The 144179-nt window shown below is 36.9% G+C and overlaps 7 protein-coding genes across 8 annotated transcripts; 2 read left to right on the plus strand and 5 right to left on the minus strand.

Moving 5' to 3' along the window:
* Positions 1-11665: 11665 nt before the first annotated feature.
* Positions 11666-31903, plus strand: LOC120339337 (uncharacterized). The gene is made up of 15 exons (XM_039407440.2): positions 11666-11807; positions 13959-14210; positions 15599-15674; positions 16216-16287; positions 17301-17415; positions 18361-18555; positions 19524-19691; positions 20819-20972; positions 21808-21916; positions 22800-22906; positions 24293-24458; positions 25871-26052; positions 27413-27579; positions 28813-29013; positions 29689-31903. The coding sequence occupies exons 1-15, from the start codon at positions 11720-11722 to the stop codon at positions 29821-29823; spliced, it is 2187 nt and encodes a 728-aa protein (XP_039263374.2). The 5' UTR covers positions 11666-11719; the 3' UTR covers positions 29824-31903.
* A 7147-nt stretch (positions 31904-39050) lies between these two features.
* LOC120339409 (uncharacterized) lies at positions 39051-54478 on the plus strand. The gene is made up of 12 exons (XM_078116309.1): positions 39051-39206; positions 40801-40870; positions 42371-42657; positions 43414-43516; positions 43920-44092; positions 45134-45235; positions 46361-46418; positions 46880-46998; positions 48141-48258; positions 49485-49675; positions 51060-51213; positions 51523-54478. The coding sequence occupies exons 1-12, from the start codon at positions 39077-39079 to the stop codon at positions 52232-52234; spliced, it is 2217 nt and encodes a 738-aa protein (XP_077972435.1). The 5' UTR covers positions 39051-39076; the 3' UTR covers positions 52235-54478.
* A 1907-nt stretch (positions 54479-56385) lies between these two features.
* LOC120339728 (uncharacterized) lies at positions 56386-66065 on the minus strand. Its single transcript, XM_078116310.1, has 10 exons — positions 65922-66065; positions 65395-65500; positions 64128-64251; positions 63684-63729; positions 62664-62765; positions 62147-62375; positions 61017-61192; positions 60465-60576; positions 59310-59457; positions 56386-58078 (listed from the first exon to the last, which is right to left on the minus strand). Exons 1-10 carry the CDS (start codon positions 65998-66000, stop codon positions 57401-57403), a joined length of 1800 nt encoding a protein of 599 aa, XP_077972436.1. The 5' UTR covers positions 66001-66065; the 3' UTR covers positions 56386-57400.
* Positions 66066-87489: 21424 nt separating this feature from the next.
* On the minus strand, positions 87490-103398 carry LOC144427226 (uncharacterized). Its single transcript, XM_078116095.1, has 14 exons — positions 103320-103398; positions 100943-101092; positions 99952-100122; positions 99000-99092; positions 96949-97101; positions 96509-96595; positions 95519-95644; positions 95017-95130; positions 94015-94092; positions 91779-91889; positions 91119-91223; positions 90063-90146; positions 89489-89599; positions 87490-89069 (listed from the first exon to the last, which is right to left on the minus strand). The coding sequence occupies exons 1-14, from the start codon at positions 103396-103398 to the stop codon at positions 87490-87492; spliced, it is 3042 nt and encodes a 1013-aa protein (XP_077972221.1).
* Positions 103399-111245: 7847 nt separating this feature from the next.
* Positions 111246-125367, minus strand: LOC120339518 (uncharacterized). 2 transcript variants are annotated; one of them, XM_078116315.1, is made up of 6 exons: positions 125261-125367; positions 124469-124542; positions 114208-114223; positions 113261-113605; positions 112282-112493; positions 111246-111916 (listed from the first exon to the last, which is right to left on the minus strand). In XM_078116315.1, exons 1-6 carry the CDS (start codon positions 125307-125309, stop codon positions 111716-111718), a joined length of 897 nt encoding a protein of 298 aa, XP_077972441.1. In that variant the 5' UTR covers positions 125310-125367; the 3' UTR covers positions 111246-111715. The 2 variants fall into 2 exon arrangements, with proteins under 2 accessions (XP_077972441.1, XP_077972440.1); XM_078116314.1 differs by lacking the exons at positions 124469-124542; positions 125261-125367 and adding exons at positions 114310-114383; positions 115303-115497.
* Positions 125368-129519: 4152 nt separating this feature from the next.
* On the minus strand, positions 129520-136158 carry LOC120339520 (uncharacterized). Its single transcript, XM_078116313.1, has 6 exons — positions 135982-136158; positions 134835-134908; positions 134732-134747; positions 133798-134142; positions 130437-130648; positions 129520-130284 (listed from the first exon to the last, which is right to left on the minus strand). Exons 1-6 carry the CDS (start codon positions 136064-136066, stop codon positions 130084-130086), a joined length of 933 nt encoding a protein of 310 aa, XP_077972439.1. The 5' UTR covers positions 136067-136158; the 3' UTR covers positions 129520-130083.
* A 3121-nt stretch (positions 136159-139279) lies between these two features.
* Positions 139280-144127, minus strand: LOC144427311 (uncharacterized). Its single transcript, XM_078116316.1, has 6 exons — positions 143959-144127; positions 143085-143158; positions 142983-142998; positions 142087-142431; positions 141165-141376; positions 139280-140845 (listed from the first exon to the last, which is right to left on the minus strand). Exons 1-6 carry the CDS (start codon positions 144005-144007, stop codon positions 140648-140650), a joined length of 894 nt encoding a protein of 297 aa, XP_077972442.1. The 5' UTR covers positions 144008-144127; the 3' UTR covers positions 139280-140647.
* Positions 144128-144179: the final 52 nt, after the last annotated feature.

Here is a 144179-nt window from a genome sequence, read left to right on the forward strand (position 1 = left end):
TTTTGCATTAGTGCCGCCATCTTGGTTCCCATACTTCGAGAGTATCTTTGGAACTGTTTATTTCTCGCCCACTATGGATAAGAACTACTTTATTTATTCAATTTTTAATGGATTCTTAGCAAGTGCAAGTCGCACCACCGCTTCTGTACAGTTTGGGCAGTTTATTATGTGTTGGTGAAAAGGTATTATACCGGTAGTAATATTAAAAAACTGAGGAATATTAGTAATATAGGGCCTACTGCTGCGAATACAAAGCAAAATTGTTTAGCGGCTGGAAACGTTGCTCTTTAGAGGCACTTACTACGTGATCACACGTTTCGATTACAATACTTTCTCTGTATTACTGCTGTTTTACATACAACGGGCCATGTACTATGATATTACATACATACAATCATATAATAAACCGACGAGAACTCATACCACGCAAATACATCCTGAATTACTGCTACGTCACGAGTAATACAGGTACTCTCAGGTAAGGTTAAGTAATTTAACAATGCAAGATACTCCTAAAGTATGTGAACCAACATGGCGGACACCGGAACGTAGTATGTGTAGCAGGTTAGGGTTAGGCCATAATTTTATTTCAATTTTCCTTATTTTAGTTCTGTTACGAGTTTGGGGACTAGCCAAGTGACTCCAACAGTATTTGTACCTGAAATTATGACCTAACCCTAATCTGGTACGCATACTACGTTCCAGTGTCCGCCATTTTGGTTCACATACTTCGGGAGTACCCAGAATTGGAGGCGCAGTTCTTACCACTTCATGGCAGCTCCTGCCACGAACGAACCGCGGCAGCTCTTGCCATGGTTTTATAGCGCTATTCAGTATTCAGTAATCAGTATTAACGGTATATTCACAAATTAATGTACCAGATTTTAATTGATCATGTGGAATTATATCTACTTAAACCCTAACCCTAAATCAATCAAAACTGTATCCATAAGAAAAATGTTCCAACTTCGCAATATTTGTCACCACCCTGTTTTTACGGCCCACCTGCCGCGGTTACGGCAGCAAAATTTTACCTGCCATTGGTTTTCAATTTGCTGCCGCGGTATCGGCAGCTCGACATTGGTTTGTGTCCGCCAAAAAGTCAGTTGCCATGAGTTTGGCCGTAGCGGCCATGGTATGGAAATACTGCCATGGTTTTGCGGCAGCTGCAGATGCCACAGAATACTTAAAACTGCACTTGCAGAATTGGCCCAATTTGTTAAGCCCTACATGGAGGTGGTCGGTATGTGGCCTGAAGCCACGATCTTTAGCTCAGAACATGGAATACATTAGGGCAGGGTGGTCCAAGGTTGTCGGCCTAGGGGTCCACACTATTATTTTGGCATTGTTCGCGGGCCACAATAGTGCCAAGAATATGTAAACAGTGCAATACGAAACAAACAAATTCATTGTCCAAACATATTGATCATTATTTGTCATTTATTAAGGCTAAAACATGCAAAAGCCGTAAAAAAACTTACTAAAACGTTCTAAGATCTTACAATATCTACATTTAGTGTAAGATTTAAACTCTTCATAACGTTTGCTGTTTTAGATTGTCACCGACGCAACTTGCAGATATATCCAACAAGAATTGTGGTATTTTCTCTCCGATATCCAGTCGAAAATCTGTTTGAATTGGTCAGCTTTCTTTTCAAACTCATGTTTACAAAATAACTTACAAATAACTGCAGATTGGTTGATTACCGAATTTTAGGGTTATTATAACACTATTCACGACTAATCTATAGGCCCTCTTCTCACGCCCTCGGCAAAATAATCTAGCGGCTTTACCAACAGACCTTGCCTAAAATAGCAATACTTTTCTACTGCATGTATCTGCAGTATGCACCCAAGCGATCTCTAAAACATATGCTGAATAACTGTAGTACGTCTTATACTATACAGAGTACATACAGTCAGTCAGTCGAATACCTTAAGGAATTAGATCTGTTAAATTGATACTCCCGAAGTATGTGGACCAAGATGGCGGACATCGGAACGTAGTATGTGTACCAGGTTAGGGTTAGGCCAAAATTTTATTCCAATTTTCCTTATTTTAGTTCCATCATGAGTTCGGGGACTAACCAAGTGACTCCCGTCGTATCTGAAATCATGGCCTAATCCTAACCAGGTACACACACTACGTTCCGGTTTCCGCCATCTTGGGTCACATACTTCGGGAGCACCGTTATATAAGCAATGCTAATCTAACACGAATATATGTTTTACAATCTTGAGAATTCTCGCTTTATTCACTTGTTATCCTTTCCTGATCTTAAAAGTAAAAGAGTCATTTTTTGGTGCTTCTGAAGTATTCGTACCAAGATGGCGCACAATCTGAACATAGTATGTTTACCAGGTTAGGGTTTTTTAGGCTGAGCGTCATCTTAATACGAATACTCCCGGAGCTCCCATTTTTTAATATTTTCTTTTCTACACATACATATAATGATTCAAACTAGCAGAAGAAGGCCAAAAAATATATTGATACAAAATTGTGAATCTGAATGCCTAAAATTGATTGCAATGGGTACGCATACCTACGTGTTTTCTCGAAAATAAGACCTATTCTGAAAATAAGATCTAGTCTGAATTTAAAGGAAAATTTAAATAGAAGCCCTCCCCGTAAAATAAGACCTGATGTTCAATAACGCGAATTTTTGTTATCTAGTGGTCAATAGCAAGAAATCTCTCCCACACAATTTATTCTACTTCGTAATTTTGTTTTTGATAAATAACTTGGCTTGTCCCCTAACCCGTAATAGAACTAAAATAAGGAAAATTGGAATAAAATTAAGGCCTGAAATAAAAGACTAGCTAGCCTGTAATGAATGCAATGATCACAATATATCTTAATTCTTTATAGTTTTAGTATAGTAGGTCGATACTTCGAGGCGCACACGAAATTATCTCACGAGTAGAGCTGGGCATTTTCGAATACCTGATGATTTCAGAATCGAATCGAATATTTTTTCAAATCGAATCTCGAATACTTGGTAGATATATAATTGTGTTAATGACACGCAGTTTGTAAACACTATTTTAGCTCACCTACATATCGAACTAAATAAATTTTCTTATATATAATTGATTTTCCGTATCACCTCGAGGCGGATACGTGACTGACGCTTTTTTCTTCACATACAAACATTATCGGATATTACGTGAATTCCATCAATAATAGTTTCGTTTATTTAATAAGCTAACTACCTAAACAATTCTATCACGAAGATTACTATTGATTTACTCCACTGAACACGATCAAATGAAAGTGTTAAAACGGTTCATAAAAAATACTACGTAAAAAATGTGACCCTCCCGTATTATTTATTCGGTACTCCCGTAGTGTGTGTACCAGGTTAGGGTTCGGCCATAATTTTATTTCGATTTTTCTTATTTTTTCAGTCCCGTTACGAGTTCGGGGACTGTCTGTGTTAGCCAAGTGAATATTCTCCTGCCTATAAGTTTCAGACCCTTTACAGAACTTAAAAAAGTTTTACCGAATGTCATACGAAACGTGAAAAAGGTTATACCGAATGTCGTATCTAACGTAAAAACAGTTATACCGAATGCCATACGAAACGTTAAAAAGTTATATCGAATGCCATACGGAACGTAGAAAAGTTATACCAAATGTCATGGGAAACGTTTAAAAGGTAATACCGAATGTAATACGAAACGTAAAAAAATGTTATACCGAATGTCATACGAAACGTAAAAAAGGTTATACCGAATGTCATATGTCCAATACCTTCTCTGCATTACTACTGTATTGCATACAATGGGCCATATACTGTCGCATTGAATACAATGAATCACTTAATAAACGCACGCGAAGTCTGAAAATCATCCTGAATTAGTGCTACCTTACGAGTCATACAGGTACTCTTGTCTCTTAGGCAAGGTTAGGTAATTTAACAATGTCAAGTTATTATTGCACACCAAATGTACATATGGATCGTTTTGTTATTATGTTGTTGTTATTGTTGGACGTCTTTAATTTCTTTTCTCATTAACTACTAGTAACGAGACCAATTGCTTCGAAATAATTATCAGTGGTTAAAGATTGTTGTTGTTGCTAGAAGCCTATTTCTTTCATTCATTTTAAAAACTTGTGCGCTCTATGGGATTTCATTTTTTGTGTGCGATGACGTCATTAAAATTATAAATTGCGCACCTTGTGGCGGTTCCTCGTCCGCGATAGTGGTCAGGCGCAAATGCGAAGACTGCAGCGTACTGTAACAGATTGCAGTACTACTTCGTTTTTGCCTTCATATCTATTTATTTGAGCGTTAATATGCTGAACCCTTGGACTGTACTAGAAAGCAACTGCTGAAGAAGACAAATCATAATCTTACGATGCCACGGCACATAGTATGAAAGCCACTTTTCTAACTACTTACCAAAGAAACTTTCTTATAAATAATTGCTTTTCCGTATCGCCTCGAGGTGGGCACGACTGAGGACTTTTCGCCTTACACACAAACGCTATCGAATGTCATGTGCATACTTCTTCAAAGTCGAATATATTGACTTCCTTTTTCACAATTAGAATTCTGAAATTACGGCTTCGGACCCATGCTCTTCAAAATTATGCTTCGGGAGTTTGAAAATACAACTCCGGATCGAATTATTTATTCAATGCGCCATTTTCCATATTGAAATCAAATAAATGAAAGCAAAAGAATAAATACGTATCACATCGCGACGAATATTGAAGGCTTTTGCCCGCAGTCACCAGATTACGGCTACGTGGCCTCAACTTTTGAAAACTCTCCAGGGATGTTCACGAAAAACTGCTCTAAACGAATGGTTTCCAACCCTTTTTTCAAGCAACCTAAATTATTCAAATAATATTTTTTTTCAAATCTTGTAAACCAAGGATATGCTTAAATACTAGTCGGTATGTAATACGTATTCCTTAAATGATCACAAAATTAACTGACTGACTAACATTAGCAGATGCCAAGTGTTTACGCTGTGATACTCCCCAGTCTCACATATACAATTACTATTGAGTAACACTTCAATACAATTATAAAATTTACTAGAAAATAAAAGCAGAACGTTTTAGGTTTTGTTGAAAACATAAGCGACCAAAAAAAACTTTAAGGCGACCAAATTTTAGGTCACGACTCATAGGTTGGGAAACACTACTCTATGCGCACTTCAGCTTACTGACTTCAGACTTTACTCGATGACCTTGATTCGACTTCGCGAGTCGTTATTTAGCGAGTACTACTGTTCTAGCATATACGCACTGCCATTTAAAGTCGCAAATCCTTCAATATTATTTTTTCTTCCCAGCGAGACAGCGACAGGCAGCGTACCAGATTTTATATTTTTAAATTAAAGTAATCCCATAATCCTTCTAGCAGAGCGGGAGGTTCTTTATTAATATCATAAAGCTGATTGCAATAAATAATATCTTTACGATTTCTAATTCAATATTACTAGTACGTTCCCAATACTCCTACAAGGTGTTATATGCCTTGAAATATATGCCTATTAATTGGATTAGGTAAACTATACAGCAGCAGTTCCCAAGGGCGGCGATTCGCTTGGTGCTCCCCGAAAATTACTAGAATTGTATTGAACATAATTGATATATTGTTATTGAATCGTTGAAAAGATGTGTCCAGTGCAGCAGCCGCAACACCTTTCATTAGATAAATAAGTGTAACCGTTATGTTGTTTTGTTGACATTGCCTCTATTCTTCAGGCCTTCATGTTTACAAACTTTTAAAAGGCACAAAATACACATTAACAATCACAAAATTGAGTTTTATTTAAAAGCAGTTTTTACCGTGTAAGTGCGCCGTGATTTTTTCCCCTGATGCTGCTATAAGGTTTCAAAATCTCCGTGCATGGAATAGCGGCTGGCGAATACTTATTTCTAAAATACGATCTGTAACCGCGATTTGTAACTCCGTGTCACATCCATTGCAACAAGATTTTGTTTTATGATAACGCTTCCACCAACTTTTTTCACGGCATATACGAAGACATTCAACAAGCTACTAAATACGCGACTAAAACGAATTTAATCGGCAATAACTAATGTATATAATATATATAATCAAGGTATGCATTATTTCGGTAATATTATTACTGGAGGACATACTAGTTCAAGAATTGCAAACTTTTAAGCTCGCGACCGTTTCGAATTGTTATGTTGGCCTGCGCTTCACGGGTCTTACGATCAGAGTCGGCGTTGTTACGCAAGCGCGCCGCTTCTTTGATCCTATGTATTCTTTCTAAATCGTGAGTTTTAGGTTTTGCACTAGTTTGAATAATTGTGTTTCGAATCAAAAGTCTAAAAAAGTACAACATATACATAGTACTTTGTGTGAAATTGATGTACAATTTTGTGACCCCGAAAATTCGTTGCGCGTCCCCTGTGGTGTCGCGACCCCCCAGCTTTGCATTAGTTAACGTACACTATGAAACGATATCATGGAATCCCTTCTGACTTGTGTCTTCATATTTTGTATATCACAACCTACCTACTCTTACCCTTCATAATAAATAGTGAATTTAATTCTATAAGGAAGAAGTGTGCAATCTGCGGCCCGCGGGCCATATGTGGCCCACAAGGAAAAATTGCGCGACCTGCGAAGAAGAGCCAATTTTAAATGCTGACACTATTTTTTAATTTGGTAATTCCAATCTCTTCAAGTTGCGAAGCCTGAACATGAGTCCAATTTATCCATCTATGCCCATAACGTTACAATTTTCTAACAGCTATCTTGTGCATATCAAACAACGCATGTCAGGAGATCAATAAACAAAATTTTTGTGATGCGACTACTAGAAAGCCTACGTTAAATAAAGCACAACCCTGCTTTAAGACACACGAATGTATACAACTGAGCTATACAAACTAAGGTAAACACTTCTCAGGTGTTATTATTATGAGCGACGCGCTGTTGAACTCACAATAATAAACGGTATTATTGCATCACTTTAAGCTATGACATCATAATATGTAAATTGTAACTCTCCTTAGATAGAAACACACAGACTCTTCTCTCCCGTGTTTAACCATCTTACGAGATTGCGGCTTCAACCCTCAGCCTTCCAAAACCAGAACTAAGCTAATGATAGATAGATAGGTAGAAAACTCTCTAATATACACAAATTAAAAATGGAAAATTCTGCAAAGCGAGCAAAACCTTTAGAAAAGTTTAAAACATGAGAAACATCACGTGTCCGCTCACCAACACACAAAATACACAAACCTTTAATATTATTTATATCAGAGTTGTGCAACCTTCAATACAGGAGCGCCTGATACAAAAAACTGGACGAAACCTCGGGCCGCAATATTATTTAATATGAGATTTCTAGTAGTTGCAGGCACAACAATTTTGGTTTTTGATCGTATGACATCCGCTTAAGTTAGCTGTTAAGGTATTGTAACGTTATAGGCATATATAATAAATTATACTCAGGGATGGGCTTTGCAAAGCAAAGGAATTGGAATTACTCACACGTACTAGATTAAACGAAATTAAAAACTCGTTTCGCTGGCCGCACAACATTCAACATTGGCACTTGTTCGCGGGACGCACATTTTTTCCTTGTGGGCTACATATGGCCCGCGGGCCTCAAATTGCACACCCCTGATTTATACGATACTTTTCACTTCTTTATCGCCGAACACGGCCCTCGAGCAGATACTCGAGCGATCTATTATTGAAAGCAGACTACTTTGTTTGCTTTCGCGATATTTCAGCCATTCCAAACGAAATTCGATAAAATCGATGTATTTTATTCGAGACAAACACTATAAAAGGCGTCAAAATTGAGTTCTTTTGTTCAAAAAATCTGATAAGCGGATTATATATTGCAATAAACATTGGTAACCCGAGATCGTTAGCCCAGAACATGATATACATAAGGGACATATTTTAATACAGGGGTGGCCAACCCGCGTCTATTGCGCTGGTTTTATGCGGCTCTTTTCGCCTTGGTTATTTTAAGGAAAAAATAACTTGGACGATTTATCATGTTTTGATTAAACATATTATGATTCACCGAGCATTCTTTTTTTTACGATTATAGGTATATTTGATGTTCATGTGTGTTCTTGTTTATAATGTGGCTCTTCGCGGTAATAAAGTACAAAATGTGGATGACTGGTTGGCCACCCCTGCTTTTACACTATCCACGACATATCTAGGCCTTCTTCTCTCGCTCTCAGCAGAATAATCTGGGTCACCTTGGTTTAGTGGACTCGTAGTTGGAGCGATCTTACTCTGTTGACATGGAACATCTGGAAGGCCCGGGCCTAAATTCACCGGCAAGCTCGACCTTGCCACCTTGTCATAAATAGACACCTTTTCATGGAATAGTCAATTTAATGGCAATATTCCTAATGAGAATTTTTTTTACGAAATTCCCCGCTTCGACAAGGGGCCATTACGACACATATAATGAAGATACCGGTAACATTGAATTGTCACGAATATACACATGCTTACTCTGTGATTATGACGTAACAATTTGCGGTATCTAAAACTTGAAAAAAAACATAAAGTGTTAAACTATTTCTCTTAATATTGGCGGGCCAAATTAAATCGTTACGCGGGCGTAATTGGCCCATAGGCCGCGATGCCGTTGTCTATGTCGGAAATATATCAGCAACCGAAGAATATAAATTGCAAATAATAAACAAGACAGCAATGCTCAGAAGATCGAGTATCGGTACCGTTATAGAGGAGGACTTTTGCTGAAAAGATCGACTGACAGGCGAGGCGGTTAAAGTGTTCCCACTTGTCATAAAAAAGTGTTCCCATTTATAAAATAAAATTTTGAGAAAAATTCTTTGCCTTGGAAAATAAATTAATAAGCGTAACGGTACTCTTCTAGTATTTGAACCACGATGGCGGACAGCGGTAAGTAGTATGTGTACCAGGTTAGGGTTAGACCATAATTTTAGGTACAAATACTACGGGAGTCACTTGGCTAGTCCCCGAACTCGTAATAGAACTGAACTAAGAAAAATTGGATAAAATTAAGGCCTAACCCTATCCTGGTACACATAATACGTTCCGATATCAGCCATCTTGGTTCACATACTACGGGAGTACCAGCGTAATAACAACAAAGCAATAACAAAACGATACATATGTACACATCGCGTGAAACAAATAAATAAACATCACTTTATCGAACACTAAATTTAATAGCATCGTTATGGTGATTGCAGGAATGAATTTAACGAACAATAAGAATCAAAATAATTATAGGAATCGTTTTATAGGAATTATAGGAATCGTTTGGGTTTTACGACATCTCTCTCTCTTCAAAGGATTTCATTAAACGTAGCAATGTCCATAAATGTGATTTTCAGTACAAGTAACGACCTTGTTTTACCACTACACTGTTACAAAAGCGCAGCACATAACTATAGATTTTGTGAAATTTGATTATAAATTATGTACAATGAAAAATGAAAAGATGAAACAACTTGGACAAAACATGGATATTTATATCTTATTCACTTTTAAAAATTTACGCCATTTTCATCCAAATGTTTAATTTTTACACACAATGTGATTCAAATCCGACGAATAACGTTAAAATGCAACTTATATTTACAGCTTTTAACAGGACGTAAACGAATAAAAATGCCATTAATTGCCGAAGGGGATGCCGATATCTGCCATCCAATACGACATTCGTTTTTAGAACAGTTTTGGCCGTCTTAGTAATAAATAAAGTGGGTATAGCATTTCAGTGACTTGAGTATAGTTTAATAGTGATATTGAATACTTATATGATCAAACGGATAATCGTTTTACCGTTTATAAGGGTAACAGGATTACTTAATCGGGAACAGTTAAATGAGGATTTCTTCGGGAATTTTTAATCTGAATTTATGTTATTGTAAAGCTATCTTGCGTCTCTATTAGAAAAAGCCTGAGAAATTTAGTTTAATAAGTGATATTTCTTATTAGGCTTATATGGTTAAACGGATAATCGATTTATCCTTTATACCGGTAACAGAATTAAATGGTCGGTAACGGTTATATGATATTTTCGTTTAAATGTGTTATTTACATTTTGGTTTCATGAACTATTTTAGGTTTCTGTTAGAGAACGCATGAGATATTATATGGTCCAACGGATAATCGTTCTACCGTTTATAACGGTAACACAATTGCCAAATCGGTAAAGGTTAAATGAGGATTTATTTCAGATTATTATCTGCATTCCTGTTTCAATAAATCTATTTTGCGCCTCTATTAAGAAAAACCTGAGAAATTTAGTTGAATATGTGATATTAAAGGCTAATACGGTTGAACGGATAATCGCTTTACCGGTTATAACGATAGCGGGATTAAATTGTTAGTAACGGTTGAATATGAACTCCGTCCAAATTGATTATCCACATTATGCACTGTAAATTCTATTTTTGGAAATTTAGTTTAATTAATAAGTGATTTTTAGGGTTTATATGGTCGAACAAATAATTGTTTTGCCGGATACATCGGTAACGGGATTAAATGATTGGTAATGATTGAATGTGAACTCCGTCCAAATTAGTTATCTACATTTTGGATTCTATAAAGCTTTTTGGGGATCAAATGGTTAGAAACGGTTAAATTTGAACTTTGCCGGAATTGATTATTTACATTTAGGTTTGTGAAGCTATTTTGCTTCTATCAGAAAATGTCTGAGAAATTTAGGTCTATAAGTGATATTTAAGGCTTATGCGGTTGAACGAATAACCGATTTGCCGGATATAACGGTAACCGGATTATCATGGATTTCGTTCGAATAGATTTTTGTTTCCATAAAGTTATTTTGTGTTTCTGTTGGAGAATGCATGAGAAACTTAGGCTAATGAGTATTATGAAAGGCTTATATGGACTAACGGATAACCGGATTTAACGGTTATCACGGTAAAGGAATTAGTGGTTATAACGGTAATAGAATTAAATGGTCGGTAACGGTTAAATGTGAATTTCGAACGAGTTATCTACATTTTGCATCTACTTGAAGCTGTTTTACGTGTCACTTGAACTTAGAATTTGAGATAATAATGAACTTCGTATTTGTCTTTGAATTATTGCTGCGATTTAACATTTTTCACGTGAATGACTTTTTCAAAAGCAGCGAATCGCGAGATGCAAGTTTAGTGATTAATTACCTTCATAAAAAAATGAACTTTGAAAGTTGGTATACCACTAGCAAGACAAGACTCTAATATTTTGTATATCTTAGACAAGCGCATAAACCTTTACTCAACTTAAGATGACTTCTGACCTGAGCAAACTACACCCGCGGACCAAATCTGGCCCACTGGGTAATTCAATCTGGTCCGCCTGATGCTGCCACAATTAAACTAACCCCACATTTTAACAAAATAACTCAAGGAATTTGTTGGGATTGCGATTACATTTTGTTTATGCGTGAGGCTTATTGTTTTCCAATTTTGCTTTTGTGACACTATAAATATTGTGCATATGATGTAACTTTTTACGTCACATTTACATGGCCCGCCAGTTTGGGTGGGCAAAGTTTTTGGCCCCTGGTACAAAAACCTTGCTCACCCCTGCTATAGTTCATAGCCTTGAAATGTTCCCATATTTAGTTTCTTTCTGTAACATACCTTGCAACTTGTAACCGATCATCAAAACGAGACTCGTAATATTCTGTTTTATTTACTCTACAGCTGACCAATAGTCTATTTACATTCCCAACCATGTACAGGACGTATCTCATCATAATCTGCGTGTTTGTTTTGCTAGCCGGTCACGCGCTATCCCAGCGGGGACCAGCACGAGCCGGAAGTAAGTAAACAATTTGCAACTCTTTAATTCCTTCTTTGTAAGATTAGTTAGTCAGTCAGTCATAACAGCATAACTTGAAATATGTGCATTGAAGCGTAAAGAGGCGTCATGCACTACTTCCCATTATATTTGACAAAAATATACACAAGCCAAGGTGACCAAAATAAACGAAATCTATAAATTTATTGGATCTTTTGTAAGAAGTCCGCGCCACTAATTCAAAAATGTGAGATTTGAGGAAAACACTCCCGCCACGCTTTTAAAAACTGCAGATTGCACTTCCTACGTTAGCGGAAGTGAAGGTGTTATTTTTTGAGTGCCCCCGAAGTATATGAACAAAGATGGCAGACACCGGAGCTTCTTTAGTGCACCTGGTTAGGGTTAGATCATTATTTTATTCAAATTTTCCTTATTTTAGTTCTATTACGAGTTCGGGGACTAGCCAAGTGACTCCCGTAGTATTTGTACCTGATATTATGGCCTAACCCTGACCTGTTACACATACTACGTTCCGGTGTCCGCCATTTTGGAGCACATACTTCTGGAGTACCCCCCAAGGGGACTTAAAAACAAAACCCATAAATTTATTAGGTCTTTTTTAGAAATCTCCCGCCTCGTTTTTAAGTAACGCAGATTGGCTTACTACGTTAGTGGGGTGGTACTTTACCTTGGGGGGGGGGCTTTCTACAAAAGATGCGAAAAATTAATGTTTTTCGTTTTTTATTCATAATCTTCACGATTCAATGCACAAATTTTGAGTTATGCTGTCATGACTGACTAACTAATCTAACATAGAAATAATTTAAAAGAACTTCTCTATGTGTACTACTGTAACCACAAGTTTCAATGACCTATGACGCTTTTCACAAAAGTTATATTCTCTCTAGAATGTGTTTCAAATTTCCTGGTTCTGCTTCATTGCGTTACCCTTATAGAAGTGCCGTATAAGAACAATAAAATGCGCTTGTTTTATATGTATTATGTATTATATGCCTGTATAGTTTTCAGTGTAGCGTTGAGAGACGTCATGCGCCACTGAGTATGAAAAGGCCTGAGTGTCGAGATTAAAAAAAGCTGTAAAACGATACAAATGCGAAACTGTGTTTTACGAACTATAAGGCGAACTTTGATTCGTTTTTTTTTCAAAAATTGATTGTGCGCCCAATAAAGCCCAATAAAAATGTATGGATCAGGTAGTGCTTTATCCCCAACACTCAAAACCGGACGCTTTGTACAAAAGTTATGTTATCTTTAGAACACGGGTGGGCAAATTACTGCGAGCGGTCTGGCCCAACGAAGTGTTTCCTTCAGACCACTTGTGTTTTTTATTCATAGATTTCCGCTATTGCGCTCTGAGCCTTCGACTCAATAACCAAGTCTATTACCTGTAACAAGACCATTTAAAGGAATTGCCTGCCCCTGCTGTAGAATATATTCCAAATAAGAACAATAAAGTGCGATTATTTTATAATCTCAATAGCGCTCATTGTAGCGTTGAGATTCGTCATACACCATTGAGTATGAAAAAGGCTTATCGATCGAAAGTTAGGGGATCCCCAAAACAGTGCTCTTACTCCATAGTGACACTTTGTGTCCCATCACTAATTAATTAATAACTCGCTAATTATACGACATAATTCATCTAAAATCAATAGGCTTCTGGTACGATATATAATGATCACACATGCAAAATCTTGAGCAGATTCAATCTCGCTTTCGTGAGGTATCGCGTGCATCTAACAGACAAATACCTATCAACAACTGTAAATACTGTATTTTACGGCCAATAAGGCGAATTTTGAATCGTTTTTTGTTCTTAAAAATTGAACGTGCACCTCATATGCAAATGCTCATAATGTATGCAAATATAGTGTTTATGCTTAATTGTCTACATTCAAAACTAGTACCAATACCGAGTGTGTTTATAGACCGATGCGTATTATGTATCGACAAAAGTTAAAGCTTTGAAACTGACAAAACTTTATGACAGTATGGCAAGCAAAACAACAAAAGCAATACGGTACAGCACAATTTGTATAGATTAATTGGTGCTTCCGCATCGGCGCCATCTTGGTGCACATACATCTGGAGCGAAAATTAATTTAAGTGATCGCCATCAACTTCTAAACATTTTTATTTTTATATTTACAGCCAGACCTCGGGCAGGTGACAGGGCCGGCGCGCGGGCTGGTGCTGGTGCGAGAGCGGGCGCTGGTGCAAGAGCAGGGGCAGGCGCGGCCAGGGCGACTCCGGCTCCAGCGAAAGAAAAACCGCAAGCTGTGGACGCATCCGGAGTTACTATACCGGACCCAGTTGACTCCGCCTTCCACATTTGTCGAAAGTTTGGAAAAGATGGAACTGTGACGGAGAAAAAATATGACCAGTGTACTTCATTTTGTTGTGGTGAGTGATTTATTATTAGACACGAGATGATGCTCCAGAAATGTACCAATATGGAGGTAACTAATTTTGTTTGCCTACTTTACATCAAGTTGTGTAAAGAGACTGAAGACTATGGGCAGGAGGTATATTCACTTGGCTAACACAGACAGTCCCCGAACTCGTAATATACCTAAAATAAGAAAAATCGGAATGAATTTATGGCCTAACCTTAACCTAGTACACACACTACGGGAGTGGACCTATGGATCGTTTTGTTATTTTGTTCATCACCACGTTAGTATTTCTTCTCTTCTTGTTGTGGAAAAATCGCTTTTCTCATTACCTATTGGACCAATTGCATTGAAATATTCAGTGGGTGTAAATTGTATTTGTTACTAGAAGGTTATTACTTTTATTTATTTCAAAAAATGCTGTATGCTCTATGAGAGTCATTTCTTTGTGCGATGACGTCATCAAATTAGAAATTATCTTGTCCCTTATCTTAACTTAATTAAATTCCAGATCATATAGGGCAGCAGGGCTCCAACACATTATTCGAAATTTTGCTGTTTATTAAGTGTACAGGTTAATTAAGTTAATTAAGTGTTCGTGTGGCGACAAATTAACACGGAAAAAATTCACGGCGCACTTACACGAAGAAAAACTACTTCCTATTGATAAAACTCAATTTTTTGGTCGTTAATCTGTACTTTATGCCTTTTAGAATTTGTAAACACGTAGGCCTAAGGAATGAAGATCAATTCTCATTTTTCACTGACTGGTTTTCCTTTGAAATTCTAAAAAAATCACGCATGTTCGCGGAACTCGCCTCAGCAGATGAATAGACTGCAATTAGCAAAATTGCAAGTACTGTATATCTCTATTGTTACGCAACAGATACGTGACAATGAAGATAGGCACTACGTAGCAGAAAGTAAAAAACAGAAAGCTGAAATGAATTCAGCATTCAAAATCACAGCATTTAAAATAAAACCAATAAAACATTTATATTGTGTAAAATATTCAATCATATTTTAACACAATTCTGTTGATTTTACCTTCGTACTTATAAAATCGCTTCTTTTGGGAACCGCTAATATATTGTATATATTTGAACATTACTGTTTTGTGTTTTTTTCGTGTTTACTGACTGGAAAAATATTATGACTATTACGATCTCAAAGAATTACGTGCCTCTAATAGCATATTTTGTACAACACATCTTAAAAAAAAAATCGGGTCTGGTGTAGTTTTTACCACATGTACTTTTAGTTGGCGTGACTCAACAAATTTTGCACATGTCATTTCTAACCCCACCTGTTTATGTCATCTCAAAAATACCTCACTGCGACGTCACAGTGACGCAATAATGCCCGTCAAAATATACGGATGTTACAATTATATTTCAGGTGGCGAAGTCGTTAAAAAAGATGATGGAATCACGTGCTGTGGATCTGAAGAGTTCGGTACGCCATTCAAAGAAGGGTCAGTAGTGATATAGCTCATATTAAGTTACTTCTTTATAGTTACTTCCCTGTTATTGTAACGGTGGTAATTGCTGGCTAGCTATTCTTTTTTGGACCTCCTGAAGTAAGCACACCAAGATGGCGCACACCCTGAACTCAGGTTGTTTACCAGGTTAGGGTTCAGATCATTCTATATCTTGGTGCGCGTACTTCAGGAGTACCTCTTTTTTGCTATACGACGCCAGGGGTATATCCGGGGGTGGGCGCTTCGGGGGAGGGTTTGAGGGTTGCAATTAAAAATTTCATCACTCTTTTTGAAAATTCCTGACTATGCCCTTGTACTTTATGTATTTACATCTATTGCTTCGAACAAGACCGTATATATATATATATATATATATACGTAAAGCGCTATTTTTATTGGAAGGTACGGAAAATAGGTGTAGTCGCGACTGGTGGACTAGAGTCGTGAAGGTATTTATTTCTCACCACTTTTTCGGCTTCTCAGCATCTATACATCGGGTGCCTCTTCGTATTCTAAATTTATTTTGTAATTTCAGTGACCTCTCGTGTTGTGAATGGTGGACTGGAGTAGGAAAAGCTTACAGAACAGAATTGGTGAAAAACCATAGGTTAGTATATTAGTATAAATGGGAGTTTCCTGATTTTGATCATTTGTCATCTATTGCACATGGCAACGTTAGTTTAAATCACCGTTTCTCAAACTTTTTCGCCCCGGAACGTCTTCGCTTTTCATCACGCCTCGCGGAACACCGAGAAATTGAAAAGTAAAATGGGTGGGTGGTTTGAACAAAATTTAGCCTATGGTTATCAAAAACTCCATGCTTTCCAGACTGGCACGATGCCCGTCGGACTGTTCAGATAGCAAGGCCTGTTCGCCTGTTTGTCGTCAGTTCGTTAGGAGACAAATTTACGCCCCTGAGTCGCCGATGTACGGCCGAGATCGTCATGGCGACCAATTTAGTCGGAAGAATCTCGCGGAACAGCAGTGTTACGGGGAACACAGTTCAATTCCATACTAGATGAGGACTATGTGCTGTATGAAGTTAATTTACGCAATATGTTAACAAAAGACAGTAATTATCAAAATAATTATCCTGTCTCCTTCACTTTTGTTTCGGCCAGGAAAAAAATATAAAAATTCTTTCGTATATTTGAAAAATTAAGACTTGGAACAGAAATACGCCCAGCCATTTCATAACTAATCCCTGTCTCGTTCCTGTTACGTCAAAGTATGAGAGTATTGAGTTTGCTGAAATCATCGGCAGTCAAGTGTGACCGAGGTTGTTAAGCAGTGCGACATAAAAAGTGTTTACCTTCATTTGTTGTTAGTTCCCAACACCTTACAGCAGTGGTACTAAAACAATAGGGCGCGCCCCTCAAGGGGCGTATATTTGAATATTTAAATTTCTTTATTTTGGATATTTAAGTTCCATTCTGGTATTTTTCTAAGTGTTTTTGAATAAAACATACTTTCGCCTTACTATCTGTTATTTGTAGCTTATTGTTAATTGGTTATCTGGGACGCGAGGCCTGACAAATTGAAAAAAGTTGGCGCGGCCTAAAACGTTTGAGAACCACTGCCCTACATAAAACAAACAATCATTTTAAAATCTATTTACAGATACGGATGTTGTGGAGCGCATTTGATTCATCACGGTCTCCAAGGATGTTGTTATGGCGACGGACCTCCAGAACCCTACGTCAGAGGAAAAGAGACATGCTGTGGATCGAATAAGGTGGGTAGGAGCGTAGTGTAAGATTGAGATTTTATTGGCGCAGGTTTACACCCCGGGAATGGATAATTGCGGGTGATAAGATTGCTGCACTTGTTGTCATAGTGGTTCATGTCACCGCTGGTTGGTTGCAGCTTCCTCCGTCATCTGAAATCTCAACCACAAATCTAACTGTATAATTGATAACTTTTCAATAAGAAACTAATGCAAGTTTCTCAATGATTTTTTAAATGAGACACTAATAATAAGGGTTTCCATAAAGTCTTCAAATTTTTTAAAATTATAAGGGAAATTTATCGATACCATATATTGTTTAAAATGAAGTAAAAAGCTTTAAATAATTACTGATTAAAAATCAACAAACCTGGTTAAGATATATTGATAACGAACTTCATAACAAAATTGAAATTGTAAAGGAACTTTATAGACATCCTGTATATTGATTAGTGCATTATTTGTGGAGTGTGTTGAAAATAGGCGAACATATATATTCCAAATTGAAAACAATGACATCATTATACAGACTATGATGTGATATGCTTCTAAGGAGGGTGAATATTATTCAACGAAATATTGAGATAAATAAGTTATAATGAAAAAAGATTAACAATGCCTCCATATTACAGTACTTAATGTACACTGTCAGTATATGACGTCATGCTATTGATATTAAATAGCAATTACAGACAATTTGAAGGTCAGTTAGGCCACGAATAAAATGCGTGCTTACTCATTTTTTTTCGATACGTTTTTATTTCCTTCTAGGTTCTAGGTTGTTTCAGATTTATATAACATATACTTTGTTAAAGTTATTCTTTGTTAAAATGAATAGCTGTTTGACAAATTTTCTGTTTTTCTAGCGACCACTCTATATATGCGCTGTAACAAAGACTAGCGTGTATACCCTACTAGATGGAATATTAATTACAGAGAATATCACTTTTCCAGGTCAAACTCACTTCTTTCTACGGGGGAGCTACTTGCTGTGGTAGCACTGCTGCGTACGACAGGAGACGTCAATCATGTCCATGCGGAGACGGGCAAGTCGTCGATGCCAGAGCGGACCAGACCGGCTGCTGCCAAGGGAGCTTAGGAAGACAGGCACCGTATATCATAAAGACTCAATTCTGTTGTGATGGAATGGTACGTTTGCTTTATTACAAGTGAAAATTTAATTTTTCCACGAATCCATGAATCTATTCGATCAAGAATTTGAATAAGGATTTAATTTCTTGGAAATGATTTCAAACGATATGATTGGTAAAGTACTTTACATATACAGCCAAAAATATACATATACAGCAAATCAAATATACACATAAAACCATAAGTATTAAATTTCTTGAAAATTGTCTCGGGTTCAACGGATATGATTGGTAAAGCACTATACATATACAGCCAGAAATGCATAAACAGCCAGCAATTTTGTTGTGATGGAATAGTTTACTTTCTTACCGAAAAAATTTGAATTTTTTTTGTGCAAAAATTGAAATAAGAATTGAATTTCCTGTGAAGGATCTCGGATATGGCTGGTAAAGTACTATACATATACAGTCAATCAAATATGCATATGCGACCATAAGAATTGAATTTATCGTAAATGATCTCGAGGCAACGAATATGGTTGGTAAATTACCATACATATACAGCCAGAATATGCATATACAACCAATATCATAGCAAGTTATTATTCACAGTGGGGCGGACGGGACCCTGTATACAAAATCCTCAAAGATCCCGCTTAACAACATTGACATGAGTGAGTGCCCGTAACTTTACTCCGAGATGAGTCTCCTTTACTTCTGAGTGAGCGGCCATGACCTTACTTGGCGCTTCCGAAGTATGTGCACCAAGATGGCGCACAACCTGAATTTTAATCTGGTACACATACTATGTTCAGGTTGTGCGCCATATTGGTGCACACACTTCGGGAGCTCCCCAATAATTAGTGATGAGTCTTCGTCACTTGTGAGTGAGTGCTCATAACTTCGAGCCCGTGACTTTACTTAGAAATGTTTCTTCTTTATTTTTGAGTGAGTGCCAGTACAAACTCTCTTATTCCTGAGTGAATAGCCTCGGTTTGCAAATAACATTTGCAAATTCCATTTCAGGTCGGTACAAAGGGCCAGGATTTCTGTTGCGGGTCAGAAGTTGGAAAGAGAGGAACCGATGTATGTTGCGAGGGCGGAATAGTGGTTCCAGTAGTTCCTGCTGATCCGACAAAAACTTCTTGCTGTGAGACAGTTCCGTACAATCCGAGAAAACAAATGTGTTGCCAGGTGAGTATTTTATTTAACTTATTTTTTTTACCATTAATCAATGTAGCAAATTTTATCGTAGCGGTTGCAAGGGAAAGTGAGAGCAAACAATTGGATTTTTAATTCACTCCAACTATAATCAGCTTGGTGAAATCATTTTTTTTCCTTATATTAAATACTGTTCAATCGTGTTTGGGAATTTTTACAAAGTTATTAAAATGGTGTGGCAAACAGTTTTTGTTATTTATTGCATTTCTTATCTTTTATTCTAATTTTTTTTATGTGTTCATTTATTTTTTTGGTTACCATATAATCTATCTAAATCTTCTCTCTTTTCTTGCCCTATGGTTGTGTGTGTGTGTGAGTGTGAATGATTTGATTCAGTATTTTTAGGTGAGTGAACACGTACCACTTCTTTTTGGCAATACCTTCCATCTTATATTCTGTACGTTTTAAACCTTATCCAAGGTTTTGTTTAATCTCCTGATTTTATTATCAGTTTTTATTTATTTGTTTTTATCAACCGTTTTATCGCCTATCTGCTGATTATGGAGTCGAAATAAACTTATCTTATCTTATTTAATACAAATATTTAAATAAGACCCTCAACCCTCTCCCAATCTCAGTCCTACTAAAACACAATAGCCTTCTACATAAACACGGTAGAGCTAAGATCTGAAGCCCGAGCCCGGCCTGAAATGTCAATCATTACGTTTCGGATCGGGTTGGGCTTCTCTATCGCTGACTTTTTTTTAAAAATAAATATATGTTTATAACTCCTAAATAAAATATGAAATTTTGGGTTTGCTTCGAGCTCGGGCCTGCAAATCCAGTTACTAATTAGTCGGGCTCGGGTCGGGTTTAATACCCATGGGCCCGAGTCGGCCCGGGCTGAAACTTTTGGGCCCGTTCTTACCTCATTACACGGTGCTTTGTACAATTTTTTTTACAATAAGAGTCTATAAACTCTCAATGCGTTATACAAGAGGTATTTCTAATACTGGGGGTGAAATTGAGCCCTTTGCGCTGATTTTGCGTAGATGGTGCTTTTTATTGACATTTCAACACTTCTCCAACAAAGCTCACTCTGTTCCAAGCAACCTGGTTATGGTTACTAACCTCATATGTATTTGTTTTTCAATACTCAGGGCGCAGTCAAACCTTTCACAGGCACAAACTCAGAGTGCTGTGGTCTAGTCCCGTATGACCCCAAGAAGCAAATTTGTTGCGAAGGCCAAGTCTGGAACAAGCGGACAGACGGAGGGAGCTGTTGCGGAGAGTTTGCCTTCTTTCCAGAAAAACGTAAGTTGTATTCTTTATAAGTAGTTTTACAATTTTCTCTCAACAAGGCTATTGACGAACATTACTTAAACGTAAAGAGCTGGTATTGTTAAAAATTATGTGATCACTTCCGGGCCTATCCACGAATGGAAGCTACGCCATTGTTACGTATGAATGGTGGATTGCTCAGCTTCTTGTTAGGGGTGAAAGTTAAAAACGTTTCATAACGATTAGCATTATTATATCACTAGAGCATATATATATATATATATATATATATATATATATTGATTTCAAAACTTCAACAGTGGATTCCCTTTTTTAAAATAAAACAATTAATTAAGAAAGTGACGCACTTTGAATAGTTATCAAAATTGGCAGATCTTGCTGAAGGTTTATCAAGAATCAAGGAAAGGAAGACGCATTGTGGTAGTGTTTTTAGTGTTTCCAATTATCTCCCTTGGCAATGGTTCTTTGTTCCCCCCGCAATGTTGGCATACCAGCTTAAAGTTCACGGTTTGAAATCCTTAGCCACCATCTAACCAAGGGTGTAATAAAACCGAGCAAGCGATTCTGATCGTACCCAATTCTAAAGCCATCTTATCATCTCTTTTCTAGCCAGGATAGTTATGAGCGGTTCCCATACTTTATGTTGGCGCAGCGCCAAATAATCAGAGCATAAAAACTGACGGCGCATTTACACGAGAAAAAAATGTTACCTTTAAATAAAACTCAGTTTTGTGGTCGTTATAGTGTACTTTATTTATTAAGTTTGTGAACATGTATGCCTTTAAAAATATTGGCAAAATGCCTCTTTGGGAACCGCCGCTGTACCTGTATTTCTATTATATTTCAGAGTCATTTTGCCACCAGGGTGTTGTTTACTTCTCTGCTGCTGTCAAGGGTGATGCCGGATGCGGCGACAAATTCTACAACTCTAAAGATGGGAAATCGCTGTGTTGTAGGTACGTAACTGCTCAGGGTATAGTTCATTTTTCTAGTCCGGCATCTCAAAATGCCGTGTCCCACCTGTTCCCTTTTTAGCGAAAAACATGCCATGAGTCGAGTTCGGTATTTTTATTTCTGTGTCTCTAAAATATCCGGTCCCACTTGCTTCACAATTGTCTCGTTTAGTACACTTGCCTCACTTGGTGTGGGGCAAGTGTTAAAAGTGGGAAATAACATTTCAACTCTTTTATTTCAGAGCATCTGAACTCGCAAACCCATACAAGGCGATAACCCGCGTATTTTATAACACCTAATAAACGAATGTAACAACCGCCTTTTCCTTCATCGTTCATCTCGTTTTTCCTTTCACGAGAACTGTCGAAGACTCATCTCTAAGCAGAGTATACTCGAACTTTAATATGACACATGCAATTTTTCTTTGCGGGTCGCATTTGGCCCGCGGGGTCACATTTGGCCCGCGGGCCACAGGCTGCACCCCCCTGCTTTATAGAACCCGTTGGTGCACTACTCACCAACAAAATCCGATTGGTGCGAGACGTACCGCAATGCACGTCAATATAATTAGGAAAACAGCTGAATGACAGTAAAATTCACAAAACTCGAGTTTTTAAATATACTTTTGGCGCAAAATTTTATTGTCTGACAGTAAGTCTATTATCAAATCCGAACTGTGGTTTAGATTGCCTGCTCGCATAAAAAGTTTACTTGCAGAAGTACCACCGTTTCTGTACTGTTCAATTTATTGGTATGTATGTGTATCGATCACCATATTATGAATATATGTGATTATAGTGATGGTACAAATCCGTGATTCGAACTTTGGGCATCTACATATCTTATTTATCTAATTCGTGGTTCTAATCTAATCTTATCTTACAGTGATAAACTGATCCGAGTCAACAATAAGGACAGCTGCTGTGATGACGTGGCTTTTAATTCGAAAACAGAAATATGTTGCATGGGAAATGTGTTCGATAAAGCTGACGGTAAGTGTTATATGCTCTTTTCATATAAAAATGATTTACGAATTTATCCTAGGGGAGAAAAAAACTTGATTGAAAGACGGCTTGATTGAAAGACGGCTTAATCATATGGTGAACTATGGCCTCTCGTCCGCTTACCAGTCTATGTCCGGTGTGAGATTAGTTAGCCAGTTATTTGTTTGAGATGCCGAGCTTTTTGGACACGTAGTGGACATAGCGATCGTTTCAATATTATGTTGTTGTTGTTGTTCTTGTTCTTTGACACATTTTGGACACCTAGTGGCAAATCTAAAAAATCGCTTTTTTCTTCGAATACTGGACCAATTGCTCTGAAATTTTCAGTGGTTACAGCTAAAATTTTTCTCCAGAAGAATTTTATTTATTTCAAATATTTCTGTTAGCTCGATGAGATTTGTTTTTGTTTGCTATGACGTCACCGAACGTTCTGCGGACTTCGGACGCCATTTTTGTCCGACTAAGCTGCTTCGCTTGGTGTGAATATATTTGTAGACTGTGATCTGACGGTACGGTAAACCGTACTGTACTGCGAACAGACGTGTCCATATATTTGGGCGTAGCTCTCTTTTTTTTTATAATCGTAAATCGTTTTGGTTTGACAATTTCTTACAGTTTGGGCGTGGTGGCGGTAGCCGGCTAAAATTGATATCTTTGCCTTATAACGTCAACATAGTTAGGACTAGATCTGGGCATTTCGAATCGAATAGTAAACTATTCAGACGAAAATTTCGAATCGCCGCCATCTTATTTTTCTCTGTCTGTCAAAGGTCGAGGTGAATTCTACAAATTTTTATCTAAATTTCAGAAAAAAAGTAGCCTTTTCGTTTTAAATGATCCCAGCTTCTTTAGAAATAGTGTCTCTTTACTCTTTACGAGAGGCGTAGACAAGAATTTTCAACGGAGGGGTCTGAAATTTCTAAATGCCAAGTTAGACTGTGACAGCGAGTCGGTCCAGAGGCTGGAAAACGTTGGCTTTCAAGAATTTGAGGGTCTAAAGAGAGCGTCAAGCTATGGAAATGAAATTTTTTTTTTACGTTCCAAGAGGAGTGGGTTCAGAGTTCCGACTCTCAACCTCAAAAAAAGCTATGAGAAGGTTAATTCTACTGAACTATGAGTGCATATCTTTGACTTCAGCTGTGAATCACCAAAAAATGACTTTTCAAATTAGCTACTTTTAACTTCCGGGTAGTTCTAACCTTTTTTGATCTAGACTCTGACAACTTAAACAGACTGATTTCAGAAAATACATGTTGTCATAACGTTTCACAATATCCTGGCCCCTTTAGTAGTTACATTTAGTTACAGTTTCTAAGAAGCCTTGTTTGGATGGAAAGCGAAAACGCCTCATAAAAAAATCATTTCAAATTTTAGGAAACATCTGCTGCCATAATGTTCCTTACTTCAAAACAAACACTACTATATGTTGTGATCTTGGGCCCAGTGGATACTTTCATCGCCCGAGATGTTGTGGAGGTAATGGGTACGACGCTGCTCTTGGAGGAGTCTGCTGTGCTGGGAATATCTTCGAAGGATTCATGTAAGTTTGAAGAAGATTAAAATGTCAATATCTAGGGCGAACGACGGCTTCTCGTCCGGTTACCAGTCCATGTCGGGTATGTGATTAGTTAGCCAGTTATTCGTCTTCAGAAGTATGGACTTGGTGGGGGACGATGCGTAATCGACCAGCGGTTATGTAAACCACCCGACGGCGACGTGGAGTTCAGCAATCCTCTCGCACATAACTACGACCCTGCTAAATCATTTAGGGTAATCAGGGGTGGGGTGGCGAGCGTATTCCAAACGCTTAGCACGTTGTGCCACACCGCCAAGCAAAAACTTTTACTGTAACCGACCCAATAAACAAAAAATTTTTTCAATCCATAGATGGCCATCTTGTTGAGTTGGCCAAGGCTATGATACTGCAAGCCACACATGCTGCGGTTAGGGTTTGAATTAGGAATGCAGATTTGGATGGGAATTTGGATTTTTAAATCATAACCTCAATCAGATGATTATTAATTTGTTACTCAAAATCGTGGCGTTTTTTTTTTAATTCTCACATTTTTGCATCAGTGGCGGGGCTTTTGTACAAAAGATCCGATTTGTGCACTTTCACAACGCTCTAGTACAACGGTGCACAACCTGCGGCCGTACGCGAAAAAAAAATGCGGCCGTCCACATACAAAATCCTATGAGAAAAAAGTTTAAAATATAGGATTTGGCGACTATGCTGGCGTATATTGAAGCAAAACAGAAGCACTGCAAAAAAGTCAGACGACACGATGCGTCACAATCTAGATGGTGTATTTGCTGCCAGTTACCTGACTTTGCAAGTTTATCTGCCCACATGCAAGACCAAAGGAGTCATTAAATTGCTACAATTCTTTGCAAACTGTTATAGAATAAATTCATAAAAATATTTGACATTTTATTATACTTTTGGGGACAAGAAAATGGGGGAGACCGCCCCTCCCCGACTTCCGATTTTTTTCAAAATTGTGCACCCAATATGCAACTTGCAGAATATATCTGCTCTAGAATAGGTCTACCGAAAAAAAAATCCTTTTAAAATGCAAATATTATACTTCCAAGTAGTCCTACATACTTCATAATTGGGCAGAGTGCACCTCGCACGGGTCAAAAACGCGGTTATGACGTCATAAAGCCAAAAAATTAACCTCCTGGCGGCCGTATTGTATAAAAATAAATGCAATGTGGCCGCCAATAGCAAAAAGGTTGTGCACCCCTGCTCTAGTATGAAAGGAATTTGTATTTTTGCAAGACAGCAATCTTTCCTAATTAGCATTGATCACCCAATTTATTTCATCCTAAGTCATTTGGTGAAAATCCAATTTAAACTAGACGCTTTAACTAATATGCTACTGCGCTCTTGATCGTAGAGAAAACTTTTCTTTAACACTTATAAGAAAAATATATTTTAATTTACAGATGGCCATCTTGTTGTGTTGACCAAGGCTACGATGCGGCAACCCACACATGCTGTGGTGCCCAGATATATCGGAATCCAAAAAATTCTTTCCAGACGAGCTGTTGTGGAGAGATTGACCCTCGGCCGTTTGATCTGATTACTCAGATGTGCTGTGATGGAACTGCCGTGCCTATTCCAACAGGTAAGATAAAAAAAGAGAATTAGCTCAAATTATAGTTATGCACAGCATACTCAGTCAGAAGAAAAAAACCTCATCTTTGAGCAATGTCACAGCAGAGCAGACTACTGAAATACAAAGAGCTACGCGCACTCACTCGGAGGTAAAAGAGACTTGGCACAAAATCTGAAACAGTTCTTGTTCACTTAGACAATCGGTTAGACAAAATTTTGACTATGATCCAGGCTGATAAATCTTGTTCAACTGTGGACTATTACAGACCGATCCTATACTCTTCGTTGTCCACTCTAAAAGTGTGGAGATCCGTACTGAACTTCGAATTGTGTCGGTATTATTTGTTTTGAGATTCACTAAATCCGTTCCAATCGGCTCGATGTTCGTATCCTCCTCTAAATGTTAAGAATACGTCGTAGAATCTAATCTGAATTTTTCAAATCTGTGGTTATAATTAGGTCATGTTAACGATTATCTATTTGCGGTTCTTAGAATAGTTTTCGTCTGATTTCTCGCAGGTAAGAACCTAAAACAAACTTCAGACAAACAAGTGAATAGGTATTCATCTATGAGTCACTGAAAACAAACACTCCTGCAGCTGAGCCACTGATACCTATGAAGCTACAGTCTTTGGAAGGACTGGAATTTTTCTTGTTCAGTATTACCTACATCAGGGTTGTGCAACCTTTAACACAGAAGGGCTGGGCACAAAAAAATTGGGTATTGGTCTTGTGACATGCGTTGTTTGCACAAGCCAGCTGTTAGGGCAGGGGTCGGCAACCTTTTATCGTTCGCGGGCCAAAATTAAAGGTTGCAAGTCATTGGCGGGCCGCACATATTTTTAGAAAGTGGATGACCGATGAATCACATTTTATCACACAGATCAAAAGTTCAATTTTAAGCAGCGCGCGAAGACTGACCACTTGAATATTTTTTGCGCCTTTAAACCATTTGCACTGAGCATTAAGTTTTCTGCGTTTTGTTGCCATTTGTCTAAATTGTAATTAAATTATTATATACGTGTTACGTTATAATATAATCTAGTCTACACGTAAATTCTTTTGCGTAAAGAATATAATCGACAAAACAGCTATAACTTGTTACTATAATTTCAGTGAAGCGTCGTGGGCCGGATCCGGTCCGCGGGCCATAGGTTGCCGACCCCTGTGTTAGGGCCTCCTTGTAACCTCATAGGCATAGATATTAAATAAGGCTCGTTTTTCAGGCCGCACAATTTCTCGTTGCGGGCATTTGGCCTGCGGGCCGCCGGTTGCACACCCCCGACCTACATAGTATACGGTACACTGAATTAGTCTGTGAGCATGAAGATTATACCAGAAACCTTTTAACCAAATTTTTCTTTGTATAGGGATGAACCGAAAGCAAGCGACATGTTGCGGATACACTAGCGTATATGATCCTGGCACTCATCTATGTTGCGATGGCGTACCAAGAAAAATGGACAATATTTATTTCACAAAATGCTGTGGGAGAGAGACATACGATTCGAAAACACAGATTTGCTGTGACGGAGAGGTACGATTTGAAGCATTTTGTTTTCATTTCATTCCAATGCAATCATTGTTAGATAAAACTCTTCAGCGACTAAGCCACTAACTCAAATTGAAGAGACTCATTACCCAGCAAACTTATGAGCAACCAATGGAATGCCAAGAGGTACTCTTTATAAACGAGGTTTTACACAAATCCATCAGATCTAAGCTCAAGCACATATCAAGCGACACAAACAAGCATACGTGAGAGAGAAACTACTAAAAGGCGTACCCTCTCCTTCTTATATAAATCTTCACTACTGCACTTTGAAGAACGCCCTGCTCAACCAAACGCAGACACATAAATGGCAACTATTTTCAAAGGATGCAATTCAAGAGTCTTGCTGCACATTGACACAAATGTATTTCTGTTTCGTCTTACCAAAATCAGACTTCCTCAGACAAGCAGTTTACAACAATAACAAAAAAAGAACAATCATGCGGGTTGAATACGGCGATCAATGAATTCGTTTAAAATCGGTTTCTCAGATTAATTGTGACCCAACAATGAATGAACAATCATTTATAATTAGCAAGCATTGTTGTAATCTGCTTGTCTGAGGAAGTCTGACTTTGGTTAGGCGAAACATTACAGAAATACATTTGTGTTAGTGCGCAGCAGGACTCTTAAATTGCATAGTATGGTCAATTTTATTCCTGCTAGAACATCCTCAAATCATACGTATACGAACGAAACCACTGAAGCAATGGCATTGAGTAAGGATTTGAAGTTAGTCTCGAGTATTCTCTACTAATAGGTATATTTTCAGAGGAATCGAAATCTTTCTGATTCGTCATTGTCTACTCAATTAGTTAGAGTGTTAGACCGTGGGTGGTAATGTTGGGTTTCAACTTGATATTTTATCCTGTAAATTTCTCAACAACCTGATGATGTAATAAATTATGACGTCATCAAGTTAGAATGCCCCTTTTCAAAATAAATAACAAATATTATAAAATCGGCAATTGTTTGGATACACTATAAGTTTACCCTATAAATTTTTCAACAGCTGTATGATGTCAACAAATATGTTGCCATCAACTCAGAATGTACCTTTTTTAAAATAGATATCAAATATACGAAAATCGGCAATTTCTCGGAAAAGACCATGACATTATCAAATATGTCGTCAAATATTTACATTGTACGCCTAAAATAAATTTTTGTTATTTCATTTTGTATAACCTCATTCATATAAACATGTCTTCTACGTAGGACGGTACAAAACCAACAATTTCAGCCAAAGCCAAATTTGGAGCAACCACGAGCTGCTGTGGAAACGTAGTTTTCGATTCAAAGAAACAATACTGTTGCGAAGGAGTGCTAACGAAAGCTGCAAAAGGCGTCAGTGAATGCTGTGCTGGAGTCCCATATGACAGAACTAAGAACATTTGCTGTGATGAGAAGCTACAGAAGGTGGGTGTATTGTATTTTTGTGATACGATTTCATATTTATTTCGAGGAAAGGAAAGTCGATGAGACGGCATGATCATATAGCGTACCAGTCCATGTATGGTATGGTAAATGGGAATAGTGAGCATGATGATGTAAAGTTTAGGATTCGTTTGGCACTAAATTATACTCCACGGTATTCAGACCCGCTCAGGGCAAGTGTGTTGTTAGCGCTCAGCCAGCGGGATGCGACAATCGTTTGGAGATATATTGTGTTTATATCTATTCCCCCCTAAATCCGGTGATGCCGCTATGCCACCGCAGGTATTATTTTTGACCTCACCCAGAATGTGGTTATATAAAAATGGGTTTGAACCCGTGATCTCCAAGTTTAACGTTCTAACTGCTTTCCCATGTTATCGCTTCATTACGTTAATTCTCAGAAAAAGACCTCTTCATTTCAAGGAGAGAGTGAGAGAGTGAAATTATGCTATCACAAAAAATATCAACACTATGATACATTTGAAGGAGCAAAAAAAAAAGATAATGAGATATAGGATAATCAGTATGCAAGACCAGTTAGGTCATCGAGGCACCTGGTCCATGTGTCTATTTAAGTAATCCTTCGAAAATAGCATCAGCGATGAAATATGGATAAAATATAAATAAAATCAATCTATTTTGTCTTATCTTTTACAGATTGGCAAGAACGTACCTTGGGCAAAAGCCTCCTGTTGTGGAAGCAGTTGTATGTATGAAGGCCCGCAGTATTGCTGTGAAAACAGGGTTTATCTCGGAAACGCGAGAAGCAAGAAAACTTGTGATGTCTACTGATTTGAAAAGTCACGGAAACGGGAGACTCATATTTTGTCTTGGATTTTAGGAATTTTGTGCATTTGTTGGGGACCAAGCATTGGTGAAAGAAATATATTTGGATAGAAATAAAGGGTGTTCATAAAATCTTGAAAATATTTTAAAATTGCGAAGGAAATTTATCAATACCGTGTATTGTTTTTCTCCTCACGGATATTAACCCTTTCCATGCGATTTTTATTTTTTAATAAATAATCGTATTTGCTACGCCGATTTTATGCATTTGTACCCCCACAACTAATCGATCGACTAACGAAAAACTAATGATCCTCTGCTGCCCACTGACGGCTCGTTGGAAAGCTTATTTAAAGAGCTTGCAATTGGCGATCGAAAAAAAAAGTTTTTTTAAAAGTGGTGGTCTGAGTCACAAACCGGATAGAAAAAAGGCATTTTTTTTCTTGGGAGTTGAAACTTTAAACCGTGATAAAAAATATAAATATTCGCTAAATCCTTTACTGTTACCGCTTCGTGGTTGGCAAACAATAGCATAATATTGCTGTAGCAATTTCGTGATCTAACTCAAAATATTTTGGTAGATGGAAGGGATAATATGTCTTCTATTATCACCCAAAAAACACCGAAATTTGCATAAATTTCAAAATCACTCACTCGTTCCGCCGCAAATAAAATTCCCGTCGTAAACGAAAGCGAGATTTAGCGTCGCTTATGTTAATCTCGAAGAAGACTTCTTATCAATAAACTAAAACCCGGAAAAACTAGACCAACAGTTTGCGACCCATTGCTAAATAAAACAGAGAAGTACATCAACGTACCCGCCGCAATCTAGCGAGTTTTGTCGTGGGTACGTATGCGTGCCCACCGCACGGAAAGGGTTAAATGAAGTAAAAATACGTAAACAATTACTGATTAAAACAAACCTGGTTAATATATATTGACTTCAAAACAAAATTGAAAATATTAAGGGACTTTATGGGAACCCTGTAGAAGTACTAAAAACACCAAGCATGAAAATTTCACCCATGATGAGATCCTCCTTGGAACCTTCCACAAACAAAACCCTATTATTTATTTTAATTGATTCTTTGCATAATGTACTATATTTTAATCAGCGTTTTCAGAATTATCTGGATGGAATTTCCATTATCATAATTTCAGAAATCAAATAATTTTATCTCGAATACCTTACAAATGAACGTTTTCAATATGAAATATTCAATTTTTTTTTTAAATTTGTCATGTTAAACAGAAAAATATACACGAACTATTGTAAATTCATATACTTTAACTCAGGGGTGTGCAAACTGCGGCCCGCGGGCCAAATGCGGCCCGCAAGAAGAAGTTGTGTGGCCCGCGGAGAAATAACAATTTCGAATGGTGTACCCGCAAAACGAGTATTTATTTTTTTTTGTCGCAAAGCCCATACCAGTCATATTAGCACAACAAGCTATCAAAATTCTGTTGCAAAATACACGATTTATATTACAAAAACGTGTTTCTCACTGCATTCGTTTAAAGTCGGTGTGACAAAATATTTAAATAGCAGTTTCTCCAGAAGTTTATGCGTTTTGAATCTACTATATACTTCTGCAAGAACCCCTAATAATGCCGTAAGATCAATAGCAAATATAGTCAATTTTTGTGCTTGCAACTACCAGAAAGCCTGAATTAAATAAAGGTGCGGCCCGCGGCTTCACCCAGTTACTTGTATTTGGCCCGCCAATAAAAAGGTTGCACACCCCTGCTTTAACTAATGTCATTTAACATGTAAAATATTTCTTCTGCGATTAAATTAAATGCGGTGCAATGTGGTGCTGCGATGCGGTATTAAAGTCCGCGATAATTTTTCTTGTTTTCCAATCATCATTTCTGAATGAGATAACTTTGCCATTTAGAAAAACGCTTTCGCACTATCAACCGTCTTGACATATTAACTGAGTTTGGAGATGCAAAATGGCATATTGGGCTCCCCTCCCCCCAATTTTGATTCTTCTTTTTTAAATGCAAATTTGCGGCATTTGCAGTGAGACATAAATTCTTACGCATTTCCAACATCATTTTACTCTATATTTTTGAACGATTTACTAAAAACTTATTTCTCCTGGCCTTTATCTAGCCTTGTTCGCAGCAAGAGGAACGAGTAATCTCCGTATTATGTAATTATAGGAAAAAATTCGCCTCACCAAGCTCCAAAATTTCATGTTGACTACGCTCTTGTCGAGAATGTTGCTTACTTTTCTTTAGTTACTCACAAATTGAGGGCTAATGTTCGTCGTTATCTGTTGCTGATTTATTTTTCGTATTTTTATTGCATTTGCCGAAATATAATCAACAAGACGAAAAAAAACTATGTTTTTTCTGCTTTGGTGTCATTTGGATTATTGGAGCCTAGCTAGTCAGAACAACCTCAGCGTTACAGGATGGTGTTAATGCTGCTCTTTCACGCTTCGTCGAACCCGTGGTTTGGGTGAAATTGAATTATTTGGATTTTGTGACAAGCGAATTAGCGGTTTGCCACCTCGTCATATTTTAATACAAGAGAGCTATGCTCAAATATATCAACACATAGTGGTAAATTCGGAGGATGACGTCATAGCACAAAAAAAAAAAAACTAATCCTATATATCTCACGGGTATATTTGAAAGAAATAAAAGTAATAGCCTTCTGACAAAAAAAAGTCAATCTTCAACCACTGAAAATTTTGAAAGACGATTTTATAATGATGAAGAAAACAAATAAGAGCAACAACATAATATCAAAACGATCAATAGGTCCAATCACGTGTCCAATTATAAGCGAAGCGAACTACATAGTACAACTACATAGGCGTTTTTACATTGTCAAGAAAACAAATATATCCATAGGTCCATGTGTCCAACAAGAAAGCGATGCTCAAATATATGGACACGAACACAAATACGAAGTCGTGAAGGTATGCAATCTGTCACAGTAGACTACCGCCACAAGGTGCGCAATTTTTATTTTGATGAAATCATTGCACACTTAGAATCAGATTTACATAATTATCCCGGGGGAGAGGAAACACGATAGGACGGCTTAACCATATAGCAAACTACAGCCTCTCGTCCGACAAAACTTTTTGAAATAAATAGGAGTAGTAGCCTCTCAGTGAAAAATACAATCTTTGGCCACTGAAAATTTTAAAGCAATTGGTCCAGTAGCTAATGAGGGAGGCGACTTTTTCATACAATAACAACGAGGAGAAAAATACCAACAAGAACAACAACGTGATAACAAAACGATATATATGTACGTTTCGTGTCCAAAAAAGAAGAGTTAGGTGCAGTGCCGAGAAACGCAAGCTGTCGCCCTTGAGTTGAGACGCAAAGTTTTTCCGCCGAACGTTTGACGACGCAACAAAAAAAAATTGCTGTGTGTTTATCTACATAGAAAAGCTTGAAGCTTGAATTATATCAAGATACATGTATAAAACATAAAGTCAGATTTGGGGTAGGTTATTTCTTAGTATTTCTAAATGAACTTAAAATAAACATATCCAAAGAAAACATATAGGAATACTAGTGGGAATATAAAAACTATAAAAAGAATCTGGTTTAGAAAAATTACACACTACCTTGCGACATGAAATCTGCTCCTATTCCCCACTCTGGATATTTTGTACAAAGTCACCACCAAAAAATATTTCTCCGCTAACGCTTAAAATAAGTAATCATCCAGTAAGGGTTAAGTTAAGGTTATGAATGTAGATTGCGCTGAAAATTCAAATTTTTAAATCATCCTTAAAAATCTCGGCGGGGGTGTTTTTCTCAATTCACCCCCTTTTTCTACTAGTGGCGATGGCTTCGTACAAAAGATCCTGAACTCCGAGAAAACGCGAATCCGGTGCCGGATACCGACTCCAGTCACCACTCCTAATTTAATCTTTCATCTCGTAAACATGACATCAATTTCACGGACCATCGGTCGTACATGCCCTCCAGCCATCACGTCTTCCTTTAACTAAGTTAGCTGCCTGCGGCGTTTTAGAGGATTTACTGTACAGTATTACTAAATCACGGGATTTGGGAAAGGTATGAGAAGTTGTTTGACAACTCTTAATATTATTGTTATTTTTGAGAGAATGGGATTGTTAGCTATTTTTGTGGTTTTGTTGCGAGTTATATAATATTCACTATTCTTCTATTAAATATTTGGTGCATTTTTAAAGATAGGACGTGGAACAGTACTTATTCGGAGGATAGGCCCGTCAGTAATGTTTTTATGTGAATGATAATTTTGAATTGTCTGATTCAATCTAATATTCCTTATCATCACGGTGGAATGTGTTGTGTTAAAATGGAAAGACTTTTAGATTCGGTATGCGTAGGAAATAAACCTAAAGGATTTGAATTGGAAATATTTCTATAACGGATTAACGGATTTACTGTGGGTAGTTTCTGAGATGATTTTTGAAGTAATATAACTTTCACCATCTATGATAGATTTGTGAGGATAGGGATAATAATTTGCGAAAAATGTTTTTAAGCGAATGATATAAATGTGTAATTCTACATTGTCTGATTAAATGTAATATACGCTATCCTCACGGTAAAATGTTGTTGTGTTAAAATGGAAAAAATTTCATACTCCCATAGTATATGTACCAGGTTAGGGTTAGGGCACAATTTTATTTCGACTTTCCGTATTTTAGTTCTATTACGAGTTCGGGGACTATCTGTGTTAGCCAAGTGAATATACCCCCTGCCCATAGGTTTCAGTCCCTTTACACAACTTGATGTAAAGTAGGAAAACATAATTATTTACCTCCATATTGGCACATACACTTCTGAAGCGCCGATTATCAAGTATAGGACTAGGTGGGAAAGCCCTGTTAGTAATCATTTTAGGCAAATAAAATCTTAGATAAATATTCATTGCCTATTGAAAATGGTATTCTCTATTATTATGTATAATGTTGTAGCAAAAAAAATAAAAATAAGAAACAATATAAGACTCGGCATACACGTAGAAACGCATGAAATTGAAAACATCGTTTCAGATGATCGATCGAGACTCCATTACTAAAATCATGTGATGATGAAGTGAAAAATAAAGTTGCTCAACAGCTTTCACTTTTAATATTATTGTGATTTGGGGCGAATGAATTATGGGTAATTTTTGAAGAATATTCATCTAGGTTATCATAATCGCAATTTTTCCATTTTAGGATTTGTTACATTTTTAAGTATAGAACTAGGCGGCAAAGTCATGCTTTGACTTTCAATATTATTGTGATTTAATTTAAACGGAATTATGAGTAATTTTGGGGGAATATAGGTTATCATATTCACAATTTTTCCATTAAGAATTTGTTTTATTTTCAAGTTTTGGACTAGGCTGGAAAGCCTTCCTTCTAGAAATTTTAGAAGAATAATATCTTGGATAATTCTACATTGTCTATTAAATATATATAATATTCCATATTGGTATATAGTTCGTTGTTGCGGGAAAAATAAAAACAATATCAGAATTGGTATACGTAGAAACGCATGGAATTGAAACTATCGTCCCTGATGATCGATACTAAATTACTAAAATCATGTGATGAGGAAGCGGAGAACAAAGTTGTTCGGCGGCTATAACTTTCGATGGTATTGTAATTTTAGTCGAATGGAATTATGGGTTGCTTTTGAGGTGTATTTTTTGCCAGTGATGTTAATATTTGGTGGATAGCCCTGTCAGTAATATATTATATGCATAGAAAGAACGGTACTCCTGAAGTATGCGTACCAAGATGTCGCACAACCTGAACCCTAACCTGGTACACAACCTGAGTTCAGGTTGTGCGCCATCTTGGTGCGCATACTTCAGGAGGTCCAAAAGAACATTACCAAACTCGGAAAGTTCACTATCTTTCTATTCAATACTTGATAGATTTTCATGGGGGCCGGCTAGTAATGTTTTGAGGTGAATATTATCTTGGATAACTCTACATTGTCTCTTCAACATAATATTCGTTATTGTTATTATGTAGAATGTTGTTGCGGAAAAAATAAAGACAATGCCAGATTCGGTATGCGTAACAACGCATGGAATTGAAACTATCGTTTCAGAAGGTCGATGCAACATTACTAAATATCATGTGATTTATGATGGCAAGAATAACTTGTTCGGCGGCTTTAACTTTTTATGGTATTGTAATTTTAGTCGAATGGAATAACAGGGATTTTTTGAGGTAGTTATGTATTTTGTAAGAAAAAAAATAGTATTTATTATTTAGCCAGTAGGCGGATATGGTATTCTTAGAAAGGTGAGCCACGCTTAATTTGTTCGACGAATTTCCCTAATTTATATTATTCCCTATTTTAGTAGAAATTTCGATATATGTATAGAAAAACGGAGAATGCTGTTTTTGATGGAAAGGATTACGATACGATTGTGTTGATAAACAGCAGATTACGGTATTTTCACGCGACCAGGGCCATATATTGATTTGTGGAAGTAGAGTTAATAATATTGCGCAGTTTGGACGTGTGAGACAAGTTTCTGGAAAGGAAACAGAATTTCAAGCGGGCTCGATCGAAGTTAGGCCAAGGGCAAAAACGCTCGCACAATATCTAGTGTCGACGTTTCAATTAGAATACTTTATTCCTCAAAAGTGATTGTCAAGTGGCGAGACAGCGCTGGGCTAAACTATTAGCGCGTAATAAGCGCACATCTATTCAATTATCCGAGTATTTTAATGTCACTGCAAATATCATTGCTTTAGAGCAAATAATGTAATATTTGTGCAGAATAAGTAATAGACGATCAGAATCATTCACATCAATATTTAGATCATATGCGTATTCAGGGGCTTGGGGTGGATTGGGGCGGGAATATTTAGATGAAAATGCACGCTTTTATACCTCGAATAACGTCGACAGGAAAGTACGTCTACAGATCGATTATTTAAGATATTGTTTGATATCAGTGGCTACCCTTATCTAGCCATGTTCGGAACAAAAAGCACGAGTAAGCGTCGTAATAGGTCATTGTACAAAAAAAACATTTGCCCTCCATCAACAAAATTTTGGGATGACTACGCTCTTATCAAACGAAAGTCTGTTACGATAATCCATGGAATGCCTCGTTAGGGGAAGCATGAAACAACTCATAAAACCTATTATTATACCCAACGTATACCCGTGATCTCACGAGAGGCCATGGTTGGTAATATGAATGAATCATATTATTGCCTTTCCTCTCCAACGAGATAAAAATAAAACCCTGTTCTCATTTTGGGATCCTTTGAAATCATGTTACGATTTATGACGTGCTTAACACAGGTGTACAACTATGCAATATAAATTCCCAGTTGGTCGTTAAAATAGAAAATTATAAAACCAACAAATCCAACATAAGCTGGTAAACTGAGAAGAAGCAGTGGTTCGCTTTATGATTGAATCGTCTTATCGGCTTTCCTCTCCCACGGAATAAATGTGATAATCTCATCCTAATCGTGGAAACCTGTGAAAGTATGTTACGATTTATGACGTGCTTAACACAGGTGTACAAGTAGGCAATATAAATTCCCAGTTTACTGTAAAATAGATAATTTCCTTATCTCTCAACTACGTCGTAAAATCTCCAAACCCAACATGGGCTGGTAACCTGGCGAGAAGCTCGTGGGTCGCCTTATGTATCAGCCGTCTTATTGGCTTTCCTTTTTCGGGATAAATATGAAAATCCGATAATATTTCAAATCCATGCTCCCGAAAAACAAACGAGAATATCGGTCGGAGAATATCGAGAATATCGATCAAAACTGCGGTTTCGATTTATGACTCTATAGTGACACCATGTGTCCCATCACTAATTAATTAATAACTCGCTAATTATACGAAATAATTCATCCAAAAGCAATAGGCTTCTGGTCCGAAATATGATGAATGCACATGCAAAATTTGGAGCAGATTCAACTTCGCTTTTGTGAGATATCGCGTGCATCTAACAAACAGACAGACAAAATCAAGATCGATAAGTAATAACTGGCTAACTAATCCAATACACGACATGGACTGGTAATAGCAAAATTAATGTATATAAATATTCGTAATTCTTGAAACACTACGTATTTTTTCATGACAAATAATTTACGACGTGCTAATCGCGGATATACAAGAAGGCAATATAAATTCCAAATACATTGTAAAATGGACGATTTCCTTGTACAAAATGGTCGTAAATTTTTTACAGAGCTCTTAATATTTTTCTTAGTTTACGTTCCGGGACGCAATAAACGAGAACTATTTGAAATCTCATAAAACTTTTAAATTTTAGGATTTTTTCTATTGATTTCACGCATTGCTTAAAATTCTAGTGGCCGAATCACGGAGAATAAAAAATGAAATCCTTTGTAATTATTATTAAATTAGTAAATATTTATTTAGGGTTTGGGTTAGAAATGCAGATTGCGCTGGTAATTGAAATTTTTAAATCATTCCTGACTCTATCAGGATGATTACTAATTTGTTATTCAATAACGGGTACTCCCGAAGTATGTGAGCCAAGATGGCGGACATCGGAACATACTATGTGTACCAGGTTAGTGTTAGGCCATAATTTCAGGTACAAATACTACGAGAGTCACTTGGCTAGTCCCCAAACTCGTAATAGAACTGAAATAAGAAAATTATGACCTAACCCTAACCTGGTACATATACTACGCTCCAGTGTCCGCCATCTTGGTTCACATACTTCGGGAGTACCCAAAAACGTGTCGGGATGTTTTTCTTTAATCTCACATTTTTGCAATAGTGGTTTGCATCAGGGTTAGAGTTAGGAATACAGATTGCGTTTGAAATTGAAATGTTGAATCATCCTAATCTTGACTGGATAATTACTAATTTGTTATTCAAAAACGTGTCGGGGGTGTTTTTCTCAAATCTCACATTTTCGAATTAGTGCCGGGGCTTTGTACAAAAGATCCAGTGTGTAAAACATAAGCTTTAAATAACACCTAAAACCGGGGAAACGAGGCGATTACTGCAATCATGCTTGAATATCTGTCTGAGCGAACGAGGTGTCTTGGCGGCTGCAAAAATTGCAATTGTAACGTCATCTTTGACTTTTTGCTGATTGGTCATTGTCGAGGAAATAAACAAAGAAATCGATGGTCGAGGAAACATCCATGATTAAACATTCTCTTATGCAAAAATTGCAATTGTTACGTCATTTTTGCTGATTGGTCACTGTTAAGGCAATAAACCTTGTTGAGGAAATCGATGATAGAGAAAACATCAATAACTAAACATGCTCTTATTTTTAGATGATTTAAAAATGCATAACACAACCAAATATCTCGTTTTATATTTCTTGCTACTGTATAGCATTATTTCATGCGTCGGACAAAGAAACAATAAGAACACCAACAAGTTTAAAAGTAAGTTTGAATATTGGGAATCAGGATTTCGTGTAGTCTCGTACCATAATAATTTGTGGGCGTGGCTCAACAATTTGTTTCATGTGGCGTTCCCAACCCCCACCCGATTACGTCATGCAACTATTACGTCACTACGGCGTCACAGTAATAAAGCTCGCCAAAATATACGCTGTCATTAGTGAGTACGTTATCGTCGGCATAGATGCCATTTCGGTAATAGCTATAATTAGTCAAGCTATATAACGTGATTGTGACGTCGTTATGACGTAATTTTTGAAAGACGTATTCAGCTGGGGGTTGGAAATGACATATGCAAAAATGGTTATGCTAATTCCACTAGAAGTTTAACTACACCGGGAATCGAATCCAATTCACGTGTTTGACGATTTTCCGACCGTTGTGGGATTATTAAAGTTTATAGTTCACATGTGACTGAACTCTTGGCGCATACTAAAATGAGTTGGAAAATACTTCCCGAATATATATGTGGTAGGTGATTATGAGCGAGAGGATTGCTGGACTCATCACCGCCGTAGGGGGATTCACGTATCCGCTGGTCGGTTACAGCTTCCTCCACGGCCAAGTTCATGCATCTGACACAAAAAAACTAGGCAATTAATCCCATACCCAACATGGTCTGGTAACCGGACGAGGCGCCCTAGTTTGCCATACGCTTAAGCCGTCTTATTGGCCTTTTTTCTTCTTCAGAAAATCTATGTATATAGGATTTTATAATATAATGATGGAATGAGCGCCTGATATTTATGTGTAAGTTATGGACTTCGTGCATACGTGTCTGGCTCATATGAAACTTATGCCTGGTTGACTGTTCTCATATCCAACATTTTCGCCTCTTCACAAGTGGGGCGTGGTATTAAGCTTTTCTGCTGCTGAGTTTCTGATAATGAAGGCTCTTTATATCTAACTTCAAAAATAATTCGAGGGATAAAGAAATTATAAATGTTGTTATACATGAGTGTGAATAAATCAAAGGTCAAGTAAGAGTGAATTAAGGGGTGTTTTGTCTGAAGAAGTTAGATTATGATCTAATGGAAGCTCATAAATATACTTGCTATTTCGTGGAAAGAGATTATGTTATTGGACGCGTAGTGGACATAACGATCGTTTTGTTGTTATTGTTATTATTCCGTCAACACGTTTTGAAGAAATCGCTTTTCTCTTCGAATACTGGACCAATTGCTTTGAAATTTTTAGTGGGTAAAGATAAAAATTTTCTCCAGAGGGCTATTACTTTTTTTTCGTCATGACGTCATCAAAATTATGTGACTCTACGTGCCCATATATTTGAGCATAGCTCTCTTGTTTTAATTCAAGAGTAAAATGTTTGTATTAATAATTGAATCATCAAACTCATATGTACTTCCGTATGTACAACGTACTTCCCGGGACGGCTACCCCCATGGCATCCTCTGTTTACAAAGAAAAGACCGTTTTTTTGCCACAGGATAGAGACCCTTGAGAGATAAACGTAAAAACACTTGCCTTGAAACTTTATGACGAGGAAATGAGCGCAGTATTATCGTTTTATGCAAGTTGTAAATTTGCAATAAATTAGTTTTATTTATTCCTACAGGTGGAGGCAAATTTATACCAGGGAAAACGAAACTATCGAACAAGAATTCATACAACCCAAGAGCAAAAAGGTGGGTCAATCAAGCAATATCCTCATTTTTTTGAGGAAAAAAGGCAATTTTTTTTGTAATATGACGTTATACAACGCTTAATTGCACTTTTTGCTCCGAACAAGGCCAGTTTAAAGCAGGTACTGACTACACATTTCAACAAAATCTGAAAAAATATTTTAACATATTCACTTTGCTGTCGGAGTTACCCAAGCATTATAATCGCGCATTTTCATTTATCTTGATTGGTTCATTTGGAGGATTGATTTTTCGCTATGACGTCATCAAAATTATGTGACTCTACGTGCCCTTAGATTTTTGATAATGAGTCAAAAACATCGGGTTATCAATGAATCCGATTAAAAAAAGAGCAAAAATCGTACGAATTTGTCTTTCCCTGCAAATGACGCAAAATCGCTTTTCAAAAAATGAAGAATTTTAGGGGGAAGGAGGCATTCTCTGGCTACGCCTATGTTGCATGTCTGTCTGAACGAACGAAGTGTCTGAGCGGCTGCAAAAATTGCCATTGTTATGTCATTGTCCATTTTTGCTGCCAAACGTTTTTTCCAAGAATTGCCGCTTTGTGAAAATACATTCTACAAGAACGGTTATTTGATATTGGTATTCTAATTGAAGAGCTGCCAGCGATTTGTTGATCAGCATTTACTGAAATATACTGATGGATTACCTGGTACCACAAAGCGTTTGCATGCAACTTCTCTACCGTGTTTCCCCGAATACAAGACAGGGTCTTATTTCAATTTTTTTTTCGAAAAACAACACTAGGGCTTATTTTTGATGGATTTCTTTTCTTTTCATTTATTTTTATTTTCATTTATCAAAAACAAAATTACAAAGCAGAGAATTACGAAATTTCCAAATATACAAAAATGAAAACCGATATCCATATACTCATAAATAGCACGTTTTTATTTAAAAAAAATCTGCTAAGTCTTATTTTTAAAGTGAGGGCTTATATTAAAATCCTTCCTAAAATTCAGGTCTCACTTTCAGGCTAGGTTTTATTTTCAGGGAAACACGGTATCAGTGATGTTTTTGTTAAATACTTTGGCCAAGAACGATGAATCTAATTATATAAGTGTCACATGTTAAGATAGGATTTACATATTTATCTTATCTTTGGGGGGAAGCCGATAAGACGGTTTAACCATATGACGAACCACAGCCTCTCGCCCGGCTTTCAGTCGATGTCAGTTACGGTATTCTTGCAGAAAAAATAAACAAGTCATCGATGCTGGGGGAAACGTCCATGGCGCACTATTTTTCCAAACGTTATTTCCAAGATTTGCCGCGTTGTAAAATTCCATTCTTCAAGTCCATGCATCTGAAAACAAATGACTGGACGAGCGGCCGTGGTTCGCTATATGATTAAGCTGTCCTATCGGCTTTCCTTTTCCCCGGGATAAATAGGTTAATCTATTAACGCTGAACTGGGAAAAGATTTCGGTTATTTATGAATACTATCAGTTACTAACCTTAAATCTATTACGCAATTCACAGGCCAACGATCGGAGATGTCCTTCGCAGTCAAGGTCGCGGGAATCCACAAAGGCGACGACCAGGGGCGTCACCAGGAGGAGGCGGAGGTTACGCAGGCGTAGACCACAACGATGCAGATGCCGTAAATCGTCGTAACTACCTTAACAATTTGAAGAATAACAACAAAGCAAATAACAATAATCACAGGTCTACCGGTTCTGGCAACCAAGTTCAGTATCCGAATGTTGGGAAGATTGTCCCGCCACTCAGAAGAACGGAAGGAGAGAATCCCCCGTTTGCGCCTTCATGTTAGTACAGTTTGCATTGAAAACCCCTCGTGTCTCCACTTTTCAGCTTATTTTAAAATAAACCCCTGTTCGAGGCTTTTTATAGGTTAATTTATATCAAAATCCCTCGTTTACGACTTTTCGTTGGTGACTTCAAATTGAAATCCCCAGTTTGCGTCTTTATGGGATTCTGATTTAAATAAGAAATCCTCATTTGCAGAACTTGTGTGTATTTTGCATTTAGAATGTGCTTATCCTCTCAGCTGATTCTAATTTGCATTAGAATTCTTGTGTCTATTTCTATATTAATGCTCCCATTTGCGAACACTTGCTTTTAAAGCCATATATGAATCTTATACAGTGAGTAACAGGCGGTCTGTAGACCACAAACCGGCCTTCAAGCCATCTGGTGTTGCCCTCATATTTTCCCCATCAGGCATCAAAACCGAATACGACAGTTTATGTTTAAAAAGTCGCTCACGTGGGTAAAACTACAGGTCTTTTTTGATCCTGTCGCTGCGTTAAATCTTTGCCGTTGTGCCCAATGTCTTAATCAGACGCATTATCTCTCCTTGTCTACTATATTTGTTGTGTGGCCGAACTAGATATCTGAAGTTGGTTACATGACCCATAAACACCTCTGAGCTATTCCCATACCCCCTATATCTGAATTGATGATCTGACGAAAAGCCGCGAAGCACCGAATGATGAAACGACTTTCCCCTTCTTAGAGATAAATATGAAAATCGTATCTTCATCTATTCTTATATATTCCAGGGACTCACTGTGTCATTTCAATTCAAGTCAGCATAGCATGGGTCGTTGTGAAGAGCCCGCATTATCCAAACAAGTTCCAGGGACAAGTACAATGCAGTTGGATGTAAGTACATAATTAGAAATCTCGATTTCTTGCCTTTGCTCCAAGCAAGGCTCTTCGCTGGTGACCGAGACATTCCAGTTAGAGAACTCGTGTTGCTTCGAATCTTAAATAAATTTTGACCCGCGCCCGGGAAATCTAAATCTCGTTTTTTGTAATAATGATATTTATAAATTTTAATCTCAATTATTAGATAGATGATCTCAGACCTTCACTTAAAACAACGTAAGAAGCTTCTGTTTCAGAATCTTTCGCAATCAGCCTGGCCCATCGAATTCATCTGATTCTGTGTCAGATAGTGTGTGTCATAAATAGCTTTTCCTGTTTTATATGGTCGTTTCATCGCAGAAACACACAAACTGACGCTTTTGTTCTTTCTGTCCCTAAATTTTCTTTGAAATCCTAGAGCCACCGCAATGGAGGGGTACAGAGTCCGTCTCTCATTCAAGGACCTGGATCTCCTCGTACCAAATAATAATGGCTGTGGAAGTCAGTTTGTCGAAGTCATTGATATGGACTTGCAGAAATCTCAAGCCAGGTTCTGTGGAACCGATCTACCCGGAGATTACGTGTCTAACGGTGAGTTTCTATTGAAGAACTTAAAATCACTTTGAATTCATCAAAATTAGCAAAATAATCACTCAAAATATTTAATTAAAAGTATAAGAAAACCGATACTATAAGTACAATTACTACTGTCGCACTTAGGGTATACATTGGAAAATAATGCAACCCTCCACATGCAGAAAAGGGGATAAATCGAAATAGCTCTCAGTGCGTGAATGGTCGCTTGTCACTCTATTATCAATTCTTATTTGCTATCTGCTCAGAATAGAAGCTTGTATACTACTAAACTTCGTTTATTGAGAACAGCGGCACAACTTAACAATACAACTTAAACAGTGACCATAAACAAACGTCTACAAGTTAACACAACTGTATGTCGACTGGTGAGCCAGACGAATAGATGAGATGCATTGTGCCGCAACAATTAGTTGTCGCACTACTCATCATTTGAGTAATCACATTCCGTCACACTCGTCACCATAACGCGCATCATTAGCTCAAAGGTGCAAGTAAACACGTGAGATCAGATGATAATAGGCTCTCATATTCATCTGGAGAGAGAAATTCCGATGAGAAGGCTTATTCATATGACCTCTCATTCAATTGTGTGTAGGAATGCTTAAGTCTATTGTTCAAAGTGAATAAAAAGTTAATGAAAGTAAGCCGTAACCGCTACGTGAACCTTCCTTAAATGGTGAAGTGTTCAGCAGCAATCCTCTCGCTTATAATTATCTCCCACAGGATTCGAACCTGCAATCTCATGCAAAGTAACCGGCAGGATTATAGCAAGCAGTGATGGGTATTTTTGAATGTCTAATGATTACAGAATCGAATCGAATATTTTAAAAAGATTGGAGAATTTACTTAAATACAGCATGGCGGCGCTTCGAAATGATTGCCTTAATTTTAACCGATTTAAATAATTCACTATTCGATTCGAAATGCCCAGCCGTAATAGCAAGTCTATTGTCACTTTAAAAAAAGATTCCACCTTGTTTAAAAGGTGTGCCTGCAGCAGAATATCTTCTCCTAACGCATGTTTATCGTCTTCAGGTAACAAGCTGCGATTGGATCTTCAAGCGGATGCGATAGCAACCCCGTATCGAGGGTTCATGGCTGCTTTCAGGGCAGATAAAGAAGTTCCTGGAAGAAGAGGTTTGTACTCAATACATTCACATTGATATCACGAGAGCATTTTTGTCATAATATTTTACTATATGGCGCTCCCTGATTATGTGCACCAAGATGGCGCACAACCTGAACTCTAACCTGATACACATACTATGTTCAGGATGTGCGTCATCTTGGTGCATATACTTCTGGAGCTATATGAGGATTTCGTCTTTGGATCTTAACTTCCAATAATGTAATTTGTTCTATAAATTTGATTTCTGCGGGACTAATTACTTATTTTTCATACTGCAAGAATGCTGTAGTAAGTGTGGAGATAATTATCTTAAGTGATTCAAGAGTTTTGCTGCACACTAACACAAATATGTTTCTGTAACGTTTCTGACCATGGTCAGACGAAACGTTACTGTTTTATGTTAGTGTGCGAAATTTGTGCCACAAAATATACGTCAAGTACGTCGAAGGTGTTTTTCCTCATAGTATGTCGTTAGCAATTATAAAGTATTCTTCGTTCAAAACACCGTCTTCTTGACTAACCAACGGTCAAATATGGGCGAATAATACAACATGTTACGTGTGAAAGCATCATAGAACTAGATCATGTTCATCACTAATTGAAACGCCTCCGGCGTCATATGATATGTGATTAGGTAATACTGACTAGACTGCGCAAGGCATTTGGCAAATTTAGCTCGTAAAAATACCTTCGACAGAGCTATCTTTATATTCGTCGACACTTTACTGATTCTTGTTTTTTAAAAAACTTAGTTTGAACCCAAATCACACTGTGTTGATATCACAGATTATTTATTTGGGGTTGAAATATTATGCCTACCATCCCAGCCAGGGTATAGTTGAAACGTGTAGGCAGTGCCGAGTTGGGTCTTCTAAGCCAGTGGTGAATATACCCCCTGCCCATAGGTTTCAGTTCCTTTACACAACTAGAATTAAAGTAGGCGAACAAAATTAGTTACCTCCATATTGGCACATACACTTCTAGAGCGCCCATAATGAATACCAACATCGAACTCATGTTATGCCACATCACTCATGATGCGTTGCCGTAGTGTCTGCTGCTCTAGAGCCTTGTTTATAGCATTTTGTATATTAATATAAATTGTACTAATCTTTCATCAAAATTTGTTTTAGAAACGAGTTACTTTGGACAAGGAATCCCGGCCGGCCCTTACAATCCGTTGACACAAAGGTAAGAATATTTGTAATGGTTCATCAAAACCCTGCTTCATTCAGAAATAACGGAGACATTTCTCATTAAGGTCACTGGCTACTAAAAATTTAAGAACTATAGAAATTTGCAGTGACGAATTGCGTTAGTAAGAATTGATTGGCGCGGTACTCGGAACAGCTCCATCCAACAAGTCCATAATACCATTTAACAGCTATGAAACTTGGTTGTTTTCGACTTTGACTTAATACTAGATTGCCCTTTATTACCGCCGCTTTCCCACCTTGGCTCGGCATTTATTACACCTAGACTCAAGGTGAAAGGACTCTATGTCAGTAGAGAAAAACGATAGGCATGAGATTTGAGCGGAAAAGTTTTCACTCTCGACGCCAACACAATTGGGTACAACGCCCCAACCCTTGAGCCATCGCTTATGGGAATGAAAAAAAAATTAATAAATCAAAACGTAAATATGTTTTCAGCCCTCCATCCAACCCAACAAACCTACTACCATTAAGAAGACGAATCACGAGGCCAACGACCACGCCTGGGATACCAGGACAGAAGATATATGGAGCAAGGAATCAGCCGAGATATGAAAGTACATGCTTTAATGGTTTTCCTAATGTTGCATTTTAATTTATATTTTCAAATTTAGCTGTCTACGATATTTCAATATTTTAATTTACATCTGCATGGGAGAATTTTCTCTATAACTTTCTATGTTCGATGTTTCATTCTTCTTTGGGTTGGGAGTTAAATTTCAACGGAAACTAAACATTATAGTTTCCAAACCAAAACTCTGGTTATACTGGAATTAGAGAGACATCGTGAAAGTTCCCAACACAGAGACAATTTTAAGGGATAAACGGGAGTGGGAGAAAACCTTTATCGGCTCCAGAGCCCAGCATGAGCCGGGAGGCTAGTGCATTGAAACTCCTACATAAAATATTCCACCCTGGCAAGGGTCAACCCCAACTTTATTAATATAAATTTTTTAATCGAAAAAGGAGGTGAACGAAGAAAATACTCTAATAACATATGCTAATTAGTTGAGTCCTAGTGGATCTTAACCTTTGAGAGCCTGCCGAACCCCTAGTTTTTTATGGGAGCTTTCGTCGAACCCCAAACATTTTAAACAGTTTAAACTAGGGGCGCAAACCTAATAGATCTTTTTTTAATTGAGTCTTTGCATAATGTCACAATTCCCGAATCCCTTTTATATAGTTTAAATATGACCTGTTGGGGAAGTTTTCTTGTGAAGGAAAAAAAATCAGTTATGCGCCTAGAATTGTGGCCCATCGTCAACTGTTCTGTGGTCCCTTTGCCGGGCCATGACCTCCCAACCGGTTGGAAACAGCTGATTTAGACTAAATTTTCAACGGAATGGCAAGTATATTTGTTAGCTTTCGATACACAATATCCGGCACTCCTGTAATATGTGCACCAAGATGGTGGACACCTGAACATAGTATGTGTACCAGGTTATAGTTTGGACATAATTTTGTTCAAATTTTTCTTATTTTAGTTCTATCAAGAGTTCGGAGACCAATGACTCCCGTTGTATTCGTACCTGGAATTATGGCCCAACCCTAACCTGGTACACATACTACTTTCCGGTGTCCGCCATTTTGTTGCCTATACTACATGACTACCCAATATCCTAATACTCTCCGTATTAAGATTTACATCACAAGTCTCCATTCGCCTTTTAAACACTTCAAATATGACCAATCTATTCAGATCCCGAGAAAGATCCAGAAGAGGACGCTCTTGATTCATCAACCACTCATCTCTACATCATCATTGCGGTTATTCTTGTAATTCTCGTTGCAGCTGCAGCAGCTTATGTATTCAAAAGGTAAGAAAGTCCAAACTAAATAATAGAATAAACAACATCAAGAAATCAAAAACAACAGCAATTTTTTGAAAAATTGTAGATGCATTTCGTGCCCAATAACTAATAAATTGAAAAATTCTTAATTTGCACGCACTAGTACAAAAAGAAGACAAATTTTTTTATATTATCCAGAAAAACATTTCTTACCATGCAAGAAAAATCGCACCAATTCAAAGTTCACTCGATACATAGATAGATAGATAGATAGTTTATTTCGAAAACTCCATAACAAACCTAAATTTAAAATGGAGAATTCTGGAGGGCAAGCAAAACCTACAAAAAAGTTTAAAACATGAGGTATCTCATGTGCCTGCCCACCAGCACGCACACAAAAACACAAGCCCAATTAAATGAGGCTTGGGCCAAACTTAAAAAAACAAAATACACGATAGTAATAAACTTTCGGGCTGTTATACTCTCTTTCAACAATTACGTTGATAATGACCAATACCTACAACCTCATGCAAAGATAATGTGGGTAGTGGAATGTAATAAATTTGCGACGATAGTCATACTCATGAAGCCATGAAAGCTTTAAGAAAAACCAAGCCATGAAAAACTACACTGATTGCTAGATTGGGCATTGCGGAAAAGGTGATAAGTGGTTTAATATACAAACAAACGCAAAACCATGGCGGCAAATTCGGTGTGCGGACACTCATAAAAGCAATTATTAGGAAAAACACTAATCACACGTGAGCAGGTCTGTAGCCTAATTGATACATTGACGTGGCTAACATTGTTAAAACAGTACCGGTATACACACAGAGAGAACAAATCAAAAATATGCCACTAAATGAATGTTTAAAAATGTTACACTGTAAGTTACACTGCAAACTATTTACACATATAGTTGAATACTCAGTATTCAAGCGGAATTTCTAGAAATAGCAGTATATCATACTCTTTGTCACAAAATAAAATATCTGAATCAATCCCTGTTGTATTCATCTTTCGATTCTGTTATGATGTCCGTATGTTACCTTTATACATACATACTGAGAAATATTACTTATCCAGAATTTATTTATTACTACGAAACTAAAAATAATCTAATTTATATTTTACGTACATCTAATTTACTATATTATGTATGAACTGGCTCTTTAATAAAACCACCAGAAAGAGATGATTTCTTGACAAATGCAATGATCTCATTACATACTAACGCTTCACCCTTTTTCCAGGTACTTTTTCAAGACATTCATGGCCTGGCGTAAAAAGAGGAAGAACGGGGGTGAAGAAATGGAAATGCAGAAAACTGAGGGGGTGTACGGAATCACCAAACAAACTGGTTTACCGGGTAATGTACCGCTCCCTCCACCACCAAACCAACCTCTAACACCATTGCAACGAAGACAAAGCGTCTCGTTTAAAGGTTTGTTTTTTCTGTTAGCAATAATTACCTCATCTAAAAGCGCGACCATGTGGCACATTGTGCTAAGCGTCAGAAATACGCTCGCCACCGCACCTCTGCATGAGTTCGTATCCATACCATGCAGAGGTAGTTATGTGCGAGAGGATTGCTAGACTCCTCACCGCCGTAGGGTGGTTCAAGCGCTGTTCGGTTATGGCTTTTTCCACCATAAAGTCCATGCTTCTGTAAACAAATAACTAACTAATCCCATACCCGACATGGAATTGTAACCGGACGATAGTTCGTGGTTCGCCATATGATTAAGCTGTCTTATCGGTTTTTCTCTTCTCAGTGATAAATATGTAAATCCAATCCTATCTAGTAGAATATCATTTACATATTTATCCCGGGAGAGAGCAAAGACGTGAAACGGGTTAATCATATGGCGAACCACGACCTCCCGTCCGGTCCAAGTTGTGTGTGGGATTAGTTAGCCAGTTATTTTCTCGTTTCATAAGATACATGGACTTGAGTGACAGTCTCAAAGTCCCGATACTTGAGTCGAATCCTTTTCTTTCCAATCGGATAACTGATTTCGATTGAGAGAGAGTGTATTTTATTTGTCAAACCAATAAACACACAATATATGTATACATGTACAAATAATAAATGGACAAATGCTTTTGGTGCATGACTGGAACGATACGACCTTTTGGGGTCATTAGATTGCAACTCTTCAAGGATAAACTTACATATATATTTTGTATATACTATGTATGTTTTGCATCACGCGACGGCAATTGCGGAATTGCGATGGCAATGGAACTAGGTTCGAAATTTTGCAGATTGGTGATTTTGAACCGATAACAGTTTTTTAATTTTGATTGCAAATAGGCGATTGCAATCCCTTCCAATATATCAAAATTTTCCGCGACCCAAACAAGATTTACCGCAGTACTAGCGAAGTGATATGAATAACGATTTCTGGCCACCGACGGCACAGTCCTGATTCGGAATTGTTACTTGCCCTTTAGTGTTTATGATCAAATTTGGAATCGTTATTGAAGAGCGCTGCTACTCGGCTCTTACGATCGAAGTCGCCATTGTTATGTGAGCGCGCCTCTAGATATAGTACTTTGTGTGAAATTAGCGTACTCTTTGCGACATCTGACATTCATTGCGTGCCCACCTGCGACCTCCAGTTCGGGAAGTCCTGGCATAGGCAACTGCTGTTCTGCAGATAATAATTTGAATTTCTTGCGCTCCAGAAGTATGTGCACTAAGATGGCACACAACCTAAACCCTAACCTGGTACACATACTATGTTCAGGATGTGCGCCATCTTGGTGCACATACTTCTGGAGCTATGAATTTCCTATTTATAAGTATTGCTTTCGTGTTTCAGATGGGAATTACTCGGAAAATGGAATGTTCCAAGACCATAGCATGGGAATGTATCCACATAGTTTGCCTCCATCGTATCACAGTTCATTCGGGAATCTGAATCGATCTCATAGTATGGATGACATTTCTAATGGATGGGTGCAGAGAGGAAACGAGTAAGTTAATTCATGTATATTGACTCACCCTGATTATTCTACCAAGACATCTAGGTCCTAGACTAATTTTATTCCTGTACTCCGCTCAGTAAGAACAATCTTTAATACAATGTACAATTTCACAAGAATCAAAAATTTTCCGGTCTAATATTGCCTACCCCAGCGGTTCCCAAACTTTTTGTTCGTGTAGCGTCCAATTATCAGGGAAAAAAATCACGGCGCACTTGCACGAAAAAAACGCTGTATTCGAAAAAATTTGTGGTCGTTAATGCGTACTTTGTTCTCTGAAGCTTATTTACATTTTTCCAGCGAACCAATCTATGAAGACGACGCAATGTCCATCAACTCAATCGCTTCTTCGATTCGATCTTCAAACAGACATCCAGAACATGAAGTTTTCAAGAGACAAAAATTAATGGAACGACAAAACTCATTACGAATGCGCAGAAACAGCTTTGGAGGTGAATTAACACCATCTATGCCACAAAACACAATGTACCCTCTGAACGGCCAGTACCAAGCTAATAGTTTGTACAGTCAGCAAACGCCGTATGGATATGATCCAATGTATGGCGTATATGGATCCCTGCCTTCTTACGGATCTCATGGCGCTCAAGGAGCGATGTATCCAGGATACCCAATGACGTCACGACCATTATTTACGTCATCAACATCAAATTTAGCTGCAAATGATCACAACAACTTTATGATGCAACAATACAACGGTCGTTCGTCTTCTATGTATGACCTCACAACTATCGGTGTTCCTGATATGACATCACAATGGCCAACGAATTTAAATCAACGTCATTCATCTATGACGTCATCAACGAACAATTCAACGTCAACCAATCCGATACTCAAGAAGACGACACCAGACCCGCAAAATGAACTTGCCTTTACAGCACTCAGATCAGCTAAAAGCATGAACGACTTAACAGCTATTAACACCAAACTAAATGAATGCGTTTCATGGACGTTGCCTTCACAGAGAGGAAAAAGCTTCGCTGACTTATCTTGACTCAACGTGTAAAATAAGGAAACTCATTAAAGCCTATTTTATTTATAGATTTATTTGCTCTTTTTCACAGGGTGTTTACATTTCTATCTCAAAATAGGTTCTGTTTTAACAGTCCATTCCCCTTAAAAAGAGTTAGTTACTAGATTTAGAGGTTGGAGATTGTATCTCATTGGGTAATACGGTGGATCACGTTTGACAACATCTAAGCCAAGTTTCAAACTTTATGTTTGCGATGCCAACTCTAAGCAAGCTTTCATAACCAACTTCTACTGACAATCTACCAACCAGGCCAAAAATAATTCAGCATGACGGCTATATGAAGAACAACAACGCTGCCTACACATAAAGAAAAGTTGATTTAACGCCGATTAGACGTTAAAAACAGAGAAAGAATTATTTATGGTGTTATTTCCGCAGTTCTTAGGATATTCACTATTTTACTCTATAAAGTAGGTCCGTTACAAAAATGCAAGTTACTTAATTGAAGGTAGTTCTAGATTTTGAGAAACTTGAATCCTCTCAATCCTGAGCCACACGGTAATGAAGTCAAAAATACAGGGTCCGGGCTTTAAACCAGAAGGACTAAGCCTTCGCCAAAAAAAGGTTTGTGGACTTAATGTGAGTCGAAAAATCCACCCAAATGATTTGACACTATGTATATTATTAAAAAAATTCAGATTGTTTTTATTCGGATTTTTTTTCTTTGCTTTTTCGGGGTGTTTGCAAGTTTATCTCAAACTTCAATTGGTACTAATAATCACTAAATAATTTTATATTTGAGAGAACTCTATACATCCGGTACATCAGGTACCATTGGTACTTTTTGGTGATATGGCACTATTGCTAGAGGATAAATAACCGAGCTAATAGGCCAGTGATTTTCAACCTTTTTCTCTCGCGCCCAACTTTTGTTGTAGAAAATTTATAAAAGAGTACTATTTTGGTGGTATGATGTAAACCAGGAATGAAAACTGACTGGGGTTCGAACCTCAGGTGTGAGAACTTCAATGCCAACTTTAAGCAAACTTTTATAAAGAGGATAAATAACCAAGATAACCTACGGGGCCAGTTGTTCTCAACCCTTTTTCTTCCGTAGCCACTTTTGTTGCACGAAAACTTCTGGCTTATTAACTTTCTCATGCTAGGGCAAAACTACAGTAGTATTTTTTTTTGTAAAGATAGGCATTTCCACTTTAACTTAAAATGTAGATTGTCATTCAGTGACAAAAACAGCATCATTGTTCACTGCGACTACATTGAAGTTTTTCTAATTTATCAATAGCGCAATTTTCAATAGATTTGTGGCTTATTCCACCTGAAATTGTTTTGTGGCCCCGAAGTGCGACATAGCCCATTGGTTGACAACCGGTACCCTCTAGGTCTAGGCCACTGCTGGGCCACAGAAACACTTTCAGGGGGACCACAAACCTATTTAAAATTGCTAGAATTATTAAAAATTTCGGTTTTTATTTGTGTCATTTCGGTTAAATTTTGCTAGTGATATAAGTTAGATTAGATGATTTAGATTTGATAAAAATTTTTGGAGTGAATAAACGATAATAATTTTTTTGTTACTGGGGGTAACTTTCATTCTAATTATCAAAGTCAAAGTGTTTATTTTTGCGGACATAGTTTTTTGCTTGTTTTGTAGTTTTCTCCTTGCATGTAGAAGTGAATGGGTCACAAAATTTTCGTGCAATGAAAATGGGCCACGGAAGAAAAAAGGTTGAGAACCACTTGTCTAGGCCATATCGGGAATCCAAACAACACTGGAATTTCGATTTTTTGTTATGACAGAACGAAGGCCTGTGTCTTGCTGTAGAAATGAGCCTCATCGGCTTCTCTCTCTTCTCAAAAATATTTGAAAAAAATTGTTATTTGCTCAGTAGAATTATTTCTCTCTTATGTAAAATTTAATTAACCTTTTCTGCTAATTTTAACATAATTTGCTCACACTTACTATATGAGAATTGCTGAAAACCGAGAACAAATTGACTCGATGTTGACCTTTTTTATTTAGCGAGATTTCTCTATGTTGGAAATCATTGCGTTGTGGTGACGTAGAATAAAGTTTGGTGTCTCAGTTGACGAAGCTTCTCTCTGTTTTCGAAATTTTCTGGGTTTTCTTCTTGATGTAGCGAATTTTTTCTAGCTATGGTTTAATTTTGGTGAATAGTAGAAACCTGACGTTCCTTGCCACTCGGGAGTATTTTTAATGCACTTAATAAATTTTATTTACACTGATTGTTTATTTGTATGTTTATTGTATTTAAGTATAGCATACGAGGCTATTTTATTCAAAAAGGCTTGCTCTCTTCGACAGTTATCTCAAAGCTTATAAAAAACGTTGTTGTGCGGATTCAGTGAGTAGTGTGGCACTGGCATGGCAAAGTACGGCCCGCGGGCCAAATCCGGCCCGTTGGGTCTATCTTCAATCCGTGATTCAATCTGGCCTGCCTGATGCTGCCATAAATTTCTGCTTTCAACCAATTCTGCAAGCACTACATAGTTGTAGTTATTGAAATCTGTATGATGCAATAGACTTGTACGATTATGATCGTAGTCTGTGTGGGTTGTATTTCAGAATGTCACAGAATTTCATGTTATGACGACGTTGACAAAACTTTACGTTTTCTCACTCAATCGATTCGACGGCGTGCTTTTCACATCTTCTTTTCGTCTCTTGCGGTTGACGTCACACTTACATGGCCCGTCAGTCTAGGCGGGTGAAATTTTTGGCTCTTGGTTCAAAAACCTGGTTCACACCTGGTTTATAATATTGCAAGACAAGTAGTCGAAAACATTTTATTTCATTTCACTCAAACTAATGAATTTTATTTACATCGCCCATTTTTTTACTTTTATCTCTAATAATTACTGAACCAATTGTTTTGAAATGGGGACTTCTGAAGTATGTGAAACCAGATTGCAAACACCGGAACGTAGCATGTGTACCAGGTCAGGGTTAGGCCATAATTATATTCAGATTTCAGCTATTTTAGTTTTATTAGGAGTTCGGTGACTCCTAGCCAAGTGACTCCCGTAGTATTTGAACCTGAAATTATGGCTTAACTCTAACCTGGTACACATACTAAGTTTTGGTGTCCGCCATCTTAGTTCACATACTTGAAGTACCTTGAAATGATCATTCGTTGAGGATTGTATTTTTCGCTGAGAGGCTATTCATTTTACCTTTTTCGAAACTTTCTATTTGTGATTAGTTTGTCACTTCGAAATTTAGCGTGATGAACTCTTTCAAATAATACAAATTATTTGTAGCGGTCCTACGATCTTTATCGAGCTACTCCCGTGTTACGTGAAAGTAGAAAGTATTTAACCGAACACTGGACTAGGTAAGGAATGCATATGGTATACTACTGCTTCACTGTGGTACATATGGCCTCTAAACAGCATGGTCTGGCCCTACCAATATATATGACACTATTGCTCGGCAGTGTTGCGCATTGTGCTAAGCGTTAGGAATACGCTCGCCACCGCATCTCTGATCACCCTTCGTGGGATCGCAGGTTCGAATTCCATGCGGGGATGATCATGTACAAGAAGATTGCTGGACTCTTCGCCGCCGTAGGGTGGTTCACGTATCCGCTGGTCGGTTACGGCTTCCTCCAGCATCAAGTCCATGCTTCCGAAAACAATTAACTGGCTAACTAATCCCATACCCGACCTGGACTGGTAAACGGACGAGAGGCCGTGGTTCCCCCATATGATTAAGCCGTCTTATCGGCTTTCCTCTCACCCGGGATAAATATGTAAATTCTATTCTAACACCAGTTCTAACTCGCATCCATTATTTCAGTATTTTTTCAGTTGGAGCCTAGTGCTTTGCCTTTAGCCAACTTGTATTGTATATGAAAAATCCTGATCCCAACCACCATAGCGCAATTCGAAGCAGAACTCTATTTTCTATGTATACCCACCCCTGTTCCAAATCTTTCATTTCAGTATTATTTCAATTAAAGGTACATTAATTTTGCTTTGCGCCAACTTGTATAGTTTATGAGAAACCAGTCTTTTTACCTCCATAATTCGAATGAAACCTCCATTTTCTATGTATACCCGCACTCTGTTCCACACATCACACATTTTCTCCTAACATTTAAACCAATTAAGCAACATAAACATCAAATTTTATTACAATGTCAAAAGCACAGGCACAAAAAGTCAAAAAGGTATGATTTATAATTTTAAATAATCAGGGAATGTCCCTTACATAAGTTATGACCATATATTCATATTCGAAAAATCAGGTAGGTGGTTAAGTGCCCAAGAAATTTTTATCCCGCGGTAACAACACAGCAACTCAACTCAAAAGTTTAAAAAAAAATGCTGATTAAAATGGCGGAATCTTTTTTAAAATGGGGTAAACAGAATGTTGAAAATAAAAATTAAATACTCGGAGAATATCTCCTACATAAGTTATCATGTGTCCACACTCGAAAAACCAAGTAGGTGGTTAAGTGCCCCCGAGGCTTTTAACCCATGGTAACAACACAGCTAGGCTTAGCTCTTCAACTATGCCATTCAAGCAAAAGCGTGATAAAAAATAAGGATCAAAATGACGGTCTCTATTTTAAAATGAGTAGAATTTTATGATTTTCACTATGAGATAACCTACAATGTGCGCTAGCTGTAGTTGGCATTCGGCAAACAGCCAGTCGCTCGGTACCGTCTGTTATAAATTTGTTCTCGGGTATACTTTCCGAAAAAAGAAATCTTTTAGCTAGACAGAAGCCGAAGGGTTTATGAAAAAGAATCTCCCCGACCTCTGACCCCAGAAAAAGTCTGAGAAATTCATCATAAAATTAAGTTATCCACTGTTGCGGAATTAAATACGGAAGTCGATGCTTGGGAAAACATCCATTATACAGTACTAAGCAATGTTCCTCTTTCATTTTAGTTCATTGATGGTTTTTATCACCACTAGTTGGCAGTAGACAATAACTCGACTCAGTTTAATATCAATTTATAATTTTTTCCCCGACCTTTGACCCTAGAGAACTTTTGGTTTAGTCACCGATAATTAATTGCTGATTTGGCACTGTTACGGAGGTAAACACTGGAGTCTATGCTTGAGGAAACATTTATTATACAGTATTAACAATGTTCTTTTTCTATTTTAGTTCGTTGCTGCCTTTTATCGTCACCTCACTGGGAATATTTTCTTCTCCTATCCCTTTTTGAATTCCTGCTTCTTTCGCGACGTTTTTTACTTGCGACCGATTTTGCACCATTAGTTCTTTTACCGGTATCATACCCTTCGTCAAAGTCACGTGACTTCTCAATGACGTAAAATGGTCTCCCGGTTGCGCTTTCGTAGGTTGGAGGCTGGGACCTCATTCTAGGTAATGAATGAGTGAGCCTCTTTCTGCGCTGACTCTTAGGCCTATAGCTATCAGTGCTATCGGACGCCCACCCGGAGCTACTCGACAAATCAGATGATTCGATATCGCCATCTTGCGGATATGGATTTTTGATAACAGCGTTCGGTTGGTAGTGCGGGTCGACCATGATCCATCCTTCCATATTAGGCATTGCTTGCATTGACCTTGACTTTGACCTTCGCATAGAGCTTTGTGACCTTGAATTTCTCATTGAGCTCCGAGATTTTGATCGTCTCATTTCATCTTTTCTTGAAACACGTGATCTTGATGATCTGGCTCGAGATCGGGATGATTTTAATCCTCCAGGTGGCGCCATCATAGCTGGTGCGGTCCTTGATTTTGAGATGTGCATAGGGGGATACATAACGTGTGGATATTGATGACGGGAAATTGTTTGAGACATCATTGGCAAATGCTGCATATGATGATAAGACTGGTGTTGCTGAAAAAAAAGAATAATTGAAAGAGGCAATTTTGGATATGTGTTTGTAATAAGGGGTGTCCATAAAGTCTTCAAATTCTTTAAAATTGCAAAGGGAATTTATCGGTACCATGTATTGTTTTGGCCCTTGCAGATGTATTAAAATGAAGTAAAAAATACTCAAATAATTACTGAATAATAAAAAGCCTGGTTAAGATATATTGAGAACTTAAGTCAAAAAAAAAATTGTAAAAAGACTTTATGGACACTCTGTATGTTTAAGATGCAGAGATTTGCCAAACTTTCCAAATGCTTTTACTTTTTATTATACGAATCATAACGTTTCTAAAAAATACCGACTATTACACATCAAAGGTTAGAACAAGGGCCATTCTGGCTGAGGTTTGCCAACTTTTCAAACATGCGACGCGTTTATTTTTTTTATACAAATCATATTGCCTTGAGCAGTACACAACAAAAAAAAAATGCTACCCAAACCCGGGTCAAAATATAATTTTAAAGGTGTTGGGAGCTGTGATCGGAGTCGACTCCGAATAATCCCGAATAGGACTAATTTTTACAAAATTGGATAGACAATGTCGAACTTATACCCAGCGAGGAATTTTCAAATGAGAGAGGGGGTCTGAAATCTTTAATTTTTAATGGCCAAGTAACAGACTATAACAGCTAGCGGGTCCCGCCGGCCGGCACCAAAAAACGTGCGTTTCAAGAGTCCTTAGGGTATAAAAAGCGTTCCAAGCTACTAAAAATTGATATGTACAATACAGAAAAATGTTTTTTTACACTTCGAAAGGGAGGGTTCCAACCCACATAACCACCTTCTTTGTGCGCCCCTGATGTTAAACCAGAAAGAGTTTGAGCCCTGCAATTATTAGTAGCGCATACCATATCGATGCCTATCAGTTGCTGCTTGCTCATTGCCTTGTTCGTAGAGAACAGCATAAATAAGTGTCGTAATAAAACTCTGCTAACGTGTTGTCCCGAAAATGAGCCTTAGACTAAATTTTAAAATGATTTCAATATGAGCCCTTATTTAAAATAAGACCTAGTCTATAGCGGGTGTTATTTATAAGCAAGTGGATATCGGCTTTTCAACTTTGTTTTTTGAATAAATGAAAATAAAAGACAGTCCTCCAAAATAAGCCCTAGTGGTATTTTTCGAAAGAAAATTGAAATATGACCCTATCCTTATTTCGGGGAAACACGGAACTAGAGAATATTCTCTTCTTACCGGTACAATCTGCTCCGTCATATATTGCTCAGGCACTCCGCCAGGCATTGTAGACATATGTAAGTTATTTGGTTCAGCAGCTGCCGACTTGGCCCGTTCTTGTTCTTTTCGTCGTTGCTTTCGTTTCTTGTTTTTGTCAAAAATGCAACTGGAATAAAGAATGTTATTCGTTTATATCTTGAGATGTTTGGCATCAAAAATGAATACACCTAGACAGGCATATTTCGACATGCAATGTGTTAGGATTCTAGTGTAGTAGAGCAGTGGTTTCCAATCTTTTTTTAAGCAAACCAATTTTGTTTAAAATAAATTTTTTAAAAAAAAACTCGCGACCTAAGTATATGATTGCATACTAAACGATATGTAGTGCTCTTATGCCTCAAAATTAAATAGCCACTACAAAATAGGCATTACTGGTTTCTGTGGCCTCTATGGTCTTCGTTTTTTGTGTGCATTGAAGTCATCAAATTAAAAAATTGCGCTTTTTGAGGTGGTTTCTCTCTTGCGTAAAAAAATTTTGGGTAGTCAGTTGTGGAACAGAACCGGTAAACTACTGTGGCTGATTGCATATCTATTTGGTGTCTATAAATTAGAGCATCGCTCTTTTGTTTGGTCGAGTAAATCTTTATAATTTTGTGGGATGAAGTTGGAATTGAATCACCAGGCAGCTGGTTGGACGTTTAATATAACGGGGCGTGCTTGATGTCCATGTTTGTCCACTAAGTATGTATACTCGTCCACTATTATTATTAGACAGGAAGTGTACATATGGATTGTTTTGTTAATATTTTGTTGGTATTTTTCTTCTTTCCTTGTTATGAAGAAATTGCTTATTTCATTAACTATTGGATCAACTGCTTTGGAATTTTCAATGTTTAAAACATTGCATTTATCGCTAGAAAGCTATTACTTTTATTTATTTCATCAACTTATGTGGCCTCCATGGGATTCATTTTTTTGCGTGCGATGACGTCATCAAATTTGAAAATTGCGCTCTTTGTGGCAGTTCCGCTTTCTCGTAAGTTGATTTTTTGTGGTCAGCTGTGGCACGGTACCAGTAGCTTACTGTGGCTGATTGCATAACTACCTTATGTCTATATATTTAAGAATGGCTATTGTTTGCTTTCACTAATTTTCTAAATTTAACAAACTTACACTTTCATGAGGATAAAAATGATCGTCAAAGAAACGACTCCTCCCGCTGCTACTCCAGCTATGATGTAGATGTTCAAAGGTTCGTCCTCTTCTTCTGCTACCGTTATAACGTCTGGAAATAATAATTTACGTCAGGTATAATATAGAAAGTGAGAGAGCTAGTTGATAGCGTGACAGGGCTAAGTTGTGGGTATTTCGGAAGACGCAGTATCCTGGCGGTTGTAGACTTGTAAGAAACGGCTAATTGTTGCATAATGGGTCTAGCAATGCTAGCATTGCTGAGTGCGCGATAGCCTAGTAACTAGGGCCTATTATGAAATTGCACTTCTGTTTGTGTATGATTGTACACGAAACTGTTTTATAATTGTATTTCTGGTACCTAGCATCATGACCTGTGTCATCAGTTACAGATGACTGATCATTACCAACCAGCTGTGAAGCAAAAGTGGCCATGTGCTCTCTGTACTTGAGGGGAGCCTCCCTGTCGGTGTGTGGTAAGTGTTTTGATTCGGTTAGTAACCAATTATACTTTGATACTAAGTTAACACTTACTTGAGTGGCCGTGATCTACTCCTCGCCTGTTAGTGTTTTGCCCATAAATGACAGGCCCTTGTCTTAGTGGTGGGGGCGGTCTGAAGTCAATTCGGCTTCCTGGAGCCGGCGTTCGTGGCGCAGGTGGTCTCGATGGTCTGGGTGATGATGCTTTTGGTTGCTTGACTGGGGGAAGTCTGTAAAAAATGTTTTTGAGTCAGAGAAGTATTGACTTTATGATATTTTTTGTGGAAGTTTTGCATGAAATTCTATATTAAAGAGTTATATAGTGTTGTTGAGCGCCATATGTATATTTAGTTGACACTATATGTATATTTAGTTGACACTATATGTATATTTAGTTGACACTATATGTATATTTAGTTGGCGCCATATGTATATTTAGTTGACACTATATGTATATTTAGTTGACACTATATGTATATTTAGTTGGCGCCATAAGTATATTTATTTGACACTATTTGTATATTTAGTCCGCGCCATAGGTATATTTAGTTGACACTATATGTATATTTAGTTGGCGACTTGGCGCTATATGTATATTTTGGCCGTATATGTATATTACGTTACCAACATCATTCGTAGAAGTTGGGTTTTAAATTATATTTGATTGAAACTTTATCTAACAATATTTTGACTTGAGTCAAAGAATCTTTCGTGCAAAGCCCCGCCGCTGATGCAAAAGTCCGAAGTTCGAGAAGAACGTCCCCCGCCACGCTTTTACAATATAATAAATAATTAGTAATTATTCAGTTGGGGGCATTTGTGATTTTCTAAAAAAATTAGGGATTTGGAAAATCCAGAAACGTGATCGGGCTTGATCTCGTAAATATTCCGAGGCGTTCGGTTTTTAGAGACAAAATTTTGTTATACCGCTGTCGGTAGATGGAGTCAGAGAATCAACATTTTGAATAAATTAGGTTTTGACAAAACACCCTAAATTTTATTTTTAATTCAAGTATATTTCAACTGTGTCATAAACGCGAAACGCAAAGTGAAGGTGATAAAATATAATTTTCCGATTTGTTCCCAATGTGAAGAAAGTTCATGAGCCTATTTCAGGCCATATGGAGAATGAGAAAATTTAATGACCTAATCGACTCAATGGAATTAACCATAAACAAACTCACTCCTGGCCTGGTGGTAAAATCGAAGACGGACTTTCCACTGGAGTTGCTTTCTTAGGTGGTCCTCTAGCTCCACCTGCCGGTTTTGAAGATCCACCTCCTGCGGGCCGCCTTGGCTTTACGAATGCAGAGCTTTCCGGACCTTTGTTCTTCTTTTTCGGTTTACCAGCTTTAGGTTTCTTTGACTTCTTTGTTCCCCCTTTCTTGGGCTTCAGTGGGAACGTCCAAGATGCTGTGATAAATGATAGAGTATTGTATTTACTTATCCAATCAGCCAAGTAATTATAGCGTTATCTCGACTATGTTGGCAACAGAGGTTAAATACCTCGGGTTCAAACGCACTCACTACCTTAACCAAGATTGAGTAGCCAATGCTGAAATGGAATTTCCGCAGTACCTATTTGTACAAGGCTTTCCTCAGCGTAGAAGTCATAAATATGTGCAGTATGGGAAAGAATGGAATTTGCTGAGGTCAAGTCGATAACTTTAGAATCCCAAAGACTGAAAATTATTCACTTACTTTTAAATCCGCCCGGTTCCTTTGTAGCTTTATATCTCAAGTCAAATCCTTTTGTTTTCTCTCCCGATGTGTCTCCTTGCAGGTCGAATCTTACCCGCGTTCCTGAGATAAAAATTCATCAATATTAACGTATTATACAAAGAAGTGATAGAGGATTTCAGTAATTGACTCGATTGACTCTCAAAAATTAAGTTATTACTATAAGAAGTGTTGGGGGAATGTTTTTTTTTTTAAAGATTTCATTCATTTCACAAGTCGTTCTTTCCAAAGATGCAAATGCACTCGGATCATCAAACTGAAATGAATCAAACTCGACACACTCGAACCGTGCTTTTGTTCCCGTATTTAGAAAACGTATTAGGCGGAAATTCATTCAAGTCGTTACCAAAAGAATCGTTACCAAATCTCCCCAGGGTCAGTAACTGGACAGAGTATTCAGAATTCCAAATACCAAACATAATTTAATTAAAAGATTTCTAAATTTTAAACGGGGGGTAACTTGGGGCTCTGAAAAGATATTACCGTAATTTGACAATATTATATCGGAATTCATCAATTAATAGAAATTGAAATATTTGGTAATTGAACACAAAATCTTAAATTTTATTCAAAACTAAAAAGATCTACGAACTCTAGAAGGTGGTGACTTGAAATAACAACAGGAATTTGAGTAAATGAAGATTCATCAATTTAATTGCGGTCGAAATATAGCACAACAAATTTGAAATAAAATTGAATTTCCTTTAAAACTAAAGAGACTTTCACTTCACAGTAGGACAGCATTTTCCTAACTTCTTTCCCTTCTTAAAAGAGGAAGAGGAGTTTTTTACCTGAGTATCCTACTTGAGAATTGAACCCACGACCGTTGGATCAAGAATCCAACGTTTTACCAACTAAGCTAGTTATGGAGATTTTTGTTTAAGGTAATGCGAAATAAATCAAAACAGAATGAGAAATAGTTTTATCGACAGAATATTAAAAAAGAAATAAAACAATGATTGAAATTTAGGGAAAACTCACCCCAAGATACGTAATCACCGGGTCTACTCGCTCCACAAAACTTTCCCTAAAAATATAAAAAGATATTTAAGCCCTCGCTGCTAGGAAAATTGGACCAGGTTCACAACCCGCCTCTGTATTCTGTGTCAATCATTGTTAGTTCATTATTTATTAACAATTGAGACAAATTGTGGTAGTGTTTTAGTGTGTCCCGATTCTAATCAGCTCCCTTGTCACTGGTCCTTTGCATAATCGCTCGTTCCGTTCATATTACCTGGTATCCGCCATATTATTTAAAAGGGAACGGCGTTTAGTGAACCAGCCCGGGAAAATTTCACCCAAGAAAATTCTTTCTGAAAAATTTATTCGTTGGGAAATTTATCCAATGGAATATCCCACCCAAATAAAATTCAACTTTATTCCTAGCCACCAGTTGAGAAAATTAGAATAAAGTAAGGTTCTTACCGCAGAATGCCCAATTTTGTAGTCCAATATTTCAACGAACTGAGTGAAGCAACTCTTCCGCGATCCCGTAACGTTCAAAGTATGGAACGCAAGTTTTATACGATAACCAGGGTTGGACGTTATCCTGGAAAAAAAAATCAATTTTTATTTATCGTAATAGTTCAATAGTTTTCCATGTTTTTGTATACAGTAATCATCACATGTCTTAATTTCATTGCACGTCTCACTGGTCACTAGTATAAATACTGTTCATTGAGCTGTAAAACAACAGTGGAAGGATATTGGACTGCCAACCAGACAGCAGGTTAAGAATAGTCATGAATATATGGTCCCAATTGAATTGCCCCTTCTTAGAGGGCTATTGGTCTAAAATATATACAGCAAGTTAGGAATAAGAATGTATATATGATACCAATCGCCATTTGAATGGATTTCTCCCTAAAGTGCTATTGGAATGCCAGCTAGACAGCAGTTAAGAAGATGGATGAATATAGCTCTTATTGCTTAAATACCCACGCTCCTATCAGACGAAAAGAAAATCTAAGTGTAGATCTAAATTTTCTTTAATTTCTCTATCCACGATCTACTTTTATTGGTTTGTCGGGGATTCCATATAAACAGTGGGCTAGGAGTAGAAATGATGCACGGTCAAACTCCTTCTCTCTCTTTGAACGGCTAATATGATACCTTGGAAAAAGTGGGAATAGCCCTATTTTATTTTTTTTAATATTTTATTCACTTATATGCTATTCCAGCTTTACAGCAATTTAGGAATATAGTGAATATAAACCCTATTGATTAAGAACTTACTATCATCTGTATCGAAAGAAAACCCTCAGATTTTTCAACTCCGTAATTAACGTTCTACTTTTATTGATGAGTCGGATATTCCATACAGACCTGTGATTCCCAAAGTTGATTGACTGGGGGCCAAAATCAAAAGCAGAAGGATATTTGCGGGTGAGGAGATAGTAGCGCCCGGAAGTGGCCGATACCGGAATATATAATTAAGACAACAGTATAATTGAATTGTTACGAATATACACGTACTTAAACTGTCATAATGACGTAACAATTGGCGATCTCAAAAACACATAAAGAAAACATGTGTTCAACTATTTCACTCAAGTTCGGCTGGTCACATTAAATCGTTACGTGGGCCGTAATTAGACCTCGGTTTAGGAGCCACTGGTATAAACAGTGGGCTAGCAGTAGAAATGAAAACAAACTCTCCCTCCCTCCCAAAGAGCAATATTATAACACTTACATCCAGCTGCACTGTATCTGCGTATTGATTCCATTCGGAAACCCAGGGCTGACGATCTTATTCCATTGTCCTGGTAGAGCATGGAGTGGGTGGACGCAATGCTTCCCTGAAAAAGTAAAAAAAAGTTCACAGAATAGCATAAAACAGTGATTCCTCCTCCTCATAGGTGGTGAACATTCCCCTAATATTTAAAACAACCCGTCTAACACTACATCTTACTCTCAACTTGAATATAATTGTATTTAAATACTCGAAACGTGGCGTATATACTGGTGCAGGTGGCCAGTCAAGTACATAACACATTGGTATAAGTTGGAAATGTTTTTTTTTTAATAGCAAAATACCTACCAGCCCCGAGATTTGGAAACACACCCCTCCTAAAATGAAAAGTTGGAGTCCATAATGGCATAAAATATAACATCGAACGCATTAAAACTTTAAATTTATGATGATACGAGAGAAATCCGATTCCAGGCCATGACGCTTTGACGCAGGGTAAAAAGTACAAAATATAATAAATGACTCACATCCTGGTGCCTTTATTGCTGCATCTGTCCCACGTAACATCAACACCAACAAGACAGCTGATATCATTAAATATTTCATTTCTATTGTAAGTAATGGAACACTGTGGGAAGAAATTTAGGCGTTATCATTATGAACATGGTGTTTCTAAGCAATGTATTTCCTTATCATAATAGGATAGGAGATAGGTTAGGATTTACATATGTTTCCCGGGGGAGAGGACAGTCGATAAATCGGCTTAATCGTATGATGGATGAACCACGGCCTCTCGTTCGGTTACCAGTCCATGTCGGTTATGGGATTAGTTAGCCAGTTATTTGTTTTCAGAAGCATGGACTTGATGGTTGGGGAAGCTGCAGGCTTACGTGAACCAGGAGTCCAGCAATCCTCTCGCACATAGTTTACCGCACAGGGGATTTGAACCTGCAAACTCACGGTCTGATAATGACAAAACTTTCAATTTAATTACCAAATTACCAAATTCGAATTCCCCGTATGCTGTAATTTCGTCACTAATTGAACTTGTTTTGAAATATTTTTTATTTAAAATATTTTTAATAAAAGCAGAATCAAAGTCAGAAGCAACACTTCTGGCAACTAAACTATCTCGCCTAGTTAATTGAAAAATAAAAACACTGATAGCATAATCTTTTCCACAAAATAGCAAACATATTTGTAAGCTTTTATTAGGTTAAAACACAAACTTTATCAGACAAGACCTAACCGACTTCGAACTTAAAATAATAGAAAAGGGAAAAGTCACATTAATTTGCTATGAAACAAATTAATGTGACTTTTCCCTGTTTTATTATTATAAATTCAGCATTCTCAACAAAATATTCTCGCCAAAAAAGGAATTCTTCCGCTCAAAACGTAAAAGCGTTTTTCTGTGGTCTCATTTTATCGTGGTATTCATCTATGCGAGAACAGGTTGAACCAGCAAACATAATACGTAGTAGATTGAAAACAAACACCACGCGACAAAACCACATCGCGTAATTGGTTATTGAATAAGTTACAAACAAGTTGTGTGAACAAAAGACATTTGTTCCAGATGTGTACCAAAAGTCATATAACTTTGTCCCCATGGAAATAAAAACACCAAAGTTTTAGATGAATGATCAAACAGCGTAAACAGATATTGAAGATTTTAGAAACAAATTTAGTCGAGTGAAAAAAAGTATATTTGTGCTCTTTTGTTAGGTCAAAATCAAACTTAGTCTGTTAACTTAAAATAGTCTGTTAAAGTAACAAAATATTATGGCCATAAATTTACACGGATTGCACCGAAATAAAAAATAGAAACAATAATAGCATAATATTTGCCACAAAACATATTTGAAACCTTCTGTTACGTCAAAATCAAACGTCAAAATTTTTGAAAAAAAAGAGAAAAAGTCACATTAATTTGATACGAAACAGGACATTGCCAGCGTTAAGGTAAATATACGGATTGCACCATACTAGAAACGTCACACCGTTTTTCTATAATGTCTTATTTTATCGCCGACAATTTACGGTATAACAGGTTTTAACCACAAACCATAATACAAGCAGATTGAAAACATACACCGTGCGACAAAACCACAACGCGCAATCTGATTTTAAAGAAGTTACATACAGTGGTGGGATTCAGCCGGTTCGCACCGTTCTATAGAACCGTCTCACGGAATTTTATGAGATCAGCAAACCGGTTAGAATTAATGGTTACTGTCAATGTTTTGTTTGTAAGAGAACCCACTGAAAAATATGACTTTTGTGAGGGAACCGGCTGACAAAAAATTTGAATCCCACGACTGAGAGTGTCCATGAAGTCTTAAAAAAAGTTAAAATTGCAAAGAGAATATATGGATACCATATATTGCTTCGGCACTCACAGATGTATTGAAGTAAAGATATTTGAACAATTACTGTTTAAAAACAATAAACCTGGTTAAGTTATATTGGGAACTGACTTCATAACAAAATTGAAACTGTAAAGGGACTTTATGAACACCATGTATTATTTATTGTCTCGTTATTGGACCAGAAATGTATATATGGCTCGTTTTATTAATATGTTGTTTTTCATTTTGTTAGTATTTTTTATTATCGTCAAAATACCAATTCTACCTATACTTATTAAAGCCAAGCACTCCACCCGATATCAAAAACTTTCGCTCATGTTAAATGTATTATGCCTCGGGGTTTGGGCTACGTTAGCATTAATTTACCAATGTTAAGCCGTAAATAATAAAGCAGTAAAACTAGCGGTTAGAATTGTTTTTTCATCAAAATTCGTTTCTATAGTCTAGCGCAGAGGTTCTCAACCTGGGGTTCGCTAACCCCCAGTGGTTCACGAGAGGATTTCCAGGGGTACTTGGAAGACGAGTCGAGTTTTTGTGTATTGCTGTTTTTAATATTTTTTATTACTACCAGACGAAAATGCATGCCAATTTCAACATAGATTTTCCCTGATCTTGCGTTGTTGTGATTGTGACGCAACAATGTCAAATTCACGGCTTTGCAGGCAAACTGAAATCTCTAAAGACAGCGTGCTGCGAGCATTGGAGAAAGTGATTATGCTTATTGAAATTTGGGAAAGATTTTAAGAATTCATTAGTTAGGCGGACGACGAGGGCAATAATATAAACGCAGACAGAAAAAAGGTTGAGAACCCCCCTTAGCGCATGAGTCGGCAACAATTAGCACTGAAATAGTCATTTGGAATCTTCCGCCTCAAACTTAAACTTATTCGGAGCCACAACATCTACTCTAATGTCAGCGGTTATTAAAACTCTCTGAAAATCAGTTATGATGCAATGAGCTAGTTCCTACTAAGAAGCCAAATGATGCAATAACTCAGTCTATGAGGAAATGAAAAAATACACTTAAAAATTAATCCCAATACTTCTAAGAAAAGACTGCTGTAAACACTTCGATTCACTGAAGTCAGAGCTTCGAGATCAAAGAGTTGCAGGTTGCTGATTACTGGCTTAGCCGTTGGAGCGTTGAACGTAACTCTTTCAGCATCGCGGTCACACACTTCGTGTCAAATCATATGTCCAGACAACCCGAGATAGGAAATGTCAAATTGGAACGATTTCGGTCATTTCAGAACAGTGGTTTTCAAAGTTGATTGACCGGAAATTAGAAGCGGAAACACATCCGCGGGTCGGAAAAGTTGTGACCCGCAAGCGGCCGATACCGGTATAATTGAATTGTAACGAATATACACGTGCTTAAATTGTGATAATGACCTAACAAATAGCTGTATCGAGAACGCAAAATAAACAAAAAAAAAATAGAAACATTTAGTGTTATACTATTTCCCTAAAGATTTGCGGGCCATATTAAATTCGTTATTGAATCACTGCTTCGCCTCTATTTATAAATATTGCTTCAATTTATTACATTTTCATGAGCAAACGGATGGACATAATTCGACAATTGGGACAAAATCGTCCACCACAGTGGCGGGCAAATTACGGGCCACCGAAGTATTTTATCCGGTCCGCTTGTGTCTGCTGAAATTCCATCTATAGTTTTTATGGATATAAATTTCAGTTGAAAATACCGATGAAAATATCGTCATAATAATACCGATTGTTACATTGTGCTTCTTATTATTATTACATAAAAGTTAGCCTAGATGTTTGACTATTTTCTGTAAATAAACTATTTTTTATTCATAGTTTTTTATATTAAAACTCTGGCCCAGTAAACAAATCTATTTTACTCAAAAAGATAATTGCCCACCCCTGTCTATCAACTTTCCACTCACCAGTATTAATATGTCAATTCCACCCTACTCTAATTTTCACGGTTCAGCATTCTTAACTATGAATATTGCAAAAATACATCTTGCCAATCCTAATGCCTGAACCTTCTAATTATCTTACCTACCCTCGAGAGCAATGTGGAGAAACTCTAAGTTTCGATCCTATCTGATTCGTCTTATCAATTTTCTTCTACCCCTTCAGCATTTATAGTTTTTTTCTGCTTCCCAACACCCAATACTGTCGTAAAATAATATTTAATTCATCAATACATCGCCTCTATTTATAAATATTGCGAGAATATATCATATTTTCATGCCCGATAATTTGACAACTGATTTAACCCCTTTTACCCCCTTTCCCTCTCTAAAAAAATAAAATAATTTCAAAATTCTATTCTTTTCTAATTCTTAATCATCAACACTGTTTAGCATTCTTAACTATGAATATCGCCAGAACACATCCTGTCTATCTTAATGCCTGAAGCTATATCTTAGAAGCCTGACTGGTTTATGTAATGTGAACATATTTCCGTGTATCATGCGTTGTAGATTTCAAATCACGCTTTTATTGCGTGTAGGATAGTTTCTTAACTTTTCATGACGCAAGCATGTATTTGTTTGTAGACGAACACGCATGAATATCAGAGCAAGCTTCAGCGCATTGCACGCGCCCATGTATGGATTATTATACACAGATTGTCACAAAAATATCGCAAAAAATACTTTCAATCTTTGCTAAATGTCAATAATTTGTTATTCATTTGAATTCCAGTTATATATACAAAGAATTTCAATGAATTAGCTAAACAGAATATAATATCACGACAATAAATTAGACCTAAAATAAATATAATAAGATAGCAACAAGGATATTGGATTCGAAATTGCGGCTGGCAATTATATGTATACTTGAATCAAAGTGAAATTATTTCCTTAAAATGAGTAGACGTAAATTAATATCTTACTCGTGAGTCAGCAAAATGATTGCGTATTTCCTTTACCACACAATTTATTGCGCATGGTTATTAAAGTTCTACATAAATGAGGATGTAATAATTTTTCAAATAACATTGGATTCTGAACGAAGGCTGCCAATTATATATATATTAGACGAGACTTTCTGATATTCCACTAAATTAGTAACCGCCACTTTATGGCCTTCTCGTGAATCACCCAAGTCCCAAATGGTGTTACTTCAAGACAGTATTTCGTGTGCGTGGTATCGTAGTTTTACATAATAAAAAGTATGGGTGTGTTTATAATCTTTTTGTTTACCGGTGTGTTCAATGGTACTTTGTCGAATATATTTTTCTCTGTTCCGAAATACTTTGTCAGGCGGTTTGTCAAGTCTGCGTTCATTTTGATCAGATGGTTGGGGCCACTGCAGGTATTTGAATTGAATTTGTTTTGTCTACGGGTAGAAATATCTAGGATTAATTACTTATTATAATTGATTTAATTGTATAATTATTTATTTGCAAATATCGTATAATATGTTAGTATAGGATTTTTTTTTTAATTCGAATAGATTAATGGCACAAAAGACCACTAATGTTATAAGCTCCATAAAACATTTAACAACAACAAGTATCGAATAAATTTAACTCGAGTCGGTTCAGTATTTGTGTTGGGCATTTGCGAATACCGGATGATTTCAGAATCGAATTGAATATTTGTTTCGAATCGAATCTCGAATACTTGGGAGATATATATTTGTATGTAACTATTTTTTATAGCATTGGGTCCTCCAAACACATAAATTACTGAAAACATAAAATACATCCCTCGGACTGATTTCTGTGCGTTCACACACAAGAAAAAAGACGTTTTTATCAATAACTCAGTGCAGAAAATAGTCATATGTCAGAATTGCGTTGAAAAAATATAATTTCATTGAAAAAAAATGAGAAATTTACCTTGACTATTGGCGGAAAGAAAAAAAAAAGATGGCGGCGATTCGAAATTTCGCTCTGCGAGAGAGCCTTGTGCGATCTTTTCATCTGTTTTGCATCTGACAAATTTTTCGATCAATTTTTTTTTGTTTAATTTTGTTCATCCCGAGTGTAGGTGAGAACAGTGTTTGAGAAATCAGAGGTACTGAATAGGGCTGGGCATTTTGAATCGAATAGTAACTTAGAATGATCTAATGATCTAATTCTTATTCATCTATAAGCATAATATATTCCCCACAACCTATTTTTCGAGTAATACGGCAAAATAATTGAAAATTTACGCACTCAGGCAAAATTGAGACTTGCTCGTGAAGTGCCAAGTGCTACTGCACTGAGAATTTATGTCAAGTCAATGCGACCAGGTCAACAACTATGAGATTTTTGAACGTGTTTTCTTCCAATCACGATTTATGTAAATCGTGTGCAGCATAAGTAGTGATATCAATCAATCAATCATCTCGTATTTTATTAGCCATCCGGGCAAACTTGCACAATAAAATGGAAGTAAAAATGAAAATATATTCTTATTCGTACCTTTGCTTAAAATAAACAGGATAACCGCGAAACTAGATAGCGATCGGAGACCGCCGACTCATCGATCGTTAGCAGCGACGAAAATTAGGGGATCCCCAAAACAGAAATTCCGGTTTCGATTCTTTTGCTCGGACTCAATAACAACACCGCGTGTCTCATCACTAATTGAATAACAACTCGGTAATTATACGACATAATTCATCCAAAATCAATAGGCGTCTAATCGGAGATATGATGAATGCACATGCAAAATTGGAGCAGATTCAACCTCGCTTTCGTGAGATATCGCGTAACATACTGAAGTGTCTAACAGACAAACAAACAAACAGACAAATACCGAGATCGATAAGTAATGACCATTCGATCTACTTGTCAGTGGCTACCTTGCATATTCATGATAGATTGATATTCATAATCCCTTGTCCAAAATAAATAAACCGGTTATTAATGAGTTCAATACAAGAAAGAATCTGTTTTTTTAAATTCTGAATACCACTACAGAAAATAATATGCCAATCCACATTTGAATGTGTTTTCTCCCAATTATATCTCAAAACCTTGATTACGAAACTCCAACCGCACGACTTGAAATTGAATTAAATGCTTGAAAAGAAACCGCGCACTTGTGTAACGTGTAATTTACCTAATGGTGATTACAGAGTCTGTCTACACGATTTCCTAAGTGGTCACAAGCTGGCTATCAAGTGTTAGCAAATAAGAGATCAATAATAAATTGATAGACTGATTCAAGCGAGGCCCTTCTTGCGAGGGCTTTTCTAGTGATACTGGAGTTGGGGCCAAAGTCGTGTTTCTGAACTTCTCATAGTGTGGTGGTCGGAGTCAAAATTAAATCTTCAGAATTTGATTCTCAGACTTTTAATTATGCTAATTGAAGTCAGAACTTCTCACAGAACTTCCAAAAACATCAAATTGACCAACCATTTTCAACAGATAAAGAAAGCCTACACACACTAAAGTTTGTCTCCAAAATTCGGTTTTGTTTGAATTGAGAGCTGGAATCAAAATTTACTTTAACGCGGAGTAAGGATTTGAAGTGATGATTTTGTCACCCGGATTCTGGAATCAAAGCCGAAGTCTTGTCCTAAATGACTCAGAGTTTGGGGTCGGTTTTATCTCGACTCAACAGTCATGGATTTTGGTAGCGTTTATCGTTCATTTCTCTCTACCCTTGAGTCGCAGTTTCTCTGACTTTTCATGATGAAGTAAAAACTCTCAACAATAACTTGAACAGTTGACTAAACATTCCCTATTATAGCATCAGCATCGGTTACAGAAAATTTCGTTCGTTTGCAAATTTTTTTGAATCCCCTGTTCTCTCTAGACTAGAGTCATTACCAAAATGGGATTTAGAATCAGTTCACAAGACTGCAGAATAGTCGTCGTAAACGTATTATGAACGCAGAAATATATATTTAAATTTCTAATATGACAAAAACAGAAGTGGAATCATAGTTGCGTTGCCCTCACCAAACTAAATCGAAATGGCATGCTTGTATTTTTGGGATGGTGAACCTGAGGAAGGCAATTAAAGAATGCCTGCAACAATATCTTCGCATAGCTCTCCAAAATTGTTCAACATTCGGAACTTGAAGCAAAAATACGAAACAATACAAAACTTTGACACTGATAAGCGTAATCTTGGGATAATTATAGCGACCGTAATTCTAATCTCGACAGTGACCGCTCTTAGTGTTTTGCTTATGTCACTAAACTGGCAACAGTAACTTTGGGTATTGAACCCTAACCCTTTTGGCGTTGAAGGTAGGACTTCAAAATTTATATCTCACCAATCGGGGTTGTTTAGTATCATTAATTATACTGAGTTTACATTCATAATCAATAATTATGTTTTTCCTTGCTTCATTTAGTTAATATTAGTCCCTCCAGTGAGAAAGCACTGAACTTTTACCGAATTTTTATTTGATTGCTATTTCAACTTTTTGACTACTTCGTCAACGATTCTCACATAATGCTGTCACGAAGTGAATGATATAATGAAGGAAGCCTCACGTAACTGCTGGTTGGTTACGGCTTCCTCCACCGCGAAGTCTATGTGTCTGGGACAATTAACTGACTAATTCTATCTGGATTCCATTACCCGACCTGGACTAATGATATGGCGAGAGGTCGTAGTTACGAATTACGAGGTCAGGATTTAAACGTCTTATCGAATTTCCTTATTCCGGATTTTTTACATAAAAAAAACCTTAGAAGTTCTAATAGTCTTTCTACTATACAGTGAACTTGTAATCCTTCAAAGCCAAAATCTTATTTACAATAAACAAATAAGGTAGTTAATTACAGTACAGAGCCGCCGCAATTTCCTTTGTATAAGTTTAAGAATGTTTCTCAATCCACAAACTAGATAGGCAGGTTCAATGGCTGAAAGTCCTAGAATAGAGGCCTTTTAGGCAAATTATAGGTATGGCCCGAACAAGGAAATAAGAACTTCCTGTTTGAGGTAAAAGGTCTTTAGAAATATGAGTTACACTATCTAATTCTGCAAGTTTATTATAGAGTTGCAAACATTTTCTTTCGTTGAGACTTTTTTCCGCTGGCAAGAATCTAGGGCGTCGGACATAACCAAACCAAAATAATTACACTAAGTGATGATAATTACGATTGAGTCTTACTCAGTCGTTTAAAGAAAATGTTTAATTTAAAAAAAAATTACAGATTTTCGCGAGTGCGTTTCCTAGGGTCTACATTTTTTCAAAATTCAATAAACACCGTTTCAACAATCTTTATATTTATAGTAACTAGTACTGAGTTAAAAAGTATTCTATCGCTTTCGTTTATATGCTGAATCTATTTCTAACTTCAATATAGATAAATATATATATATCCATAAAGTCTTAAAATTTTTAGGATTTTAAAGGGAATTTATCGATACCATATATTGTTTTGGCCCTCACAGATGTATTAATGAAGTAAAAATACTTGAACGTTTATCGATTAAAAACAACAAGCCTGGTTAAAATATATTGAGAACGGACTCCATGACAAAATTTAAATTGTAAAGGGACTTTATGGACGTCCTATATATTATTCAGCATATTTAAACAGTCTAAGCGTGCTAGCTCTAGACTTACGATCTTTCTCTGAGCTAAGTCGCAACCATCAATACCCTTGCCTTTTGCAGTCGAGAGCTTGATACCATAAACTTTTTAAAAAATGGTTAGTGCGAGTTGTTTGCGCAAAACGCTTTCTCAAAATTCGTCAACCTGCTAAACTGGAAAGTAAACGACTGACCACCGTAGCTTCGTACTTGAACTTGTAGTGTGAAAGCAACACAACTCAAAAGTGTAAACAGAGTAATTAAAATCTAATAAAGATTTCCAAAGTGTTCCCCGCCTTGTAATTATTCACCATTATTCACACTAAAGAACTCATAAAACAACAATAAAAAATCCTGTCATTTTTTACAACCCGTTACCGGAAATAATTAAATTGAATTGAAGGGGAGCATGAAATTGGGCGCGTGGGGTTTAAATCATATTTTTGCTTTTAACTCTAAAATTTGAATAATGCTGGCTTAAACATCAAATCTAAACTAATACTGACAGCATTTCGGTACTCTCGTAGTGTGTGTATCAGGTTATGGTTAGGCCGTAATTTATTCCGATTTGCTTATTTTAGGGTTATTACGACTGCGTGTATTAGCCAAGTGAATATACCCCTTGCTCATAGGTTTCAGCCCCTTTACACAACTTGATGTAAATTAGTTGAACAAAATTAGTTATCTCTATATTGGTACACAAACTTCTGGAGCGCCAACATTTCCCTAACAGTGTTAACTTGAATTGATTCAAAGCCCTTGACAACTGGCCTTTACGACATTCAGTCGAAGCATCGAGACGATGCTTTGAACAAACTTTAAAGTCTTCTATCAGTAGGCTACTCTTTCCTCTTCTAGTTGAGGGCCAGGGACATTGTTTTGAATAGGCTTCTATCCATAAAATTAGCATAAAACGACTTCAAACACTTCATATATTGTTATTTTCATTTTTTATTCATTGTTTTTATGGGAATTTAGTTAAGGAACCAGAAGCCAATAAATGAAATGCTAAGTCTATGCTTATAAAACCTGGCTAACTATCCTATACCCGATCTGTACTGGTAACCGAACGACATGCCGTGGTTCGTTATACAATTAGGCTTGAATGATCAAAGATATACCCTTTCATCGGTTTTCTTCTCTTCCGAGATTAATATAAAATTCTGACTTATACTTCCATGTGAAATATCCCACCTATGAACTATGAACCAAACAAACATCTCTAATTTCACAACTTCAGTCCATTCAAATTTAAAATCCGTAAAAGCAAACCGGAAAACCGAATACCGTAACCATTTTACCGCTGTTATTAGCAGCTGTAAACTTCTAATTGTTACCTGAATAACAAGTGATTGCGAAATTAAGCTTCGTGTGACGCTTTAGCACAAAGAATAAATATAATTGGCTGTAATTGCAAGTAATAGCTAGTGTTCCCATTGATGTAATAATAACCATTTTTGACGTGTTTTTGGCGCGTGTAACTTGAGTTCATATTCTGTTGTTAGATACTCCCTGTGCAATAGTTTAATTGTCTTTTCTTGTCTGAATTGCATATAGATAAAAATATGTAAACTATAAATATATATATATGTATAAAACCTAATACTGGCAAAACAAAATGATCTTTATGAGTTTAAAAATAGTGATAAACCAAATATGAATTTGATTATATTTATACAACATACATATTTTACTTTAAGTTGGGTTGCGTGAGACTGATCCTATTGCCCTATCCTTTCTGTATGCCTTTATGCTGATGGATCCGTATACGTGTACTGCAAGGATGCTGTAGCAGTAATATACTATACTATGCAATTCAAGGGTCCCGCTGCACACTAACGAGAGCTCCCGAAGTATGTGCACCAAGATGGCGCACAACCTGAACACAGTATTTGTACCAGGTTAAAGTTCGGTTGTGCGCCATCTTGGTAAACCATCTTGAACCTGAACCTTAACCTGGTACAAATACTGTGTTCAGATTGTGCGCCATCTTGGTGCACATACTCCGGGAGCGCCCTGTAATGTTCGTGTTAGAGTGCAGCAGGACTCATTAATTGGATAGAATAAACATATATTAGTATGAACTCGCGGAATTGAGTGGAAAGTTGCAGAACCCATTTCTGTCCTGGCGGAACTCTACTATGCTGACGAACCCCGGCTAAAACACTTTTCTATCTCCTATAATTCACCATTCGTTATTCTGTACGAAATTTGATTGTAAACTCAATTCTGTCAATGCTCGTAAATTATTATCCCCGAAGGGAACACTATTTTTGAAATATGTAACTCATCGCCCGAGGGTTAGACATAACGTGTCTATATGATATAAGATCATGTGGTAAAGTGGATACTTTCAAAAAGTGTAAAAAGTTACTCGAATTCCAAAGTTATTACATCAGTATTTTAACAATATCATTAGTAAAACAAAAATGGATTCACACTCGTTTATAAGTAATGAATTGGCAAAATGTTAGTTAGTGATAGCAAACTGCTCTATAAACCTAAATTTATCGCCTGAAAGTCAATTTTTTGTCAATTTTATTTATATCCTTTTAATAAGAAGTAAAAGCAACTTGTTGTACTGGTTGAAGCTATCGTTAGCTGATTACACAATACGAATATTTCGAGATAAATCTGAGAAAAACTTTGTTTTGGTAATAACAAAAGCTGGTTAAGCAGCGTCAACTGAGTCTCGTGTATCACTTTTAGCTTATATACCGTTAATATAGGGTTGATTGTCACGTGTTATCTGTAATCATTATAATAGTTAACGGAGCTTTTGTACAGAGCCAATCGCGACTATGCGAGAAGAACACCCCGCCACGTTTTAAAATAAAAAAAGATGTAACAATAATTATCTAGTTTGGGTTAGGGCTAGCGCGAGTAATGATTTGAAAATTTGAATTTGCAAGCGCAATCGCATTACTCACCCTAACTGGATAATTTCTAATTTTATTTTTATTGTTTTGTGGGGGGAAGCCAATACGAAGTCCAAGCAATATGTAGTGCTGGTTAAAGCTGGCGTTTACTGATTACACAATACGATACTTTTGATGTGAATCTGAGAAAAAAGTTTGTTTTGGTAAGAACATTTAAAAGCTGGTTAAACAGCGTCAACTGAGTCTCGTTTTTCATATCTCCTACATAACGTCGATATAGAGTTAATTGTCACTCGTTTGTCTGTAATTAATTGCCACATAAACACATTGTAGGATTAGACTCTATGTGGCCAGACGTAGCGACTGCGAATGTCATTTTCGGAATCTCGGCTCGGCGGTGTGGCACGTCGTTCTAAGCGTTAGGAATACCCTCGCCACTGCACCTTTGATTACCCTGCGTGGCTTCGTATGTTCGAGTTCATTGTGGGAATAATTATGGGCGAAAGGATTTCTGGACTCCTTGCCGCCGTGGGGTGGTTCGCGGCTTCCTCCACCATCAAATCCATGCATCTGAAATAATTAACTGGCTAACTAATAGCGCACCCAACATGAACTGACAACGGATGTGAAACCGCGGCTCGCCATGTGACTAAGCCGTCTTATCACCTTTCTTCTCGCACGGAATAAATATGTAAATCCTATCCCAATTTACAACTGCAACATTTGGTTTATCATTTGACTCTCATATTATTATATATATTCAAGCATCGCTCTCTTGCTTTATGCGACAAAACTTTAGACTTAATTGTCACTTGTTCCTGTATAATTATGAATCGGGAGCTTCCCTGCTAGCTTTTCTGGATATTTTGTTGCTAATCTGTTATTTAAAAACATAGCGGAGCATTTTTTCAAATTTCACATTTTTGCATTAGTGGCGAGGCTTCGTTTTCGGAATTTCGGCTCGGCGGTGAGAAGCATCGTGTTAAGCGTTAAGAATACGCTCGTCTCCGCACCTCTGATTGTTTTGCGTGGTTTGCAGGTTCGAATCCCATGCGGGGTTAATTATGTGCGAGAGGGTTGCTGGACTCCTCGCCGACGTAGGGTGGTTAACGTAACCGCTGGTCGGTTTCCCCCTTCACTAATGCAAAAAAGGGAGATTTGAGAAAAACTCCTCCGCCACGTTTTTAAATAACAAATTAGTAATTATCCTGTCGGGGTCAGAGTTTGGTTTGATAATGATTCGAAGATTTAAATTTTGATCACAATCTGCATTCCTAGCCCTAACTGGATATTTACTAATTTTCTTATTTTGAGCGTTGACGGATGTGTTTTCTTGAAGGGGGTTTTGTACTGTAGATAAACTTTTCGATTTAAAACTGTCGATTACTTTCAAATAAGACGTATAATAAGCGACATATGTTGTGTCGGTAATTATTCCATGAAATTCACGCAGATTTATAATTAAATGATAATCAAACAAAACATTTGTTTCTCTATAATTATTAATGTAATTGGTTGTACATAAACAAATTGAATCTGAATTCTTGTCGCCGTCGGCAGTTTTCGGCTTCCTCTACCACCAAGTCCACGCATCTGAAAACGAATAACTGGAAAATCAATCTCATACCCGACATGGACCGACAACCAGACGAGAGGCGTATGATTCGCCATATGATTAGTCTCATCGGCTCTCCCCTCCCCGGGATAAATATGTGACACCTATCCTGCAAATATTATCCTAATTTCCGACTGAAACATTCGGTATGTAATCTGGCCCTATTTATCATTTTACCTTCGTATTCTTATGTTTGAACATCTCTCTGTTGTTTTATATATGGCGGTTCAAACCTTGATTGAAATTATGGAAGAATTGCGCCAAAAATTTTATCTACATGGACTAATTAATCTGCGATGAAAGCTGGAGACGATTATAATAATGAGGGGGGGGGGGGGGGGGGGGCCTCGTTTGCCCTTATGGCCTATGTATCAAATATGGCAATTGCAGGTTACTTTGTAGTTTTACTAAGTAATTTTTACCGAAGTTTTTCTAGTCCAACTTGGTCTACCAAAAACCATAGAAAGAAAATAATTTTTGTAAATAATTTTCTTACCTGTTTCTTATTAAAACTGTCGATTACCTCACTACTACCTTACTATTATGTTATTGGCAAACCACTAATAACCTGATCTGTTTTCCTTACATCTGTTTAGGTCAGGTTATTTATTGCTCAGTCATGTAACTTATTCTCTAATATATTTTTGTACTGAAGCTTACTAGGCGTTCAATGGAACATACGTGCTTGAGAGAGAATTAATTGTTACGCCAACGAGGGAATTGCTTCTCTGCAATTATTCTCTTATGCTTGTACTTAAAGACATTGTGAGATTTCTTGCAATAAAGCATAAAGAAATTATTTGCGATAGACAGACCGACTACTAAGGCTGTTGCCAAATGTTTTTCTTTTGCCAGAATCGAAGTCGCACGTTCAAATTTATGTACATGGGAGCTGGAAACGAAGTCAAAAGTTTGGAACAAAGCTCTGGGTACTCTCGTAATATGTGTACCAGGTTAGGGTTTGGTTTTATTCCGATTTTCCTTATTTTAAAACCTTCACTGAGAAAATCTAAAAAACCATCAACTTATATCCAAAGGGCTACTATTTTTCAAATGTTCGGAAACTTTCAGTTTGGCATTGTTCACCCAAATTCATTACATACTGAATAATTTTCTAATCAGCTAGAATTTCAAAGTGAAACAGTTCGATTACTTTTGAAACATGGCGTATAATAAGTGACATATATTAATTTCGTGAGCGTTTCATGAAATTCAATTCATTATTTTAGTTTTTTAATGAGTTCGGGGACTGTCTGTGTTTGCCAAGTGAATAGTCGCCTGCCCATAGGTTTCAGTCCCTTCCGCAACATGATGTAAAGTAGGCGAACAAAATTAGTTCATCCATATTGGTACACACACACGCCGTTTCCAAACCTTCACTAAAAAAATAAAATGTAAAAACAGCGACTGATATCCTAAGGGATGCTATTGGGCAAACGTTCGGAAACTTCCGTGGCATTGTTCACCCAAAACCCTCCCAGAATAAATAATTATCTTATTTATCAGCATTTTTTAATGAAACAGTACGATCACTTTTAAAACATGGCGTATAATAGCCGACACATTTTGAATTAGTGCGTGTTCCATGAAATTGATGCGGATACAAGATTAATCAATAAACAAACAAAGCAATTGTTTTAATATAATTAGTAATGTAATTGAAGGCACCATATTTTCCTGTTGTTGTCTCACTTGCCTAATCTATTTTATCTTTTGAATGGCTGGGAACGATTTATTATGCTCCGAACGTAAGTGAAATATTTTAATTCATGTTTTTTGTGTGTTCTAGATACCGCCAGTTATTACGCCATTATCACAGTTTAATCACGTGTATAGTCGTAACAATCTAATTACATCTTAATTATACGTACCGTTATCGGTTTTGCTCCCTTCTTCTGACACATGAATGTTCTTCCGCTCCTAATTTTGCCCCAGTCCAATCAACTTGGGAAACCCCTGAGTTGGAAAGTTGGCCGATAACCTAACCGGATTTTTCTTAGCATGATACAAACAAAAAACTTTCAAGCCTTTACTAGAAAAAAAAAAACTTCACATCTTATATCCAAAGAGTTACTATTTTTGAAAAGTTGTTCACCCCGAACCATCACAAACTAAATAAATATATATCTTATCTGTTAGCTTTTCCTATTGAAACAGTAGATTACTTTTAAAAATGGCGTATAATAGACGGTAGATTTGGAATCAGCGAGAATTCCATGAAATTCACGTGGACTTAGTATTAATTATTGAGTAAGTTGTTTTACTATAATTAGTATTGCAATCAGTTGCGCCCTACCATCCTGTTATTGTCTCACCACTAATTACCGGATCTGTTTATTTTTTATTTTATTTTGTTAAAAAGTAGGCCTCGACCCACCGATACATCTCTTTTTTATTCTTTTTGCATATACAGAGTGTCTCAAAAGTTAGTAAATACTTGCAATTTTGATTTGCTTTCGAGGTTCTCATCAAAGAGCGTTCATTTCTTCAGAAAACATAATATGGATAAGTAGTAAAATTTAGCTAATTTATTTTTCATCAACCCACAGAATGACAAGGATATTATTCCAAAAAGTCAGGTGCAAAATTGCTGTTTGGCACGAAGTATATAAATCAGTAAGGCAAACTCAGCACCTCTTTAGCAGAGAATTGAGTGTCAGATCATATTAAAACTTAATTAAGCATTTCATTCTCTGATCATCAAGTTTTATTGTGTTTATTTTGTGTGAACATTGTTTCAACCAATTTATTCGCAATGAACCTGATAAATCAAATCTATCGTTTTATCCCCTAAAGGTTCGCCCATGCTATTTCTCACAAACGACTCCGTTTATATTGAGGGTAGGGAAAGTTATTGCCGCATTTCCAAATTTATGCGACCTTACCTATGCTAAACATAATAAATCAAGTCTATTTAGAGTTGTTGCAGTGACTTGTGACTTGTGCTAACTAAACCTTTTTGTCATTGTAAACTGCGGAGCGCTCCAGAAGTGTATGTACCGATACGGGGGTAACCGGAAAAGATGAATTAGAATTGCAAATGAAGAACTGAAACCTATGGGTAGGAGGGTATAATCTCTTGGCTAAGACAGAAATAGAACTAAATTGTTCTCAGTTCAACCGGAAAGCTTAATTGAAGAAAATCGAAATATAGTTATTACCTATCCGTAGTCCGTGAGCCATTTTATGTAAAAAACCGATACCCATGGAAATGGTAAAATTACTAAACTAAAGAAAGGGGAATTCGAAAGAGTAATAACAGCTTGCTAATAATAATGACTCATGGACTAAACCACTCTTATGACATGACGTAAAACAATCGGCGCTCCATAAGTATGTGAACCAAGATGGCGGACACCGGGACGTAGTACGTATACCAGGATAGGCCATTATTTTATTCCAATTTTCCTTATTTTAGTTCTATTACGAGTTCCAAAATGGTGGACACTGGAACGTAGTATGTGTACCCGGTTAAGCCATAATTTTATTCCAATTTTCTCTCTTTTAGTTCTACTACGAGTTCGAGGACAAGCCAAGAGACTCCCGTAGTAATAGTACCTGGAATTATGGCCTAACCCCAACCTGGTACACATACTACTTCGTCTGCCATTTGGTGCACATACTTCGGGAGTACCAAATAATGTTATGACTCAATAAACTGTAATATATGAGTGTATTTGCCCGGATACTTATACTACGGAAGCACCAACTTCGGTTTTCTGCTTATCCATAATAAAATTAATTGAACAATCCTGCAATAACAGTATTGTACAAGCAACATTACTCTTTGAGAAAGACATTGTGACGCCGGATGGGTGTAGAATGAACTGATTTAATAACACATCAGTCGTTACTTATCGATCTTGTTACTTATCGACCTTGATCGGTGAGTATGTTGATAGGTATTCGTCTGTTTTTCTGTTTGACTGTTTGACCGTTTGTCCGTTTGACCGTTTGACCGTTTGACCGTTTGTCCGTTTTTCCGTTTTTCCGTTTGTCCGTTTGTCCGTTTGTCCGTTTGTCCGTCTGTCCGTTTGTTCGTTTGTCTGTTAGATACACGCGATATCTCACGAAGGCGAGATTGAATCTGCTCCAAATTTTGCATGTGCACTCATCACATATCGTACCAGAAGCCTATAGTTTGTATGAACTATGTCGAGTTATTAATTAGTGATGGGACACGCGGTGTCGCTATTGAGTCAGAGCAAAAGATACACGCCGCTAGGTCAATAGGTCGGCGGTCTCTGATCGCTATCTCGCTTTTCATTGTTAATAGTAATGCAATCAGTTTCCCGCTACTGTAGTGGTATTTTGTCGCCGCTAATTATCGGATTTTATTTTTGATAACAAGAGTGAGATAAAGTGTAATACAAGTAACATATATACATATAGTGAATTGTAAAGCCGTTGACAAATAATATTGTAATTTTGTAATACGACACCGTGGGTGTCGCTGCTCGATTGTTGCTGAAACATGTTTCCCATTGCGTTTAAACGTTCAGCGAATTAAAGAGTGATGAATTCTATATTTTCCGTAATTTATGTGTTAAGAGGGCCCATTACAATAAACATAGAATGTTACAGATTCCAGGTCGAAGCCTCATGTCCACTATCTCACTCAGGTTATAACTAAATTAGGTAGGCCAGGCCAAACTGGGAAGTATAGATAGTGTCTTACACCAGATGTGTGCAACGTGCGGGTCAAATGCGGACCTCAAAAAAAAACAATTGTGCGCTCGCGGAGAAGTGCCAATTTTGAATGATGTGCGACGCGCGAAACAAGTTTTTAATTTAGTTATTCCAATCCCTTTGCGTTGCGAAGCCTATACCTGAGTCTAATTCATTATCTATGCTTATGATGTTACAATGACCTAACGGCTAGCTTGTGCGAAGCGAACAACTCATGCTATTTCTATCTGGCCCTCCTGTATTAAAGGTTGCACACCTCTGTCTTACACGACAGCAGTTAATTGTTCATTAACCATATTCGTGAATAAGTGAAAAGCGTCTCACGAGAGATTGAAAAAAGAGTAGTGGCTCAAACTTGAGTACAGAATATGACGAACCTGGCTAAATATTTTGTACTCCCGTAGTATGTGAACCAGGATGGCGGACACCGGAACGTAGTATGTGTTCGGGTATTAGCCAGGTGACTCCCATAGTATTTGTACCTGAAATTATGGCCTATCCCTAACCTGGTTACATACTACGTTCCAATGTCCGCCATCTTGGTTCACGTACTACGGGAGTACCCAAATATTTACGCGAATATTCGGTTTAAGAGTGTAATAAATTGAGACCGAATACCTTGATAGGAGGCTTTATTTCAACTTAAATCTAAAGCACATTTAGAATGAATCTAAAGTAAAACACAACACAAGTAAAAGTTACCAAATAACAAAAACTAATACGTATCGGATCGCTGACGCTAACAGTGAGCGGGTCGATAGTAAAAATGAATAAAGTTCAGTCAAGGGTACTCCCGTAGTGCGTGTACCAGGTTGGGGTTAGGCCATAATTTTATTTAGATTTTTTCCTATTTTAGTTCTGTTACGAGTTTGGGGCTGTTTGTGTTAGCCAAGTGAATATACCCCCTGCCGATAGGTTTCAGTCCTTAATGTAAAGTAGGCGAACAAAATTAGTTACCTCCATATTGTTACACACTTTGGAGCGCCGAATGAAGTAACAACACGCTACAGCTCAGCAAATATTGCTTTTAAACGCTCTACTACAATCATCGTTGAACTGCAACTGTATAAATTAAGGGTGGGCAATTACTTTTCTAAGTGGAACGGACACATATAATAGACTTGGTTACTGGACCGGATGCTCAAAACTCAATATGAAAAACTATGAAAAAAAAGCACAATGTAACAGTCATGATCATTATAACGTTATTCTCAACATAAATTTATATCTATAAAAACTATAGTCGTAATTACACAAATGGGCCAAGTTTACACTCCGGTGGGCCGGATTCGGTCGTAATGTGCGCACCCCTGGTATAAACAAATACGGTAGTCAAATTGATTTACATTCACAAGTTATTAGAAAGAGCAAGTTGTATAAAATCATTTCATAACACCAAAAAAACACGACTTTAAAGCTTCGTTTTTTTTAAGCACTGAGAATTATTTTAATAACTGACTCCAAAAAAAGCTTAGTACATTGGAACGATAAAATCGTGAATATTTTTTTAAACGATAAATTAGGATTTACATATTTATTCCGAGGAAAGGAAATCCGATAAAACGGCCAAACCATTCGGCGAACCACGGCCTCTCGTTCGGTGTCTATTCTATGCCGAGTATAGAATTAGGTATTATCTGCTTTCGGAAGCATCTGGAGGAAGTCGTAACCGACCAACGATTACGTGAACCACCCTACGGCAGCGAGGAGTCCAGCTATCCTCTAGGATTTGATTCCAACCTGCGAACCCATGCAGAGTGATCATAGGTGCGGTGGCGAGCGTGTTCCTAAAGCTTAGCCTGATGAGCCACACCACCGCCGTGTAAACCTATGTGGAATACGCAGGTTTGAATACCGAAGACCGCCGCGCCATTAGTTTTCTGTGTCAGTATTGTTTACTCAATTATTACGTCTTGTGTGAAATGGCGGGCATTAGATTTAAATCCGAAATCTTATTCACTCACTCGTTTACTTATCTTCACAAAAAAAAAAAAAGTGAACAAAAGTTTCTACAGAAAAGAAATATACTATGAAGTTTTTTTTTGTGATAGAAGGCGCGAGAGGCACCGTGAGATGTTTTAGCTACAACGTTTATAACGCTCTTACTGGTTTAGTGTGGAAAATATAAAAAAAAAAAAAACTGTGCAATAGTTGTGATGGAAAACATATTTTGAGGGTGGCACATAAATCATTAAAAAGATAATTCACAGCAAAAGGCAATTTTACTGATATCATAGCATAAATGATAGAAAAGCATTTCTACAGAAAAATTTATAGAAAGGCAATTATGGAGAAATGTGTACAAATTACAAGGAAAGCGAACAATCAACAAGGAAAAATGTTCCCAGAAAATGTAATTTAGAAAATTCACGTACAAAATTAAGAAGAGAAAAGATAATAAACTGTAGGAAGGCTTAAAACAAAGAGTATTTTGAAAACAATATATTTTAATAATACTCCCGAAATATGTGAACCAAGATGGCGGACACCGGGACGCAGTATGTGTATCAGGTTAGCGTCACGCCATAATTCCAGGTACAAATACGACTGGAGCCACTTGGCTTGCCCCGAACTTGTAATAGAACTAAAAAAAGGGACAATTGGAATAAAATTATTGTCTAACCCTAACCTGGTACACATACTACCTTCCGGTGTCCGCCATCTTGGTTCACATACTTCAAACGCCATTTTAATTCCACAAGAAAACATAGGTTGTCAACACAATCAGTTCCAACAATCTAATCCAGGACAGGTTTATCGACCAAGGACAAAAGATGTTGCTCAACTGGACTGACTGACCATGTAGGTTTGGCGTAAGAAATTACAATTTATTTACAGCGTTAAAAAAGCAAAAGTGGAAAACTATAAATGTCGGGCCAAACCTGAATTTAATCTCAATCTCAACAAATTCCTTGAACTATTTTTAACTAAAACATCAAAATTTGGTTTTAGTTGGGTTGTGGTGGCATCACGCAGGCAGATGCAATTACTCATCGAGCCGGATTTGGCCCATGGACTGAAGTTTACCCATGTCGGTTCTAACCAATAGGTGATCGGTAAAATTAATTGTGCAACTTGGATCCAGCAGATTTCAAACTATGTATTACATATTCAACATCGCTATTCTTCACTTCACCACTTGGATAATCTTTGGCATCCATCAATGCTTCCAACGACATATTATACATTTCAATCGCTTCATTTATATTTCCCATTCTCTCATGAGCGTATCCTGCATAATGGAGACAATGTCCATATATTCGATACGTTTGAGCTTCTTCTCCTAAATCTCTTTTCATGAGTTCGATTGCAGATTCGATCGTGATCGCATATTCTTCAAGTTGATTGCAGTAACCATGGCATAAACTGATGTCGAATAAACACCAAGCTTCTTCCTCTACTCTTACTTTGTGACCCATATCTTGGATAAGTTGCAAAAACTTTATCATTTCATGCATGAGTGGTGTCACGTGATCTTTAACAACCCTTTTCATTAAATCTTGTTGTGCCATCTTTCCAACCAGCCATCGTATTTGTTGAACAGATTGTTTAATTCCCATCACCGATTCATCTCCCTTATTATTGAGTTGATGTAGTTTGGCAGCGACGTAGAATAAAACTACAGATGAAATAAACTTATTTTCTGACTCGAATTTCAATGCTTCAGTTTGTATTTCATTGATAAACTGATTGTAGTTTGATATTTGAATAAGTCTAAGGAAATCAGTCATTTTGAGCAAGAAAGGTATCACGAATCTCAATGCTCTTGTATCTCCCCAGCTTACCTTTGCTTCCATGATGAGGCTTATTTGTTCAATGGATGATAAAATACCATGAACCGACTCATCGCCTGCATTCCTCTCTTTGTGCAGTTGAGCTGTGATGAGTAATGCAAGTACGGCTGTACTTGAATGTTTTACTTCGAAGTACGGTGTGTACTCTCTTGATTTAATTATCAGTTCGTCTGCTATTTGGCTTGGACTTTGATATAGTTTTGAAAGATCAATCATTTCTCGCATGAGTGGAATCACGTGACTTTGTAGGTTTGTTGATAAATTGACTGTAACGTTGCTCGCTTCCATGAAACACGTCCATATACCTTCTTTCGATTTGTCTAGTCTATCACTTTGTTGATAAAGCTTAGAAGCTGCGTAAAATGCAACCATGGCGTGTATATATTTATTTTCAAAAACAAGTTTTCTTCCTAGTTTAATGACTTCTTTAACTTTTGACTTGTACAGTTTTATTATTGTTTCTACCCCTCTGTCGCTAGAAATTTGGTTTGCGAGATTTGACCACAGTTTTTCCGGAGCCCCGAGGTGGTTTTCGTAACCTTTCATTATCATTTTGCTTAATATTTTTGTCCAAAAAACATCAATTAACGGTCGGATAGACTTAAACTTTGTTGATGTTTGTATATCCCGTTCTTCATTGTACATCTTAGTCATTTGTAAGACTGAAGTCTCATAATCTTCATCACAGTTATCCGTTTGTAAAAGTTTGTCTCTCTTATTGCGTTTATCTGGATGTAATTCTATATCGTTCCATTCTCTTTGATCTGTTGGGCCCTTCATTTTTCTTTTTGGATCGAGGCTCACTCGACGCTCTTGTGATTCAGCGGGATTGCCAGTTGTGAACCGGTCTAAAAATATTAGCCACGAATTATCGACGAGAATTGTTAAATTGCGTTGAAATAAATGTAAATGTAAGATGTCGCGCTTTTTTTATTATCCTGTTTGTTTTATGTTTCTATGCTTGGAAAAAAACCGAGCTGTACGTGCCCATTCGGTGCTCCAGAGGTGTATGTACCAATATGAAGGTAACTAATTTTGTTTGCGACTTTACATCAAGTCGTGTAAAGGAACTGAAACCGATCGGCAAGGGGATATATTCACTTGGGTAACACAGACAGTCCCGAACTCGTAATGGAACTAAAATACTGAAAAAAGGAAAATTGGAATAAAATTATGGCCTAACCCTAACCTGGTACACATACTACTGGAGTAATCGAGTTTCTGTCCAGCCTGAAAATTATTTTCCTTTTCATCCCGGTAAACTCACCTTCAAATTCCCTTCTTCCTATTTTTCTTGAAGTCTTTGTATCAGACTTGTATTTTCGATATGCCATCAAGCCTTTGATAATGCTCGATAACGCGCTTTCACTGTCGCTTTCTATGTCGCTATAAAACATAAATTTTCAAAATTTCATAGATTTCGACACCTCAATGGTCAAAAATGAATAATTGAAATATTACTCTGGGTTATCCATTGAAGGACCTGTACCTCGTCACTAGATGTCGCCACAGAGTTGAGCGATAATGCGGTATAAATAGTAAGAACGCTCGTTAGAAGTCATATTTCGCCATGAATTCTTCATCGTAAGTGGGCAGTTTTATGCATGTTCACGTCACAAAAACAACTCCCTGGGTAAAGACCAGATGTCAGGGTCAGATTTCCTTACATATATCACAAAGTGAGGGATCTCTGTAGATATTATGCCTTGATTTTGCCAAAACAAAGAAATGATTTTTAAGTCACTATGCTTAAATAGGTTTTCTGACGTTTGTACATTCAGGCAGGTTTTTTGAGTCGTGAAAGCTGAGAAAACAAATATTGCATAAGTAATATGACCCACCTTCCGTAAAATCAGTGGATGGTAATGAATCTTTACTATCAGCTGTTTCGCTTGTTTCATTCAATCTTGATAAAAATATGGCATCTGCAAACAAGGTGAAATATTTTGAATGCGAATGTTATGTCATCCCGGTTTTTCGAGTCCCAAAACAGGTCGAGTGGCTGTTGTTTCGAGTAAAAAGTGGTCTTCGAACCTTATTAGCTTTCATAAACAATAGTAAATTACATTTTTTGCCGATTATTTTTGAAGACACAAAGCAATATTCAATTTCAAGTTAGGTCTCTCTGGCGTCTAGTCTCGACGCGAGTACGAGTCTTCAAATGAATCGAGTGACATAGAATTATTGAAAAGTTGAGTCTTTGGAGTGTCTCCCAGTGATTGGCCTACACCCATCTAAAATGTCCAACATCTCTCTAATTTTGAGGTTCGGCGTCTTAAATCCTTAACTTAAATTGCAAAATGGCGTATATACCATTGCAGATATCCAGTCAAATACATAACACATTTTTATAAATGAAAATACTTTTATCTCTAATAGCAAAGTATCTAGTAACCCCCAACCTCCCCCCCTTCTTAAAATGAAAAACCGGGTAGCAGTCGAGTCATTGACTGAAGTCTTACAACAGGTCCAATGACTCGAGTTATCCCAATTCTGCCCGCGCAGGTTTTTCAATTAAAAAAAAATGCCATATCGCATTTTAAGAGTATTAAAAATTTCATTTTGACTTAAAGTTAATGTATGGAATCAAACGTTTTTGTTCAAATATTCAAGGAAAAGGTCAGATGAGATTACGAATAAAATGCGTATAGGTATAGGTCGAATTGGAACGATATCCCACAAGTTAACCTTCAAAACGCTACACGAGCTTGGAACTCTAGAGGTTAAGACAATGCCCTGAAGTGCATGGACGACGTTTTGAGCATCTATGAGTGTAATCTCAGAATCCTTTAAAAAACTATGTGAAAGTTATTCTTTGTAAAAATTGATAGACAAATTTTCTTTTTTCTGGCAACCATCTTGTATAATAGGATGATATTATAGACAGTACCACTGACCTGTGCTTTTCGATCTTATATAATTCGCAGATGAAAACCGACTTTCATTTCTTCGCCGAGATCTCGATGTGTCGAGTGTTTGATAGGCATCCGTAATTTTTCGATCTACATCAAAGCAACAGGTCGTCATAACAGATAGTTGTTAAGATGCCAGAACCACGTTTTTCAAACGAGGAGCAACCCCCCCCCTCCCCCCAAGCAAAAAAATCTTTTTAATTGTGAGGAATTTCGCTCTGTGTTTGTTGTAGTATCAGTAATATTTCTTACTTCCTAATTATGATTTTTATACTCGATTTGTGCACACATTATAAACTACTTTGTACATAAGCAGGACTGCGACCTGCGTGTAACACTAGCTAAGAATCAATCCATTAAAGGTCGATCAAACCAAATAGTTTTATGCAGAGTGAGAGAGGAATAACGTGAAGTGATGAATTTAACAGAAGAAGTTGTTAATCACTATATTAAAATGTATAGATATACCTTACATTTCAGACATGTCGAATAGAAGTGATTGACATTAAAATAAACGGAACAAAAAAATTAATTGAGACACAAAGGGAGTTTTGCTAAATATGCAAGTTCCACGCTACTGAGATGGTTTCACATAAAATCATGTGATAAAAAACAACACTGGTAAATCCATACTTCTAAACTTACCTCGGAATTTTTTTCTGTCTGTATTTCTTTTCGATTTCTTGTCAGATTCACTTTTTTGAAATTCGATAAAATCTCTGATAAGGTTGGATATTTCACTGTCACTGTCGGTTTCTGTGGAAATAAAATTGAATAAGAATATTCTACGTGAAACAAAAAGTTATGACATGTTTAGGAGGGGTTCACAAAATTCCCCAGGCAGATGTTGTATACATAGGGTTGAGTCTTGCTGCATCTTGACACAAATAAATTTCTGTCTGAAGTAATCTGACCTCTGTCAGACAAAATCCTTACAGAAATTCATTTGCGTTCTTGCGCAAGAGGACTCCAGAATTGCATAGAATGGCCATGTTTATTCTAGCTACCGCATTTTCTCCGTATCATACGCGAGCGGATTCTCTAACGCAGGGGTTCCAAAAGTTTGTTGACCGCGGGCCAAAATTTAAGCAGAAGTAAATTTGCAGGCCAAAAAAAGGGAGCGACAGAAAGGGCTTGGGTTTGTGCGCGCCATATAAAAATTTTGAAAAATAGGCACTCTGCATGCCTAATTTTAGACACACCTAGCATCGCAGTTTGTTATGTAATCAAATTAATAATTATATTAGCTAGGAGATAGAATCCCCGAGAAATAACGACTTTCAACAAGGAATTTGCAACTGATAGCGACTAATGAAGCTACTTGCTCATCTGGCATACGCCTTCGTATAAATGGCTACTTATGGATTGTTTAGTTGCACTGAAAACATCCCGATATATATAGATATAAATAAAAACGAAATCTTAACATAATTTAGCTGTGTATTTTTGTATATCCATGTAATTAGGGTTGGCTCAAAATCAGATGTTTAAAACGCGACTCCAATTCAGTACATTTTATTCGCAATAACGCATTCAGGTGATCAGCTGTTAGTCTGGACCAAAGTTCTGATTTGTTAAGGTTCATAGTTGTGTGTAGGCAGAAGATGTTTTCCCGTTGTTAGAAAGACTGATGCTGGGAAATTTACTTCTAATATCAGGGGAAATGACTTCCAAAACTTGCAGCACACATTCGCGGAAAAATATTCCTTCAAAAAACGGCGATTTTTTAGCGATGTTGTAGCCTACAACATAACTGTCCAATAACGTGGATTCACTTTCATTTGACATTTTTTGAACATGTTTGTTTGAATTTTTTTATGAATTTAACAATGAATTAAATTTTGAAATACGCCCGTCAACTGATCATTATTTGAAGAAGGCGTCGTCTCACAGTGGCGATGAATGTTGTATTACTTCAGGATTGGAATATTGTGATGGCAAGGAAGAAAATCGCTGAAGTTAGATTTTTTTTCACTAAATAAACGCTGCCATTTATTAAAAAAACGCCAATTTTTAATGTCTAGTTTCCGTTATTTGACATCTTTAGGCTTTTCTAATATAAGGCTGATAACTAAAATACTGCCTTATGTAATCCTAATACCGGTATTTATAATTGAGATGCCGGTATAATTGAATTGTGAATTTTTAAGAAAATACACCTGCTCAAACTGTAATAATGACGGTATCTAAAACACATAAAGTGTTGAACGCATTAGTATTTATTTGCGGGCCGCGGTTTGGGAACCCCTGCTCTAACGTGAAAGCATTCTTATTCTTGCTACACTAAGCTACAGCATCATTGCAATACACGCATACGAATCAACCAGCGCATGGGTATAGAGAACGGATAGGGAGTAAACCAAACGGATCTAGTTATGATATTTTCTTATTTAAGCAAGTTCAGTGTAAAAGCGATAAGTCTGCTTGAAAAATCAACCGACGGCAACGTCTAAGGTCAGGCATGGCAATCTTTTTCTTTAGTTGAAGAAAACTATTGAACAATTACAAAATAGGGGAGAGAGGAATTTATTAAAAAGGTAAGCAGCCACTGAGTTGTCTAGTTACTTGTGGCAATGGTATTTGCTTTCACATGTTTAATAAATACTTGAGAACATGAACTTTTGATTTGGTACGCTATTTTTCATTGTTGTCATGCAAACGAAACTTCAATCCGGACTTTCTATAAAACTCACATTACTAGGGGGTAACCCAATAATTTTTTTTCATTTAGATTTGTCCTGCCGTTTAGACGCTACATCTAAACAGACAGATAGACGTACAGATACACAGGGAGACAGAACGATTGATAATAAGGGTCTTATAGAGCGGAGATCCAATATAATATTAGAATAAAGAATAATCATCGATGGCCTGATCTTACCTTCAAACGAAACCCCATCAAATTCATCTTCACTAGTTTCATCTTGTCCTGATGAATATCTTTCTTCAACAGCGGCACCTGTAAATGGTGTAATATTACAAATTTCCTCAATAAAGTACAACTGGAAAAAATCCGTTTTCCAAATCTAAGAAGTATACGTGAAGTAAATGCTTTATTGATAAAAGAGACAACTCGCAAAAGATATAATTTATAAACTATGTAGAAAACCATCTGATGCAAAATAGTTTGGCAAATTATTAGACACCAAATGTGCATATGGATTGTTTTGTTATTATGTTGTTGATCATGTTCTTAGTATTATTTTATCTTCTTCTTACTACCTTCTTAGTATTCTTTTACGCATTCTTGTCGTTGGGAAATAAATTGCTTTTCTCTTTAATTACTAGAATAATTGCTTTGAATTTTTAGTGTTTAAAGATTGTTGTAGTTGCTAGAAGGCTATCACCTTGTGGCGGTTACTTTTGCGATACGTTTTGGCTTTTTTTTATTTTTATATATTTTGTTTATTCAGTTATTCTCTAACCAGGGTTTTCCAAACCTTTTGGGCCGCCCACCCCTATTTATGAATCTTAGTCTTGACAAACCCCCATCCTATTATCCCATATCATATTATCCCAACACAAACGATAATAATGTGATGGATGAGTTTGCTTTTCACTGAAAATCTTATTGATTTTTTGAGCAATTTATGACAAGCAAACTCGTAGGTCTACGGCAAGTTTCGATCAGTACTTTGTCATCACATTGGTAAAAGCTGAAAAAGATGCAATGGCTTTTTGATTAAAATCAATCATTAAAAATCAATAACGCTCCTTTCATATTGTTGCGGACCCCCCGTGCTGTCACGGGGGGTCCGAGTGGGGGGTCCGACCCCACGGGGGGTCCGGGGGTCACGGACGGGGGGTCCGGGGGTCACGGGGGGTCCGACCCCAAGTGATCCGCGGACCCCAGTTTGGGAAAACCTGCGTGACTGACCAGTACCTTCTGATTTTGTATCATCTTTTGTATTTTCTTTCAAAAGCCCGTTATTTCTTTGATGTCGAGAAGATGTTGATCGTAATGTTGGATTTGGTTGCGTTGTCGGTTTTCTAGAACCTATGTTGAACAGAAAATAAAAGATTACGCTTACATTACTTTTACACCCTGAACCCTGGTTTGGAACGATTGGGGGTATAACAATATCTTAAGAAATCTGTCTCAGACTTCCATCGCTGTCGAAGTTATCCCAGGTATACAAGTATCTATCTTGGTTGGTTCATTTGGTGAAAAGATTGTTGATAGCAAGCCAGGAAAAAGTTCTTTTTCTTTAAATCGTTCAAGCATAAAGTACAATGGTGTTGGAAAAGACGTAAAATATATGTAAAACGTATGTCTTACTGCGATATGCCGTAAAATTGCTTAAAAAAATTTAAAATATTTGGGGGGCTGGCTACGCATATGGTTCAAAAAGAAGAAAATTGAAAATATTGGCAAAGGATCTTACCTGTAGTTTTAGGTCTTGCTCCTGATGACAAACCACGTTTCTGTTGATGTTCCAATATTTCTTGGAGCGGAATTTCTTGCTGCACATCTTGAGTAGGTGGTGGACTTTGAGGTGGTGTAGAACTGCCTGAATATTTTATATATGGCGCTCCAGAAATGTGTGTACCAATATGGTGGAAACTAATTTTTGTAGCATACTTTACATCAAGTTGTGTGAAGGGACTGAAAGCTATGGGCAGGGGGTATATTCACTTGGCTAACACAGACAGTCCCGAACTCTAAATAGAACTAAAATAAGGAAGATCGGGACAGAGTCATGGCCTAACCCTAACCTAGTACACACACTATGGGAGTATCTGTTAACCTATTTAAAAATGTCGGTTCTTATTTTTCTAGCCGTCAATTGATTATAGTTGTACTGAATACAAGCAGAAGCTTAACTTTAATATTATTTCAATCAAATACTTTATGGAGATAGATGTCGGATAACTCTAATGGTTTCTAGTGCAGAGTTTGCATACCACTCCATATAACTATGCACTTTGCTTCAGATCTATAAATGCTCATATTCGCAGACAAACAAAACAAATCTATTTGTACAAGTGATGACTAGATGAATTGTGTGTTTCACAACCAGGTTTCCATGGGTATACAGCAAGATTCGTGGGGGTCAGTGAGCTTTCCATACTTGAAAAATCAAAATCAAAATGAAACACATGAATGAATTAACAAATGATTCTATCCAGTTCAGAATCTTAAGTTTGTTTAGTGGGATATTTGGCACAGTTTTGTTCCTGGAAATCTCTCATTATGAAAGAGCACACAGTCTCCTTGTGGTGTAAAATCGATATTTCTATCATATATCACTCATAACATTTACTGGATTTGTTAAAATGAGTCCACAAATGTTATAAAGTCCATTTTAATGGTCATTGGCGCAGAAAAGTTTGGGACCGCTAAATCAAAAATTACATTAGACAGAACTGCTTACCAACAACTTTAAGAATTGTTACATCTTCACCAACAGAGCTTCTCTCCTCTTCTTCAATTTGATGTAAAAATTGCACGGAAGGTCGATCTGGATATAAAAAAAAATCATTTTATTTGCAAATGGTTTGATAAAATTATAGTTACTGACCAACTTTTGAGAATTCAATTAAGTGAATACCCGTTGTTCAGTGCTTAGCTAAACAATTTATTTTGTCATCGTCACAAATGGGCAAAGAATTTTACTTTTCATTTCATGCATATTTGTTGCCCTATGTACCAAATTGCGCTATGTGTTTGATGGAATGAATTTCTCAAAAATACTCTCCGTGTATATTCGTGGGTCAAGGCCTTTGGTCAGCTAGTCTGTGCAAGAGTTTTTCACCCAGAGAATATATCTTATGAAACGCAAGTGCCTACAAATTAAAAGAATATGTTTGATACCTTTTCTGCTTTTACGTCTTTTTGGTTTTGGTTTGGGTGGTAATTGGATCACTCTCTCTTGCACTTCTTCGCTCATGGGGAGTGATGCCTGTAATTTTGCTGTAGGCAGTAAAATGGGTTCACGGCTGGCCGAACTTACAGTCGAGTGAAAATCTATCAAAAACAATTAAAATTCAAGTCAGTCATATCATTTCATATACGGTTTTCTCATTATTTTTACGGTATTTGCACGTTTTGAAGGGTTTTTGATGGGCAATTTACAGTTTTTTCAACTATTTTTACTCAATTTTTCACTGTGTTTGCAAGGTTTATGTTTTTTTTTACGGTGATTGCACGTTTTTGATCAATCAGACGATGTCGAAAGAATATGAAGTATCAAAGAATCATCGCGCTTGCATCGAACTGTTTGGCGTTTTAAATGTGAACATGGGTCGCGGAAAATTTTATTATGTCTAGTGGGGTCATGAACTTAAAAGTTTGGGAAGCCTGATCTTATTGGTTTTAGGAAAATTCGCCGCAGAAAATGTTGTCGTGGGTAGTCTCGCCGCAGGAAACTTCGCCAAATAGGAAAAATCGCTGCATGAAAAATCGTCACAAGAGCATTTTGCTGCAAAGTATTTGTGATAAAAACAGTTAGGTTTTTGAAGTACCTTTTTATTTTAAAAAGATTTGTTATTTAAGAGCATACCCTAACCCTATAGACCTAACTGTTTTCATGACAAATACTTGTTTTACAGAAAAATGCTCTTGCGGCGATTTTTCATGCGGCGAATTTTCTCATGTGGCGAAACTTATTGCGGCGTTATTTCCCAAGACGAAATTTCCCACGGCAAATTTTTTGGACTCGGAACTCGTAGGTCTACGGCAAGTCTCGATCAGTATTTTGTTATCACATTGGTAAAATCTGAAAAAGATGCAATGGCTTTTTGATTAAAATCAGTCATTAAAAATCAATAACGCTCCTTTCATATTGTTGCGGACCCCCCGTGCTGTCACACGAACCCCAAGTGGTCCGCGGACCCCAGTTTGAGAAACCCTGCGTGACTAACCAGTACCTTCTGATTTTTTATCATCTTTTGTATTTTCTTTCGAAAGTCCTTTATTTCTTTGATGTCGAGAAGATGTTGATCGTAATGTTGGATTTGGTTGAGTTGTCGGTTTTCTAGAACCTATGTTGAACAGATAATAAAGGATTACGCTTACATTACTTTTACACCCTGAACCCTGGTTGGGAACGATTGGGGGTATAACAATATCTTAAGAAATCTGTCTCAGACTTCCATCGCTGTCGAAGTTATCCCAGGTATACAAGTATCTATCTTGGTTGGTTCATTTGGTGAAAAGATTGTTGATAGCAAGCCAGGAAAAAGTTCTTTTTGTTTAAATCGTTCAAGCATAAAGTACAATGGTGTTGGTAAAGACGTAAAATATATGTAGAACGTATGTCTTACTGCGATATGCCGTAAAATTGCTTAAAAAAATTTAAAATATTTGGGGGGCTGGCTACGCATATGGTTCAAAAAGAAGAAAATTGAAAATATTGGCAAAGGATCTTACCTGTAGGTTTAGGTCTTGCTCCTGATGACAAACCACGTTTCTGTTGATGTTCCAATATTTCTTGAAGCGGAATTTCTTGCTGCACATCTTGAGTAGGTGGTGGACTTTGAGGTGGTGTAGAACTGCCTGAATATTTTATATATGGCGCTCCAGAAATGTGTGTACCAATATGGTGGAAACTAATTTTTGTAGCATACTTTACATCAAGTTGTGTGAAGGGACTGAAAACTATGGACAGGGGGTATATTCACTTGGCTAACACAGACAGTCCCGAACTCTAAATAGAACTAAAATAAGGAAGATCGGGATAAAGTCATGGCCTAACCCTAACCTAGTACACACACTATGGGAGTATCTATTAACCTATTTAAAAATGTCGGTTCTTATTTCCCAAGACGAAATTTCCCGCGGCAAATTTTCCGGACACGGATCTAAAGAATCCGTAGCTCTGATTGAGTTTACTAGATTCCCATTCATTAGATGCAAATTCTTACCAACAACTTTAGGAATTGTCACATCGATATCTTCACCAACAAAACTTTTCTCATCTTCTTCATGTTGAGATGAAAATTGCACGGATGGTCGATCTGGGTATATAAATAAATTTCATTTGCAAATGGTTTGTTGAAATGATGATTTGGTTCAATTAATTGTACGACAATGCTGTTAGATAATTTCAATTTTAAGCTGACCATCTTTACACATAATTCAACTAAGTCAGGGTGAGCAAAGTTTCGGACTGCATTGAAAAAAGTACATAATTTGGGTTGAAAAAAGTTTTTGAAATGTATGGCGGCTGGTATTGTTGAACCGGAGATGAGAGAAAACAATATTATTATTCTAGCAATTCATAATCAAAATGTTTTAAATTACGTTAAAAACAAATATAAATTTTTGTATGTATAGAAATTTCACTTTCCCCAAGAGCGGGTGTGCCGCACAAAATACTTTGGTGGGCGGTAGTCTGCCCACATCTGAACTGAGTGAATAGTTGTTATTCAGTGCCTAAAGAATTATTTTGTACCCGAATAGAACTGGCAAACAATTTCCTGTTCAAGCCCGATATGTTAATTTGTGATTCGTTTTTGATGAAAAACAAGTATGTTTCAAAAATCCCCCAGGATTATACGTAAGTCAGGAGCTCTGACCGACAAGTCTGTGCAATAGTTTTTGACGCAGATAATATATTTATTGTACTACATAGGCCTACAAACAGTAAGTTCCACAGCTTAGAAGAAGAGGGGTGTTTCGAAATTTGAGGGGTAGTAGATATTTTGTTATTAGTGATAAAATACCTTTTTTACTTATGAAAATGTGTTATGTATTTGACCAAGCATTTTTCTGGATACTCAAGCACAATTAAATTTACGTCGACATTTTTGTTATTGTTCACTTCTTATAGAAGTACGTAGGCTAAAATGAGAGAAATATCCAAATTATATATACCTTTCCTACTTCTACGTTTCATTGGTTTTACTGCATCAAGCACTGGCTCATTGGTTGGCACTTGCGTTACTCTTTGTTGTGATTCTTCGTTCATTGGAAGTGATTCGTGTGGTTCTGTATCAGGCAGTGGAAGTGGTTCATGGCTGGCCGAATTTACAACAGGATTAAGAACTGTGAAATGAAAATATTACAATTGAAGGGAAGCATTTCATTTTATATAAATCAATGGCACCGCTGTACATTGGAAAAAACATAATGAATAAAAAATTAATTTGTAGAATAAATCAAAAGAAATTTGTTTGTTCAAAGTTCTTATTTTTAATGGGAGTTTCTTACCATCGTTACAAAATAGCTTTATATCTGCCACTGTTATTTTAGGTGATACTATACTGAAAAAATCAGAATTTTGGGTTTAATGACAATGTTTCCAGCTTAGATGAGTTGTCGACCAATAATGCAAATATAAATATTCCATTTTTATCTGTATTGAGTAAAATACCAACAGAATTGAAACAAATTCTGCAAAGTACAAATGAACCGCCAACAATTTTATACGGCTACAACTTACGATTTATTAAAAATCAACCACGGTACGACTCTTGTTTTGTGTTGACAACAACAAATTGGGTACCAGGTTAGGGTTAGCCATGTGAATACACCCCCTTTTCAAAAGTTTCAGTCCTATTACATAACTTGATGTAAAGTAAGCGAACAATATTAGTTACCTCCAACTTGGTACACAAACTTCTGGAGCGCCCGATAGTAAACATAAGCATATATACGGGGACTATCTGTGTTAGTCAAGTAAATATACCCCCTGCCCATAGGTTTCAATCTCTTTACACAACTCGATATAATGTAGGCGAACAAAATTAGTTACCACCATATTGGTACATATACTTCTGAAGCGCCCAATATTGACCCCTCCCTATAATTAAACTTCTACAAGAAGTCACCAAAATTGTGAAATTTCAACAAATCTAACACAAACCTTCTCTTTCTTCCTCATGCCAAGGTAAAGCAGGTCGTTGTTCTGGGCCACATAATGCAGGTACCTCAGACCTTTCAGGAGTTTCCTCACCAATCCAGGCTAGGGATGCTTGTTCTCCTGTGCCACCTATTGCGGGATATTGCGGTGATCCTGATATAGAAGTATATATTAGCACATAAAATTGCCACAAGGAGTCAAATTTTGAGAAAATTTCATGTTTCAAAAATGTTGAATTATGTTTATACGTCAAATAAAACGCATTATCCATCGCTGTCAATAGTTTACTTGCTACGTGTTATTTTTGATATTTCTTTAGATTGGTGCTGCTGTTTGTCATATATCTGATCATTTATAATTAATTTTAAACAATCGGCGTTGCTTCAAACAAATACGTTAAACAAGAACATTATCAATTTCTTTTGTGCTATATACCCATGAGTTTTATGTACTTTTTGCATATATATATATAATATACATACAATTGGTCGTCCCAAATTCCACGTACTCAAGATTTTGCTCTCCAGTGGGGGTATATTCACTCGGCTAACACATTAATTCCCCAAACTCGTAATAGAACTAAAATGGGGAAAACCAGAATAAAATTATGGCCTAACCGTGACCTGGTACACATACTACGGGAGTACCCTTGACTGAACTTTATATTCATTTTTACTATCGACCCGCTCACTGTTAGCGTCAGCGATCCGATACGTATTAGTTTTTGTTATTTGGTAACTTTTACTTGTGTTGTGTTTTACTTTAGATTCATTCTAAGTGTGCTTTAGATTTAAGTTGAAATAAAGCCTCCTATCAAGGTATTCGGTCTCAATTTATTACACTCTTAAACCGAATATTCGCATAAATATTTGGGTACTCCCGTAGTACGTGAACCAAGATGGCGGACATTGGAACGTAGTATGTAACCAGGTTAGGGATAGGCCATAATTTCAGGTACAAATACTATGGGAGTCACCTGGCTAATACCCGAACACATACTACGTTCCGGTGTCCGCCATCCTGGTTCACATACTACGGGAGTACAAAATATTTAGCCAGGTTCGTCATATTCTGTACTCAAGTTTGAGCCACTACTCTTTTTTCAATCTCTCGTGAGACGCTTTTCACTTATTCACGAATATGGTTAATGAACAATTAACTGCTGTCGTGTAAGACAGAGGTGTGCAACCTTTAATACAGGAGGGCCAGATAGAAATAGCATGAGTTGTTCGCTTCGCACAAGCTAGCCGTTAGGTCATTGTAACATCATAAGCATAGATAATGAATTAGACTCAGGTATAGGCTTCGCAACGCAAAGGGATTGGAATAACTAAACTAAAAACTTGTTTCGCGCGTCGCACATCATTCAAAATTGGCACTTCTCCGCGAGCGCACAATTTTTTTTTTTGAGGTCCGCATTTGACCCGCACGTTGCACACATCTGGTGTAAGACACTATCTATACTTCCCAGTTTGGCCTGGCCTACCTAATTTAGTTATAACCTGAGTGAGATAGTGGACATGAGGCTTCGACCTGGAATCTGTAACATTCTATGTTTATTGTAATGGGCCCTCTTAACACATAAATTACGGAAAATATAGAATCCATCACTCTTTAATTCGCTGAACGTTTAAACGCAATGGGAAACATGTTTCAGCAACAATCGAGCAGCGACACCCACGGTGTCGTATTACAAAATTACAATATTATTTGTCAACGGCTTTACAATTCACTATATGTATATATGTTACTTGTATTACACTTTATCTCACTCTTGTTATCAAAAATAAAATCCGATAATTAGCGGCGACAAAATACCACTACAGTAGCGGGAAACTGATTGCATTACTATTAACAATGAAAAGCGAGATAGCGATCAGAGACCGCCGACCTATTGATCTAGCGGCGTGTATCTTTTGCTCTGACTCAATAGCGACACCGCGTGTCCCATCACTAATTAATAACTCGACATAGTTCATACAAACTATAGGCTTCTGGTACGATATGTGATGAGTACACATGCAAAATTTGGAGCAGATTCAATCTCGCCTTCGTGAGATATCGCGTGTATCTGACAGACAAACGAACAAACGGACAAACGGACAAACGGACAAACGGACAAACGGACAAACGGAAAAACGGACAAACGGTCAAACGGTCAAACGGTCAAACGGTCAAACGGACAAACGGTCAAACAGTCAAACAGAAAAACAGACGAATACCTATCAACATACTCACCGATCAAGGTCGATAAGTAACAAGATCGATAAGTAACGACTGATGTGTTATTAAATCAGTTCATTCTACACCCATCCGGCGTCACAAAGATTTTATTGATCAGCACACATGGTACAAGGCAACACCATTGAGCAACACTCACCACCAAGTGATCCGATGTTGGCGTCTCTTACTTCCGCTTTAGATCTGGATAATAGTTGAATATTATTTATACATTCCATATATATATTTATTTGAAGAATAAGGTCTCATTCGATGACCGCATAGAATATGAAGAGCAGGTTTTTGCTTGAATCCGTTAACTCAAAGAATCTATCTCTACTTGAATATACTCTAGACCAGCAGTTCTAAAACGGTGAGACGTTAAAAGTAAAAATATTTGTTAGATTTGATCTTGCTCACTTTATTTTGCATATTTACATTTGAAAACTTTTCATTTATGTATTTTCAACTTGTTTTCTGAATAAAACATACTTTCGCCTTACTATCTGTTATTTATAGCTTACTGCTATCTAGTTATTTTGGAGGTGGGGCGCGATACCTGCCAAATTCTAAAAAGGACGCGCGGCTCAAAAAGTTTGAGAACTACTGCTCTAGTCATTTCTTTTGATTTCAGAAGTAAAAATACAAAGGTAAAGTCTCCTACTCACCCTACGACGTCTCCCTTAAATACTGAGCCCTGATAAACCGGAGCCACATGATAATTTAGGGTGCGATTATCGTGAAAGTGTTGCACAACGACATTGCCTCTTTTTCGGCCGGATTGTGGAACAGCTTCTGGTCCTGTAATAAAATAATGAATGTATTGGGTAAGCAATGCCAAACCGGAAAGATTCTAGTCCTTACAAATATATTAGCTCGTTACACATCATATCAAAAAAAGGACTACGTGTAAAAGCGCCGTATAAAAAGCTTTTCATTGAAGTTGCAAGTTATATCGTGTTTTCTCGAAAATAAGACGGGGTCCTATTTTACTTTCTCTCAAAATATAACACTACGGCCTATTTTCGGGGGATGTCTTTTAATTCCATTCATCAAAAACAAAATTACAAAGTGGAGAATTTTAATTTTTTTTTTAAATTTAGGCTAGGTCTTATTTTTGGGGAAAAACGGTATATAAACGGTATTAATTTTACTGATTTGTATAAGACGTTTGTATACACCTTTAGTCACGAACAAGACTCTGGACAAGCAGTTACTGCTAGGTAATGAGCTATTATAGAATATCAGAAATAAAAATTGAGAAATAAAATAAAATAAAAACGATTATTTTCAACTCTGAAACTAAAATTGGTATTAGTTGTTCAGAAAAGCGTTTTACAATAACAAAACAATTTAGCGACATGTTCGTCTCGTCCAATAATGAATTATCATTGTTCTAAATTACTTTGAGAGAAACTGTTTTTGGCGCCAAACAAGGTAATAGAATATATACGATGTGACAAAACCCATGAACTGTTTATTATTAATATTCCTGGATATTTTTTTAGAAACTCCCGCCACTAATATAAAAATATGAGAACCCATAACGGCACTCCAAAAGTGTATGTACCAATATGTCATATTATGCAAAGAACCGATATCCGGGTAAATGGTGAAATTACTAAACTAAGGAAAGGGGAATGTAAGAAAAGGATAATAACAGCTTTCCAATACTAATGACTCATGTACTAAACCTCACTCATGACATAATCTTATAACTCAATAAAATAAAATATATGAGGGTATTTGCTCTGGTAAACATACTACGGGAGTACCCACATAACCGGGCCCTCTTATCAAGTTTTAAGCAGCGCATAATGCGTTCGCCAGAGTAGAAATGGAGATGTTTTCTACATAATATCCATATTCCCCACCTTCACTTGGTTCGTCAACTTGATACGCCTGTCCGGGACCTTGCTCTTGCTGAACCTCATCCTCTGGGTCTAAGTCATGAATTATAGGTCCCTGTCGTTGTTGCGATTCATTCCCTGAATCGTCAGTATCGTTGCTGGAATTGTTATCAATGATATCGGATTCGATGATTTGTTGAACAGCTGGATCCGCCTCGACTGTTTCTGAGTCAGTAAGATCCGATTTGTCTGTTTGCTGATCGATAGGCTCGATTGTTTGTTGATTGATCAGGCTGGGAACGATTTGAAGTTTCTCCGAGTCTGACATTATTCTAGCTAATTTTATATAAATATAATACACAGATAAATTTTAATTAGGAGAATACTAAAAATTTATTATAATACGTATACCCAAGGGAGGTTAAAACTGATAGAATGACAGAACATGTGTCGAAAAATGATTTTTTTGTGATGAAAATAATTATTTTTTTTCTTGATGTTCAGTTAATACAATGCTCTAAATCAGTGGGTCCCAAGCGCTGGGATGCGGCCCACAATGGGGGCGTAGACAATTTTTTGAGGGAGCGTGAAATTAATTAAATATAAAAATATTTATTATATTTGATCTTGCCCGCCTTACTTGGTTTTTAAAACTTTTGATTTATTTTATTATTTACGTTCCATCCAAGTATTTTCAACGTGTTTTTTGAATAAAACATACTTTCGCCTAACTATCTGTTATTTATAGTTATTTATTGTTAGTTAGTTATTTTTGAGATGGGGCGCGAGATTTGACAAATTCTAAAAAGGGCTTGAACTGTTTGAGAACCACGAGTATCAGAACTAAGAACCAGACAACTTGTAATTTTAGTCTAAAGCTGCCTCTTAGTCTTATCATACATTATAGGAAGTTTATTTTTAATTACACCTAAACAGGTCATTTTTTTGAACAAGGCGCTATATAAGACGTCACTGATATCTAATGATATTTACCAGGGGTGGGCAAGCTTTTAGGACCAGGGGCCAAAAATTTTGCCCACAAAGACTGGCGGGCCATGCAAGTGTGGCGTGAAAAGTTACGTTTTAAAAACAATATTTACAGTGTTACAATGTTACAAAAGCAAGAGTGGAAAGCAATAAGCCTTATGCCAAAACTAAATTCAATCGTAATCTTAACACATTTCTTGAGATTTTTTTAAGTAAAACATCAAAATTTGGTTTTAGTTTGGCTGTGGCATCATCAAGCGGGCCAGATTGAATTACGTAACCGACCGGATTTGGCCCGCGGTCCATAGTTTGTCCATGTCAGATATATACAAAGCTACTCTTATTTTAAAAGATTTGAAAAGACGAATTTCACAAAGTCAATTCCATGCATTTCAATTTAAATCAATTGAAATCAATTCAATTAAAATAGCTAAAATGGAGACAATATAGCTTGAAACCATTTTTATTTTTTTTAAATATTTAAAAAACTAAAATACCAATAGGGCCTTTCACATTGACTGGAACACAGATGAAGAGTCAATCATGATTAGCACAAGCAGGTACAGTAAGATAGCCAGTCAGCAACCAAAAGATTATGAAAAAAATATATTATTTCAAAGTAGTGGTCCCTAATCCGTGGCCCGCGGGTAATTACGGCCGCGTATCGACTGCTAGCGCTCCATGCGTTTGGACCACGAAAGTCCTTCCGCTCCTAATTTTGGCCCGCAGTCAATCCACTTTGGGTACCACTGTTTTAGAGTTACGGTATGGCGGCCATATTTCATATAAACTATCGAGTGAAAAGATTTAACACAAAATCTTCAAATATAATAAAATTTTCCTGGTTTACTTTGCAAACTGATGTTTGACTCGATATTTTCTGATACAACAACCTTTCTCTGACATGTTGCTCACAGTTATAATTTTTAAGTTTTCGTATCGATATACTTATCGAACCCTATTATCAATCTTTTCCTGTCTCTTCTGAGAGTTACCGACGACGCGGGACACGATTTTCGATATTTTGTGTTCCCATTAGAGAATTGAACCCGCAACCGAATGCTCGTTTAATAATATTTAGATACAAAGCGGTTCCAGAAAAATGTATTTTATATGTTTACCCCGTAACTAATTAAATTAATGCATTAATAATAAAAGTCAGCTCAGGTAATTATTCTAAATGAATATCTCATTTTTGAACAGGGAAACATGGTTTATTTTTATTCGACCTTTGTCTACGTCCTATTACTAAGCTTTTAAAAATATCAGATTCCCTTCACGACATCGTCCCAGACAAAAGACTGGGTATCTGATTCATGTTGTGACGTACTTCTAATAATTCAATAAAAAAGCATCGACTATTGGCGATGTTTGATTTGAGTATAAAGATGAGGTTTTTATATAAATGCCAAAAATGGCTCGTACATGTCTCGAGAACATCACCAATCAGAACAAAAGTTCAATTATATTCTATTGAGTATACAGCAATAATGTGTAAAAAGCCGTCCATGTATATTCATTGTAGCAAACATCCAAACAGGACCCAAAGATAAATTTTAAGAAAAATGACGTTAATCCCAGTTAATTCCTATTTAGCGTCAGTGACAAAAAATAAGTGAAAACATCCGATTATCTAGAATGGTCTTAATGGTTGAATTATGTATCTATGTCTAAGAAGTCCAGCCCTGGCCAGACGAAACAATACAGGCATACTATAGTGTTAGTGTGCAGCAAGAACTATGAAATCACTTAGAATAGTTATCTTCATTCTTGCTACAACATCGCAATATCGCAACAGCCGATACAATGGCACAAAAGAATGAAAGAAAGATAAGTAGTATCGAAAACCCAATCGATAAAACGTGAGTAAAAAATAAATGCATTACAGTACAAGAAATGAACAACGACAATTAATGTTACCGGGTGAACCTTTCCCATCGGGGATCAGAGGGGATTTCATACGTATCTATTTCATACTTAGAAAGCTATTGAAAACAAACTACTCTCAATTGACGGCGTCGCGTGCCACCCAGCACATAAAAGCCATTTCAATTTACGAATGTCCCATCTTAGATTTATTTGAATGGAAGAGACGTTGCGTTCGGCTTACTAGCGCTGTCATGTGGTCGCAAAAATTTTAGTATCATTACTTTATTTTATATTTATCATTAGTGTGATATAATAACGACCTTACAGTCTAAAGCAGTGATTCTCAAACTAGGGTTTGAGGGGCTCTAGGGCTAGGGCTCTCAACAACCTTCCCTGCGGCTCCCGTTAATGTTTTAAAAATTAATTATTTTTAAAGAAAATTTTTCATTAAAAACTAATCATTGACTCGAAATTAAAATGCTGAAGTCTATTAGTTAGTCGAATGGATTCCCCCGTGTTTATTTGCGTAGCGTTGACTAACCTACAAGATACAATAGTGACGCAACAGTGAGCGTTTTCGCGGACACTCGGACACTTTTCGCTTGGAAAGATTTCAGACATGGCTGTAATCATTGGCTTGCTTTCGTGGATTTTCAGTTTGTGTCGCATTTCCAGATCTTATGTATAAATCAAATAATTCAATGAATATTTTAATTTCTAGAGCATTTTAATTTTGTTCCAGAAATCGAAAATAGATCCGAAAAATCTGGCGATCATCTCAAGCAGCTACTGCACCTTGCATCCTCCACGATTACGACCCGTTTTGACAAACTTATTAGAAATCAAAGCCTAATTAAATCAAATAAAAAAATCGAAAAATTTTTCGAACCGAATAATTTGAAATTTTTTTTTTTTGTATACATAACAGGGATCATAACCATAACCATAAGTGCAACTTTATGTTCGGTAATGCAAGAAATGGCTAATGACATGTCACCAAGCATGCCGAGCTTAAATCTGGAAAATTTATTTTAAATACCTAATCTGGTTTGACGTTTCTAAATTTACGGAACGGTCGGTACGTTTTTTTTGCAAAACGATGAATTGGAAGGATACCATAAGTGCAAAAATAAGCATATAACACCATAACGCAAAGACAACTTTTCAAATTTTTCTTATTTTTCTCATAGCGAGCGCCATTGGGACATCTCGCACAATTCACGATTGAGTTAAAGACGCTCGAGTTCGGTGTCCAGGCAGAGCGGCGCAGGTCACGTAATACCAGATATTCAAATAGCAAAATGCCATTCGAATATTTTATTATTCGAATATTTGGCCCAGCCCTAGTTGTTACGTGTTGTTGTTACGATGACTTGGTATTTTAATTACGCGCTTAAGGTTTGTTGCTATTTTACCTTGCGTTGTTTGTGTGCGGCTCTTCATACCTTTGAGGTTTGAAATGCGGTTCTGGGACTAAAAAAGTTTGAGAACCACTGGTCTACAGCATGGGTAGCTACGTTGAACCTAGTTCGCTAGCTATCACGTTTCTGTGTCCCAAGTCTCAATATGATATTTGATGAAGTTAAATAATGAAGTTACGATAATTTCGTGTGAAATTCAATAAAATGTGTTTGTATTTGGAATGCATTGAATCTTTGTTACCTTGTATGTAACTCTGGTTCCATATGACGCTCGTTATACCAGTTTATTTGATATTTAGTATCAAATTGAAAACTTTACCAATATCTCGATCTAGTACTAGTAGATAAAATTATAGTTGAATCCAGATGTATATTTATCGGCTTTATTTTAACATCGTGCGATTCTGGAATTCTCAATTTTGTATTGAATTTAATAAACAACCAGACATGTATGCAATTACGTATATATTTTTAGTAAAAAAATTCCGACATTTGTTGTAGTTATTTGGGTTTATCCTTTTTTGAGTGCAATGATTATGTATGGCTGTTTCCCGGATTGTATTGACCAGAACACACCTTTAGTCTGTATCTGGCGCGTATACTCTGTTTCTATATTTAATTCAAGCCTTTTATTCTATTTTTTTTTCATGCTGTGTTAGAATCTATCTGGGGTGACTATTTTGTTACTAAATTCCTATTTAATTTAAGCTTTGTTTTTTTGTTTTCTTTATTTTATGCTGTATTAGACCCCATCTAGATGTCGCTGCTCGATAACCAGTACTGGTTTTCAGTGTCCCCATCCACCCTGTATATACTATCCTTATTTTATTCTGCTCGTATATGTAAGTTGCGTATTTTCAGTATTGGTGGAAAAATGAATTATTGATTACCGACTATTTCTTTATAGTTTCAGTGACTGAAAGTTTTTACGTATTTGGTTGTAACTATATTCTTTGTTATTCTTTATTTCTGTGCAAGTTAAATTTGTTGAAATGTGGTGTTCCCGCCAAAGGTGGAATAAGGTAGGTCAAGTGTGTGTTGTATGGTTATCCATTTGACAGTGAATACGAAAATACATATCCCCCTAAAAGTTTTCAACATTTTTTTAAAGGAATTTTGCGGCATTTGCAGTGAAACATAAATTCTTACGCTTTTTCTCGCACCATTTTACTCTGAACGATTTACCGAAAACCTGACATTTCCTGGCTTGCTATCAAAAATCCTTTCACCGATTAAATACTTCGACTGCAAAGTAAGTCTGTTGAGATATTCTTCAAGATATTGTTAGGATTCAGTGGCTGTTTTTATCTAGCCTTGTTCGGAGCAAAAGGCACCAGTAAGCGTCGTAATACGTCATTATACAAAAAAACTGCCCTCCTCAAAAAATTTTGGCGGTCTACGCTCTTGTTCCCGAATGAGCTATTTTAGCGAAAAGACCTTCAATTTATCGTTTTGCACCGCCCGATGACTCGCATGACGGCTGGGTTATGGCCAATATATATGACAAGGGAGTCGAAAGACACTGTATGATGTTAGTATGTAGATGGATTGTCAATTTGTTTAACTTTATTTCAAACAGGGATTGTGAAAAAGAAATACAATTTTCTAATTACGATGGCCGTTATTTGCATTATATCGGTAGTGTTTTGCAAGACAATTTTATTTGCATACACATATTTATATTCGCACAAAGTAGATTAACGAATGCCTTTCTCAAATTATATTCATTATAAATTTTTTCAACTAAAAACAATCAGAAATAAAAATTGTGATGTACAATTGATTCCTACAAAATATTTTGTCTAAAAATGACGAGATTCAAAAACACATCTAATAAATAAAATATAAGAGCAAAGATAAGGAAAAAATCATATTCCACAATAATTCACACACGAAAAGTATTTTTTTAAATGTATTGAATAAACTTATGTTTAGACAGACCGGGGGAGCGAACGAACAATAAAACTTGCTTTTTTATTTGAGTTCAATGGTTTTAAGTTTTGTCAACATTTTGATAAACTTGAATTTCTTCAAAAATTAAAATTTTAAGTTTATGAACATCGGAACAGATTGCAAAATTGAATATAGGAATAAAACTTAAAACTCAGACTCAAATGTTGAAGTAAATTAACATTATATTTGTAAAAGACTTCACAGTAGAAAAAACTACTCACAATTTCCGAAACAGAGAAAATTTCTCACAACTGTTATTAGTATTTATTCTGCAACCCATTCATATTATATGCCCATATGAGTGTTATGAGTTATACATAACATAGGCAAGCAATGACTATTTGCAATATCTATTTGGGTTTTGGAAATAGTAAGATGGAATCGTAAGTAAATTAAGCAACGTATGGGGCAAGAATACTATTGAACTCAAGTGGTTTTTCTACTTTTCAGGTTTATCGATTGATCTGAGAGCAAAGTTATAATTCATTTTCACAGATGGCTCCCCGAAATGGATGGTGAGAAAGAACATTCCCAATCCCTTGCCACCGTGAATCTGGGTTTCGATCAACACGAACAACAACAGTTGTTCCCGATGAAGAGGCAAGTGGATATTTTGGAGACCAAACTTGTTCTGGCAGAGATACAACTTGATCATTCGTCGAGTAAAGTCTTTCATCCTGTTGAATAAAATATTTTTTTCACAAATATAACAATATTATATGTGCAATTTTGAGAATATGTGTTGAATATGGTTCACAGGATATAAACCAGAAATGTTTGCCACTTTAACATGACCTGGTAAAGCAAAAAATCCTTTTGGCAGGAATTTGTTTTGAGAATATTATGTACATTCTAATAAGTATCGTTGAAGAAATTAAATCTTCAGGGGAGTCAAATTTGTATGAAAGCTTGGAATCTGAGGTCGTAGTTAAAATCCATAAACAAGTGAAATATAGTGAACATTTCCGTTATATTTTATTGATAATTGCATATGATGTTAAATAAGCAGCGTGAGTAAGACTTGATATGTAAACCGATTCACCTTGTAAGTCATTCCAGTATGAACTACAATCCATTCTCGCCCATCAGAAATCATTGTGCGTAAATACTCTTTCAACAGGTTGAGGTGTGTGACGTTATAAATATTAGCCAGCTTGTTTTCACAAAGAGATTTAGCAACGCTTAAAGTGACGTTCCACTTATCATAAACGATCGCTCGAAAACATTTCGAACTGTAAACGACGCCGCACTTTTCTGAAAACGAAAATTACAATCAATCAACAGAGTTAGTAATCAATAAAAAATTATTAAAAAAGTATTTATGTATTTATTTTATAGACTCTCAATGCGAACAGAGCGCTATACAAGCTTCCACTCTGCTACCATGTTCCGGAAGGACCCGCATTTCCGTGGTTTGGCCTAGCCAACTTAGTTCAGGACACATCGGGTTAGGTGGAAGAAACAGGGCTTACACAGTTATGTGTAAATTACAATTCTAACACAGTAGTAGCTGGTATGAGAAATAGGACATCACATCTCATACAAAACCTCCGATCACATTCATCCGACACGAACCGGTTGATCTTTCCGGTCCGGCTTTGCCTACCAATTATAACCCCCTGAGTCAAATAGTGGACAAGGGGTATGAAACCGAGATGTGTGAATTGACTGGTAACGTTGAACAGTGATTCAAGTAATCTAGTCAAACAATCTGATCTTTTGTACAAAGCCACGCCGCTAATGCAAAAATATGAGGTTTGAGAACCAAACGTCCCCCCCCCCCACGTTTTAATAGGAATAACGTATAAGTAATCACCCAATCCTAGTTTTGTTAGGAATGATTTGAAAATTTGGATTTCCAGCGTAATCTGCATTCCTAACCCTAACCTAAACCGTAACTGGATAAATAATATTGTCTATAATTACTATACTGCTATTGGCGTGGGATTTGTAGAAAAGATGCGTAGAATCTAGTGGGCTTTCTTCCTATTCATTATATTATGAAAAAATCGTGTTCTAACCTGTGTTCACAGACGAAGTCGACTGCTGGAACAATTGAGGGGAAGCAATGGATGTGATCGATCGAGTTGTTAACACGTTTTCAACCACAGTTGCGGTTGTGACGTCATGAACTTCCGTAGTACTTCTTGTTGCGGATGACGTAACGGCTTCAGTGATGTCATTTCCCTTAGAGGTCATAACGAGAGTCGTGTCATCCAGTCCATTTGGAGTTGTTGCGTCAAACTTAGTGACTTGGGTTGAATGAACCTTGTTGCCATGGTAAACTTCGGTTGTTATGGTGACTTCATCTATCTGTTTATCCAGCAACGCGTTTTCCAGCGTTTTAGCCAATTTCTCTCTCAATTCTGCGCAAAATAAAACAAATCTTAATTTCTTCTTTTATGTTGGGTATATCGGACTCTGGTTGATAAATAATTGACTCCAACATCAGCTTCCAAATACAGGCAAATACAAAATGCTAACCCTTAGCTCGTGAAATCAGACTTCTTCAACTATTTAGTGTTGGTAGTCACTTTTACATGAGGAAATTTATTGCGGGTGACGAAGTTTTTACCAAACTTAAATATCAATCAAGTTCGGATTTAGGCAAGGATTTACGCAATACATAAAAAAGCTTTTTTTTTCACCAAAAATCAATCAAATAAAAAATTACCCTTAATGATTTGATTCGCTTGTCGAACCAAATATTAAAACATTCGATTGTCATTTATTATTCAAACATGGAAAGTACGTCACTTTACTATACGCGCCACGTTGTGTCCTGGGCGCGACACTTGGGCTCGAATTTGGAGACAAAGGTTTTCGCGTTTACAAGTTGTGTTTTGTTTAAAAAATCCAATACCAAAGGAGATTCATATCACAAAACCCAGAAATTGTCTACATGGTTGCCCTTAACTAAATTCGTGTTATAAAATAAGATAGCGTGATAAGTTAACCTATATCTCACCATGCTCATTCTTTGCCTGGAAAATAAAGCAACAAAGTTGAGTCGGTTACAAAAGGGTTAATATACATCCAAATAAGCGTGATATGATCCACAATTACTCACCGCGATCGTTTCCTCATGGCGGTATGGCGTCATCACAGCACTGCCTCTGAATTCCACTTTCACAGAAATATCGACTGGGAATGATAGAAAAAAAGTTCGAGGTATTCATTTATCGGGTATATGAAACTAAATTTTTACATGGCATAAATGGCACTGTAACAAAGATGGTCTAACTCTAGCCAATGGTTCTCGAACTTTTTAACCGCGCTCGCCATACCTGAATGGAATGTAAATAATGAAATTAATGCAGAGATCTGACGAGATCATATCTGACGAATATTTTTATTTTTAATTATCTTCACGCCCCCTGAAAAAATTGTCTACGCCACGCTTGTGAGGCGCGCCCCACCTTTTAAATTAAGAACCACTAGTCTAGTTGGGTAGGCAATGCTGAACCGGGAAGATTCCTAAATAAAGGAACTTTGGTACATGTCAGTAGGTTTTTGCATTGCCTTGATCAGTACAGGAATAAGTATAATAAGAAAATAATTAAGAGCTCTGTTCGCACAATACTAGAAGAATAATTGATACAGAAACTTGCATTGTATTGACAAATTGACAAAATCCTGAACACCTGTCTCATAATCCAGGTCGATTCAGGAGATTTTGAAAATACGACCCCGATTCCGGAGAATTTGAAAATAAAACGCCGATTCCGGAGAATTTGAAAATAAGACCCCGATTCCGGATTCAGTTTTAAATCCAGTTTTAAATTTTCGGAGAATTTAAAAATACGATTCCGATTCAGGAGATTTTGAAAATACGACCCCGATTGCGGAGAATATGAAAATAAGACCCCGATTCCGGAGAATTTGAAAACAAGACCCCGATTCCGGAGAATTTGAAAATAAGACCCCGATTCCGGAGAATTTGAAAATAAGACTCCGATTCCGGAGAATTTGAAAATACAACTCGGATTCCAAAAATATCCAATTGACGCCATATTTCCTGAGTATTCTGGCAAATAAATTATTAATATTAAAAGTAAATCACCTGTCGTGGCGAATCCAACGCACATGAACAGCAGCTTAAATGTTTCCATTGCAGACTGATTTTATTCTACGCACAAAATACTCTCCAGTGGCTGTATGCAATTCTTCTATCAATACTATTTCTGCTCTTAGTTAAGCACTTTATATGAGCAAACATTTATTATAAAATTTCTAACCAGACGAACTCCATAACATTGCGGCCTAAATGAAACCCCGAGCACAAATAACGAAGGACGTCCTGGTTACGCTTCTAAATCTACACTGTCAAAAAGTTTGTAATTTTTAATGGCATTCCCGTGCAATTGTCTGGCGTTGATTGTCGACATCAAGCTTGTTTAGTAATGAATCATATATGACCAAGCATAATTCTATTCAATTTTGCGTGATTACTTTATGACATCATAGGTCATTATAAAGCGCTTCCGCGTGTGGATTGCAACTGTTGGAAATCATTGTTATGAGAATACACGATTCGATACATACAACAAGTAATATAACAATATAGATACAACAAGCCGGTAGGCGGATATCCGCTGATTGTTGAGCTCACACTCAAGCAACCGGTTACCATCCACAGAAATATGCGGGTCTATAACGGCAGAGTGATTTAGTAAGTGGATGGCTATCGAAACTGGGAACTGCCAATTCATTTAAGCGCTGCGCGTTTCGTATACATTCTTGCGTATACATTAGTTAATACCAAAAACGAGAATATCGGCCAGAAACCGAAGACTTATCGATCGAAAGTTAGGGGATCCCCCAAAACAGAAACTGCGGTTTCGATTCGAAAAATTCTGCAAACCCGAACTGGATTGTTTTGATTAGTTTTCAGCCAATAGCCTATTTCTGTATTTACCAATCCTATAGTTTGTGTTAAATACAACGGCGCTAACCCAGGTTGCGACGGCTATTCAAACACAGCCTAGCGATATTTTGGTGAGGAATTCTGCAACCCCGAACCTGATTTAAGGATATGGACATTGCTTAAACTTTAAGGAGTAATTATAAGTAACGAGATACGATCTCGCGGCGTGTATCCTTCGCTCTGACTCAATAGTGTGGAAAATTTCTCGAAGGAAACTTGCGCATCGCGACGACGTCAAAGTTACAAGAGAGATATGGACAAGGCTCAAAGATTAATCACGAGATACGATCTAGCGGTGTGTATCCTTCGCTCTGACTCACTAGCGTGAAAACTTGCGCATCTGATACGCACACACACATTCAGCGCGTCTCGAAAATCTCTCGATTTGTGAAAATCCAGATCTCTTCATCACTAATTAATTAATAACTCGCTAATTATACGACATAATTCATCCAAAATCAATAGGCTTCTGGTCCGAGATATGATGAATGCACATGCAAAATTTGGAGCAGATTCAACCACGCCTTCGTGAGATATCGCGTGCATCTAACAGACAGACAGACATACACACATACATACAGACAAATACCTATCAATATACTTACCGATCTTAAGATCGATAAGTAATAATGTTCACTAAAGTCTCTAAGGCTTCCCCAGTTCATAGAGTATCGAGATGAAACACGACTTGTTTGCAAGGGTGTTTTCTTCCGCGGGAGGTAGCGTCAATTTCAATTTTCGACTAGGTTGACGAAAAAACGGCATTAAATTGTGGAAAAAATGGCGATTTCACTACGTTGTTGCCATGGAAACGAAACTTTAATTTGGAATTTCTATGAAACGCACATTACATTACTAGGGTGGTAAATTTCATCCAGATTGATTCAGCCGTATAGACGTTATATCTAAAAAGACAGATAGAACGACTGAGAATAAGGGTCTCCTAAAGCGCAAATCAAATATAAAGCACAGGCGTTATTGAAATGTGGTCAGAACCAGTTGTGACATTCAGGGGATTTGCGCTAACGTTCTTGGAATGCCATGATAACCAGCGAACTCGTTCTTTTCTTTCTTGTTGGACACAAAATGGACCTATGGGACCTATTATGTTGTTGTTGATCCGCTTGTTATTATTTTTTTGTTCTTGTTACCGTATGAAAAAAGGGTACTCCCGAAGTATGTGAACCAAGATGGCGGACACCAGAACGTAATTATGTGAACCAGGGTTAGACCATAATTTTATTCCAATTTTCCTTATTTTAGTAAGACTCGTAATAGAACGAGTTCGGGGACTAGCCAAGTGATTGCCGTAATATTTGTACCTGAAATTATGACCTAACCCTAATCTGGTACCAGGGGCGGATTATGCCCCTTTGATGCCCTAAGCACTGAAGATTTTGGTGTCCCCTTATGTATAATTTAATTATAAAAATAATAAACCACATGGAGGGGAAATTATCCATTAAAATATTCACAACCAACAGTAAATAAAACAACTTTTACGAACATTTTTAGTTTTTTCAACTGTTATATATAGCCGATATATTTAGCGGCCGTTTACTACCGATATTGATGAAAAAGCGATCGTGGAACCGCCAAATAGTGCAAATAGTTCATTGGTCCAATTGTTAAAGAGAAAAGAAATTTTTTTAAAACCAAAAATGCAGCAAAAAGGAATACTAGGAAGAAAAAACAACAACAATTTATGAAAACGACTCATAGGCCCATTTCGTGTCCAATAAATAGGTTTCAGTGTTTGATTTTAATGAAGAAGGTTAATATGATACTTGAAGACAAATAATAAGCAATCACTATAAAGTTTGAATCGTCTGGTGAACTCGTAATATTCTAATAAACACCGATAAACTATATAAAATGTGCCCCTCACAGTGCCCCTCTTTGTTTGGTGCCCTAAGCACGTGTTTATATTGTTTAATGGTTAATCCGGCGCTGCCTGGTACACATACTACGTTCCGGTGTCCGCTATCTTGGTTCACAAACTTCGAGAGTACCGAAAAAGGCACTCTTCTCTTTAACTACTGGACCAATGACGTTGCAATTTTCAGCGGCGAAAGATTGAAGGCTTTTATTCTTATTTATTTTAAAAATCTCTTTGGCTCTATGGGAGGGGTCGCCAACCTACGCCGACGTGAGCAATATAATCCGGCCCGCGACGCTTCACTGATACACTTCAATTATAGTAATAAATTATAGCTGTTTTGTCGATTATATTCTTTACGAAAAGGAATTTACGTGTAGACTAAATTATATTATAACTTAACAAGTATATAATTCACAATTACTCGTTTAATGAGCTTTTAATTGTAATTTAGACAAATGGTAACAAAACGCAGAAAAGTTGAGGCTAAGTGCAAATGGTTTAATGGCGCAAAAAATATTCAAATGGTCAGTCTTCGCGCGCTGCTGAAAATTTAACTTTTGATCTGTGTGATAAAATGTGATTAATCGGTCATCCATTCGATTTTTAACTTTCTAAAAATATGTGCGGCCCGCCAATGACTTGCAACCTTTAATTCTGGCCCCCGAGCGACAGAAGGTTGCCGACCACTGCATGGGATTCGTTTTCCATGTGCTATGACTTCATCGAAATAAAAAAATTGTGCTCCCTGTGGCGGTTCCGCCTTCGCGTAAGCAATCTTGTGGTCAGGCGAAGTCGTAAACACCGCACGGGTAGACTGCTGTGAATGGCCGCATACACGTACTACTTCGTGCCCATATATGTGGGATTGCTTCCCTGCTTAGACGTCCGTAGTAATTAGGTAAAATACAATCCAGCTGAAGACTAGCTATATTGTTCTAAACACGACGTTCGAGTTGGTCTTATAGTGTTATTGGACAAGTAGTGGACCTATAGATCGTTTTGTTAACATGTTGTTGTTTTTGTTGTTATTTGTCACAGAAAAAAATTCTGGCTCTTCTCTCTGATTACTGGACCAACCGCTTTGAAATTTTCAGTGCTTGAAGATGAAAGGCTATTCCGTTTATTTGTTTCAAATATTCCGGTGAGCTGTATGGGATTCGTTCTTTGTATGCTATGGCGTTATCAAAATTTGGGACCATGTGGCGGTCCGGCGCACGCATATGAGCGCTACGTGTCCAGTATTTTTGAACATAGCTCTCTTGATTTCTTGTATTGTAAAAATGCTATAGGTTTAACCTATAATCATAAATATATAAAATAGATAAAATGGTCTAATCAATCGGTTAACCGAGACCTCTTGTCAAAGTACGATTTCAGTATCTGGTTAGAATTAATATATTTCTCTCGGGAGAGAGGTAACGTGGCTTAATCATATTTCTAACTGCGTCCACTCATAGACTTACCAGCCTAAGTTGAGTATTGAAATAGCTAAATCATTGGTTCTCGACCTTTTTTTTTCGTAACCCATTTTTGTTGCTCAAAAATTCTTGTGGTCCATTAACTTTTTATTGCCAGGTTGAAAACTACAAGAAAAATCAAGTTCTTTCCGCCAAAATGGACACTTTATCGTTTATAATTGTAATGGTCATTGATTTATGAAGTGCAATATTGGCACACGTACCCGTTGGCTTATGTCCACTAGGTGTTGCGAGAGAGCAGTCACCTTCTGACTTTGGGATAGTACCACGTGCTGTTCACTTGTGTTCTCGACGTACTGCGCGTTAGGCTAATTGCCCCGTCTGCAGTTCTTAGTTAGTTCTGGCTCTCCCAACATGGACTTGTATTCGTAATTCATTCGTGTGTCCGTAGGTGTAACAATTATGTTTTCTTACTGTTTAGAAATCTATTGGTACTGCATTTATTTATACCCGAGTGACACTATAATCAATTACCGTCTTTTTCGTACCTCACCAACTGTTGGCGAATGTTATTGTGTTCGACCTGATTTTGCAATCCTTGATCGTCTGTTACACGTTTTCCAAGTTATAATACATTTGATTGTATCCAGTCAAGTAGACTGTTGTTCATGGGGATTTGGAGAGCACAGGCTGTAATATTCGTTCGTGAAGGTGCTGTCTCGTCAGAGCATAATAAGAAAAAAAGCGCTTCCACAAGTTAATTTTTAGTATCAACATCTGTGGCACACTGTGATCCAAGTGGACACTGTTTTAGAGTTGACACACCGTGACCACCACTACAATAATTAAAATGGGAATTATCTCTCAGTAGCAGAAAACAGCATCGTCATTGATTGCTGCTACAATTAAAATTAACTATTGTGACATAAATAAAACTAGCAATTTTAAATAGGTCTGTGGCCCACTGCAAAATCTTTCTGTGGCCCAGCAGTGGGCCATGGCCCGCTGGTTTAGAACCAGTGAGCTAACCACTTAATTTTTCATATTTATGGCTCATTTAGAGTACTTATGGATCCACTACTTGGACTTAGTGTAGACATAAAATACCTAACTAGTTGAATTCAATACTCTCTGCAAGCTAAACCCTGACCACAGCGTCTTGTCATCAAACTAAGCAACAAACTCTCCCCATAAACGTGCTGCCCGGGGCAGCTGCCTCGTTGGCTCCCCTCTTGACACGTCACTGAATGAAGGCATTATATATATGTTTGTGTATAATTCAAGTCTTTTATTTATTAAAATAACTTGAACATGAAATTAGGAGAACCTAAATAATTAGAACAAATTAGGTAAAAATAATAAATTGAAATTTTGTTGGACACATCTAAAAAAATGCAAAATATAGTTTGTTCGGTAGAAATATAACAAAATAAATTAAGCTTTACTAAACTTCCTATTATCACAGTTTAGTTTTTGTTACTGCATTGAATACTGTTAATCAGAAGACTCAAGATTCAGGATGATTCTATAATGATTTGGCATCTTGAGGTTTAAAATAGCAGAAGCATCAGGCCAGGCAAACCGCCGAAGAAGAGAGCAAGATATATATTTTCTCTCGCACGTGTAATGGGGGTCGGAGTCTAATAATATAAATTCGGATATTACCACAATACTCAGATCCGACTAATAGCATTGGATGGGTGGTAAGCATATAAACATAAAAATATATACATAGCTTGAACAAGGACACTATGGTTCGTGGCAATATTCAATCAAATCCATATGCTGTGTAAGCGAACACGATTCCCAACACAACGATTGAGCTTATGAGACTTGAATTCAGTGGAATTGATTGTGTGGAGTAATCAGACTGTTTTTTCTCAATATAGATTTTGAATTTTATCCCAAATGTCATGTGTGCAGCTTTTTAACACGACTATTGTGATCTATGTTTATTTAAGTGATAACACTTTAACCGTTGACCGAGTAAAATTTAAAAAAGATCGTAACGGTTAACCATCTAAAATTAACTGATTAACCGGTTAACCATTGCCAGCCCTAGATATGTATTTACGTTTGCGCGCTGCTGGATGCCAAAGAAATCAAAGTGACTATTTCTGCAAAGCCGTGTATAGAATGAAAATACATGCAAAACATGCGTGATTAGTACTTGTCCCACAACTCATTTGTATCATATGATTCTATGTGGGTTACACATAACCTTGTATGCACGGTCGATTTACTGCATATGCTTGTGTGTGGGGGATACTGCATATGCTTGTGCAACTGTGAATCGTGGGAATAGTACATTAAAGTATCAGTGATCTACTTAAGTGGGCAACAATTCTGATAAATTGAGTCTTATTTTCGTTTCTTTGGTATATCAATCGGATGCGGTCGTGGATGTTTTAAAATAATTCAGTTTTTTTGAAATTTTGTAATATGCTAATTTAAGTTTCTAGTTTTTTACTTGGTTCATTGACTAATAAATGAAGGTTTGTCTTAATATATTATTTTTAAACGGGCATTTCACGAGTACTTCACTGCATATGTTTGTTCTGCTGTGGTCCGCGTAAAAGTTTAAGCGCAAATGAATATACATATGGAGGCAATACAATCACTGTAAAACTCAAATAGTTGTTTATTTTTGAAGTTTATCGATCGATCTATGGGCAAAGTTATATTTCATTTTCACAGAGGGCACCAAGATAAGAGTCCGAAGCAGGAACATTATAAATCACTGGTTTGTGATTCAGATTTTGGTCGACACTAACAACAACAGTTGAACGTGAGGAATCGGAAGACGGATAACCAGACAGCCAAAGTTCTTCTGTGAGAGATACAATTTGACCAAACGTTGAATAAAGCTCGCCGCCCTGTAAAAATGATATATATATTTTAGACATATATTTGATAATAAAGATGAATGAAATTCATGTAAAAATGAAACGTGGCAACCATATCCGTCATATTGACTTGTTGTGTACACGTAATGTTATATAAGCAGCGTGATTCAGACCAAACACTCGCAGCTTTCTTAATTTAAATTAATTTTTGGGGTATAAATGTAACATTTAATTTTGCGATCATTAAAGAACTACTTTCTGTTCAGTATTTGAGTATCTTTTTTGGACTTGCTTGAAAAAGGGTTGGGAACCACTAGACCTAATAATATACCTATTTACCTTGTAGGACATTCCCGTGCGAACTGCAATGACTTGCCCTCCATCAGGAATCATAGAGCGTAAATAACCTCCCAGCATGTTCATGTGTGTGACGTCATAAATATTAGCCAGTTTGTTTTTACAAAGATATTTAGCAACGCCAAAATTGACGTTCCTCGTCTCACGAAAAACCGCTCGAAAGCACTTCGATTTGTAACGGATCCCGCAATTATCTAAAAATAAAAGTTGCAGTCTACGGAGTTTAAAATTGGACATTATGTAATTTAATTATTTATTCTAGGGGAGAGAAAAGCCGATAAGACGGCTTAATCGTATGGCAAACCATGGCCTGTCGTTCGGTTACCAGTCCAGGTCGGGAACGGGATTAGTTAGCCAATTATATGTTTTAGATACACGGACTTGACGGTAGAAGAAGCCGAAACCGACCAGTGGTTAGATTACCTAACTACCCTACGGCGGCGAGGAGTCCAGCAATCTTCTCGGCACATAATCCTCCCCAACACGATTCGTACTCGCGAATTCACGCGCGGTATAATCAGAAGTGCGGTGGCGAGCGCATTCCTAACGCCAAGCACGATGCGCCACGTCCATCCAACGTAACGGCCACTATATGTTCGGAAGATCAGAATATTTTTTATCGTCATTTCTAGCCAATTTATGACACTCTGGGTGAGGTGCTGGACATGAGGTACAACTGAACCAACATTGATTAATTAAAACATATAGACAGAGTGTCCCATACTTATCATGACTGGTGACATGCCCATGATCAATTTTTTATTAAACAATTTTGCAAGCCGTCTTTTTATTTGGGGTAACTATAAGAAAAACTTATTCCAACCTGTGTTTGCAGTCAAAGTCGACATCTGCAACGATTGAGTGGATGCAATGGAAGTGATCGATCGAGTTGTGAACACATTTTCAAGCACAGTTGCTGTTGTGACGTCACGAAATTCTGTAGTATTTCTTGATGCAGATGATGTAACGGCTTTAGTGATGTCATTACCAATAGTAGTGGTAACAAGAGTCGTGTCATCCAGTCCGTTTGGAGTTGTTGCGTCGAATTTGGTGACTTGGGTTGAAAGAACCTTGTTGCCATGGTAAACTTCGGTTGTTATGGTGACCTCATCTATCTGCTTATCCAGCAACGCGATTTCCAGCGTTTTAGCCAATTTCTCTCTTAATTCTGGGCAAAACAAAAGTTATAAACAATATTCCTCAATTTCTACTTTGCCGTCGGATATATCCGTTTCCGGATATAGTCATATAGCGGGCCATTTTTACACGAGGAAATCAATTGCGGCCATAAAAGTTTTTACCAATTATATGCCAATCAAGTTTAAATTTAGTTAAGGATTTACGTAATACATAAAAATGCAAAGTTTATTTACATAAAATCAATCAAGTAAAAAATTGCTTTTGAATAATTGATTCGATTAAAATATTTAAATGTCATTTGCTAGTCGAAAAACACGCGACCTGCACCAATTTACTGGAAGTTTCACTAGTGTAGGGGCCACCCTTAGATGATGAAAATTGAGGGCAAAGGCTTTTGCTTATTGCTGTATTTTGATTAAAAGAATCATATCCAATATCGAATAAGTTTGAAAGTCAGAAGCCCAGAAATCAGTCACAAAGCTGCACCGTTCCGTAATTTTACTTTAGTCCTTATTTTACTATAAAGTAGAAACTGTAGTAAGTTAACCCAGAACTCACCATACTCATTCTTTGCCTGAAATATAAAACAATTAAGTTGAGTCGTTACAAAAGAGTTAATAAACATCAAAATAAGCGCAATACGATCCACAATTACTCACCGTGATCGTTTCCTCATGGCGGTATGACGTCATCATCGCAATGCCTCTGAATTGAACCTTCACAGAGATATCGACTGGAAATGCAAAAAGGAATATTCTGATCTATTCATATATAGTGAATTATCACATTGCATGTTACGCGCCATATCAAAGATGGTCTGGTAACAGCGGGTAAAGCGTTATACTTGATCTCGCTGGCAATTTTAAAATAAGACTCCGACTCCGGACAGTTTTAATTTATATTACGAATCCGGAGAATTTTATTGATAATAAGAGAATTTAAAAATACGACTCCGACTCCAAGGAACTTGAACATAAATCTCCGACTCCGGAGAGTTTGAAAATAAGACTCCTGATCCGGAGAAATTCAAAATAAGATTTCGATTCCGGAAAATATAAAACAAGATCCCGACTCCGGAGAATTATTCAAAATAAGATTTCAACTCCGGAAAATATAAAATAAGATCCCGACTCCGGAGAATTATAAAATACAACTCCGACTCCGGAGAAATTCAATATATGACTCTGAATCTGAAGAATTTAGAAAAGAAGTCACCAACTTTGGAATCATGGAACGTTAGAGTATGACTTCAACTCCAGAGAATTTGAAATATTGACTCCGAATCCGGAAAAATTTAAAAAGAGGTCTCTGGCTCCGTAGAATTTGACTCTGACTCCGGATTGAGAGCTTTTGAAAATACGATTACCATTCCAAAAATAGCGAACCCAATCGACCTGCCATATTTCTTGAGCATTCTGGCAAATAAATTATTAATATTAAAAGTAAATCACCTGTCGTGGCAAATCCAATGCACATGAACAACAGCTTGAAAGCTTCCATTGCAGATTAATTTTATTCCGAGCACAAAATCCTCCCCAGTGGATGCATGCAATTCTTCCAACAATACTATTTCTACTCTTAGTTGAGCACTTTATATGAGCAAACATAAATTTATAACCAGATGAACTCGATAACATTGCATCCTAAATGAAAACCTGATTGAAAATAACAAACGAAGTCCTGGTGACGCTTTCTAATTTCACACTGTCAAAAAGTTTGCAATTTTCAATGTCATTTGCGTATAATTCCGTGGCGTGGATTGTCGTCATAAAGCTCGTTTATCAATGAGTCATATACGGCCAAGCATAATTGTATCTAAGTTTGAGTGAATATTTTAACGCGTCATAGATGTGTATAATTGTATGAAATCATAGACAATCAAAACGCTTCCGCATGTGGATTGCAACTGTTGAACACCCATTGATATGAGTATACAGGTTATAATACGCTCAGTGTGATATAACAATATACATTTACTATTTATATCAGGGCTTCCTAAACGGGTAGTCGCGACCCCACAAGAGGCGCGCAACGAATTTTATGGGTCGCAAAGAGTACACCAATTTCACACAAAGTACTATATCGATTGTAATTTTTTAGACTTTTTATTTATTGAAATTAGCAAAAAACATAAACTTACAATTTTGAGAGAATACGTAGGAATCAGGGAATATGGCGGCTGCATAACAATGAGACATGAAGTGGCGTAAAATTTTATTATATTGGAAGAGAAGGAGGGAATTGGAATACAATTGAGAACCTGATTTCGAAATTTTGAATCTTATCACCGGGTAAAACCTTGGTATTTTGCGTAACAAATTAAAGGGCGCTCCAGAAGTGTATGTGCCATATAGAGGTAACTAATTTTGTTCACCTCTTTTACATCAGGTTGTGTAAAGGGACTGAAACCTATGGGTATATTCACTGGGCTAACACAGACAGTCCCCAAACTCGTAATGGACCTTTCCCCGACCTTTGATCTCAGAAAATTTTTTCTTATACTTTACTATTGCAAAATTTTCGAAGCCTATTTTAAGAATGATTTCGTGAGTTGGCGTCTGCAATATGGGGTATTTGTTTCAAAACATCATTATAATTCATCGCATACAACAATCCGTTTTTTTAAAAAGTACCGGTGAAGAATTTTAGCTTAGTCTATCACCGCTATTTCTACACCAGTTTGTTATTACTGCAATTAAACTAGAACTCCTAAGAAGACAAAGTGAACATTGAATTATGTGATTTATATTCAAATTTTCGAAACACAACTGAAAATCAACGAATAGTGTTCAAAAATGCGGAAACGAGGTAATGTTTACGGCCACGCCTGAAAATCTGCCGAGTGAAAAAAGTGTCTGAGCGGATGCGAAAGGGAGCATTGTTACGTCAATCTTTGCATCTTGCTGATTAGCCAATGTCATGAAGTAAACAAGAAGTCGATGCTCGGGGAAAGATCCATTACTGACTGAAACCCTAGCATTTGTGCGTGGTAGGTTAAAGTCATTGGGCTCAGAGGTTATTCGTAAAGTAGGGGAAAGTGGGGAAGGTTGGGACACTTTTTTTCTTTTTCATATTTTGAGCCCTTTATTCTGCACATTCATATGACTTTGCGGGATTAATGCAGGGAGGGGTAAATGTAGTTTTTATTCAGCGACTAAGAAATTCTCTCGCGACACACATCTCACCACCAAAATGCTTTGAAAAACGTTTGTCAAGTGTCCCACTGTACCCCACTTGTGGGGCACATTCGGACAGACCCTGGGGCACAATGGGTCATTCTGTTAAAATTCAACGAAGTATGCCCTTAAAAATAAGCAATCAATCAGCATAATCGTCTAAAGAACAGGGAGACCTCAAATTTGAAGATTTAAGATTTTTAAAATCAATGTTCAACCGAAATATTACACTAAAAAATTCGCTTACAAATTAAATTGTTTTCTAATCCGAATCTAAATCTGGAAATATTTTTGATTCTCGAATATATTTCATATTGGACCACGAGTCGAAAGATACCATACTGTTACATAAAAATATAACGCATCTCTAGGTCTCTAAGCACTTGTTGTATCAAACACTGTCGAATTGTGCCATGTAGGGCATGTCATACTGAACCCCGGTCCATTGTTCCCCATAACCAACAAATATCTTCATATCATCCCACGGCGAAATTCGGAAGGCACATCCACTTGCCAACGTTATAAATATTTCACAGTGGACTATAGCTGAAAGATATCAGACGGTGGTTTGTCACGTTGAAAAGGCTAAGTTAGAAAAAAGAAAAAAATGGTACGGTGAAATTTTAGTTTCAACCCCCCAAAACCAATTTCACCTCATAGCTTGCGTCGCTCTACCCGTCCGCTGTCCGTTTGCGGGGACGTTGTAACTCACCGAAGGGTGGATCGAAACATCAAACCGCGGACCGGATTCCGAATATAGTATTAGTGTGAGAGCTGATTTTCCACTGTGCCCCATGTCCCAACGTGCCCCACCTTCCCCTACACAATTCGATATCATCCTCAAATCAAACGAAGAAAAATTAAACTTGAGCAATCTAGTCAACTGCTGCATTCGCCTGGTTATCAAATCAGAACATATAAACCTGAAACGGGATCAACGGCAAGCTAAGCGCTAGCAACCAGCATATCATTTCAACGGTGATTAACTGTGTACGTTTCTAGTTTCGGTAGTGTTTCACAAGACAATTCGGTAGTGTTCTACAAGACAATTTATTTTAAACATGTTCACATAAAGTAAAATTAAGCAATGCTTTTTCCCTACTAAAACTTAAATTATAGGTATAAATTATAAATATAAAATTATTATATATTACTTAAATTACCAAATGAAATACCAAGGTACAGAGGGATTTTTTTACACAGCAATAATGGATTGTTCGAATTTTGAATTAAACCATAGTTTTGACAGAGAGAGAGGGGAGCATACTATAAAAAAACTTGCCAGTTTTAAACTGTGTAAATTACTTGACAAATTCTTTTTAATGTTTTATTTTTCCGAAACGAAACTTCAATTTTATGAGCATCGAAAGAGATGTCACAAACAAATACAGCAAAGAAATTGAAAACTTAGACTCAAACGTTGGGAATATATATATATATTCGTAAAATCTTTCTTGCCGTTGATATGGCTATTTTCCGGGGAAAAGTATTTCAATCAAAATATACGGTCATAGCAATTGTTATATGAAATGGATATATATTGATATAGCGAAATTGACGTAGGGTCGGCTCTGAAAACATCTTCGGAATCGCTAACATCGTACTAAATTTTTTTTTAACGAAGCGGTATCATTCTGAAAAGGTTCCCTGTCGTTAGGAAGGTGAAAAAAAGAAACTCTGAGATATAATAAAAAAATACGAAATATAAATTTGGTATGACCAGAATGTGCATAGTCATGGTCAAGTTTATTTTTTCCATCCAGTAAAAAAGTAACATGCAATGTTCAGACGAATAATATGAATACACATTTCAATGGAGACCGGAAGTCGGGGGGAACCAAAGATGGTTCGAGTAGCAGCGACACCCAAGTTTCAAATATCTAAATAAACATTAGCAAGTTTTAGCAACTAGATTGTTGTATCAATGTTAGTATTGATGAGCGAGGCTTTGATAGTTAGGCCATCTAATTGAAAGTTAAACAACCAACATCGTGCAAAACCAATAACATGTGATTAACATTAGGTCTGCTCGGAGGCTAATGGGGTATTCCCCATTTTAGCAGAATGCCAAGCAGCAAAAATGCTGAATTGAGTAAAACCCTTTATTTCCGCTGGTCAAAATTGAATTTTTTACACCCCTTTTATATTATGACATAAATAGTTGATCAAACACGCTAGTACATTTCCCAATATCTCTTTAAAAAGCTTATTTTTGCCGCTTCCCACTAAAACCCACCCAAATTACGTAGCGCAAACGCGTCCGACCATACGCCGGTAAGAAAAGAGAAATTTTAAAAATTTTTGAGAAAAAGTTTCTCACTTTTAACGCTCTGGTCAACACGTGATCGATATGCGTGAGAAAAAGTTCTCTTTTTGACGAGCTTTACGTCACCTTCAAAACAAAACGAGAGTGGGCTTTTGAAGTGAAATGATATTCGTTTTATCGAAGAGTATTTGATCGCGTGCTGTCTGGTATCTTTGTTTGTTTTTTATGAACCGGAGAACGTCGCTCGCGCGTTCAAAATACTTCGTTTTCAACTAACAACAGATTCTGTTTTTATTTTTAAACTTTGAAATATTCATACAAATAAAATCGACCTTCTAGTAAAATAAAAATTATACATAAAAAAAATATGATGATGTCACCGTGGTTAAGAACACTCAGATCAATCATGGATTATAGTTGGATGCTTAAATTGATTACATTTGTTAGTGCCGACAAAATTGAAATACTTTAGACATACCTTAAGCCTGAAAATAACATATAAATAAGAAATAACATGTAATTGACAAATCATATCCAAATTAATAAATTTTCCAAGATCCTGGGGGTTAGGAAAAAAGGGGTTTAAATGAAAGAGCCTGGGTTGGTAAGTTACCGCTGTCACAGTCTATTGCTTTAGGTTATTACTAAAGTAAGTGTGCGTATTAGTAAAGGAAGTATGTTATACATGTTAAAAGACATGACAGGAAATGTTACAGAGAAACAGGTAATAAAAACATACTTATTAGCATTCATTTGAATTTACTGTACAACACAATATCGTTCATATCGGAATAGTTGAATATTCTGAAATATTCTGTATTCAATGTTCAAGTTATATTTCATTTTCACAGATGGCTCCGAGATAACTCCAGTCTGGATCAACATTATGAAACCCTTGCTCAGCTCGGCTCGGGTCTCGATCGACTATAAGCACAACAGTTGTTCTCGATTCATGGGGGAACGGAGAACCTGGGTACCAAACTTCTTTCGGCAGAGATACATCTGTACCATTTGTTAAATACAGCTTACCGTTCTGTAAAAATGAAATAGAAATATGATAATATTGGTGATAGAGAGGTTACAATAACATGGGGTTTCAATATCCAGTATCTTTTATTGCAGAGTTCATGTAAGGTCACATAGAGATAGGCAACGCAGTTCAGTTTCAATAATATACTGATTCACCTCGTAAATCATTCCCGTACGAATCCACATGTTTCCCCATCCATTAGGGATAATTGTGCGTAAATAATCTTTCAGCAGATTGAGGTGTGTGACGTCATAAATATTAGCCACCTTGTCTTCACAGAGTATTTCAGCAACTCTTAATGTGACGTTCTTCTTGTCATAAACGATCGCTCGGAAACATTTCGAATTGTAAATGACACCACAGTTATCTGAAAACAAACATTACAGCCAACAGGTCATAGAAAATTAATGAAAGGTATTTTTCATATTTATTTTATAGACTCTTACTCCGGGCAAAGATCTTCACAAGAATTCATTTTGCTACCATGTTCCGGAAGGACGCGAACCGTCATAGTTCGGCCAAGCCAACATAATTTATGACACACTGGGTTAGGTGGAGGTTACTTCTACTCCATTATTGATGTACTGGGTGAGAAGGAGGGAACAGGGCTGACACAGTCAAGTGTAAACGTGTGAACTGCAATGCTAACGTAATAGAGTTGTATAATGAAATAACACCCCAAAGATTCTGTTTACAATCATCCGACACTCATCGGTTGGTCTTTCAATGCCTGCCCAACTTAAGACCCCATGGGTAAGAAAGCGTTGTACAAAAGATCTAAAGAACCTAGTCAGCAATTCCATAAATTAGTTGAAAATTTGGTAAAAATTATATCTTGCCCAATTGAAATATTGACCTGCAGAAAGTGTAGAACATATCTTGAAGTATTTAAAAACGCATGAGAAGGTACATTTACGGCTCAAAATAATTGTTTTTTCTTCAGCGGAATAATTGATGATTTTCTGCCTAATTTTCTTCAGTTTTGTAACATAAATTCTCATGCTATTTATGTTACCTTAAAATGTATTTGTTCAACCAAAGTATGTGTTAAGTTTTACCTCTGATATCTGTGCTTAATATAAATATTGCACTGTACACTATTGGCAACACTGGGCTAAACAGAGCTGATGGGAATTTGCCTTGTGTTGTCACTCCTTGACGCGTCACTCCGTGACAATTTTTTAACTTTATTTTAATTATCTGACATATTTCAATAACTATTTGCCTCAAAAACTGAGACGTCACTTTGGGGGTAGGGCCCAATAATTTACCAATTTGGCAGTTAATAGTTGCTTGTTGTTCTTTCGCAGCACTTCAAGAGATCTCGTCACTCCGTGACGTCACGGAGTGACATAAGTATGTCATTTTTGGAAAATATTATTTTTCTGTATGCGAAGTACTATAATATTGGGTTTGAACTGCAAATTCTTCCACTTTGCCCTCTATTTACTTTGGATCTTACCCACAATGAAACTTGAATGACATGATTGAATGGCAATGGCAAGTTTTTTAAAACTATCGATGACCAAAATATTTGACCTAACATGTGCCGGTTTTGAACAATATGAACGAACTTATTGTAGACTACAATTGAAAAAATATGTAATCTGTTGGAATGACACAATAAATATGGCAAAATGCATCGTTTTGCAATATAATTCGACATTTTTGTAAAAGGCGTAAGTGAATTCAAATAATTCACAAACAATATTAAATCTCAAGTTTTAACATCGACATCTGGATTTTCGTTTATATTCATTTATCGGGTTAACTCATAGGATGCGAAAAATCATGAAATGTGAAAAAAATATGATGTTTGTTAAAAATTGAAGATACTTCCAATTAGAAAACGCCAGTGCGTCACTCATTGTCACCAATAATTATTTTTACGTGCTAACTATATCATGAAGCTGGAAAAAGCAAAAATGATGCGATAACGAGTTTTCGCAGGGACTTATTTATCACTGTCTTCTTGTTCTGAATATGCAGACTAAGAGTACTGTGTTTGGGGCCCACTGCTTCTATGTGTGCTTTGCAAGCAGATGCAAGTACTACCTAACAAAAGAGACTTCAACGCAAAAAAAAAATGCTTTTCTATGGTTAATAAATTAGATATTCAAATAACAAAACTCGTCGCATGGTGCAAAGATTCTTAAACTGAATTGCATTAACGGATCCTCCAGATTCTGTATTTTGAATTGCCCATACTTTGTCAAGTCACTGCAATAAGCTTCCAGATATATAGGAGTGGAATAATTATGTTTGTTTCATGTTGTCTGTGCAACATAGCTTTTTACTTATCTATATAGATTATTAAAGTTAGTGCACTCGTTTAGCATATTAATATGAGGGAGACACAAGCAGAACGACAAAAAAATATAATGTATCCCAATTTTTTGTTCAAATGTTTTGTAATTTCGAACAAATAACTAATTTTGACCTAATACAACTAATTGTTCAACATTCTTAATACCATTTTAATGATAAGGAATTTTTGTCACTCCGTGACGTCACGGAGTGACATGCGACTAGTTGGGCTGCTTCCTGAAAAATATTTGTTGTACAATGAATTTTGCATAAATGTAGAGACTAATATCTCTAGAATACAGAGACAAGTTATTATAATTGATATGTCATGAAGCTTTTGACGAAATTTGGTTGATATATCGCAGTCATTTTATGCATTCAACTTTTTGTCACTCCGTGACATCACTTGTTTTGTCTCGTCGTTTGAAAAATATTTGGTTGAAAGTGAAAAGTGAATTATGGTAAATACATCAGTGTTACTGCTACTAATTGGCATTCTAAAAATAGCCAACAACCAAGACCTTGATATAGTAAAATTGATTAAATGTGTGAAATGTCACTCCGTGACATTTATGAAATTGCTGTAAGTACACTTTTTCCTTATTTATGATAATATGAAACAAGAGACCTATGCTCAAATATATGGACACGTTTACCGATTCCAAGGAAAGCACCAACATTAAAAGACATCAGTTATAACAGTGAGTGCAAGCCTCGCTTTTACGAGACAATTACGGTTTGAGTTAGTTTAGTGTCACCGCGCTGTGTTACGGCATCGGAACTGCACTATCTTTAGAAGTTTCTGTCTTGTGACAGCGTGAATTGAAATTGCCACATGGTCCGACTCACAACTGTAGTAACACCAACGATCCGAGTCACTACTGTAGTATAACACCAAGTACGGCGCTATTCGCCATTTCCCATTAACAAATCTTAGCAAAGCAAAGATTTTGTTACTACCCATCGACGTTCGATGGCACGTGATCAAAGTAACATGGAGAAGAGTGCCATCATAAAAACAAATCCACTACGTGTCAAAAAACGAATTCCACAGTGCTATCAGGAACATTTGAAAAAAAAAAGGAATAGCTTTATAAAAAAAAAATTTATCTTTGACCACTGAAAATTTCAGAGCAATTGGTCCTGTAATCAAAGATAAAAGCGACTTTTTAGGTTGTTCGCTAACGTGTCCAAAATTCTTGTTCTAACCTGTGTTCGAAGTCAAAATCGACTGTTGGAACGATTGAGTGGAAGCAATCGAAGTGATCGATCGACCTGTGAACACGTTTTCAACCACAGTTGTGGTCGTGACGTCATGAACTCTTTTGGTACTTCTTGTTGCAGATGACGTAACGGCTTTGGTGAAGTCATTACCTTTAGTGGTGGTAACGAGAGCCGCCTCATCCAGCACATTTAGAGTTGTTGCGTCAAACTTGGTGACTTGGGTTGAATGAACCTTGTTGCCATGGTGAACTTCGGTTGTTATGGTAACTTCATCTATCTGTTTATCCAGTAATGCGTTTTCCAGCGTTTTAGCCAATTTCCCTCTCAATTCTGGGCAAATAAACAATATTTCTCAATTTCTCAATTTTTTTTATGTTGGGTATATCGTAAACGGTTGATAAATTATCGACGCCAACACCAGCTTTCAAACACGGACAAATATAAAATCCTAATGCTAGACTCATGAAATCAGGCTTCCTCAACCATCTAGTGTTGGGGGCCGCTTTCACATGATGAAATTTATTGCGAGCCACAAAGCTTTCACCAAATCTAAATACCAATCAAGTTCTGATTTAGGTAAAAACTTACGTAATACATAATAAAAATAATTTTTTTTTACTAAAAATCAATCAAATAAAAAATTACCCTTGATGAGTTGATTCGAAGGTGGATACTTATATTAAAACATTTGAATGACATTTATCATTGAAACAATGAAAGTCGTCACTCTACGCGCCACGTCGTCTTAGGCGCAAAAAATTTGAAGACAAAGGCTTTCACGATTACAAGTTGTATTTTGTTTAAAAAATCCAATAACAAATAAGATCCAAATCACAAAACCCAGAATGTCTACAATGTTGCCCCTAACTAAATTCATGTTATAAAGTGAAATAACGTGGAAAATTAACCAATATCTTACCATATTCATTCTTTGCCTGAAAAAATAAAACAATAAATTTGAGTCGGTTACAAAGGGGTTAAGGAACATCAAAATAAGCGCAATATGATCCACAATTATTCACCGTGATTGTTTTCTCATGGCGATATGACGTCATCACAGCACTGCCTATGAATTGAACTTTCACAGAGATGTCGACTGGAAATGAGAGAAAAATATATTATGAGTTATTTATTTATCGGGTATAACAAATTAATTTGTAAAATGTAAAATGGGCGCCATAACAAAGATGGTCCAGTCACATCGTGTTAAGTGCTATGCTTGACAAGGTTTATGATCGCAGATTTTGAACTTCGGGTTCCAATCGTTTTTCCTTTCCTTACTGAGGATCAGTGATTCCCCTTCGCCCCCTAGATGAATACCCCCTAAAATTTCAAACACCTTCCCTAATTTTCAGGTGTGACACCATAATACTTTAATTCTTAACGTAAATAAAAATTCATTGGAATATTCAGAAAGTGGCTCATATGCCAGAGAAGATGATCAGTAAAATACATAACACATTTTTATGAGTCACAAATAGTTTTATCATTGATAACAAAATATCTACCAAACCCTAAATTTGAAGAAAAAAGAATTAAACTCCGGAGAATTTGAAAATACGACTCCGAGTCCGTAGAATTTAGGAAAAATAATCCAATAACGTGCCTGTCCCAACATTTTTATAAGACCCTGAATTTAAAAAATGAGACTCCGACTCGAAATAATTTGAAAATACGATTACGACTTCGTAAAATTTAAAAATAGGACTGCTACTACGGATAATTTGAAAATATGACTCCGACCCCTCAGAATGACTCCGATTTCAGAAAATTTGGAAAAAATATTTTAACCGGTTGCCTGTCCAACATTTTAATAAGACTCTGGCTCCTGAGAATTTCAAAATAGGACACAGGAGAACGTAAAAATAAGACTACGACTACGGAGTACTTGAAATAAGACTCCAAATCCGGAAAATTTAAATATACGACTATGACATTGGAGAATTTGTTAATACAAGTCCGACTCCAGATAATTTGAAAAAGACCCCGATTCCAGAGAATTTGGAAAGTAGTCTCCGACTCCGGGGAAATTCAAAATAGGACTCCGATTTCGTAAAATTTGAAAATACGACTCCGACTCCGAAAATTAGCCACCTGGACGCAACCAATGCGCAGCAATAATTGTTAAACATTCTGGTGAATAAATTAATAATATTAAAACAAAATCACCTGTCATGACGACTCCAATGCACATGAACAGCAGCTTGAAAGCTTTCATTGCAGACTTGCTCAAAATCCTCCCCAGTGGCTGCATGCAATTCTTCTACCAATACTATTTCTACTCTTAGTTGAGCAATTTATATGAGCAAACATTTATAAAAAAATTTATAATCAGACTCCATTACATTGCGGCCTAAATGAAACCCTGAGCAAAAATAACAAAGGACGTCCTGGTTACGCTTCTAAATCTACACAGTCAAAAAGTTTGCAATTTTCAATGGCATTCCCGTGCAATTGTCTGGCGTTGATTGTCGACATCAAGCTTGTTTAGTAATAAATCATATTTGGCCAAGCATAATTCTATTCCATTTTGCGTGATTAATTTATTACGTCATAAATATTATTTGTGTAACTGTATGGCATCATAGGTCATTATAGAGCGCTTCCGCGTGTGGGTTGCAACTGTTGAAAATCTTTGTTATGAGAATACACGATTTGATATACACAACAAGTAATATAACAATATAGATACAACAAGCCGGTAGGCGCCTAGGATATCCGCTGATTGTTGAGCCCACACTCAAGCAACCGGTTACCATCCACAGAAATATGCGGGTCTATAACTGCAGAGTGATTTTGTGAGCGGGTGGCTATCGAAACTGGGAACTGCCAGTTCATTTAAGCGCTGCGCGTTTCGTATACATTCTTGCGTATACGATAGTTAATACTTAAAATAATGTTCACTAAAGTCCCTAAGGCTTCCCCAGTTCATGGAGTATCGAGATGAAACACGACTTGTTCGCAAGAGTGTTTTCTTCCGCGGGAGGTACCGTCAATTTCAATTTTCGACTGGGTTGACAAGAGCAATAAATTGTGAAAAAATTGGCGATTTCACAACGTTGTTGCCATGGAAACGTAACTTTAATCCGGTCTTTCTGTAAAACGCATATTACATTACTAGGGTGGCAAATTTCATTCAGATTGATTCAAATGTATAGAGTCTATAGGCGAACAAAATTTAGTTACCTCCATATTGGTACATACACTTCTGGAGCGCCGTTTGAAAAGCTTATAAAATATCATAATGTAGGAAACATACCAAACACAAAATAATACCCCCCCCCCCCTCATTATATATCCTCCCCAGTTGAGAAACGCAGTTCTAAGCTTGGCTAGGCGTATTTTAAATTTGATCGGGTAACATTTATATCTCTCCTAACCCCATGCTAAGCATTACGACACAACAAACAACTGTTAAGTCAAAAGAATCATAATACAAACAAAATTACCGTTACAATAATACACAATAAATAATAAATCAAGGATTAATTTTTCAAATCGGGTATTTTGACCTCCTGGTCCGACAGTGGAGTCAGTCTCAGGAATGTAATAACCTCCTAGTCCGAATATAATGTACGCAGGGTTGTTCAGAACGAATCGAATATCAGAGTATTCGAATACTTTTCGTTCTTGGAATGCCGTGATAGCCAGTGGACTCGTTCTTTTCTTTCTTGTTGGACACAAAATGGAACTATAGGACCTATTATGATGTTGTTAATCCGCATGTTAGTATTTTTTTCTTCTTGGTACCGTGTGAAAAAAGGGTACTCCCGAAGTATGTGAACCAAGATGGCGGACACCGGAACGTAAGTCTGTGTACCAGGGTTAGACCATAATTTTATTTCAATTTTTCCTATTTTAGTAAGACTCGTAATAGGACTAGCCAAGTGAGTCCAGTAGTATTTGTACTTGGAATTATGGCCTAACCCTAACATGGTACACATACTACGTTCCGGTGTCCGCCATCTTGGTTCACATACTTCGAGAGTACCGAAAAAATCGCTTTTCTCATTAACTACTGGATCAATGACGTTGGAATTTTCAGTGGCGAAAGATTGAAGGCATTTACTCTTATTTAATTTAAAAATTCTTTAGGCTCTATGCCTGGGATTCGTTTTTCATGTCCTATGACGTCATCAAAATAAAAACATTGCACTCCTTGTGACGGTTCCGCTTTCGCGTTAGCGATCTTGTGGTCAGGCGAAGTCGTAAACACCGCACGGGTAGACTGCTGTGAATGGCCGCATACATGTACTACTTCGTGCGCATATATTTGGGATCGCTTCCCTGCTTAGACGTCCGTAGTAATTAGGTAAAATACAATCCAGCTGAAGACTAGCTATATTGTGGTAAACACGACGTTCGAGTTGGTCTTATAGTGTTATTGGACAAGTAGTGGACCTATAGATCGTTTTGTTAACATGTTGTTGTTTTTGTTGTTATTTGTCACAGAAAAAAATTTCTGGCTCTTCTCTTTGATTACTAGACCAACCGCTTTGAACATTTCAGTGCTTAAAGATGAAAGGCTATTCCGTTTATTAGTTTCAAATATTCCGGTGAGCTGTATGGGATTCGTTATTGTATGCTATGGCGTTATCCCGCGCACGCATATGAGCGCTACGTGTCCATATTTTTGAACATAGCTCTCTTGATTTCTTGTATTGTGAAAAGGCTATAGGTTTAACCTATAAATATAGAAATATAAAATAGATCAAATGGTCTAATCAATTGGTTAACCGAGACCTCTTGTCAAAGTACGATTTCAGTATCAGGTTAGAATTATTATATTTCTCTCGGGAGAGAGGTAACGTGGCTTAATCATATTGCTAACTACGTCTACTCATAGACTTACCAGCCTAAGTTGAGTATTGAAATAGCTGAACCATTGGTTCTCAACCTTTTTGTTTTCGTGACCCATTTTTGTTGCCCAGAAATTCTTGTGGTCCTTTAACTTTTTATTGCAAAGGGAAAACTACAAGAAAAAAATAAAGTTTATAATTAGAATGGGTAGCAGAAAACAGCATTGTCATTGATTGCTGCTACAATCAAAATTAACTATTGTGACATAAATAAAACTAGCAATTTTAAATAGTTCTGTGGCCCAGCAGTGGGCCATGCCCCTCTAGTTGAGAACCAGTGAGCTAACCACCAAATTTTCATATTTATGGCTCATTTAGAGTACTTATGGATCCACTACTTGGACTTAGTGTAGACATAAAATACCTAACTAGTTGAATTCAAAACTCTCTGCATGCAAAATTCTGACCACAGCGTCTTGTCATCAAACTAAGCAACAAACTCTCTTCCTATAACGTGCTGCCCGGGGAAGCTGGCTCTTGACACGTCACTGAATGAAGGCATTATATATATATTTGTGTTTATTCTAAGTCTTTTATATATTGAAATAACTTGAACATGAAATTAGGTAAAACTAAATAATTAGAACAAATTGGGTAAAAATAATAAATTGAAATTTTATTGGAAACATCAAAAAAAATGCAAAAAATAGTTTGTTTGATAGAAATATAACAAATTAAATTAAGCTTTACTAAACTTGATATTATCACAGTTTAGTTTTTGTTACTGTATTGAATACTGTAAGTCAGAAGACTCAAGATTCAGGATTGGTTCTTTGTGGATACGGCATCTTGAGGTTTAAAATAGCAGAAGCATCAGGCATAATTGGCAAGCGGCTGCCTTCCAGGCCAACCGCCAACGAAGAGAGCAAGATATATATTTTCTCTCGCACGTGTAATGGGGGGGGGAGGGGGGTCGGAGTCTAATAATATAAATTCGGATATTACCACAATACTCAGATCCGACTAATAGCATTGAATAAGTGGTAAGCATATAAACATAAAAATATATACATAGCTTGCACAAGGACACTATGGTTCGTGGCAATATTCAATCAAATCCAGATGCTGTGTAAGCGAACACGATTCCCAACACAGCAATTGAGCTTATGAGCATTGAATTCAGTGGAATTGATTGTGTGGAGTAATCAGACTGTTTTTTCTCAATATAGATTTCGAATTTTATCCAAATGTCATGTGTGCAGCTTTTTAACACGACTATTGTGATCTATGTAGTGCTGGGAATTTAAGTGATAACACTTTAACCGTTGACTGAGTAAAATTTAAAAAGGATCGTAACGGTTAACCATCTTAAATTAGTCAACTGATTAACCGGTTAACCATTGCCAGCCCTAGATATGTATTTACGTTTGCGCGCTGCTGGATGCCAAAGAAACCAAAGTGACTATTTCTGCAAAGCCGTGTATAGAATGAAAATACATGCAAAACATGCGTGATTAGTACTTGTCCCACAACTCATTTGTATCATATGATTCTATGTGGGTTACACATAACCTTGTATGCACGGTCGATTTACTGCATATGCTTGTGTGTGGGGGATACTGCATATGCTTGTGCAACTGTGAATCGTGGGAATAGTACATTAAAGTATCAGTGATCTACTTAAGTGGGCAACAATTCTGATAAATTGAGTCTTATTTTCGTTTCTTTGGTATATCAATCGGATGCGGTCATGGATGTTTTAAAATAATTCAGTTTTTTTGAAATTTTGTAATATGCTAATTTAAGTTTCTAGTTTTTTACTTGGTTCATTGACAAATAAATGAAGGTCTTTGTCTTAATATATTATTTTTAAACGGGCATTTCACGAGTACTTTACTGCATATGTTTGTTCTATTGTGGTCCGCGTAAAAGTTTGAGCGCAAATGAATATGCATATGGAGGAAATAAAATCACTGTAAAACTCAATACTCGTAGCTGTCTGTTTTTAAAGATTATGAATCAATCTATGGGCAAAGTTATGATTCATTTTCACAGAGGGCACCGAGATATAAATCGGAAGCAGGAACAATAAAAATCGCTGGTTTGTGATTCAGATTTTGGTCGACACTAACAACAACAGTTGTACGTGATGCATCGGGATAAGGATAATCAAATAGCCAAAATTCTGTTGGAACAGATACAATTTGACCAATCGTTGAATAAAGCTCACCGCCCTGTAAAAATGATATATAGATGTTTTAAAAATATATTGATATTGATAATAAAGATGAATGCATTCATGTAAAAATGAAATGTGGCAACCATATCCGTCATATTGTCTTGATGAGTTCACGTAATGTTATATAAGCAGCGTGATTCAGACCAAACACTCGCAGTTTTCTTAATTTAAATTAATTTCTGGGGTATAAATAATATGTAACATTTAATTTTGCGATCATTAAATAACTACTTTCCGTTCAGTATTTGAGTATTTTTTTGGACTTGCTTGAAAAAGGGTTGGGAACCGCTGGACCCAATAATATACCTATTTACCTTGTAGGACATTCCCGTGCGAACTGCAATGACTTGCCCTCCATCAGGAATCATAGAGCGTAAATAACCTTCCAGCATGTTCATGTGTGTGACGTCATAGATATTAGCCAGTTTGTTTTCACAAACAGATTTAGCAACGCCCAAATTGACGTCCCTCGTCTCGTGGAAAACCGCTCGAAAGCACTTCAATTTGTAACGAACGCCGCAATTATCTAAAAATAAAAGTTGCAGTCTACGGAGTTTGGAATTGGACATTGAAATGACGATTTATATATAATTTAATTATTTATTCTAAGGGAGAGAAGAGCCGATAAGACGGCTTAATCGTATGGCAAACCATGGCCTGTCGTTCGGTTACTAGTCCAGGTCGGTAACGGGATTAGTTAGCCAATTATATGTTTTAGATACACGGACTTGAGGGTAGAAGAAGCCGTAACCGACCAGTGGTTAGATTACCTAACTACCCTACGGAGGCGAGGAGTCCAGCAATCTTCTCGGCACATAATCCTCCCCAACACGATTCGTACTCACAAATCCACGCGCGGTATAATCAGAGGTGCGGTGGCGAGCGCATCCCTAACGCCAAGCACGATGCGCCACGTCCACGAGCCGTATTATTAGTGGAGTTTATTATTTTTATATTCTATTTATCTTTTTACTAACAACCAACTATCCACCGTAACGGCCACTATATGTTCGGAAGATCAGAATATTTTTTATCGTCATTTCCAGCCAATTTATGACACTCTGGGTGAGGTGCTGGACATTGGTTACGACTGGACCAACATTGATTCATTAACATATTGACAGAGTGTCCCATGCTTATCGTGACTGATGACATGTCCCATGATAAATTTTTAATTAATCAATTTTGCAAGCCGTCTTTTTATTTGCGGTAAATATAAGAAAAACTTATTCCAACCTGTGTTTGCAGTCAAAGTCGACTTCTGCAACGATTGAGTGGATGCAATAGAAGTGATCGATCGAGTTGTGAACACGTTTTCAAGCACAGTTGCTGTTGTGACGTCACGAAATTTCGTAGTATTTCTTGATGCAGATGATGTAACGGCTTTAGTGATGTCATTCCCAATAGTAGTGGTAACAAGAGTCGTGTCATCCAGTCCGTTTGGAGTTGTTGCGTCGAATTTGGTGACTTGGGTTGAATGAACCTTGTTGCCATGGTAAATTTTGGTTGTAATGATGACCTCATCTATCTGCTTATCCAGCAACGCGTTTTCCAGCGTTTTAGTCAATTTCTCTCTCAATTCTGCGAAAAACAAAAGTTATGAACAATATTCCTCAATTTATACTTTGCTATCGGGTATATCAGTCTCCGGATATAGTTATATAGCGGACCACTTTTACACGAGGAAATACATTGCGGCCATAAAGGTTACTATAAAGGTAACTATATGCCAATCAAGTTTAAATTTAGTTGAAGATTTACGTAATACATTGAAATGCAAGTTTATTTACATAAAATCAATCAAGTAAAAAATTGCTTTTGAATTATTTGATTCGATGACCGAAGCAAATATTGAAATATTTGAATGGCATTTGCTATTCGAATAACACGCGACCTGCACCACTTTACTGGAAATTTCAATAGTGTAGGGGCCAGCTTTAGATGATGAAAATTGAGGGCAAAGGCTTTTGCTTATTGCTGTATTTTGATTGAAAGAATCATATCCAATATCGAATAGGTTTAAAAGTCAGAAGCCCAGAAATCAGTCACAAAGCTGCACCGTTCCGTAATTTTACTTTAGTCCGTATTTTACTATAAAATAGAAAACTGTAGTAAGTCAACCCAGAACTCACCATGCTCATTCTTTGCCTGGAATATAAAACAATAAAGTTGAGTCGGTTACAAAAGAGTTAATAAACATCAAAATAAGCGTAATACGATCCACAATTACTCACCGTGATCGTTTCCTCATGGCGGTATGACGTCATCATCGCACTGCCTCTGAATTGAACCTTCACAGAGATATCGACTGGAAATGCAAAAAGGAATATTCTGATCTATTCATATATAGTGAATTATCACATTGCATATTACGCGCCATATCAGAGATGGTCTGGTAACAGCGGGTAAAGCGTTATACTTCACTTCGATGGCAGTTTTAAAATAAGACTCCGACTCCGGACTGTTTTAATTTATATTACGAATCCGGAGAATTTTATTGATAATAAGTGAATTTGAAAATACGACTCCGACTCCAAGGAACTTGAACATAAATCTCCGACTCCGGAGAGTTTGAAAATAAGACTTCTGATCCGGAGAAATTCAAAATAAGATTTCGATTCCGGAAAATATAAAATAAGATCCCGACTCCGGAGAATTATAAAATACAACTCCGACTCCGGGGAAATTCAAAATAAGATTTCGACTCGGAAAATATAAAATAAGATCCCGACTCCGGAGAATTATAAAATACAACTCCGACTCCGGAGAAATTCAAAATAAGATTTCGACTCCGGAAAATATAAAATACAACTCCGACTCCGGAGAAATTCAATATATGACTCCGAATCCAAAGAATTTAAAAATAAGTCTCCAGCTTTGGAATCATAGAACGTTAAAGTATGACTTCAACTCCAGAGAATTTGAAATATTGACTCCGAATCCAGAAAAATTTAAAAAGAGGTCTCTGGCTCCGTAGAATTTGACTCTGACTCCGGATTGAGAGCTTTTGAAAATACGATTACCATTCCAAAAATAGCGAACCCAATCGACCTGCCATATTTCTTGAGCATTCTGGCAAATAAATTATTAATATTAAAAGTAAATCACCTGTCGTGGCAAATCCAATGCACATGAACAGCAGCTTAAAAGCTTCCATTGCAGATTAATTTTATTCCGAGCACAAAATCCTCCCTAGTGGCCGCATGCAATTCTTCTACCAATACTATTTCTACTCTTAGTTGAGCACTTTATATGAGCAAACATAAATTTATAACCAGATGAACTCCATAACATTGCATCCTAAATAAAAACCTGATTGAAAATAACAA

This window comes from Styela clava, chromosome 9 (genome assembly GCF_964204865.1).
Source record: "Styela clava chromosome 9, kaStyClav1.hap1.2, whole genome shotgun sequence".
In the NCBI taxonomy this organism is placed as follows: Eukaryota; Metazoa; Chordata; class Ascidiacea; order Stolidobranchia; family Styelidae; genus Styela; species Styela clava.

Coding starts and splice junctions, on each gene's coding strand:
- LOC144427226 (XM_078116095.1), bottom strand. CDS start 103,398: ATGGAATGTATAAATAATATTCAACTATTATCCAGATCTAAAGCGGAA. Junction 101,093..103,319: donor CAACATCGGATCACTTGGTG/GTGAGTGTTGCT, acceptor CTTCTATATCAG/GATCACCGCAATATCCCGCA. Junction 100,123..100,942: donor GCATGAGGAAGAAAGAGAAG/GTTTGTGTTAGA, acceptor TTCATTTCACAG/TTCTTAATCCTGTTGTAAAT.
- LOC144427311 (XM_078116316.1), bottom strand. CDS start 144,007: ATGGAAGCTTTTAAGCTGCTGTTCATGTGCATTGGATTTGCCACGACA. Junction 141,377..142,086: donor GACTTTGACTGCAAACACAG/GTTGGAATAAGT, acceptor TTTTATTTTTAG/ATAATTGCGGCGTTCGTTAC. Junction 140,846..141,164: donor GCACGGGAATGTCCTACAAG/GTAAATAGGTAT, acceptor TCATTTTTACAG/GGCGGTGAGCTTTATTCAAC.
- LOC120339518 (XM_078116315.1), bottom strand. CDS start 125,309: ATGGAAGCTTTCAAGCTGTTGTTCATGTGCATTGGATTTGCCACGACA. Junction 124,543..125,260: donor CATTGGATTTGCCACGACAG/GTGATTTACTTT, acceptor TTGCATTTCCAG/TCGATATCTCTGTGAAGGTT. Junction 112,494..113,260: donor GACTTCGTCTGTGAACACAG/GTTAGAACACGA, acceptor TTTCGTTTTCAG/AAAAGTGCGGCGTCGTTTAC.
- LOC120339728 (XM_078116310.1), bottom strand. CDS start 66,000: ATGAAATATTTAATGATATCAGCTGTCTTGTTGGTGTTGATGTTACGT. Junction 64,252..65,394: donor CAGATACAGTGCAGCTGGAT/GTAAGTGTTATA, acceptor TTTTTTTTCCAG/GATAACGTCCAACCCTGGTT. Junction 62,766..63,683: donor CGGTGATTACGTATCTTGGG/GTGAGTTTTCCC, acceptor TTTTTATCTCAG/GAACGCGGGTAAGATTCGAC.
- LOC120339337 (XM_039407440.2), top strand. CDS start 11,720: ATGTACAGGACGTATCTCATCATAATCTGCGTGTTTGTTTTGCTAGCC. Junction 11,808..13,958: donor GGGACCAGCACGAGCCGGAA/GTAAGTAAACAA, acceptor TTATATTTACAG/CCAGACCTCGGGCAGGTGAC. Junction 21,917..22,799: donor GGGAAATCGCTGTGTTGTAG/GTACGTAACTGC, acceptor CTTATCTTACAG/TGATAAACTGATCCGAGTCA.
- LOC120339409 (XM_078116309.1), top strand. CDS start 39,077: ATGCTCTTATTTTTAGATGATTTAAAAATGCATAACACAACCAAATAT. Junction 39,207..40,800: donor GAACACCAACAAGTTTAAAA/GTAAGTTTGAAT, acceptor TTATTCCTACAG/GTGGAGGCAAATTTATACCA. Junction 44,093..45,133: donor CGGAGATTACGTGTCTAACG/GTGAGTTTCTAT, acceptor TATCGTCTTCAG/GTAACAAGCTGCGATTGGAT.
- LOC120339520 (XM_078116313.1), bottom strand. CDS start 136,066: ATGCAGCCACTGGGGAGGATTTTGAGCAAGTCTGCAATGAAAGCTTTC. Junction 134,909..135,981: donor CATTGGAGTCGTCATGACAG/GTGATTTTGTTT, acceptor TCTCATTTCCAG/TCGACATCTCTGTGAAAGTT. Junction 130,285..130,436: donor GTACGGGAATGATTTACGAG/GTGAATCAGTAT, acceptor TCATTTTTACAG/AACGGTAAGCTGTATTTAAC.